The sequence below is a fragment of the Aulonocara sp. 'chitande type north' Nkhata Bay genome, linkage group LG4 (genome assembly GCF_057382095.1).
Source record: "Aulonocara sp. 'chitande type north' Nkhata Bay isolate Kocher_YH1m ecotype deep benthic linkage group LG4, A_spYH_male_GT1.1, whole genome shotgun sequence".
In the NCBI taxonomy this organism is placed as follows: Eukaryota; Metazoa; Chordata; class Actinopteri; order Cichliformes; family Cichlidae; genus Aulonocara; species Aulonocara sp. 'chitande type north' Nkhata Bay.
In genome coordinates, this window is record NC_141347.1 from 2,514,930 (window position 1) to 2,618,814 (window position 103,885).

General features: G+C 42.2%; 3 protein-coding genes and 1 long non-coding RNA gene across 8 annotated transcripts; 1 reads left to right on the forward strand and 3 right to left on the reverse strand.

Moving 5' to 3' along the window:
- Positions 1-2,314: 2,314 nt before the first annotated feature.
- cyb561 (cytochrome b561) lies at positions 2,315-13,124 on the reverse strand. The gene is made up of 6 exons (XM_086287925.1): positions 12,830-13,124; positions 10,335-10,542; positions 5,443-5,541; positions 5,234-5,337; positions 4,996-5,153; positions 2,315-3,923 (listed from the first exon to the last, which is right to left on the reverse strand). Exons 2-6 carry the CDS (start codon positions 10,537-10,539, stop codon positions 3,731-3,733), a joined length of 759 nt encoding a protein of 252 aa, XP_086144051.1. The 5' UTR covers positions 10,540-10,542; positions 12,830-13,124; the 3' UTR covers positions 2,315-3,730.
- An 11,669-nt stretch (positions 13,125-24,793) lies between these two features.
- Positions 24,794-91,289, forward strand: hdac5 (histone deacetylase 5). 2 transcript variants are annotated; one of them, XM_086287928.1, is made up of 29 exons: positions 24,794-25,009; positions 37,446-37,605; positions 57,380-57,475; positions 59,094-59,341; positions 59,422-59,566; positions 59,667-59,772; positions 63,241-63,374; positions 65,768-65,899; positions 66,047-66,156; positions 68,418-68,534; positions 69,677-69,788; positions 69,912-70,022; positions 70,117-70,310; positions 70,394-70,512; positions 71,887-72,082; positions 74,927-75,038; positions 78,238-78,371; positions 78,553-78,673; positions 79,235-79,284; positions 79,361-79,468; positions 79,556-79,611; positions 79,700-79,787; positions 82,270-82,389; positions 82,801-82,898; positions 83,063-83,181; positions 83,382-83,515; positions 83,969-84,050; positions 84,143-84,323; positions 84,493-91,289. In XM_086287928.1, exons 2-29 carry the CDS (start codon positions 37,584-37,586, stop codon positions 84,530-84,532), a joined length of 3,285 nt encoding a protein of 1,094 aa, XP_086144054.1. In that variant the 5' UTR covers positions 24,794-25,009; positions 37,446-37,583; the 3' UTR covers positions 84,533-91,289. The 2 variants fall into 2 exon arrangements, with proteins under 2 accessions (XP_086144054.1, XP_086144053.1); XM_086287927.1 differs by lacking the exons at positions 24,794-25,009; positions 37,446-37,605 and adding an exon at positions 46,378-47,798.
- LOC147331729 (uncharacterized) lies at positions 68,068-70,655 on the reverse strand. Of its 2 annotated transcripts, none has more exons than XR_015128719.1 (3): positions 70,439-70,655; positions 70,089-70,292; positions 68,068-68,514 (listed from the first exon to the last, which is right to left on the reverse strand). It is a non-coding gene; the product is annotated as an uncharacterized LOC147331729 (long non-coding RNA). The 2 variants fall into 2 exon arrangements; XR_015128718.1 differs by having other exon boundaries at positions 70,419-70,655.
- A 1,577-nt stretch (positions 91,290-92,866) lies between the features above and the next one.
- On the reverse strand, positions 92,867-97,283 carry pex12 (peroxisomal biogenesis factor 12). 3 transcript variants are annotated; one of them, XM_086287931.1, is made up of 4 exons: positions 97,055-97,283; positions 94,637-94,761; positions 94,016-94,551; positions 92,867-93,501 (listed from the first exon to the last, which is right to left on the reverse strand). In XM_086287931.1, the coding sequence occupies exons 2-4, from the start codon at positions 94,757-94,759 to the stop codon at positions 93,108-93,110; spliced, it is 1,053 nt and encodes a 350-aa protein (XP_086144057.1). In that variant the 5' UTR covers positions 94,760-94,761; positions 97,055-97,283; the 3' UTR covers positions 92,867-93,107. The 3 variants fall into 3 exon arrangements, with proteins under 3 accessions (XP_086144057.1, XP_086144056.1, XP_086144055.1); XM_086287930.1 differs by having other exon boundaries at positions 94,637-94,764; XM_086287929.1 differs by having other exon boundaries at positions 94,637-94,858.
- Positions 97,284-103,885: the final 6,602 nt, after the last annotated feature.

A 103,885-nucleotide genomic window follows, 5' to 3' on the forward strand; every position in this document is an offset into this window, starting at 1 on the left:
TCGTAGCCTCACAAACATTAGCATACGTAGCCGTGTGTTTACTTACTCTTCAGATGGTTCCTCCAACTTTGGTGTGTTTCTGTGCTTGTTATAAACGCCTGCGCTCAGAAAAAGTTTAAAATCTTCAAACAAAATGTGAAGAAACAACTTCTCCAAAACATGTACATTGTACTGTGTTGGAGTAACACCATCTTAAGTTGTACTAGAGCCAGGCAGGACTTTTCATGTGAAATCGGTTTGTACCATGAGCTGGTGCAGTGAATCAATATAACCTTTATTTAATAATGTTCTTATTTATAGTGCTGTTCTGGGAAAAGGCAAATTCTCTTGAGGCAACAAGGGCAGAAATAAAAAGAGACAAGAAAAGTTTTTTTAAAAGTGGTGAAAGTTTTTGTTAGAATTTGCAAAGTATAATTAAAAAAAGGAAGTTTAGGTCAGAACATAGACCTAAATTTGGATGTTAAATAGGAAAAAAACTGTCGTAATCAAAGATGATAATTAAAATGTTTGTCTGCAACAAATGATTTTAAGTCATTAATCAAAAGTCTTATTATATAACAAACATTTATAGTTGTCGACAGTGTTTCTGCTTATGTGATATCAAAGACTAGGCGTCAGTAACAGTAACTGTGACATAAAAAAAGTTTTCCTCATTGTGCCACGTTACTGGGTTTTAAAAGCCGTTACTTTGAATGGAAAATGCGTTTTTCTTATCGTACCTTAGATGCTAGGGCTAACAAACATCTGCTGCAATACAGAAATTACGCTGTTTCTTTTTTGCGTTTCCCAAAGTGATCACCATCTACTTGGGATTTTGAATGTTACCAATTTTTAGCACACTATCGTTTATGAATCCATCAAGCACATGCTTATTTATGTCTTTACAAGGTTTTCCTTTCAAACCAGTAGTTTGCCTAGCTTGCTAAAACAGATAAAACAGACAACATATTTATGGCAAAAGACACGGTTTACTGCTCAAAATGCTTTTGTCTATGTCAGCAAGGAATGATTTAACTTTTCCATCTTAACCTTGTTAACGACAAGGGGAGGTGGCTAGCTGAATATTTAAAAGAGGGACAAGTTTCACTTTAATGATATATTAAGATCAGGCTTCTTTAAAACTGTCTTTTATAAACATGAATGCCAGTTTTTGTACATTTGTAGTGCTTTTTTCCCCCAAACTTCTCACTTTCAGTTGCTGTTGCTGATGAAACAAGTGATGTCTGACACAGCACACACAGTACAGTCTCTGACCACTGCCATCATCTCGTACTGCTCAGGGGACTGCAGCTGTGAGATGATATTAGCAATTTGATGTTCAAAGTGAAAACGTGGAAAATCTGTTAGCAAAACTGTGTTGTGCATCACATGTAGGATGTTTACCTTCTGTCTGCATTGGTGCCTGACTGTGAAATATCCCGTCAGAACAGAGCCAAGTCAGTGTGTACTTTGGGCTCTTTCACAGTGTGTAAGATGAGCTTACATTTAAAACCAAGGATGGTGACGAGAAGAGCTTCATTATCAAACATTTCAAGCAACATGAATGTGTTTTTGGCTCATGTGGAATCACTGAGTTAGAAAGAGGAATAAAGCTGAATAAAAGACTGAACTGTAAGTCTGTCTCTCATTGTGTGACCCAACAAGGAAAAGCTTTTTTGGGTATAATCTTACATTAGAACAAGAACATTACCTTCTTGTTGTGTTGATCTTATATGCAGTGCTCTTACAATAACTGATTGTTTTTTGGCCACTTGGGGGCAGCAGAAGCAATCTAAATAGAATATTGATTTTAACATAAAGCACCAGTCAGTGGGCTATCGGGCCTTTTATGATTGCTTTGTAAGAATGAGCCAGACTGCTCCTTCGGCCATCCTAAACTTTTTGCTGTGGAAAACTTTAGGAGTGGCAAGCGCAGCTCTCAGGGTGAACTACAGATCTTTTATCTGTTTAACCTTTCAGGAAATAAAGCGGGAACAGACCTGAACTGGCCATCAAACTGCTTTTCAGTTCCATGTCCAGTTACATTTGAGCGTTAGAAAATGTAAACCCTGAACAGTTAACGTGATCCCCACTTAGATTATTACTGAATGTCTGCACTTCAATGACATCTTGCCTGTGTGATTTAAAATCCACTATGTTGGTGTACAAAGACAAAACGACAAAACTGGTGCAGCTTAATGCACATAAAGGTGACGTGAACAGCTTGTTACGTACAGTAAAAATGTTTGTTTTAGAATGTTCATTTTAAAACAATCTACAATTCAAATATGTTTTCTTGCTGCTTTCACATCCAATGTTAAAAATCTGGGGAAAATAATTTCAAACACTTTATTTCAGGTTGTCCTGATGAGATCGCGACTTCCTGTGAACAACGACACTGTCACAACTTACAGAAAAATGAACAACCTCCACCAAGCTCTCTCTGAGGCACAAAGACTGAAGTCCGAGCCGAAGGCGAGCAAAACAAAAATAAGTAGATTTAAAACATACATGTAGGTATTTGAATACACACAACAGGTTATTGAAGCATTTAAACAGGAACAGTTAATGATAGGATTCGGTCAGAAAACAGAACTTTATGGTACTGCAGGTCACGAAGACGGAGCAACAGCAGAGGAAATTTTATCATACAACCAATTCACACCACCTTTAATGCCACATATTGACCCCAAAATGAACGTGGACCTGTGGCTCTTTAGTTACGCAGAGAGGAACATGAGGGGAACTCAACCAATGTTCACAGACAGAAAAGCAGCACGGAGAGTAGACAGCGGCTGTGGAGAACAGTTTTTGAACACGTGGTTCTCCAGCAGAGCACAGAGTCTATTCTACAGACTACCAGCGCACCACCCTGCACTACCATGCTCCACCCTGCTCACAGAAAGGCTACGTTTGCAGGATTTGTACAATTGTTCTGAGGGTAGTGTAGCTTCTTTTTGAGCGTCAAAGTAGAAATTTGTGTTTGTGGTTTCTTTCTTTAGTCAAATTTAATTCCCCTGATAAGGTGCCAGATTTACTAAAAAGGATAGCATCAGCACAATCACCAAATAACACCCATGGCAGCCATCTGCTGTGACTTTCTGGAAGGTACAACTTGAATCTTCTCACACCGCTGTCTGTCTGAGGGTTAAGACCTGGTTTTAGAGTTATGTTAGGTGTGAGATTTACTGTAGTTAATATGGTTAAAATTGGGGGTGAGACGCTGGGAGTGCATTAATGTCAATAACTGTCCTCACAAAGCCGACACAGAGCAGAGCTGAGGAGGAAAGGACGGGAGAGGAGAACACTGCAGCTACTCCGGTCAGCTGATGCTACATCTTTAATATAGTTAAGACACAATGATAAAACACAAGTGAAGGAATCCAAGACACATTTAAGCAAAACGAGAATCCCAACCTAACCATGAACACTTGCACAACAGGAAACAATAAAATATAAACTGCGCCCTTCAACTACACAAACATGACGTACACAAACATCCATATCACAATGTGTAGTGAAACAGTACATTTTTAACTATGTTTGTATAAATGTTTTTCATGACAAAGCTGACAGAGCTGGTTGGTATAATAACATGAGAAGGACAGTTATTACAGATTTCTGTTCTTACTTCACTGAACCTAAAGCTGAACTCATTTTCTGACAGGTATGCAGGTACTAACAGAGACTGGTAGCACAGGTGGTCTGTTGGCTCTGTAGATGTAGATCACAGAGAGGCTTCAGAGTGAGATTAAGGCGTGGTTGGTGATCCCCCGTCAGTCAGTGTCTTGAAATGGACGGACAGAGCTTCTTCCTCTGGGTTTGGTGGGCGTCTGTACTCCTCCCTCGTCATCAGGTGTCCCAGCACCAATCCAAAGCACACCAACAGGATACCCAAGACGTTGGCCAGCACTCCCTCTGGGGTGAACTTAGAGTAGGTTGGCCTGGCCCCAAGGAAGCAAGGGGACATCATAAGTGGGTAAGGGCATAGTAAAATTTAAGGTTAGTTGAGATAAATCAGGAGCAGATGGTGGTTATTGAGGATTTGCAGACATGTGACCACAAACCATGTGATGTTAACTTGTCTGACATTCTGCACTTGTGACATTGTGGGATCAATGAATGTAGGTCACTCAGTGACCATCCCTCAACCAGCAGTTGTGAGGGAAAATTTAGTACTCCCCGACTTTACTGCGAGTGGTTGGTGGAGTTTGCTGGGAAATGATTGCTTAAGGATCACACAGACCTACAGACTGGTCAGTGATCAACCTGGCAACCACGTGTCACCAGGGAAAAACTTATTCCGGTTGGCAATGACCTTCTTCCGATTGCTTTGGTCACTATCATATTGCTGTGTTTGTAGTTTGAATGGAAATGACAAACTTGCATTTTGGAAAGTTTTGCTACCTCTTAGCATGTCATTAGCAAGTATTTACAGACAACGATTTTTAAAAATTGCTCACAACCTCAGCAGCCTGCTAGGAGGTCTTTGGTGTAGCGCCTTCTTTGCAACCAATTTCATGCAGCCAACAACCTCCAGGAACCACTACACATTTTCCTTAGCAACTGGTGATTGTACCATGTCCACCATGGTAGGCAACAAGAGCAGTGTGCGGATGTACTGGATTAGAGTGGTGGATTTCTTTTTATCAGAGCCATCTGACTTCTGAGATCCAAGCTGTAATCAGCGATGACCCTAACTAAAAAGGCCTTTACGCACCAGACTCGTAATATCTGATATGAAGCCATTAAAACCGGCCATGTTATATTCCCTGGACAAATGTCCAGCTTTATATTTTCAGATCAAACCACTGGTGCTGACTATACAATAATGTGGAAATAGTCAAATAAATGTAGTTACTTAAGCAAGAAATGATTTCAAAAAGAAATGACAAAAACACAACGACCTTCACAAGCCACTCGTGTGATGTCATATTGTCTGTGGTTTATGCCTAAAGAACATCACTAATGAAATGAAGAGGAGACGAGGGGGCAGATACTCGAGTACAGACATACATGATGTTGAAGAGGAGCGTCTCCGTGATGCCCAGCAGGCTGGTCCCTACGGACATTACCAGCAGAGCCAGGCCACAGAACACGTGGACAGGCAAGTATGAGGCTCGTAACCATGCCGACGCAACAGGAAACAGGAAGAACATCAAACCCATCACCCACTGGCAAAAATGGAGGGATAAAAAGTTTAGTGTTGTAATGTGTTACATTTGCTGCAGAGATTCAGTCTGTGTGTGTGTACCTGTAAGCAGAACAGGATTAGGGTAGTCATACCGCACCAGCTGTGTAGAGAGTACATGTCAGGAATCTTGGCTGCCCTGTGGTAGTCAAACACAGCCACAAAACCTGCACGCACGCATAGAGCAACATGTCAGACGGACACACACATGGTTATTTAAAAAAAAAAAAACATCTGCAGCAGTCAGACGCCGGCTGATGTAGCTCCCTTACCTACAATACTCATGATGAGAGCGAGCAGGTGAATAATGCCGTGAAGCAGCTTTACGTTCTTCTTCGGCTCATTGTGAAACACTCTGTAGACCAGGATGGCTGGAGAGGCAGACAGACAGAGACATGGAGACAGAGGGAAGACTATAGAATCCATTAAGTGCATTTAACACTGATCAAACATTACACACATGTTAATTGCTGTTTGTTCTTTTTTAGACTTTTGTTTTTTCATCCAATGCAGTCTGAAACAGCAAAACATGATTCATACTCATATTTCATAACCTCAGGGTCGGTGGTTCGATCCCAGGCTGCCTCCTGGCTGCATGCCAAATATCCTTGGGCAAGATACTAACCCCATGTTTGCCTACTGGTGGTGGTCAGAGGGCCCAGTGGCGCCAGTGTCCGGCAGCCTCGCCTCTGTCAGTGCGCCCCAGGGCAGCTGTAGCTACAATGTAGCTGCCATCACCTGTGTGGACCCATTGTCCATCATTTTTAAAGGTGCCTGGCAGAATGTGACACGTTACTAATGGATGAAGATGTCTGCAATCAGTCTTTAACACGGTGCACGCCTGTAAGCTGTTTGCATTGACCACTGGGCAACAAAATTAGAAGACCATGTAAAGTATGGAAGGAATCACAAGTAAAAAGAAACAATTGTTATTTTGAGGTCTATCTTTACTTTGCTAGAAACATAATCTGTATTTTATTCAGAATTCAAGGCAACACAACTAAACAGCATGATTGTGTGTCACTTCCTGCAGTGACACCATTATTGGAGCTAACATTTGATTTTCTATAAAATAAAGCAATTACAGATTCCTTCCTTCATTCCTTCTATCCAGTATAAGGTCACAGTGGGGCTGGAGCTTATCTCAATGGTTATGGCTCCAGAGGCAGAGTACATCCAAAACAAACTGCCAGCCTGTTCCAGGGTACCAGATACAGACAGACAATCTGTCAAGCTCACAGCCACACACTAATTTAGAATGAACAATCACACGACCCCCTATAAGCAAGCATTTGGCAACAGTGGGAAGGAAAAACTCCTTTTTAACAGGAAGAAACCTCCAGCAGAACCAGAGTCAGGACGGTCCAGCTGGAAGTGAGGGGACACTGTGGTAAAAGGTCAGCATTAATACTGTGCAGCAACTGAGCCTCCAGCTCTACCACACACACTCTCTAATTGTTCTCAGCATAAATCCTTCATTCACCCACCTGAGCCAACAGCTTTGTTTAATTTCCACTTCACAGCATCACAGAGATTTAAGCCACCTCATGGGGGTGCAAGATACTCAAAAGAACCCAATATTAAAGGCGAAGGAGGGGGGCATGAGCTGAAGTGTAACAGCATTAGTGTGGACATGTGTTTGTTTCTGTGTGAGGAACACCCCCAGGAGGTTTCCATTTCACATCAAGATCCTTCCTCAATCTCATTCTAATGTCCAGTTAACCTTTGTTTTTATTGCTCTAATGCAATCTAGCACTGAACCAGTTGAGCTAATGTGGTTACTCTCATTAGAACGGTACCCAGGGCTGCGGACACAAAGCAAAGTCTGCTGCAGCATGAGCAGGTGGCAGCAATATGTCAAAAACAGTGACGGTGTGTCCAAAACAAATCAAGTTGAGCTGGATGACTGACGGCACCATCAAAAGGGAAAATCTGCATTAAAAAGAAACTGAACACGGGAATTGGAAAGAATGGCCTAACCAAGCTGCTATATAGTGTCATTTAGAAACAATGAATGAATGAATACATTTAGACGTATTAATGGCTTGTGTGGCACAGTAATTGCTGGTGGGCAGTCTCTCCACATGATGTCCACATACCAAGCGTCTGGATCAAATGAACATGTGACATCTGAAGTTCAAGTCAGATTTGACAAAATTCCTACAATTTTTATGCTGTTTAAGTATTTAGGTCACCTCACAAAACATTTGTGTGTGACAGAGCAACTTCACCTCAGCTGTCATTTGCACTTCCTTTAATCTGGCTGTGTGGATGTGTATGTCGTGTGGGCGTGTCATCCAACTGTCTTAATGTGTGGGGTCAAGTGTGTTCTGCATTTTTCACTGTTGTAACGTTGTATTGTGGTGATCTGAGTTCAGTCTTGAATGATGTTCATCGTGCTGTTGCAGAGTGACTAAGACTAAAGCTACATGAAGACTACATACAAAAGCATGCAGTGCTGTGCAGACATCTTAAGCCACTCTTCATTTTCTTATATTTTCCGTTTTCAGCAGTCAGACTTTCATTATGTTTTTCTTAAGTCTTCTTGAGCAGAAACTCTTCCAGCTTTCTGAAGGTCTTACATTGACTGCATTTTCACCCATTTTCAGTCCAGTCCTTGTACCTGACCGTTTGAAGAGGAATGTTTTTTTGTTTTTTGAGCCACTTAACACTGGCCTAAAAAAAAAATCAACAATACAGTGTGACAGATATAGAATAATATTCCTGCACCAACAAGGTGATTTCCCGAGTTACTAGCAGTAACCCAAGTTTCTGGCAATCCGTCCAAGGATTTCTTTTTGACACCCAATGGCCGTCAGGATGGTGTCGACTAGCCTGTAGAGGTCAGTGTGTCCCATCATGGGGATGCCTCCCCACACCATCACTGACCCACCACCAGAGATGTCAGTCTGAACAATGCTAAAGGCCGCATCCCATTCTCCAGAGCTTCTCCAGGGTCACGTGTGTCACTCAAGGTGAACATGCTCTCAATGGTGGACCGGCCAGTTCTGGTATTTGATGGCATACAGGGCTCTACGGTACCAGACGGTTCTACCCTCATAAAGTCTGTTTATGATTTTTTTGGGTCAGAAACATTCACACCAGTGGTCTGCTGGAGTTCATTTTGTCGCTCTGGTAGTGCACACCTTGTTCCTCCTTGCACAAAGGAACAGATACTAGTCCCAGTGATGGATTGAGGGCCTTCTACCACCCTGTCCAGCTCTCCTACAGTAAATGCCTGTCCCCAGAACCTCCTTGTGGCAGTGTTGGGCAGCTGATGATATACTCTGATTAAAAAGTGTTGCTTTATTTTTTTTTGTAGAGCCTCATCCTTTTGTTTTCATCGAGTTATAACTAGCTACATTTGTGCATAAAGGATGACAAAAGGCAGAGTAAATACATGAAAAAGCTGAGTCAAAAATATTATTTCACTTTCATCTAACAAACTAACTTCCTTCTTAATGTCAGGTATCAAATTAACTGGTAATTAGCATGAAGGTCAATTGCAACTAACCTGAACTCTAACACAAGAATATTTGATTTTGTTTATACAATTTTGACAGTCAGGGTGCAAATAACATAATAATTCCAACTGACACATTTTAAAACTGGTGGAGTGCAGCTAGCAGCGGTTAGCTCAATATATCCAGCACAGGGATGCTACAGCATGAACAAACAAGAAGACCCAGTTCTGAGAAATACCATAATTGGACAAGAGAATTTAAAGACCAATAGAGTGGAGGCCCTCTGCTGTCAGTGAAAAATATGCTGTTGTTTGCTGACTGGTGCTTTTTTGTGCCACTTTTCCCTTTAGAGTCATCCTGTCAAACCTTTACTGGATGCGTGACAAAAACACACACGCAAGCTGTTTACATTCATTCAGTGATGCAAACCATTCCCCCTTTCCTCTGTTTGTCTCAGTCCTGCTGGGTCAGGTTAGGGAGGACTGATGGGTGTCTGGCCAGCGTTAGCTTAATGTAACAAGTCAGCAAAACAGTGGCTTGAGGCTACGATGCACTGGTGCACACTCATAAGCTCAGACACACACACACCAACAGTCCTACTAATTTAGAGCAGCCATTTTCTGTTGAGCATTTTGCAAGGAAAAAAAGAGAGAGGAACAATCACTGACTGCAAGTTTTTCAAATTATTCTAACATTTTCAGCTGAGCTCTGGCTAACTGGTCAGCTGGATAGCACTTTGATATTTCAGCAAGAACTCTCTGCTCTGCTTCTATAAAGCATTTATGGTGCTCAATGGAAACAAGCCCACGATTGGGAGCAGGGCTGGCTTGTGTTTTAGCCACATGCTCAATAAACAAATATCAGTATCAGCTACGAGATGTTACATTTTAAATTAAGTCGCCTATTTCTACCCCAGGTGGTGCAAGTTAAGAGTTTAACTTGAATAACATTGAAACACTTACCAAAATGCTCAACTTGTTTTAAATTGAACATGATGTCTTTGTTTGATTTCATGTTGATTCTGGGTTTTGTGTGTGTGTGTGTGTGTGTGTGTGTGTGTGTGTGTGTGTGTGTGTGTGTGTGTGTGTGTGTGTGTGTGTGTGTGTGTGTGTGTGTGTTGTTTGCATTAATAACCTCCTGTCTCTATCTTTATTCTTCATACAATGTGTTCTGTTCAATAAATCTTTTATAGATGATACAGATGATATTTCATGACTTCCCTGGATTATTGCTTAACACTAACATTAGGGATCTAAAATGTTTGACAGTAGCACGGTCGGTATGTCTGCTGGAAAAAAACCAAATACATAATAAACAAACATTTTATATCAATTTTATTTTATTTATGCAGAGTAAATTTGCAAAAGCAGTCGCCTCAGGTACTTTATCTTGTAAGGTTGAAACCCGACAACAATACAGAGAAATCCTCAACAATCAGCCGACCCCTTTTGAACAAGCACTTGGCCACAGTGGGAAAGAAAAGCTCCCTTTTAACAGGAAGAAACTTCCAGCAGAGCCAGGCTCAGGGAGGGGCGGCGATCTAGCCTGACCTGATGGGGAGTGATGGGTGAGGAAAGTAAAGCCTTTTTTTAACAATGAAAAAAGTATAATACAATCACAGAGATGCATCACTCAGTTTGAGCCACATCCTGATTAGGCTGAGGTTCTACCTGTACACTCATTGATCAGTGTGGACTCACCATCTCCATGCAGAAAGACCAGGCCCAGCACCATACACAGAGGGTGGATGTTAAACTCCTGCTTTGAGCCATTCCAGGCAAAACCTCCACGGAAGTGACCCATCCACACACCGGTTAGCACCACCGATGCCAAACCCAGCACCTGGGACACTCCCACCAGCCCCGCAAACGCAGCGCGACTACGACGGGGGGCAGAGTCCTCCATGATCTGAGAGACAGGAACAGAGCAGTTAGAACCGATGCCTTAGGCTGCACCATTTGCTGAATAAAATCAAAGTAAATTCAATTAGAAGGATGGGTTAGACAAAGATAAACACAGAGCATCAACAAAGTACCTCATAAACATTATTTTTCATCATGTCACATTATAAAGAGTTTGACTTATTTGAGCTTTTGAGAGGAAAGAAAGCTAAAATAACTCATATTTGCTTCAGGAAATTTTGCAGTACGAGAAAATCTGTACCCATGAAACATAACATCAGCCAACATCACTCCTGCATTTGTATTCCATCTTTAGGGTCTGTCTTTCACCAGCCAGTGTCAAAGACTGGGCAGTGAAAAGACTCACCAAGGGGCCGTCTACCATGCTAAAAGGATTTAGCTGAACAGTCTTCCATCTATAAAAAGAAATATAAATATCTAAAAACAGATATACTGAATGCCCTCTGTGACTGATTCAGGATTCAGGCCTGCTAGAACATAAAATCAGGCTCTAAACCCTTCATACACTGGTAACAAAAAGCACTACACATACATCATGACATGTCTGTTATCGTGTGCTAATATCCGGCAACGACACTCTTCTCATTCCTTACAATAAGGAATGAGAAGAGTTATGGGTTAGTTTCAGTTTCTTGGGTAAGTTTTTCATAAGATGCCGTATTAGTGTATAAAATAAGCATAGAGCATGTCAATTATATTAACATGCAAGTACCACATGCACTCTGATCAGGCATAACATTAGGTCTGATCATGCCTATTGTGTTGGTCCCATTTTGCTGCCAAAGCAGCCCTGACCCACTAAAGCATGGACCAAGTAGTTAGCAACAGATCCTTTAGACTTGGAAGTTGCGAGGTGGGGCTTCCAGAGACTGGAATTGTTTGTCCAGCGCGTCCCACAGATATTCACTTTGTGGAAGGGCATATTTTCCTGCTGAGAGAAGCTACAGCCATCAAGGAATACCGTTACCATGAAAGGGTGTTCATGGTCAACGCAATGCAACAATGAACCTCCATTTAGCAGCAATAACAAGGTTAAAAAAAAGGTTTACTGCTGCTAAAGGAGACCGTTCTTGCTCTCTGAACTTCCAGTTTCTTAATGGATGTCCACCAAGGGAAGGAAATCACCTGCTGTGCTCTACTTTGTCACTGATAGTCGGTTGTTTATGGCCATTCCAGGCTCTGGTTGCCTGAATTAATGAATTTGCTATCCTGACATAGATCTGTTATCCTTTGCTCTCATGTTAGTAGTCGCATTAGTCAAAATAGCTGTTGGTCCCAAGTTTAATTATTCTCAACTCTGAGGCAAGCGATTAAAGGAACAGCCAATGGGAATGCAGAACACTGTTGATTGACATAGGACAGCGAATAGGCAACAGGTGTTCTTCTTCTGTTTCACAGGAAGTAGTTTGCCTGGAAGTTTAGAAAATGTTGTTCTGGTGCCAGCACTTATTTCACCCATAGTCACTTGAACGTCATTGACTTTCTATGGTCTCTGCTCACCTTGTGGTTGTTGCTCTTAACCTCTCACTGAAATTCTGCTAAACATCAGCTGGACAAGCCTAAATCCTGATGCCACTGCCACCGTGCTTCTTCTTTGGGTTGATGTTTTCATGCTGTTAGGCATTCCCTAATGTGCGTCTAAGAAATGCATTAAAAGGTATAAAAATAGCATAAAATGGAATAACCTATTTGTAATGGCTCCTTCTGAACTGCGCTAAACTACTGACGCATAAAAGGAGCAAAAAGTCTGTTTCGTTTCACAACAGGATCTTAAAGTTCCTGATGTCACTGTTACAGAACAGAATCACCATGGCACGAACACAGCCAGCACCACACTGGCTTGAAGCGGAAGATTTAAAAATAAAAACACACAGGAGCCTGTGTCTGCTGTGTTTTATCATGTTTCATATCAACCCAAAAGGCACAAGGTATCAATGACGCTCCCAATGCATAACAGGAAGTGTGTCACAGCTGTTACATGAGGACTGGAGCACAGAACAGCCGAATCCAACGGATTTCCACGACTGCAGCTCAAACTCCATTATCAGCTCCTCTTTGTTACAATTCACCTTCCACGCACACGGCGCGCGCGCACACACACGGGAAGAATGACAGCAAGTCAAACAGTCGTGTTCACGCTCCCACGGTGCGCTGTTACCTGTGGGATCGATCAACGGGACTCTCCAGCCTGCTTTAGCTGTGTCTGAGTTATGTTCACAGTGACTGTGGAAAGGCACAGAGCATAAGGTTGACAGGAAGCGTGGAGTACTTACTGCGCTCCACGGTCTGCTCGGCTGTAGCGAGGAAGTCCTGCAGAGTGGACTTTACAGATCCGCCTTCCTCCTCCTCCCCTGCCTGCCACCGGGCTCAAGTGCGCCTGTGTGTGGGTGTGTGTGTTTGTTTTGGGTGGCCTTATTAGACCAAAAAAAAAAAGCCCACGTGACTTTAGGACGGCGATGAGCAGTGGAAAGCATACTTATGTTTATATATGTATGTGATCGTGTTAATAATATTAATATTATTATGAGGATGATGATATGGGGCTCAAACTCTGATGTACACACAGCTCACACAGAGGATTCCAAGAAAAATGAATCATGAAAATGAGATTTTACGTGATAAAACGTCACGACAGCGTCAAGGGAGGGGTGGGAGGGGGTTGTCTGCGTGGACTTATGACTAACAGCTTCGATGTAAAGGTTTGTTGCCTTGACAACGCTGGAGTGGGAAAGATGGAGGTGGGTGCGTGAGCGAGAAGAAGAGGAGGAGGAAGATGGGAGCGCTCGTCTTTGAATGAGAGCAGCTCGTTAGTGGAGACGCAGACAGTCATAGCCACCAGTGCTTTTAAAGGCACTACCCACTCGTGTGGATTCTCAGTTTGCGTTACCTTCCAGAAAGCAAGTTTCACTCAGAGTAATGAAGACAATGGACGCAGGGGCGGAAGGGGGCGGGGGTGTTGATGTGGCACAGTAATCGGAAAAATTCACCAGTGTATCGCTGTAAATGTATAACTATGAAACACTATCGATGAAATATGTTGGGTTAATGGAAGCAGCACTACATCTTATTATTAGCTCTAGCCCTATTAAGTCACCATTAAACCTTCTTTTTTATGTTTACAGAATTCTGGTGGGTCTGTGCACATTAAAATCATTATAATTCATTGAATTATCAGATGCTTTTGTTTGTTTAAAAAAAATTTCTGATAGAATTTCCCAACTTCTTAAAACAATCACGGATACAGATCTACGTTCTGCGCATCATTTCCTGCATTCTCTTAAACCTTTAAGCATCAATATGTGCATGACAGCAGAAATATATTTATTCCAGTAAAGGAAAGCACACACACACACACACACACACACACACACACACACACAAGAAAAGCAAATCATGCAGGTAATAACATCAGCTACAATATAACAGTGAGGCTCTGTGGCACTCTGTGTCGCTGTCAAATTTTTCCTGTTAGCTGTTGTTGGACGGCTGTGGCTCAGGAGCAAATGCTGCTGTTTCAATGTGATCATGAGTCATTGCTCTTGTCTTGTAAATTTTATCAGGAGTGAATATACGTTCTTGATAAACATCAGGAAAAGAGATTGAAATTTACTTCAAAGAGCCGAGCGTCACTCTGAAGCCTTATCCGTGTTGTCAGTTGTCAGTTGGGAAAAGTGTCAACCTGTGGAGCTGCTGAAGTACAGTTTTACTCATGAAAAAAAGGTTTAACATAGCTTTGATTTTTAGTAGTCATCTTCATCTCCTCAGTGTTACTGAGGCTGACTGAAGACAAGAAGGTCAGGCCAATAAATCCTTAGGATTAGTCACCACCAACGCTCCTAAACTTCATAAATAGTAGACTAATAGAATAGCAGACTTTGTACTCAGACTAAAAAAACCCAACATTATATGTTCTAATAATTTCCTGCAAAAATCACAGCATGATTTTGCTGTGTTGTTGTTTTTTTTTTAACACAGTAATATTCTGTAAATAACAATGCATTCTGGGAGCTTGTGGCTGTTTGGCCTTTAAATCACAATTACAAGCTCCACTGTAAATTTCACATTTACAGATGCACTCATTTCTAGTGGACTTGGACAAGCAGAAAAAAGGGTGAAAAAACAAAAACTATCGATTGAAGTGCACTTAAAAATACTGCGTTTACTCCTAAAATGTAGTAAAAGTACTGCGTTATTGCAATCACAGTAACATCCCTGCACTCTGCCTTCTTCTCCTCTTGAGGGCGCTGCTGTCTCGGATAATTCACCTTGTGATCGTGTGTTTAATGAGCAGCAGCCAAATCCTTGATGGTGTTGATCTTGGGGTTCTGGGGAGTTGTTAAGGGACAACAACAGATGACAGAAAATATACATCCTCCACGACGAGGTCTAATATCTGCATATACTCAATATTATCCAAACGTCCAGCTGCACTGCAACACAGGATGTGTTAAACTCACGTGTTTCTCAGGTGTGTGTGTGCCTAAAGCCTTACGCTGTCACCTTTTTTTAGAAGAAGGAAAGAGAACAGTTTGTCAAGGATATCTTCATTAATGTCAGAAATGGGTGGCTACAGCCCTGTGTGTGTGTGTGTGTGTGTGTGTGTGTGTGTGTGTGTGTGTGTCTGTCTGTGTGTGTCTGTCTGTGTGTGTGTGTGTGTGTGTGTGTGTGTGTGTGTGTGTGTGTGTGTGTGTGTGTGTGTGTGTGTGTGTGTGTGTGCGCGCTCTCTTTTTCAGTCTGACATTTCTGATTTCTCCTGTGACTCACTGGAGGCTGACTCACCACTGCTCCTTTTGCGTAAGTGTGTGTGTGTGTGTGTGTGTGTGTGTGCGCGCGCCACATATTGACATGCTGTTTATTAATCTGTCCTCAACAGCCTCCATCCCCTTCCTTTCTTTTCATCTTTTAATGTCTTCTAACTTTTAATGACACCCATGTGCCCAGTTCTCCCCCTCTTCTTTCACTCTAATAATAAAGTCTCTTTGACCCTCCTTCAGTATGAATAGATTTTTTCTTTTTTTCCTACGGCTGTGGGTTTGAACCTGTCACATTTCTATTACTCTAAGATTGTACTTCCACCCACTGGTGCTGTATGATGTCACAATTAAAGAAACACTCGCACGTAAAGCTCACTTTTTCATTTTATAAAACTATGTTAAATACTTTTAGTTGCTAATGAGTATATTAATACCACTGGAGCATTGTACTCATTTAAAGCTTTGGATATTTACTCATGGACTCTACTGGATTATGTTTAATGATTCAGAGTTGAAAATAATCCTCATTCAAGCTCTCAGCTGTATTTAGTAATTCTGGTTCTTGACAAAGACTTACATTGTATCTCTTCTTCTCTGCTGCAGATTTCTCCCGTGTGTGTCACATCTCTGCTGTGTATTTTTGGATATTACGCCTGCCCCTGACCTTTGCAACACTCACCTGGATACCTCTGTCAAACTTGTTCTCTGTTTGTTGTAAATAAACCCATTACCTTTTACCTGTTGTCCTCTCCTGCATTTTGGTCTAGTGAAACTTAGCAGGCCTTGGTGCAGTCCCTCAATTTATTGCTGTCTGAACAAGCTGTTTCGTTTACCTTTGCCTTTGGCTAGCTTTCTTCTGATTAGTTACCCCCTGTAAACAGAAAGTTTGAACAGTATGTGGGTGGGGCTTCTGTTCTCATAAATGACTGTATTAGGGTCAAAAGTAAAAAAACAAACAAACAAACTCTTAACCCAATACTACTTTTACCCTTTCAGTAACTATATTGAATGAGTAAATGTAAATACGCAGAGCTTTTTACTCTATCTGAGCACTCAAAGCATTTTCTACAAAATGCCTCATTCACCCATTCTTACAAGCATTTTTTTCTATGCCAAAGTCCTTTCTGAAGTGTGGACTGGAGCAGCCAGGTATTGATCTAAGGCCCTACATTAGAGATGGGATGAGGAGCTTGGTAATTTGGGAGGGGCTCAGAGTACAGCCAGTTAAGGTCATTCAGGCAACAAGTATGCCTCCTTCACAGCTCCTAGGTGGGGTTTTTCAGGCATGCCCAACTGAGAGAAGGCCGAAGGCTCGACCTGGGACCTGCTGCAGATGTTACGTCAATTGACTGGCTCAGTCCTCCACCTTAGTGTCCTCTAGTAAGAGCTGGAGGAGCTGGTCGGGTGAGAGGGATCTCCGCTTAGACTGCTGCCCTTGTGACCCCAACCCTGATAAATAATTCTTGTACTCTATATTGCCAAAAGAATTTGCTCATCTGCCTTCACATGCATATGAATTTGAGTGACATCCCATTTTAATCCATTGGATTCAATATGCTGTTGGCCCACCATTTGCAGCTATAACAGCTTCAACTCTTCTGGAAAGATTTTCCACAAGGTTTAGAAGAATGTTCATGGGCGTTTTCTTCTTCCAGAAAGTGAGGTTACACACTGATAATGGATGAGAAGGCCTGGCTCAGTTTCCGCTCTAAATCATCTCAAAGGTGTTCTATTGGGTAGCGGTCACTGTGCAGTCAAGTTCTTCTACACCAAACTTGCTCATTAAAGGTTCCAACAAAGTTGGGACATGAAACTGTCCAAAATGTTCTGGTGTACTGACGTATAAAGAGTTCCTTTAACTGGAATGGCACAGTGCAGTCAGGTAAGTAACATTCTCCTGGCAACCACCAAATCTAGACTTGTCCATTGGATTGCCAGACAAAGAAGTGTGATTTGTCACTCCAGAGAACAAATCTCCAATGCTCTAGAGTCCAATGGTGGCAAGCTCTTGGGTGAAGCTGCTTGGCCATGGAAACCCTTTCATTAAGCGCTCTACGCACTTGTAATTTACTACATAACAGTGTGTAGGTGTGATACACATTTTACTATCACTGATGCACCTCATTCATTTTAGCTTTATTTCAATTCATTTCATGACTCGTCAGAGGGAGAACATAAAAGGAGGGGATAAGAAAATATGTGGAGAGTAATCGGAAGCAATGACACGACCTTTGACATCCATGTACACCAACCAATCCATAGCCTTCTCTTCCATAAACCCCTCCAATCAGCACAGTTCCTTAGAAATACCCACGAGGCACCTGTGGAGTAGCCTGAGCGAGGACAGCATCTCCATGGCAACAACATCATTACCAGAATAGCTCTTTACTTCTCTATTTCTGTCTCTCCATTTTCTCCGACCTTTCATTGCAACCCATCCTTTCTCCTCTTTTTGGCTTAATGCACATTGTTTCTCCTCTCCTCCTCATGTCCTCCTTCTCAACCCTCTCCTCCATTTCCCACCTTCTTTCCTTTTTTGTCCTTTCTACCCCATCTCTCTCCAAACCTTTCCTCCCTCATTTTTTTCCCAGTCTCCATTTTTTATTCCGTCCACCTCCTCCGCATGTATCTATTTAGCATTTTCACATTGTGCAAAGAGAGAATATATTTATAGCCTCAGCTATGATTCCTCCTCTCCTCTCTTTTTGTTTACTGTGAATGAAAGTGAGATTCTGCAGCGTTTCTTCTGAGCTATCCAATTAAATCTGACAGTTGTTTTCACCTGTTTACATCAGACTAATTGCTTTTTAAAAAAATCAGATTTTGACAAATTTGAACTGAAGTGCTCCTGCATTACTGATATGCAGGACTTTGACTCTGATTGGCCTAATATTAGAAATTTGGTGTCCATTATGATGTATTACTACATCTTATCCATGCCACCATATGTTTAGTGGGCTACAGTGAGATTCAGAAATGCCTAAAAAATGGCAACATTTTCATGCACCTCCGCACACTTGACATGACTGACATGATTGAAGTGCTGCCCTCAATAAAGGTAGTTATAATAATAATAATGAAAAAAAGAACTATTGTGTCTTATTGTAACAACGTATCCTTTTCAGTGAATGATTGTCTGAACTCAGCAGAACATGGACATCACAAAATGCTAAGCTTGCTCCCTAAAATAATTTGGTAGGCCTTCACTACAGTTGCCTTCAGTTATTGTTAACTTATGGGTTTTTTGCCATCAGATTAGTCTACAGTAAGTAATATAATGCTCAGATGAATTGAGTTCAGGTTCCTTAATTTCCCATTTGAGAACATTTCATTACCTTGTTTTGAGTCACTTTTACAGTTCATTTTGGCTCATTGTCCATGTGTACTGTGAAGTAGTGTCAAATGTTCTGCATTTTTACTAAATCTCAGCACAGAGTATAGCTTTATTTGCTTCAGAATCTACCCTGTTACTTATAAGCAGTCACACCATCACTAAACAGCAGTGACCCATTTCTATTGGCAGCCAAATGTGTCAGTGCCACAACACTGCCTATGGACAGGTCTAAAGACTACGCTGTTCTGGACAGCAATCTCAGATGTTGTTCCTGGGATCTGCTGGAGCCACTCACCCAGTTTTGGAGGTCAATGCCCTGAGTGCTCAGATTACCATGGGGACCACTGCTGCCTCCACATTTTCTCTAGCTCCTCTCTCAGTCCCTGCTATTTCTCGTGCTTTTTGTGGTCCTTTTCACATATGTTGATATCATTTAGAATAGTTACATCTATCACTAAGGCTTGCTTCCTCTGCTTGTCCACCACTATGATGTCAGGTTGGTTAGCCGTCACCATTTGTTCTTCTGTATCTGGAAGACCCAAAGGATCTTAACTTGGTCATGCTCAACCACCTTACGGACCGCATCCCACTTTGACCTGGTGACTTCCAGGCCAGCCTTGGCACAGATGTTCCTGCATACTATGCTAGCCACTTGGTTATGGTATCCCATGTATACCCTGCCTGCTAGCATATTGCACCCTTCCATAATGTGATGGATTCTTACACACTACACCTGGAATCTGGCTTGGTGTAGACCCCATCCTCTATTGATCTTGTCCTTAGAGCTTGTTCCTGTGTTGCCATGATTAGTGCCTTTGTGGTGTCTTTCAGTCCAGTTTTTTCAGCTATTGGTGTTGGTAGCCATTTTCCAATATCAGCCACTGCTTCTACCTGCAAATAGTAGGCTCAGCAAGAGCCTGTTCTTCCATGATGGTTCCTCTTTTTGCTCCTTTTCTTTCTCTTATTTCTGCCTCCTGAGGTATTCACTAAGCACATTATTGGATGGATCTTTGTTGTTTCATCCTGGATCATAGTTCTGACACTCACTGGAACAGTACAGTATCAGGGAGGTGAACCTGGGCTGAAACCCTCCATGCATTGCAAGGTGCTTTCCAGTCTTGATGTCAGTGGCTTTCATCTTCTTCTTTGGCCAGCTTATGACCTCAGCAAGGTATCTAAAGACTGGCATGGCATAGGTGTTGATTGCACGGATCTTCTTCCCATTCAGCTGACTCCTCAGGACTTGCTTTATTCTCTGCAGGTATTTGGTGGTTGCTGCTTTGCTTTCCTAGTGGCCTTTTCATGGTTCCTATTTGCCAGTGGGATTCTAAGGTACTTGTAGTTATACTTTCGCCAATAGGTGTGAATCATGTCAGGGCCTGGTGCTGTCCAATGCTTCATACTTGAGACTCAAGACAGTTCTTGGCTTACTGGATCCTGTTCAGGGAGGTTGCTGTGGTCTGTTCTTAGATCCACTAGCAACTGAGTATTGATGTGTTGCATCCTCTCTTCCATATATCCTTACAGTATTGCTCAGTCTCCAGGCATAGTGGCATTGTTCTTATATTGTTTCCCTGCCACTGAGAGTATACTTTGGATGGTTCAGTGGAGGACATCTGTTTTTTTTATCCTAGCTACTATTTCTCTGGTATACTTTTTCGGGGGTTAGCCAAGACTATGAGTCTTTCCTTGGCAGTTTCTAAGGTCTCAGGTATGGCCAGCTTGCCTTTCTTCAGTCCTGATAGTTGGCTAACTTCCCTCTGTACTAACCTTGAGTTTGGCCTCTAGTCTCCCTTTTCAAGGAGAGTACTGCTCCTTGTCCTTGTTCATGTTGTAGTCAAACATCTCAGGAGTCACTGTTGCCATGGTGTCAACCATCTGGTTGGTTTCAGTGATGATTGCAGCGCAGTAGAGATTGTAATGCTGCATTCATATCTTCTAGTAGACGTTCAGGAGGTACTTTCTTTAGTCTTTGTAGTTAACCACAAGGGCCAGCTTTCCAGCTTAGCCACAATTTTCTTTTTCAGGCCAGCTGCTCTTGCATTCGATGCCTACAACGCACCAGGTGTTCTTGGAGCTTGGTATCAAATCTAGAGGGTGGGGATTATGTGTGTGTATATATATATATATATATATATATATATATATATTTTATATATTTTATATATTTTATTATTACTATTATTATTATTATTTTTTTTTTTTTTTTACTATTTAATTTGTAAAAATGTGTATACACACACACACACACACACACACACACACGTAGGAAAATATTTAGTATACACATCCAGAAATGCATACACTATTATATATTGTACATATATTTATTAGTTTCAGGTTGGCCATTCTTGTATTTTGCTCGTTTGTGTTGTTGTGTTTGCACATCTCTGTTGCTTGTGGGGCTCGCACACAAGAATTTCACTCGCATGTGCTGTGCCAGTGTGCCTGCACATGTGATGTGACAATAAAAGTGATTTGATTTGATTTGATATATATATATATATATATAACAACACCCAGCACGCCCCTGCGGGCGGTTTATCCTTCAAGCTCGGGTCCTCTACCAGAGGCCTGGGAGCTTGAGGGTCCTGCGCAGTATCTTAGCTGTTCCCAGGTCTGCGCTCTTCTGGACAGAGATCTCCGATGTTGTTCCCGGGATCTGCTGGAGCCACTCGCCTAGCTTGGGAGTCACCGCACCTAGTGCTCCGATTACCACGGGGACCACCGTTACCTTCACCCTCCACATCCTCTCGAGCTCTTCTCTGAGCCCTTGGTATTTCTCCAGCTTCTCGTGTTCCTTCTTCCTGATATTGCTGTCATTCGGAACCGCTACATCGATCACTACGGCCGTCTTCTTCTGTTTGTCTACCACCACTATGTCCGGTTGGTTAGCCACCACCATTTTGTCCGTCTGTATCTGGAAGTCCCACAGGATCTTAGCTCGGTCATTCTCCACCACCCTTGGGGGCATCTCCCATTTTGACCTCGGGACTTCCAGGTTATACTCAGCACAGATGTTCCTGTACACTATGCCGGCCACTTGGTTATGGCGTTCCATGTATGCCTTGCCTGCTAGCATCTTGCACCCTGCTGTTATGTGCTGGATTGTCTCTGGGGCATCTTTACACAGCCTGCACCTGGGGTCTTGCCTGGTGTGATAGACCCCAGCCTCTATGGATCTTGTGCTCAGAGCTTGTTCTTGTGCTGCCATGATTAGTGCCTCTGTGCTGTCTTTCAGTCCAGCTTTGTCCAGCCACTGGTAGGATTTCTGGATATCAGCCACCTCCTCTATCTGCCGGTGGTACATACCGTGCAGGGGCCTGTCCTTCCATGATGGTTCCTCGTCTCCCTCCTCTTTCTTGGGTTTCTGCTGCCTGAGGTATTCACTGAGCACTCGGTCAGTTGGGGCCATCTTCCCAATGTATTCTTGGATGTTCGTTGTCTCATCCTGGACTGTGGTGCTGACACTCACCAGTCCCCGGCCCCCTTCCTATATTATATATATAGACTGACCAACCTGTGCACTGCCTGGATTGATTACAAGAAGGCCTATGACTCAATGCCCCACAGCTGGATACTGGAATGCCTAGAATTGTACAAGATCAATGGGACCCTAAGAGCCTTCATCAGGAACTCAATGGGGATGTGGCGTACAACACTAGAGGCCAACTCCAAGCCCATAGCACAAGTCACCATCAAGTGCGGGATCTACCAAGGAGATGCTCTGTCCCCACTGCTGTTCTGCATAGGCCTGGACCCCCTCAGTGAGATCATTAACAAGACTGGCTACGGATACCGACTACGGAACGGAGCAGTTGTCAGCCACGGTACATGGATGACATCAAGCTGTATGCCAAGAGTGAACGAGACATCGATTCACTGATCCACACTACCAGGCTATACAGCAATGACATTGGAATGTCGTTCGGACTGGAGAAGTGTAGTCGGATGGTAACAAAGAGAGGGAAGGTAGTCAGAACTGAGGGGATTGAACTACCAGAAGGCAACATTGCAGACATAGAGGACAGTTACAGGTACCTGGGGATCCCGCAGGCAAATGGGAACCATGAAGAGGCCGCTAGAAAAGCTGCAACCACCAAGTACCTGCAGAGGGTCAGGCAAGTCCTGAGGAGTCAGCTGAATGGTAAGAACAAGATCCGGGCCATCAACACGTACGCCCTGCCCGTGATCAGGTACCCTGCTGGGGTAATAGGCTGGCCAAAGGAGGAGATAGAAGCCACTGACATAAAGACAAGAAAGCTCCTTACCATGAATGGTCCAGAAATCCTACCAGTGGCTGGACAAAGCTGGACTGAAAGACAGCACAGAGGCACTAATCATGGCAGCACAAGAACAAGCTCTGAGTACAAGATCCATAGAGGCTGGGGTCTATCACACCAGGCAAGACCCCAGGTGCAGGCTGTGTAAAGATGCCCCAGAGACAATCCAGCACATAACAGCAGGGTGCAAGATGCTAGCAGGCAAGGCATACATGCATATATTGTTCCAGTAGCCCACTTCTCATTAGAGTATCCTGGTTCTTTATCACCTGGCCCAAACCAGGGCCACATCTGAGCCATTATGGCTTCAGCTATATGTCTCTCGCTCAGATTCCGATGTAGGGTTTGATACCATGGGCGTAGCCTGAGGACCCTTATTGGATGTATGCTCTGGATGTATGTCCTAGTGTATATACATATATAAAGGCTTTTTCTTAATTTGAGCACTCAAAGCATTTTCTTACTACAAAGTCTTATTTTCCCATTCAAGCACTTTTCCTAACATTTACACTCACACACACACTGCTGCACACAATAGGACAAGACAAAGATTATGCCATTCATAGTAATTTTTACCAAAACACTTTTTATTGTTAGCAGCTCTGTTGGAAATGCACTTTGTTTCTGAGTTTTGCTGTGTTTATAAAATCTGTAATTCACCAGTCACTTAAAAACAAATTAAATGACGAGCTGAGAAATGAATGGTGGCACATCTTGGATGTGTAGCTCACGGATCTGCAGCAACTGTTTGATGCTATCATATCAATATTGACCCAAACCTCACAGGAATGTTTCCTGAACCATGTTTAATGCATGCCACAAAGACTTAAGGTAGTTCTGAAGGCAAAAAGGGTCTAACCTGGTATTAGCATGGTGTAACTAACAGTGAGCAGTCAGTGTAAAAAAGCTATAAACTGTGAATCTATAATTTACAACATATTGATGTTGTAAATTATATATGCTTTCGCAAACACCGTGCATTGAGTACAATTAAATGTATAATTAGGGTTGTATGATGTGGTAAAAAACAAACAAACAAAAAAAAAAAAAACAAGAAGCTGAAAAAAAAAAACTTATCAAAGAGCACTGGATGACAAAGTGGTGCAGTGGCCTTACCTCACAGCAAGGAGGTCCTGTTTTGAATTCAGCCCAAAACCTTTCTGTGTGGCGTTTCTATGTTCTCCCTGTGACTGTAAGACTTGTGGTTGTCTGCCTCTCAGTTAGCCCTGCAATAGATCGGACACATCTTATGACAGGGATGCGCTTCAGTACAAGTAGACACTGTATTCCAAGTTTCTACTTGAATCCTGGTCTCCTGGATGTGAAAATACTATCAAATCACTAAGAGTTTGTATTAACCTTTTATAGAACTTCTTCAAACATGTCTGGATTTTAAAGCGACTTCTGTGAAATCAAATGATTAGCTTAGTGTAATCGCCATACTAGAGCTCTAAAAAAATAACAAAAAAGGCCCTGCAGTGTGATAGTAGAGAGTTTGCTCATGAATAAAGCAAAAAATATTCATAGATGATAAGAATCTTAGCACTCTTCACAAGTTCATAAACCTGGCAGTCAGCTTATTTATTGCTCATGAATTGCGCAACTAAAGGGAATACTCTTAGAAAGTCTTTCCTGTGTTATCTGTTGCTCGAAAGTAAGACGCTGTCCGGTTGCTTCCACTAACGAAGATTATCTGACAAAGTAAGGTGAAGCAGACAAACAAGCCAAACTTTACGTCTGTCTGTCTACTTCTGCCTTGTCTGTCTGCCTCCATTGGTTTCTATTGAGTCTATTTTTAGCCTCAGCAGACTGGTCACGTGGCAAGAGGAGGACGTCAATAATGTTGTTGTTGGTGGTGGGAGAAAGAGCGAGAGAGAGGGAGAGAGGCAGACGGTAAATATGGAGGAGGTGAAGCGGTAGGAGGTGAGACGCGTCCCGCTTGTTAAACTACGCGTTTTCGTGTGAATTAGAAGCGCAAAGGAGCTCCACGGAGGGACACACCGTGCCTCGGCAGAAACCAAAGCCGGGAGGAAGCGACCTCTGCTCTAATACACATTCCAAGAGGAGCCGCCGACATCCACGGTACCGTGGGGTTTTATCAGAGGGAGAAAGCGGGAGAGAGGGAGAGCGTGAGCGAGAGATTGAGGCGCGTGCGTGTGTGCGTGACCGTCCAAGAACATTATGCGTAGACATTTATTTGGTCTTATTTTGCTGCAGAGCTAAGATGTAACATTTTGTGCTTTTGCTATAACGTTGTCCTCACTTCTGCCGTACAGTTAACGCATAGGCTAACTTGGAAACTGTGTAGTTAGTGCTAAGGCTAGCTAAAATACACAAGCTCACACCTGACAGATACAACAGCTAACTAGCTACCAAACAGGTAACAGTTATTACAGCTTCATACAGGCACTAGCGGCGTGCCAGGAGTGACATGATAGCTTCCAGCTAACTAGTACAGAACAAACAGCTGACAACCACAAGTTAATAAACTAAGAGCTAGCAATGGGCACCAATTAACTACAAATATGGTGGTTTTACTTGCCAGGGGCTACCAATGAAGAACATAACAGCTGCTACTAGTAGCTGTTATGGGTACCACTACCACTGCTGGTATGAAGTCTTCACATGTATTCAGACACTAACTTATGTTGAGGCTGTCCAGTTTTTCCCCTGAATCTTATTGCATCTGCAGTGCCATTAAAGCATCATTGTCGAGTTGTATACTGACTAAAAATGTCTAATTTGTATGTGCATTTTTGCCATCTTGCTGCAGTTCAGGAGTTGTGTCATCTCATGATTAATGACTCCTTATTATGGAGCTCACTGAATTACTCTTTAGGCAATAGAAGGAGCATAAAAACAAGAGAGTGTAAGACAGTCAGTTTAAGAATAAGAGGGGTAAGTAAAGTTGGTAGAAAGATATTTGTGAAAATCACAAGCAAGCAAGCCTCAGCTCTTAACCTGTAAGTCTCTGCAGTGAGAATACAGCATTAACAAATAGTCATAACCTGCTTACATCTTATAAAACTTAATTATATTTTACATTTAACAACAACAACATGCTAACTAAAAGCATACAATGAAGTAATATCATAACAATATGGCTCTAAAGGGCTCTAAAGTAAATATAGAAGTAATTCAAGTAATTTACATTAAAATGTTAACCCTCACACATCTCTGTAAAGTGCTTTTCATATGGCACTATTTCTGTTATTTTGCTTACCTAATGCTAACCGCGTCTGAGATTTTAAGCAGAACCTTACAGGACTCATGGAGATTTCAATTAACCTGATAACTTGCAAGTTGCAAAGTTATAAGTGAAGCGCCTCATAAGTCGAATCTGGAGTGTTCAGTCCTTCTCTCTTCCCTTTTTTGGATCAAGAGGCAGCTTTGTAATGTTTGGCAGCCCATGTAATCATTGATGTTATGGAAGTATCACATACTCAAGATTTATAATACTACACTAGATCCATACAAACAAAATATGGTTACATTACAGAAGTAATATTCAGTGCTGATCTTTAATGTCTGCTTTACCTTTTAGTCCCAGTAGTGCTAATGTAAAAATCGCAGACCAGGGTCTGGTTGCAGCAATATTACAAAACTTATTTGTGAATATGTTACATTTATGTTTGAAAAAATTACAACACTTTATAGCATAACATAATAAAATCACCCTAATGCTGATAAAATATCATAGTTCTGTCAGTAAAAAGCATCATATTTATGTTTTTCTGTAATGTGATGGGACATCTTGTTACATCGTCACCAGTCTCAAACAGAGCGCCACAAATACACACCCAACAAGCTAACCTGCAGCCACATTTTCTTCTCACCCCTGAGCTGGCTGTAGCAGATATGCTGCCCCCACTGTGAGCCTGGTTCTGTTGGAGGTCCCCTGCTGTCAGAGTTCTTCTTCCCCACAGTTGGTCATAGCACTGCATTATAGGCATGCCACAATACCTGAACGTTTGCAGTCTTTGCCAATACCAGCAGAATTACATGATTCTTGATACCTAATCTGAAAACAAAACAAAGCCAGTATCCCATCTACTTAAACTCTTTCATTAAAAAGTGATTTTAAATCACTTACATGATGCTGGCAGACCATTTATTTAAAATGTTAATGATATATTCTGTTGAGAAGACATAGATGGTTTCACATCTGTCTCAAACAAAATGGTAATGTATTTTTGAGGATAACATAATACTTTGGATGTTGGTAATATGAACTGAAACTCATTCACCTTGAATTGTTTGAACAGATCTGAATGCTGATCTTTCAGGTGCTTTGCTAAATTAGAAGCATTTCATTCCTTTGTCCAAAAAACACAGTGGGATTGTTTGCATACTGCCTCGTGTCAGTTAGCATGTCCTGGTCATCCACTTTCGACACAAAGTACTTTCATGCCTGACTGTTTCTTATCAATGAGGCAGGGCTACTCGCCATGTTTTTTTTGTTTTGCTTGTGGGTGTCCTTTGTTTTCGGTATGTAAAGTTAGACAGGTGCCCCAACTGGCTTTGGTACATACGCAGTGTTTAGATTCTATGGTTTCTATGGAGCTAAAACAAAAACTAGTACTTTTATATTAATGTGAAAGCCAAAATGACAATCAGTCATCGTGTATGGAATTCTCTGAACATCAAGGTTTTAGTTTCCTTTTTGCAAAATAAGACGACCACAGTCTGTCTTTATTATTAGATTTGTAATCCCGCCTCCTTGCATCTCTGCTGGAAAGTTAGTGATTTGCAGTTGGACTAGATGACAGTGTCTTTGTCTACTTTTATTTTGCCCTCTGGCAATATTAAACCTCAATCTATTTCAAACAAAGAACAATCTGAAGAAATTGATGTTGTATTGGACAGTAGCACTCATCACTAATGCTTGTGACCAGTATGACTAGGGACTCATCCGCAAATCATGCAGGTCGGTTATGGTGATAAAAATCCAAAAGCTTTGCCAAAACCACTTGAAAAGGGATTAAAGTTCATTGCACTGATCCTGCATGGTTCTGCTGAGTATTGGTCCTACTCCCAAGAGGGAGCACAAATTTGTGCGTCAGCATCAGCTGTTGTGAAAACACCTAGAGGCTGAGTTGTTTGGCCATAGATCATCCAGCAACTCAAAGCACAGGCTGAGGTAGAACACATTTCACGGGTAGGGATGCACGTCACAAGGACTGAATAGTAGCAGTACTGGTAATGCTTATCTGTATTAACTCTTATCAGTACTCTTATTCTTCCTTAGTTTAATGATTCAAATTCATATAATTGCTGTATTCATAACTGGACCCCACAATGTGCCCCTTATTCATTTACTTCATAAAAACTGCTACATGATCATAGCTTCCTCTTAATTGGTGTTTCCTGGAAGAAATAAAAAAAAAAATGATAACAGGTTGATATAGGGCTCCTTTTTTTTTTTTTTTTTTTTTTACATGTATTCAATGTGTGTGAGAGAGATCAACCAATGACTGCCTTTCTATTTTAAAAGCCATTGGTAAAGGAAAAACAACATTCACAGAGAGGCTAGTGTGTTAAGAGCAGTGAGTGAAGGAATAAGTTCATGTCACACAGATAACACGGCACATGTATGAAAGTCTTTGAAGTGGATGTATCATCTATAGACATGGTTTACTTCCAGGGATTTTTGTGAAAATTTTCCCTGTTAACCCATCATTTGGGTTAACGGGCCTTAGACGATGGACAGTTACCACAGTGTGTTTGAGTGTGGACAGAAAAATCTCTTCCCTAAAGAATGAAAAAAGCTTTATTGGTTCTGTTAATGGTCATTGATCAAACCCGGGACACTCATGCTACCATAAGATGTTTTTTTTAAATTGTTACCATGCTACCTGTCTTTGGTTAGTACTATTTTGTTAGTTACTAGTTATTGGTGAGGTCATGTCTTTTATAGCTTGGGGTAAACTGCACACAGTGATGTTGCAATATTGACATCACTGTGTGCAGATTCATTATTACTGCTTATGGTGGCTTTGAATTTTAGACTTTTAACAGCAGTCTAAGGTCTAAGTCTAAACAATCTAAGGGTACTGAAGGGTACTGAATACCCAGCACTTCTATAGGTAATTTAGAATCATCAGTTAACCTATCCCCACTAACTGCATGTCTTTGGACTGTGGGAGGAAGCCGGAGTATCCAGAGAGAAACTACGCAAACACAGGGTCTGTGTGTGTATTCATGAGGTCATATCGGCCTGTCCTAGGTAAGACTGAACAGGTACTATGTGTAAGGTGAGGTTATTTCTGCCAGTCTTGTTTTTCTGTTGTTACCTAAAACAGCCTAGTAGTAGTAGTATAGGACAATGATTGGTTTGACAATAAACACTTAGCTTAAGGCCTGTCATTATGGATTTGCATTCTCCTGAGAATCCAAGGTAACTGGATGCCATACAGGTAATTATACATACTGCCTGTATTTAACTGCTCTGCTCTAAGAGTGTATTGAAACTCTTGACTGCTACTGTAGGTAATATGCATAATTACCCATTATATCTGATTTGTAGATGTTCACGAAGAGTTTATAACAACCCCAAGGGTAATACAAGGAACAAGCAAGAATTTTCTTTATCATCACAATATTTTAAAAACCTTAAACCTAATAAGTGGTTGTGCTATCCTTGGCAGCATTTGCGATAACTGGCAATGAGTCTTTCACATCACCATGGAGGGATTTGGGCCTGCATCTTTGCACATATATTTAATTCAGTCACATTGGAGGGTTTTTGAGGAAGAAGGGCATGTTCGTGCCAAAGCATCTCAGTGTGATTTAGGTCTGGACTTTGACTGGGCTGCATCCATACTGGAAGTGAATGTCAGTGATGTCATGACCAGAGACTGTAGAAAGTGAAGGATGTTTAGCGACTTCAGGTGACTGCTGGTGACATGAAGTGAGCAGGATGCAACATAAACTTTCCTCAACTTCCAGCAGAGCAACTGAAGCGACTACCACTGAGAGTATAGCTGATTGACATGTGACCTGGTAGTAAAAACATTAGAGAGTTACCAAGGCAACCGGAGGCTTTAATGTCCACAGGTGACAGGCAGTCAGCTTCAAAACAATGTGTGAATCAGTTGCAGTGTGGGAACAGCCTTGAACTGCGCTTTGTTTGACAGCTCTGATAAACTCAGCATAGCATCACATGAACTAGTTCCTCCCCTGCCGCAGGTTCTGGTTAGAGCGACCCTCCACCTCACAGCACATTTTCATTGCAGACTGCTGGATGACAGTCTGAAAACTGTGACTTGATGATCCTGCAAGCAGGGAAATGTGACACTGGATGGGGCGGTGCTGGCTAGTTAGCGGGGACTGAACTTTCAAACTAGTAAGGCAATTGTCTCAGACTGAGAAGAGTCTATGTGTAAGTCATTGAATATATATTAAAATGTGTTTAGTAAATATTAGCAGAGCTTTTCTTCATTCGGTGATGTAAGTCTGTAATGTAATGGTATTAAAGTCTCAGTAGCTCTGGCTCAGTTACTCAGATCAGAACAAAACAGAATAGTGATTTGGCTTAAATGATATTGATTATCTGCCTTCATGTTTGGTTAGAATTTGTTACACTTTGTGAATTCTACCATCATGTTAGCAGATATTTCTTTATTTCTTCCGTCCTTCCTCCAAAGTCAAGAGGTCAGATCTTGGAGGTAAAGGCCAGCCTTTTAGTTATGTAAGAGCGATAATCATCTGCCATTCATTTTGACCTCCAGTGATCATAATAATTGGATTCTTGCTCTGTTATGTTACTCTGTCTCATTGCCTTCCAACTTTGATGCTTCTTGCTTTCTATTTCTAGAGCTTTCAGCCACTTCAGAGCCTTCTTTAGTGACAGGTTGTTGTGATGATTACGTCTCTCTGTAAGGGCCCTGCAGTGAACCCAGCAGTATGTCAACACTGTAACAAATTCAATTCAGTTTTATTTATACAGCGGCAAATCACGACAACAGTCACCTCAAGGTGCTTTATATTGTAAGGTAGATCCTACAATAATACATACAGAGAAAAACCCAACAATCATATGACCCCCTATGAGCAAGCACTTTGGTGACAGTGGGAAAGAAAAACCCCCTTTTAAAAAGGCCCGGCAGAACCAGGCTCAGGGAGGGGCGGGGCCATCTGCCGCAACTGGTTGGGGAGAGAGAAGGAAGACAGGATAGAAGACATGCTGTGGAAGAGAGCCAGAGATTAATAACAAGTATGATTCAATATCATTCAAATAGGTCACAAAATAGCCCTCAGGGTTTGTTGTTTTTGCTCTGCTGGACAGTGTAACACTGAGTGAAGCAGAGGAATATAGAGAATTATCTTGATAACACTCGAAGGAGGAATGACTAATGGTTGTATAAATGTGTGATTATGGTGTTTGTCCCTGTCGTGTTCAGGTTAGGACTAGTTATTATGTTAAGAGATAGAAAAGCTGTAAAGCATCAGTTTTGTAACAGTCAGGATGTTTGCGCATTATTAACTCCCTGAGGATTAAAAGCTAGTCGCTGAAGCTTTAACAGTTATTTTAAATATGTGCTGATACAGTAAGGTCACTTTGGTAAAGACAGCTACACCATGTGTGTGTTGGCGCGTTGGAGTTGCTGTCTCCTTTCTCCTTGAATGTGCTGGACTCAAGGCGGGGGGGCGGGCAGTGGGGCCGGTGTTAAATGCTGTCATGGTCCAGCAGCTTGCTGTGTGTGACAGAGAACAGGTGAGAGCAAGCAGGACAAAGGGACTCCAAAGAAATCCTGCAGGAGATCGCCTCTGACATTAGCTCCACATCCTGCTCCCCCTGTCTCCCTTGCTCAGGCTTGCTGTTTGTTTAGGGAAGAGGCGTTCAGGTGAACCGTTACCACGGCACCCAGCTCCGTGGTTGCCAGGCAGCACTTCCTGCTCCTTTCCAGGTTGGGAGGGGCCAGGTATTTTAGGAAATGATAGTGTGAAGAGGAGGAGGAGGTGGCAGAGTGAGAAACAGAGTAATTTATGTTTCTTGGTTTTCTGGCAACATTTGGACACTGAAGCAGCAGCTTCTGCTCTTCTGTTTTCACGTATTTCCTCTTTCTTTCTCCCGACCTCCCCATGCGTGTGTGTGTGTGTGTGTGTGTGTGTGTGCGTGTGTGTGTGTGTGTGTGCATGTTATTAGGCTAATGGAGTAGTTGGCCAGCAGGTTAGTCTGTCATGGCTAGTTAGCTCTTTAGCCTGAGTGCAGACACACACACATACACACTCACTGAGGCACGCAGACATGCTGACACCCACAGCGTTTCATCCCATTATATAGGCCCTGACACTGACATCCTGTGACTTCTTTCAGGAATTAGCGAAGTTGGAGGAGAGCTGCAAAGGCAGCTTTCCTCCAGTCGGACAGCAGCCAGTAACACAGTCAGTCCCAAGCTAATTATAGGCTGAAATGTTTCACTTGTTGTGTTTGATTTCTGATATTATTGAACTGTTGTGTGTTACACAAGCTTTGCAATAATTCTTGTTTTGCATGTCAGGACATCCCGTTCCTCCATAAAAGTCCACGTTCATTCCCCACCAGTTTAAGTTGAATAAATCCACTGTTGTTCCAGGCTGTGACTAATCGTATTAAATCATTTTGACCCTCTGACTAATTATTTTCACTAATTGTTTGGACTTAATGCGAGAGCTAATTATACAGAGTTACAGTTTTCTGAAAGCAATCTAAAAGGAAAACAAAAAACGACACAGAACAAAGTTAACATAATAGGTGAGAACCGGGGCCCCGCAGAGTGCGAGCCGTCGCTTTTCTTTTTTCATTCCTGGCCTGTTTTCTCTCCACTGCCTGACACTTTTTTTTTGCAGTGTGCACGGTCGTTATTAGTAAGTAACACCAGCCTACCTCTGTGTAAATAGGCAGCTCATTATTATCATTTGCATTGTTGTGCTTTCAGTTGTGATTAAAGAAGTGCACCTGTGTTGCAGCACAGCAGTAGTTTGGTGTTGCGTAGCGGTTGTTGTGAGCTGTGAGTGTTTTTAACGTGTCCAACAGGACAACGTGTTTCAGAGCTGGAAAAGCGCAGCTGCTCCTGCTAATTTCAACAATAGCTCTGTTCATTTCTGCCTCAGCGAGGTCCCATGTGCACCAGCAAACCCAGGACCTGGCTCATTAATGCTGTTAATTACTCCTCTGTTTTTCCTCTTTTAACATGTTTACATATCTGCCGGGAAATGATCCGGCCACAGCTGCATTATCGTAAATGCACTCATTTTGTTTCAAAATCAGTGAATGCGACAAACTAGTGTTTGCTATCAGTAATGTCGGTTACATTTGTGTCGTATTGTTGTCAGCAAGAGCAACAGTGACTTTATTTGGAGCTCATATGGTTGTTCTTCAGCAGCTTCTCTGGGAAACATTTGTTCCTCTAGCTGATCTCCACTGTGTTGTAGTGCTAGGTCAATATGTTCAGTTCCTTTTTAACACTTAATAACTGCTTAAAAAGTCTGAACTAAAAATCACAAACATACAGGTCGTATTTCTTAAATGTGCTGAAGCTATTCAGTCGGTGGGATTGTTAAGGTGGTAGAGGAAAATGACAGCTGAATGATTTATTTCCTCATGATTTATGCCTCAGTTTTGTGCTCAGCTCTGCTGTTTTCTTCAGTGGTTTTTCATTTTTCAGCTTCCAGAGCTGCTCCTTTAATGGCCACTTGAGGCTGGCTCCAAAAGCGAGTCAGTCCCCGTAGACTTCCATCATAAAGTAGCCAACTTTACAGCATTAAAAACATATTTTTAGAGTGGTTTTGGCTTCTGTGCTTAATTTCCCTTTTCACACAAATCTGGTATATTTTTAGAAGTCAGCAGTAGTTAGTGGTGTGGCTGCTTTGACTGACAGGTGTGCAACGCAGGCAGCAGTAGGTGGTGTCTGCTTGGCCTCTCCTTTCTTTGTTATTAATCTGGACCTCTTTACTTTGGGTGTGCTGTTTGAGGATTTTAATGTATTTCTAATGGATTACACGACTAAAGTATGGATTGCTGTGTGGTAAAGGTTCACAGAGGGCGGAGACTGCGCGAGCTACCCCAGTCTGAGAACTGGGGTACACCCTGGATAGTTCATCAGCCTATCAGGACTAACACAGAGAGGCAGAAACTATGACCAGTTTAGCATCAGCTTTTAATCTAACAGGCATGTCTTTGGGCTGTGGGAGGAACCTGGAAAGAACCCATGCAGACACAGGGAGAGTGTGAAAAGTGCTGGCAAACAGCCTCAAAGCGCTGTATAAGAACCAGTCCATTTACTATTTACCATTTACCAGTTCAGTTAATTCAGTTTTATTTATATGGCGCCAAATCACAACAACAATAATACAAGAAAACAGAGAAAACCCCAACAATCAAATGACCCCCTGTGATCAAACACTGTGGTGACTGTGGGGAAGAAAAACTCCCTTTTAACAGGAAGAATCCTCCAGTGGAACCAGGCTCAGGGAGCGGAGGTCATCTGCTGCCACAGGTTGGGGGTGAGGGTAGGAAGACAGGATGAAGACATGCTGTGGAAGCGAGGCAGACATGAATAGTAACTAGTGATTAAATGCGTGGTTTCAAGTCTAATCTTAAAAGTAGAGAAGGTATCTGTCTCCTGACTCCAAATAAAAAGAGCTTTTAAAAACCTTCTTGTTGTGAGCTGACACTGAAAACTAATGCTCTGCTGGGCCACCAGTTATTCCAGTTTAATGTGTATTCCCAGCCAGTCTCCAGTTCCAAGTACTTACCAGGCCTGACCCCGTCTGACATCACATGAGCTCAGATGCAGCCTGGTTGTGCTCGAGTTTTCTTCTTGTTAAAAGGGAGTTTTTCCTTCTTGCTTGTTGTTGGGTCTTTACACTATAAAGCGCCTTGATGCGACTGTTGCTGTGACTTGGTGCTATATAAATGAATTAAATTGAATTTGTGGGCATACAGTACGTAGGCACGCACCTGTAGGCTTGTTTTTATCTGCGTCTGTAAGCAGTCCAGTGTACTTTCAACCAGTCAAAGCCATTATATTGTACATACAGGTTAGTTGACTACATGTGTTAAAAAGGTTTATTTTGAGCCGATTCAGCTGCATCTACAGGCGAGTAAATGTTGGATGTATGTGACATTATGACAGCGATGAAGAATCCACCCACGCTGAGATGTCCCCCTCCATCAGTTAAAAGCATTAATCGACTGCTATCAGTGTTTGGGCTGAGAGCCAGCAGTCCTCACACAACTGCCGCCACGCTGCTCTATGTCGGTGTGTGTGTGATGTGTCCAAGAACAAATGAGTGTGTGTGGTTTGAGTGACACAAAAAGAATGGAGGAGGTGAGGGGACTTTAAATCACATTACAGCTAAGTAGCCAAGGACTCAGCTGCAACACTTAGACACACACACACCTATTACACACTTTATTGGGAACTATTTAGGGTGTCAGTATATTTTCCATAAACCCTTTTTCAGTACAAAACCAGTAGGTGGAGCCAGAGGATCAAGCAGCATCAGCGAGCCTCGGGTTTTCTCTGTATTTAAAATAATAAAACAAAACAAATGTGCTCATTATTCTAGATCAGAACAGTCTGACATATAGCCAGTGTGAATGTCATCATATCAGACTGTACTTCATGATTCTTTGTGAAGTTATTGTCGTATATCATAATGAAACAGCTTTTCTGTCAGTGTAGAGAAACGTAACTGAACATTTAATCCCTGCAATGTTTTAATATAAGACAAACAAAGTGTGATTTCAACTGCACGTCTCAGTTTCTTGACATGATAAATGTGTGAAAAGACAGAAAATGTATAAAGTTTTGTTAATTCACAGATTATTTTTTTTTACATTTAAAAAAAATGTGGACCCACTATAATAAAAGCAGAAATTTCTGTAGTAGATAGTGGAAAAAGTCTTGTGTCATTTGATTATTTTTCTGTAGCTTTGGTGTAGTATGAATGTGTGGACTCTTTATCAGCAGGAAAACCTATAAAACTTGTGACAGTTCAGCTATGCACTGGTTCATATTGTCCAAAGCCTTCCAGCGGTCCAGATTGGAGTCTTTGCCGGGCCAATTGTGGCCCCCAGGCCTTATATTTGGCAAAAGTGCATAGAGGTGACGGGAGCATCTGTCACAAAAACAGAATATTTTATTACTACATGTATTGCTAGCGTTTGTAAGAATAAGACATAGTCTATATAAGTAGCTAAAGCTTATAAACAGTAGTAAGTGAATGCTGCATCCTGAAGGCATTGCTGCTAGAAAGAGACAGAGAGGACAAGGAATGGCAGCTTTCAGTAAAACATAAAATGAAAGCTTGTGGAAAAGTGTACCAGCAGCTTGTGTGCATAAAGATTTTATTTGAACTACTTCTGTATTCATTTGTGCTATTGATGAATGGCTTTTATTGGTGTAACATTTCATTTTAATATTTCAGTTAATCCACAGATAATACAACATGTACAGTTGGGCCCTGGAATGTGAAACCCTATCAAAAACACCTAATAATAATAATAATAATAATAAATTTTATTTATGAGCGCCTTTCAAGTCACCCAAGGATCTGGAGGTATTTGTTGGTTAGCAGTTCAGACCTGTGTTACCTCCCTTTACTCGTTGTCATTGAAGCTGTTTTCAGATGAGGGCAGATTAGGACATAAAGTACATCAACCTGTAGCCATATTAAACTTCAGGCACAGCTGTATTATATGGCTTTGGCAATTTTGGGGATGCGAGGTATCGGTACTAAGAGAGGTCAGACTTTCTCACCATCAAAACATGACAGGACTGGATCAGTAACTAAGGTTATCTTAGTGACTAAGATAAACCTGAACTTTACAGCAGATGATGGAATCCTGTTTTCTGATGTTTGACAGAATTTGTGCTGTCGGCTCAGTGTTTGAGTTTTCCTCATGATACTTTTTCTCTAGTGTGTTTTAAAGGGGACAGTACATAACGGAAGCAATAATAAAATAAAAAACAAATAACCAACATGGATAAAATGTTCTGAATGTCAGTTTTGATTCGTTTTGTGAACGACTGCCCAGCACTGCCTAAACCCTACTGAACATTAATGGGACCTATTGAAGCTTTACAGACATCACCAGTAGCTGCAGTAACCTGGATTATTGGACGTGAGCAAGTGCTATAAAAAGCTGTCAAATAGGGAAATTTCAGAGATTTAACTCAACACTAAAATGTTTAAGCTGGCATCATTGTTTTGAATGAAATATTTTATTGACACATGCCAATAAAAACATATTCACAGGCATTCTCAGGCTTTTGGATGCATTTGTGAAAAGTAGGGAAATAAAGAACTCCAACTATACTGTGGCTCTGACTTGACCTCTGGCAGACAGAAGAACAGAAGCCAAGAGAGACATTAAGCATGCTAATCTTTGCAGTTAACTGTCGAGCAGGATCAAATCAACCTGCAGTCCGAGTTTGTCTGCTACGCTGTGACTGGGCTGTAGCTGTTTGGTTGAGGTGTTGGTTGTTTTGAGTGTGAATGCTGAAAAACGCAATTTTGTCTTTTGCAGAAAGACGTCGAGAAGAAGGTCTGAATCATCCGTGTGTCCTTCTACACATGGCCGACTCAGAGGACCCGCTTTAACCCACACACACACGTACACACACACAGTGTAAGGGCAGGGGAAAGAAGTCCAGGTTCAGCCATCATGAATTCATCACACCCCTCAGGTAAAGTCTTCTTCAAACAGCATGATATGTAATTAGTTAACAGTGGTCCTGAATCCTGGAAGCGTAAAACTGCCCAGTTTGGACTGGTGAATGTTCATTTTTTCATGCAGTGTCTGTGTTTAATGTGTCGAAGTTCTAAGCTCCCAGATAAATCCATATGAGCAATGCAAACTTTGGCCTTGTTCTTGTGGTTGGGTTACTGTGCAGTGTGATTTTGTTGTTGCGCTTTGAGCTCAGGTCAATTATACTGAGCGCTGGCTCAATAAGGTGCTGAGTGCTGTGTAAACACTGTGAGTACGACTAAAAGGCTCGATGCTTCAGTGGCACTTTCTAGCAGATGTTTGGCTCATCTAAGCTGTCAGTATCAAAAGCAGTCATGTCATCATACTGTAGGTAGCTTTACTCCAGCTGCCTGACAGCGCTAAGTGTGTGTGACTTCCTCCTGTGGCAGACAAAGTGTCTCTGAAGCCCGCTCTGTGCTTTATCTACAGTGTTTTCTCAAGTCAGGTCAAAATTTAGATTTGTCCAGGTCAAAACTGACAGCCTTGCAAGACTTGAGCTTATTTTATAGAGCTGTGTTGGTTTGAGAGCTTGTGCCATACTGGGCAGCATGTTTGTAGGTACATCTTGAACAGTTATATTTACTGATTTGTATACTGGCTGTGGCATTAGCATAAGGAGCAAGCTAGATCCAGTTACAGTCTGTTACACTGTGTTTCATCCATCTGCACAACAATATACTGTCTGTGTTGAACATACAAAACAATACTGTGTTTACACCAGCAAAACAGACCTAGGAGGGGTGCTCCCATCCTCGTTTAGTATAACTGTGATAATATGCACATGTCACAGTACAGTGTATAATTACATTATTTTGGTTTTCTAGTTACATCATGTTGGTTTTTGCCTTTGTTACACAGATATTGTGATGATTATTATCATCTACACAGATCAAAACACGTCAACCTGATCGTTTTCTAGAGGGAATCGTAAAATACTATTCAGAAAGAATGATTTTGCACAGTTGGCCTTTTTCTATCTGAGCTGCACAAACCCTCCTGAGTCAATCGACACCTCGCCCCTTATAGAACCTGCTCGGTCAGTGTAAATCATATAATCATCAGTCACATTCATTGCATGAATACTAAGCAATGGTAGAGATCACCTAAGATATAAATTAGTTCCATTCAAAGCTACTTTTGCTAACATGCTAATGTTGCTACTATAAAGTTCCCTGAAAATGCTCCTCTTAGTAAATTGAATGCAAATATTTTAATTGGTTGTCATTTAATAAAAGTGAATACGTAAGTGTTAGCGAACCTTAACAGCTGTGTTAAAACACAGCTTGTAGCTCAGTCTGTGCATTTGGTGGCTAGCATCGGTATCAGTCTTTGATTACATGAGTTACATGTGACATGACCATGTTACATGATCGTGTGTTACATGTATGAAAATGCATCGTGTGGTTGTGTTGCTACGTAAGACATCAATAAATAACTAGAAAATGCATTTTCTGAAGAAACTGCAGTGTGAATGCTGATAGCTGAATGTTTTGAGCTGAAATGAAGCAAATGCTGAATTTAAGTAAAAAATGCTGAATGAGATTAAAAATACAGAAATTTTCACCTGAAAACAAAAGTTGAGAACTGTTGAAAGCTGACGTTCACACAGAAGTTGAAAAGTAGGTGAACATGTTTAAAATGTGAATTAGAAAAACCTGAGTAAAGACAAAAGAAAATTTAGAGTCAGAAAACATCTGAATGAATATGAAACCTTATATTATTTAAATCTCTGAATGACTGAAATATGGGAAAATCCACTAAAGACAACTAAATGTTGTAAGATTCAGTCAGAAAAGATGATTCTAAGTCATCATCTGACTTCAACTGCCGAGATCTGAACCACCAATGAACAATAAGCTTGAATTTAATGGGCCAATCAGAATGCTGTATTTAGCTGGCCTGCAATAACTACTGGCATACTGTTATTCCGACCCGTGGCACTGACGTCACATCTTATGAAGACTCTAGAGCAGCTCTTCCTCAACCTCCTCCGACCACAGGTACAACATGCCCAGGACCCACTACAGTTTGCATACGGGTGTCGGATGCCATCCTGTACCTCCTACACAGAGCCCACTCACACCTGGATGGGGGAAAAGGCACGGTCAGGATCCTGTTTCTTGACTTTTCCAGTGCCTTTAATACCATCCGGCCCTGTATGCTTCAGGAAAAACTGAACAGGATGGAGGTGGACCCCTGCCTGGTGGCTTGGATCTCCGACTACCTCACCGACAGACCACAGTACGTCAGGCTGAAGGACATCACGTCTGACACTGTGGTCAGCAGCACAGGAGCACCACAGGGAACTGTGCTGTCCCCTCTTCTCTCCACCCTGTACACCTCTGACTTCTGCTACAACTCTGAATTATGCCATATTCAGAAGTTTGCAGATGACACGGCCATCATGGGGTGTATCTGGGATGATCAAGAAGAGGAGTACAGAAGTCTGGTGAGGAACTTTGTCGCATGGAGTCACACAAACCACCTGCAACTCAACACCTCAAAGACTAAGGAACTGGTTGTGGACTTCGGGAGGTCCAGAGAAGGTCCACTGCCGGTTCAGATAGAGGGGGAGGAGGTGGAGGTGGTCAACAAGTACAAGTACCTCGGGCTGTGGGTGGACAATAAACTGGACTGGTCATGCAACACAGAGCACCTGTATAAAAAAGCCCAAAGCCGACTGTACTTCCTCAGGAGGCTGAGGTCTTTTAACATCTGCAGGAAGCTCCTGAGGATGTTTTACCAGTCGGTGGTTGCTGGAGTACTTTTCTATGCTGTGGTGTGCTGCAGCACAGCAAAGAAGGACTCATGCAGGCTGGAGAAACTGATCAGGAAGGCTGGCTCTGTGGTCGGCATGAAGCTGGACACTCTGGTGACAGTGGCAGAGAAAAGGACATTAAAGAAACTGATGGACATTATGAACAATGCTGGGCATCCTCTGCACACGGCCATAAACAACCAGAAGAGTCTGTTCAGTGACAGGTTGCTTCTCCCCAAGACAAGAACCAACAGACTTAAAAACTCCTTTGTCCCACACGCCATCAGACTGTTTAACTCCTCTCTGGAGGGGAGAGGGAGGGGAAACAGGAGGACAAAGGAGGGGGGAACAACTAAGCTGTAGTGCCTCTGCACCTCACTGTACAATACCTTGTGCAATACTTTTTGTAAATAGTCAACAGTGCAATAGACTCAATACTTGAAATGTGCAATTCACTTGTATTTTTATTTTTTATTCCTATTTATTCTATTTATCCCCTTTGTATATTTTATTTATATTTGTCTCTGTATTTATATATGTGTGTGTATGTGTGTATATATATATATATATATATAACATTCTGTAACTGTAACTTCTGTCGGTGCTGTGCTTTTTTGGAAATCGAATTTCCCAGAGGACCCACCCGAGGGATTAATAAAGTTCTATCTTATCTTATCTTATCTTATCTTATCTTATCTTATCTTATCTTATCTTATCTTATTCTGTGGCAAAACCCTGTCAAATCTGCTTTGGTGCACCTGTTGAAAAACTGCATCTAAATCCAAGACCATAACTCGTAAAAAACAGCTTTTGAACTGTGAGGATCCCAAGGAATTGTTCAACACAACAGTGTCCAGGGTCATTTACTTCTTTTTCTCCAATCACACTCAATGACTTAATTGTAGTAATAGGTAAAATGAAATCCTCATCATGCTCCTTAAATATATTACCTCCCTCTGTCCTGTCTGGGACTCTCACCAGCATTGGTCCCACATTACTATCCATCATCAACAACTCACTGAGGCAAGGCTGTGTTCCGTCCTATTTTAAACATGCTGAGGTAACCCCTCTGTTAAAAAAACAGAATCTAGATCCTACCTCCCCTAGTAGTTATCGTCCTATTTCAAGATTGCCATTTATAAGTAAATTACTAGAAAAGATTGTAGAAAATCAGTTCAGGTCCTTACTATGCCGATTGCAGATTTTTGACCCTTTTCAGTCTGGCTTTCAAAAGCAGAACTCTACGGAGTCCGTTCTCTTAAGGGTCTATAATGATCTACTAATGGCATCTGACGCAGGAAATTGTTCCGTGATCATTTTTCTTGATCTTAGTGCAGCCTTTGACACCATCGACCACAAAATCTTACTCAACAGGCTGAAGGTTCTGGCTGGTGTATCTGGCACTGCCTTAGACTGGTTTTCTTCCTACTTATCAGACAGAACTTTTTCTGTTAGGACTGATAGGTTCTCCTCTAACACTGCTGCCCTAACTTGCGGGGTTGCACAGGGTTCAGTTTTGGGTCCATTATTATTTTCTTTTTATATGCTTCCTTTAGCTGGCATTATTCAGTCTTTTAGTGACCTGTCTTATCATTTCTATGCAGATGACATTCAGCTGTATATGTCCTTTAAGCCTCATCAGCTGGATAGGCTGTCCACCCTAGTCCAGTGCTTAACTCAGGTTTCTGACTGGCTTTCTAACAATTACCTTGTTTTAAACATGAACAAGACAGAGACCATGATCATAGCTCCTCCTGATCTATATTCTAAAATCAGTCAGGTTCTTGCCCCTTTCTGTTCTTCTGCTAAGCCAAATATTCGAAATCTTGGAGTAATATTTGACTCTTCTTTGGGCCTTGACTCACACGTAAAATCTCTGTCTCGTTCCTGTTTCTTTCATTTAAGGAATATTTCTAAATTGCGACATATGGTCTCCTTAGCTGAACTGGAAAAAATTGTCCATGCATTTGTGTCATCGCGTTTAGATTATTGTAATTCCCTGTTTACCAGCTTGGATAAATCATCTCGTTCTCGCCTCCAAGCTATACAAAACGCAGCAGCCAGACTACTAACTCGCTCTAGCAAGCGAGCTCACATCACTCCTATTTTATGTTCTTTACATTGGCTCCCAATAGATTTTAGAATTCGTTTTAAAATTATTGTTTTAACGTACAGAGCACTAAATGGCCAAGCCCCAGATTATTTATCCAAGCTTCTCACAAAATACACTACTGCTCGCCGTCTCCGCTAGAAGTTAGCAGGAAGTTAGCTTGCTAGCTTCTATCTAAATACAATATAGCATGTCCTGACTGCGGGGTTTTGGAAACAAATTCAAACGTACAGCTCTGTTATCACTTCCAACATAAATGAAGACAGAAAACTAAATAGCAGTGACGTTTGTAGGGTTACTGAAGTTTGGCTAGCTGGTATATAATGATGTGCTACGTGACCGCTAGCGACACAGCTATGTTAGCATAATATAAACAGTTATGTTTGAGTTATGATGCAGCTGTTATACTGGGCAAAGTATGGGACTAATCCGTGGACAGATGATTATAAGTTGTATTGTAATAGCTTTGTGCTAACGATGCTATTTGTTAACTCAGAGCTGATATTTATTTCTTTACATCTTAGTTCTGGACATTATAGATGAAAATGAAAGAAATCAAAACTGAATGAGGATCTGATGGTACGGTCACCGGAGCAACCTGCAAATCTAAAGGCGACCACAGCATTTAAATCATTACATTGGGCAAAACATGCTAAATTGAGCATGTGCAATCGTGTGAGAGTGGTTTGGGGTCTTTGAAAGGATGAAAAGTAGTTTTCTTGAAATGTGCTTGTTTAATTTGCTTAGCTAGTGGAGTGTAACTTCAGTGTAAGGCCTCAAATCAAAACCTTGATTAACTGAACAGTTTACAGTTATTGATTGATTATTTTATTCATACACACTTATGTCATTTTTCATTCATTGCTCATCTCAACTATAAACAAAAATGAAAATTCGGCCTTGACAATGACACCAGAGCATGCAGAAGGATTTATTAATGCATATCATTTGAATGGCAACAAAAATGCCAGTGTCATGGTGGTGCGAGAGGAAAGGTGAGGGGATCAGCACACGTGATAGAATTCATCCTCTGCACCATAGACTATGATTGTTTGGACTAAAGGCACACGTGGAGAACTGAGCATCATTGCTATTCCTATGTCAAGCTGCTAGCATGCTGGGAAAGAAAAGCATATATTAATATATTACAAGTCTCTGGGTGTCGTTGCAGACGTGTGCTTTAACGAAAGCAATACGTTTTTGAACACTTGTGAGTCATCTTCGTTTTACATCATCACTGGTAGGTGTATGTTTAAGGGCACTAAATGTTGGGACACATGGCTTATGTCAGAAATCTGAGTGGACCAGGTTGGAGTCTTTAAATCGAGTTGCCGACAGTCCTCATGATTTTAAAAAAATGCTTGATATTTGCTACTGATGGAGTTAGTCAGGTGAGGGAGACATTTTTCATTCACGGTGAATGTAACGGCAGCTCCTGCTTTGCTCCATGTGCTGGATCGCTTGGGTTAACTCCGTTCATGTTTGTATATGTGTGAGTAGTAGGTACCTGTGCGTCCTTCTCACAGCTTTTTTGACAGCTTTGTCTTGGGACGAGTGACGGGGTGACTGACTGGCTGTAATTTGGTTGTCATGGATACAGATGTAGTAGATACACGCGCACACGAGCACGCACAGACAGCAGTGTGACTCCAGGGGTTGATGCGCCTCAAATAGAAACGCAGAGATGAGTCATCCGCCAAGCTGCTGCAGTACACACACACACACACACACACACACACACACACACACACACACACACACACACACACACACACCTTTAGTAGATGTGTTTGGTATGTTAGACCACTGAGATGTCAGACATGTTGCCTGGACAGTTTCATCTGCTACTATAAACACACGAAAGGCTGATTTTAAGCTAACAGCGCATGTCTTTAATAAATAATCATAGTGTTGGATAACAGAGCAGCAACACAGCAGCCCATTCAGTTTCAACAAGACAGGACACTTCAAGTTAACTTTCTGTATTTACATTTTCTCCCTTTGCTGTGTATATAGTCTTTACTTGTGAGTCATACTGAGGCAGCCTTAGATCTGCTGGAGGACACAGGGAGCTGTTTACACAGGAGGTGAGGATGATGAGGGAGATGAAGGTGATGAGGAGGAGGTGGGATAGAAGTGATGATAAAATGAGTCAAAGAAACATTTCTGGAAAGGAAACAGCAGCGACAGTGGTCAAGGCAGAGATGAAAAGCAGACAAATACATGAATTAGACGAGTCCTGAGCTGGTCTGCTGGATTTGTTTGTCTGTTAAATGTAAAATCACTGATTACACAGAGCTCAGTTTGTTCTCCTCTTTTGCTTTTTCTAATCCTTGCACTCTGCATTTGCCAGCAGCTGAGACATCCCATTATATTTCGTTATGAGGACCAAAACCTATTCTTAATCTCTAGCTTCTGTTATGACTGAATACTGAATGGAACAAACAAATTCTATAAAGAGCAGTTTCAATGAATAATATCCACGCTGACAGCAAAGTGAGGCGTGTAGCTTCTGGTTACAAAGAAGCCTTTGCAGGATTCTCTGTGACAGTTTTCTATTGGAAGTGAGGTGACTGAAAAATGTCTGAAAGAATAGAAAATTTTTTTTGAAGCACGGAGAACGACTGCTCAGGATCAGAATATAAGAAAACAAAAGTCTGGCTCACTGGAAGCAAAATGGGAAGAAATCAGAGGTGACTTAAGACTTATGCACAGTCTTGTAGTTATACTTAATTTAAATTCCTTTTTGAAAATTACATTTTTCAACAAAATGTGAAGAAACTGTTGTGAGTTTGTGTCCAAAAGCGTCTTTGTATTGTGTTTAAGAGATTTTAACGAAAGCCTAACTAGATCTGGCTGTACTTTAACTACCAGCTTTTAACCACAAGATGGTGCAAGTGAGGCGGTGTACTCTTTGTTTAACCCAGCAAGTCCTTAAGACCACAGACGTATTGGCAGCCTGGCAAGCGGCAGATGCTCTTAAAGAAATGGTGGTAGCGAATAAAAAAAAGTTAAGCAGCCATCAAATAATAACATCTTAAACTAGTAAAACACTGCCCCCTGATGGTGGAAGTTGTAGCTAATTCAAACAAGTGTCTTTAAGGCTTCAACGTTTCTTTTCAATAAAAACCTGTTTATGGGTTAAGTGAATGAAGCCTCACAAAAACAATGATTAACAATATTGTTAATGCAATTTAACAGCAAGTACAGCTTAAAGCTGCAGAACCATTCGGAGCACCAACCTGATGGTGGTACTAAATGGAACAGTTGTCAGGATTCCTCCTCTGGGAGCCATGAATGTTGGCCAATCCTTTGGCTGAATGTTGACATATTTTATTGGTCAGGTGGACATATCGGCCAGCCGGTGGCACTAAATGACCATTCAGCAGATGAGCAGGCTTTATCCTCTTGGCACTGTGGATGCTTGGAGCTGATATCACACTGCGATCTTACACTGACTGTGCCATCCCCCAGTGCCCGCTGCTAGCTAACATAAACACCTGCACGGCCACAATTTGTGCACCCAAAAAAAGGGGGGTCGTGGAGCTAGCAGAGCAAGAAGAGGTCCACAGTGCCCGCCCACACTCTTTGATTGACATACAGTATTTGGCAAGCACAGCACAGAAACATGAAAGCACCCAGCGCCACCCTCCCATCCCCACCCCAGAGCTGCAGGCTTACTGCTCCCTCCTTCTCTCCTTCTCTCCCCTCTCTCTGTCTATTTTTATCTCTAGCTCCTCCTCTACCCTAGCAGGCTATTTTCAGCACTGTTCCCCCACCCCAATCGCCTGTGTTTGTAAATGCTTCTCTTCTCTTCTCTTCTCTTCTCTTCTCTTCTCTTCTCTTCTCTTCTCTTCTCTTCTCTTCTCTTCTCTTCTCTTCTCTTCTCTTCTTCTCGTGTCCTTGCTCCCTCTCCTTTCTATGAAGTAAAATGAGCTGTTGTTGACTTTTCTCTGTATCCGTCTAACTTCCTTTCCACCCAGTGATCTACTTTCAGCCTCTCTCTCTCTCGGTCACCCTCCTCCCTCCGTCTCCTGTCTCTCTGTCGACGTTCATTCAGTAGCTCAGTGAGCGTCTCTCTCACACACACACTCATCAGTGACTCTCAGTCAGTGAATATTAGCCGTCTGACCAGCAGCTGTTTGTGGTCGCTGTGTGGAGCTCCACTATCCTCTGTCTTATGATAAGAGGACAGCGTGCCATCTCCTCTCCTGCTGCTCAGTTTCTCAGTGAGGACTCCAAACTCGCCGTCCCAGCGTTCTTCCATTTCCTTCTCTGTCTGTCATTCTCTCAGTGCTTCGTTCTAATTTTGGAAACATGGAACCTCGGGGAGCGCTCTCCCAAAGCTATTTACGTCCTCGCCTCTCCTCCTCCTCCACCTCCTCCTTGCTCTCCTCCTCTTCCTTCTGTTCCTCCTCCCTCTCGTCAGCCAGGAGGAGAACAGCGTGAGGATTCTTTGATGCACACAGAGCTGGGGAATTGGGCTGCTCCTCTGTCTGTATTTTTATTGTGTTGACGAGGCTGCAGCAGCTCCTCTCGTCGTCGCTCCTCGCTCTCACAGCCTGTGGGTGACTGGATTTTCCCTCGCAGCTGAATGGAAGAAACAAACTTTCTGTTCCTTCCATCTGCAACACACCCCAACAGCACTGGAGCCAGCACTGTGTTTCTGCATGGATCAGGACTCCAGGTGATGTAGGTACAGAGAAATAAACCAAAAGACCACACAGACACTTTTCAGGTGGTCTCCTTTGGCTGTTGACATTTTGATTGATCTGCGAAACCCAGCGGAGGGGAGGCTTTCTGTGGGCTGCAGCCGAGACGACGATATTAGAAAGGAGGAGTTTGCTCAAAGTGTCGCCCGCTCGTCATCACAACTCGAGCTGAGCAGTCAGAGACGGCAGAAGCTCCAGGAGTCCGATGGAGACTGGATTACACAAGAGAAGCACAGAGCTGTTCGATTATTTTCTTTTCTTGTAATTTGCGGCCGTTCCCTGCAGAAGTTGGTTTTGAAGTTTTCAGTTTAACTGTATGGGTCTACGGCATGCCTGCGTCTCGGATGAAGAAGTGACTGGTTTAATAAAATAAAGCGCCGGCTCTCGCCTTGGCATGCTGTTGCATCCCACCGTGTCAGGATTGTGCGCCATGTTGCAGACCATCTATGAGACTGAGTCCTGTTTTTCCTCCAGCAGCACAGACAGCCACCATCAGCCTCTGGAGCTCCTGAGCGGCAACAGGGGCTCCAGCGCTGCCATGCCCACTGCTGGTGAGTCATCTATGGGAAAGTAGGGGTGGGGGGAGAGGGAAGGTGGGAGGGAGGGAGTGGGGGTGCTGCGGTGTGCTGGAGTTTGATTAAAACTGATGAATAATTTGATGTTTTCTCTCATAAGTAACGCCTGTGTGGTATTTGTGTTGAAGTTTGTCAGCTGGAGCAGCAGCACTCGCAGCTCGCTGAGGAGACGGTGGTACCTGAGTACACTAAGTGCTCGGTGTCCACAGTTTGCGTCAAACTGTGCACTCCACAGATACCTCATACACGTATTTTTAGATTCAACGTGACTTCCCACATCTTGTCTGTATCGTCTTCTCCAGCAAACACATTGAGGATAAATATTGATGGATGTGTTTAGAAATCATAGATTTAAGTGGAATAACTGTGTGCAGGTTTCCAGTGCTAGGCGTCAGTGTTACAACGCAAAAGATACCCAACCTCAGAAAATATCCTGGTTCCATAGTTTATCCCTGCAGTACAGTTAAACAGACATTTTCTCACAATTGGAACTTTTAACTCTTTAAAAAAAAAATCGAAATATGTGTAAAAGTCTCTCGTTTGACATTGAAAGAGAAAGCTCCACATTTTATGTTAAAACAAAAAGAAAAATGAATCAGATTTTTAGAAATAAAGTGCAAGTTGACGAGCCTGACAGAAGGTCAAAGAGAGATGAGATTCAGTCTTCTTTGTAAGAAGAATATTTCACTCTTAAAGCAAAAAAGCAGTTCTCGCTCTTCTTCACATTTCTTAGAGAAGAAGGGCAGAAAGCCCCGACCAGTCTCTCTTGATCTCTTGTAAAAGGTCTGAGTATTTTTGTAGTTTATGTAGATGGTTTCTTTTTGGCTTTCTCTGTCTGGACACACTTTCTGTCATTCCGTCTCATTCTGTAGACTAAGTTAGCTTTGGGAATCCTTTGGGCATCTTTAGGAAATTGACAGTGTTTTAATTATTTATTTTTGGCTACTCCTATAATGCCAAACACAAATGTACACTAGTAGGAAACATGGGTGATAAAATGGATTTTCTGAGCTTTAGGTAGAGTAGAACTGGCCAAACAATGGTGCCAAAATGAGGTAAAGCAATGTTGAAATGTAGCTTGATGACAGCAGGCTGGAACAAAGAGGATGTATATTGACTCTAATCTTCTTTTGGCTGCAGTTACAATGTTGGCTCCGTGCATGTGTGTGTGTGTGTTCAGAATAAAAGACTTGCAGAGATTGAAGACGCTGTTAATGAAGTAGCTCAAGATTTGTTAGATTTACATGTGTAGTGGCCCAAAATTCCTTTAAATGAAGTAATGAATTTCCTCTTAGATTACAAAATGAAAACAACTCCTGGATCAACACACCTGATAACCGCCTGTTTGTTTATATCATTATAACTGGTGAACTATGTGCACATCTTAAGCTTCTCAAAAAAAGAGAATGTCACGAAAAAGAACTTAACAAAAGAACTTTCACTTGTACCTGAAATATATCGAGTCTTCTTTTGTTTGAATTTTGATTATAGCTTATAATCAAAGCCAGCCTCTCTTATTATTAGAAGAGATATATTACAACACACAAATGGCCAAAATGTTCAAAGAAATGTTTGTCTGTACACCCATGACTCTACTCTACTCCGTTACTCCTTTACTGTGGATTACTGCGTCAGTGCATCGTAGTTGTGGCATTGCAAGGCTGTTATTGAGGTTTCTTTGATAGTGGCCTTTGGCTTTTCTGGATTTTGGGAGTTTGTCATTTTCATCTAGACAGTACTCCAGAGATTCTCTGTAAGGTTCAGGTCAGGTGAGTTCGTTGGCCAGTTTCATTTTGCACTGTGGGCAAGTGCTAATACCTAGATAAAGATATCAACATCTCGAGGAGACTGGATCCTTCACACTGCACTTAAAACACTGGGATATCTTCCTTTAAGTTCTTGAGCCTTGATTTCTAAATGCAATGCAACATTTACTTTCATCTGAAAAGACTTTGGGCCACTGATGAACAGGTAAGACATTTCTCAAGTCTTTGGTTCAGTAGTGGGTTAATCGTAGGGAAGTGACAGATGTAGCATCTTTTCCTGAAGACGTCTGTGCACGGTGGTTCTCGATGCACTGGCAACAGCCTCAGTCCATCCTAAGTTTAGAATCAACTTTTCTTGACCATCATCTCAAGACGTCAGTCACCCGGGCTCCTTTTGGATCTTTTCCTATCACACTTTTCCCTTCCACTAAACTTTCCATGCTTTGGTACGGCACTCTGTGAATCCTGTGTATCCAGCCTTTTCAGCAATGACCTAATGTGGCTTACTCTCGTTGTTGCAGGCGTCAGTGACTGTAATCTGAACAACTGTCAAGTCGGTAGTTTTCCCTTGATTGTGGTTATTTGTATTCTACTAGCGCAAGAGATGCACGACAGTTCTCTTGCTCTAGTAGGCTGGAACTTTATGTAACCACAAAGTAAAAGTTTACCTTTATAAATGAGATTGTGAAAAATAATGAACTTTGTATGATATTCTACCGTAAGTAACAGCAGCTGTCACCTATTGCTATTCCTGTGGACGTTACAGGCTCCTGTTGTATAGATAACCCTTTAATGTATTTACCACCCATCAGCCGTATCCTTTTTTCCTATTGGTAGTTGATCCAATCCCTTGTCTCAAAGTTGAAAGTTTAAATTAGTCCTTGCCCACTATGTGTCAGTAAAGGTTATTTTGGCTTTGTAAGTAGCTTAAATTCATTGACGTTCACAACTATAATCAGTGCTAGTCTGTGTGGACCCATCTGTTCAGTCATGTTTAATTAAATCCACCACTGTCTGTTTTGGTCTCCACCGCCTGTTGTAGGAAATGTGCTCTGCTTTGTTCATCCGATACTTTCTGAACTTTTCCATCTGCTTAACTGTAAGCATTCAATGAGAGCTTTTTGTACACAACTGATGTCGGATGCTGAAATGACCAAGCAAGATCACAACCGTGAGACTCAACCAGAAGCTATAGAGTGTAAAAACACAATGACGAAATGTACAGTGTTAAACGCTGAGGAGGCCTGCTTCATGGGGTGATAATTCTTTGAGGTTTCGTTACTGTTACTGGTTCACTTTACATTGTACGTGACCACTGAAGTTGAAATATAAAAACATAACTTGGTGCATCTTTAAAGCTACGTATATTCTGTGGCACAATTAATTGTACCAGATGTTCTCAGGTACTTTCAGCCCAGTGTAACACAACAGACAAGATCCACTGTGGATGACCTACAGTCTGCCATCCCATAATGCTTAACCCACCCATCAGTCTCTATAGCAACACCACACATGTGACTCCTCTCCCTCTCTCTAAGCTTCTAATTTGTCTAAAGTACACACAGCCATTATACTATTTTTACCTCACTCTCCCTCTTCCTCTGCCTTTTCTTTCTCTTGCTCTGTCTCTCTGTCTCATGGCTTTTTTTAGAGTGTTTTGCAGGGCTGACGTCATAGTGCCTATTTTCTTTTAGCAATGCAGAGTGAACAAGACGGGGAGAAAGAAAGCAGGAGAAAAATATTGGTTTGCAGAAATACCTCCCAGCAGAAGCAGCACCAGTGTGAAATAGGAGTGATAGAACCAGAGAAAGAGTGTAAAGTAATCCAAATTGGACTTCAAACTCCACATCCCTGATGGGATACATCATGCGATTTCCAAAATATTTGCAGTGACAAATCTTGGCCAACACTTAGTAAAGCATCTTTGACTCTGTCTGGATACTGACCGGATCACAGTTGCTTTAAAGCAGCCACATGAGGTATTCCTGTCAGAGGCATTAGTGGGAAATTCCCAGTTAGTAGATTGTAGGACTGTAACGCTGCAGCCAGGCTGACAAAGAGTCAGAGGTCCGCTGAGCCAAGCATTCCTTTAAACTGAACTAGTAGACTTCATTAATTTCCTCACAAATAAAATATTCAATATTCAAAAAATATTCAAAACCACCTCACAGACATATCATTATTTACAGATACTTTCAGTAGTATGGATATTTATTTAGACTCTTTCTCTCTGATTCATTTTTCAGTAATTGTTTTCCTCCAAATCATCAACGTGTCTGTTAGATTCCATTCCTACAAAAGTGCTTAATGAAGTCCTACCATTAATTAATGCTTCAGTTTTAAATATAATCAGTCTCTATCTCTATTACTGGCCTGTGTACCACACACCTTTAAGGTGGCAGTAATTAAACTGTTACTTAAAAAGCCATCACTTGACCCAGCTTGCGTAGAAATTATAGGCCAATCTCCAACCTTCCTTTCCTCTCTAAAATCCTTGAAAGAGTAGTTGTCAAACAGCTAACAGATCATCTGCAGAGGCTTATTTGAAGAGTTTCAGTCAGGTTTCAGAGCTCATCACAGCACAGAAACAGCTTTAGTGAAGGTTACAGATGATCTTCTTATGGCCTCTGACAGTGGACTCATCTCTGTGCTTGTCCTGCTAGACCTCAGTGCAGCGTTCGATACTGTTGACCAGAATATCCTATTAGAGCGATTAGAACATGCTGTAGGTATTACAGGTGCTGAACGCAGTGGTTTGTATCATATCTATCTAACAGACTCTGGTTTGCTCATTTAAATGGGGGAAGTCTTATAAACACACTAATGTTAATTAGTTCCGCAGGACTCTGCTTACATTATACATTCTTACATACATTTTCATTGCTATATAGATGATACCCAGCTTTATCTGTCTACTAAGCCAGATGACCACACCAATTAGTTAAACTGTAAGAATACCTTAAAGACATGAAAACCTGAGTGACCTCTAATTTTCTTCTTCTAAACTCAGGATATTGTACTTGGCTCTAAAAACCTTAGAAACATGGTGTTTAACCAGATACTCTGGACTGCACTACCTTGTCCTCCAATAACAGTCAGAGTCATTGTTGACCAGCACATGCGCATATTAGACAAATATGTAGGACCGCTTTCTTCCATTTGCACAATATCTCTAAAATTAGAACCATGCTGTCTCAGACTTATGCTGGAAAATTAGTTCATGCATTTATTACTTCTAGGCTGGACGAGTGTAACTCATTATTATTAGAATGTCTTAAAAACTCTGTGAAATGCCTTCAGTTGGTCCAAAATGCTGAAGTGAGAGTACTGATAGGGACTAGAAAGAGAGAGCAGATTTATCGAATACTGGCCTCTCTTTATTGGCTCTGTTAAATCCAGAATCACATTTACGTTTTTTCTCCTGATGAACAAGGTCTTGAATAATCAGGCCCCACCTTATCTTAAAGACCTCATATTAGGGCGATTTGGTAATATGTGTTTCCTACAATATTCAAAAGTAGAATGGGAGACAGAGCCTTCAGCTTCCAGATCCCAGATTTGATTGCTACTTCTAAGAATAATATCCTTTTTCATAAAACTTATAGTTAGGGGTAGATCAAGTGACCCTGAATCTTTCCTTAGTTATGGTGCAGTTGGCTTCACCAATGCACTGAGCGTTTGCCACCTCTTTTCACTCATCATGTTTGTTTACACCTCTACATTTAATAACTAGTTATTATTAATCTCTGGCTCTCTTCCACAGTGTGTCTTTTATCCCGTTTCCTCCGCTCACCCCTAACCCGTCACTGCAGATGGCCCCGCCCCTCCCTGAGCCTCATTCTACTGGAGGTTTCTTTCTGTTAAAAGAGAGTTTTTCCTTCCCACTGTTGCCAGGTGCTTGCAAATAGGGGGTCATATGATTGTTGACTTTTCTCTGTATTATTGTAGGTTCTATTATAAAGCAGCTGTTTTTGTGATTTGGCGCCTTATTAATAAAATTGAATTGAATAAGACACAAATGGTTCATTTCACCGGTCCAAGCAACAACAACAACAAAATAAAGTACTTGGGGATTTTTATCCTGAATTTATAGTTGAGCGGCTGTAGATCATTTTTATTTCCTTCATGCTCATTATTATGGAGAATATTTATATGGTTTGCAAAATCTAAAATGAGCCATTTGACAAACAATAGTAAATACTGAAGAATCTTAGTTTCATTATGCCAATTCTTAGAAGAAAATGGAAAAATGTAAAATTCATTTTTTTTTAAAAAGTAACAATATTTAATACAAAATGAAGTCAATAGTTACTGCTCTCACATTTACACTGTTCTACTTTTCTGTTAATTAATCTTTTTATCCAGTAGTTTGACAATTTTCCTGAAGTACCTTTGGCCAAATGGAATCTCCTTGTGCTGGTGATTTCAGTGCTTCCTTGTGTGATGGATGGATGCACAGAGTGTACAGACTTGCTTTTATGGACGTAGCGTTGGGCGATGGAAGCTAACAGTCATTGCATTTGTTTGCTTGGTCCTTATCCATTAATTAAACTGCAATTTGTGGTCCATTGATTAGCCACTTCAACTTGCTGTTTGAATAAAGAGGACATGGCTAGTAATAGAAAATCACAAAATGCTTGCTAAATTACTAATGCTAGCTGTTTCCATCAACCCACAGATAGTACCTGATCTCGGATCAGGTAAATCAGAGTCAGCAGCGGGTTATCTAGTTTGTCTATCCACTATTAATCTACCCTCAAAGACCAGAAGTTTGTTCACAATGTGCATGCACAAATTAACAGTCCTCCTAGCTTGCCCAGCTCAAGCCAGTGTTAATGGCACATGCACATGCTCATCAAATCGACCGGTGCTATGTATTCTAGGGAGGCAAGCATACTTAAGCCTGCTTACAGAGTTAACAGCTAACTGTGGCTGCATGATGACAGTAATTTAAAGGATGGTGCACACATGCAATGAGAGAAGCTCATGGGACAGAACACTCTTTGAGATGCAAGGAGAAATATTGATGTTGATTTTTTACATGTTACTGGACAAGCAGTAACATGTTTGTCCAGTAACATGCAGTGGTGGCTTTGCTTGCCCTGATTGAATGCCACTGATACACATTTATTTAATTGGAGTTCTTCACGCCTTCATTTTTAGCTTGCTTTATAATAAACTCTCTGGTTTTACGAGGTTCATTCATTTTCTTGAAGAAGTGTGCCTGTGTATCTTATTAGGGCCAGGGTATAATGACCAGTCCGTCTTGTTTCCATCCAGATTCATTGACTGGACGAAGTGGACCCACAGTCTGTCTTTCATTCTTTTTTACTGCATCTGCCGTGGTGCATGAATGACTGCGTGGTGCTGCAGTGAGCAGTAGTCAGTTAGAAGCCGATACTGGATGATTGACTAAAATGTTGCCTGAGCCCTGCCTCTGTGTCAGACTGTACGTTAGTGTGTGTGTTTACCAGACTATAAATGTCTTCAGTTTGACGTCAGACGCTGGCTGCTGTGGAATGCTGCTCTGTTGCCAAACGGACTGTTGTACCCACACTCACAGACCGGTCTCTCACGTACACACACATATACAGACAGAGTGTGTGTTGTAGTGGAAGGGGAGACACGTGCGTCACAGTGAAACTCCAGAATATTTGTTTAGGTAATTTGTGAACGGCTGCACACATATGCACAGGCACACTTGTTTATCCAGAGCTCCCACTTTTTGGGCATTTTTGGTCACAAACCAGCAGCCTGAAAAGCTTCTGCTGATTTCATATACCTGTGTCATGAAGCACTTGTTCACTCGTTGTAGATCCACTTCATGTTTCTCTTCAGCTCTGCTATGATCTGAAGCCAAAGTCGTCACAATCTAACAGGCTTGGCCCTACTGTCGATGTTCCTGTTTGATTAGCTTAGAAGCCACATGGGAAGCGTCAGACATCAGAGACCAATCGGTCCAACTCAGAAAGGTCAAAGGTCAGACTTCACAGTAGGTAAAACCTAATTAAATTTCCTCCCTGGTCTGCAGACAGGAAATGTCCTGACGTCACAGCGTGCTGCCGTGTGTGGCGTTTCCTAAGAAATAGCCTGATCCTCTCATAGGGGTCACCAGGAGAGCAAAGGCAGGTCACGGTTACAGCCCTTCTCCCGGACACAGTGATGGCTGCTGATGGAGCAGGAATACGAGGACCTCTCTGCCCCTCTCTCTCATTGCTCTCATCTTTTACTCCCAGCCCTAAATTACAAATGACCAGAGTCTCCGTTATATGGCAGCCTTTGGGAGTGAAGAAAGTAAGAAAACAGATTTTTATTGGTTTATTAAAGTTACCTTTCACATTTTATCTGACACCCCCTTCACTGATGTAGACAGAACGTAGACAGAAGAAGAAGGTTTTCTGTGTCTTGCTCAGACCCTCTGAGGTGCGGGATCTGCAGCTTCTCCGTCCCAGCGTACAGACTGTGTGTTGATGCTGACGGTGCTTGTTGGTGCAAATGTAACACTTCTTTGTCTTGTAAGGGAAAAACACAAACAGTCTATGAAAACATTTAGGGAACGTTTAAACATTCAAAGTGAGAAAAGGAGAGTTTTCCACTGCCTGGCTCATAGTCCATCTAGCATTGCTCCAGGTATCTTATAGCAGCAGCCTGGAGAGCACATCATTATCTAAATTACAGGTTATCTTATCTAAAATATAAACATGGGCTAATGATCTAAGTAAATATTAGCAGACAGACTGTTGTGGGTGCGTGCATCGAGTCCAACATGGTTAAAACGTCATCTGATCTCCCAAAGTCCCGGACAGCTACGCAGGACCTTTGCGATACTCATCCCTAGTGTTAACCTGTTGCTTCTTTGCGCTTCCAAGGGCCAAAACTAAAGAATCAGTCCAAATGAGATCATACAAACTCTCCCCCCCTCTTCCTCTTTCTCTCTCACTAACATTCACTTATACACACAAGTGATCAGTATAAGCTGATTGGAGCTGCTAAGCTGATTGGAACCTTCCGATCTAAGCGCTGCTGAGGCTTGTAGCTTAAATGTACTTGTGAAAAAAAAGAAGAAGAGTACATTGCAACAAATGCAGCGAGCGAGTGACGACAGTCAGCTTAAACTGAGTGCATTTCTGTACGTACACAAATGATGCTTCATTTCTGTTAAAATGAAGCCGATCTTATAAGTTATTGTGAAAAAGTCTTTAAGAGAGTAGCCAGTGTCCAAAAGCAGGTTTTGTTTGTAGGTTATATTAAGGAAGCTCACCAATTAATCAGTATCACAGCTCGTAATTATTAATCAGAGGTCATAGCCTGTTGACACACTTAAAAAAAGTCAGCTGCTGGGCTTAGCTAGGCTTTGTCTGAAGCAGGAAATCAATATGAATCTGGCATTTCAATTAAGAACAAGTGTTACAGAAACGAGTGTTACAAGACACTTTTTCTTTGTTCCTTTTTCTTTGCTTGCTACTCGTACTACTGTAATAATCTGTCACTATTAGTATGTAAAGCACATGTTAGCATGTTGCTGCAGTGTCCTTTAGTGTAGCCATGCTGAATAAAGGCTGACTTCAGCGCTGGAGCTCAGTGCTACCCACTGCTGCTTGTGAATATTTTTAGGCAGCAGGACTGTCCCCCTCACTTTTCTTACAACACTATCACAGCCCATCTGAATGACATGGAAGCTGTCTCTATGTGGGTGTGTATGCGATGAGTGATGCAATAATCTGCTGTGTCCCTGACATTTTCCACACTAATCAATCACTCATTTCTCTATTCTCGCTCTCTTTCCTGCAGTAGTGGAGGTGAAGAGCAGCCTCCCATCAGGCATGCAGAGCCCAGTAGGAACAGCAAGCGAGCAGAGAGGAGGAGGAGGAAGTGGTGGAGAAGGTGGTGAGTAGGGAGTCCTCTAAGAGTCCTTGAAGTGGGAGGTGTGTGTCTGTGTGTGTGTGGTGGTACAAATTTTAAAAAATAACCAGAATGTGGGAAGTGAAGTGTCTGATGCTTCAAATTTGACGCTCACAGCGTGCCTAACGTTCCTCACCCCAGCGAATGATATACATACCTATGGTTATGTATGTCATATGTATCATGGACAGTGTGCAAGAATGATGTAGTTATCGTGATGTCACCCACCGGTTTGTTTCCTGGTACGAAACTTTCAAATCAGAGCTGGTGTTTGTGGGTGTTTGTGATGAGCGAGGGGTCTGACTACAACGTGCCATTCATGAGCCAGTGTAAAGTGTAAAACCCTTCTTTAGTAATATCAGAATAACCAAAACTGGGCTTAACCTAGACTCATATTCAAAGTTTTTACAGAGGTCATTTTCACACGGACCACAAAAAGTGTGCAGGAATGAGGCAGCCAATCAGGACTGTGCTTAGCCTTTACATTTCAAGCACAGGCCTGATTGGATAAAACCTTCTCCAAAGCATCCCTTCTTATTTTAGCAGGTTGTAAGCATCTGTGAGACCAGTTGCTGGACTTCAGAGGGAGAAATGTTGTGCCATTCCTGCCTGATAGATTTGAGCAGCTCATGAGTCCTGGTTCTACTTTCTTATAGTTTTCAGTTTAATGAAGCAACTGTTCCACGATGCGCCCATGCTGCTGTAATAGATGCAGGGTACAGTTTAGCATTGCCTTGCTGAAATATGTAAGGCTTTTCCTAAAAAAACATCAACTGGATGGGAGCACACATTTCTCTTGAACCTGTGTATAGTTTTCAGCACTGATGATTTACAGATGTGCAAGCTTCATACCTTCATACCAAGTGAGCACTGATACTGATGATCTTTAGTTTGGAGGACTGAGCTTCTGTTTTTGCCAAAAAGAATTTCAAATTTCTAATCATCTGAAGACAGAAAGGTTTGCCTCAGTCCATTTTAAATGAGAAGACGGTGGTGTTTAGCGATCATGTTCACATAGTGCTTCTTCTTCTTCTTTGCACATAAGAGCTTTAACCTAAGTTTGTGGATGGGACGGTGCACTGTGTGCTGAGAACCTGAAGATCAGGGTCGTCCAAGACTGGTTTTTGGCCTTATCCTCTTTGCACAGAGATTTCTCAGATTTTCATAATCTTTTGATACTACTGCTTTAGATGATAAGATATTCAAAGTCATCACAATTATACATTGAGGAATTTTTCCAAAGACCCAATCCTGTTACTGACGTGTTGCCAATAAACCAATATTAGATGCAAAATGTTGTTCCAGCTCATTTTATTAACACTTACCTTTGCAGCCTTTAGTTTCTCTTTTTTGTTGCTGCTGCCAGAATATAATATTTTTCATAAAATAAATAAAAGGTCTCAGATTTTAGCTTTTAAATAGTGTCCAGTGTGATGGCTGCTGTACTGTTCTTCACACAGTTTTGCTGGAAGGAAATAAAAAAATTAATAATTAGGAAATGGAAAAAATGCAGTAATTCAAATCAGACTGCAGATATACAGAATCAGAAGCTCAGCTGTGCACTTGGCTAAAGTTGATGCCATGTTGTTTTTGACATTTCCAGGTGGGAGTCCTGGAGAAAGCCCGGGAGGAGGAGGAGGCCCGGTGGACCTGCGAACTGAGCCCAGGGTAGGGTCTGTGTCCGGGGGGGCAGTGGTGGACACAGCCATGAGAGAGCAGCAGCTCCAGCAGGAACTCATTCTCCTCAAGCAGCAGCAGGAGCTGCAGAAACAGCTGCTGTTTGCAGAATTTCAGAAAAAACACGAAGTGCTAACAAGACAACACGAAGTCCAGCTGCAGGAACACTTAAAGGTGAGCTGAAGCACCAGCTCTCTTTCCCGCTGCCTTATTCCAGGAACCATTCAATAACCTGTGTGTGTATTTGTGTGTAGCAACAACAGGAGCTGCTGGCAGCCAAACGACAGCAGGAGCTGGAGCAGAAGAGGAAGCTGGAGCAGCAAAGACACGAAGAGCAGGAGAAACAACGGCTGGAGCAGCAACTGCTGCTGCTGAGGAACAAGGAGAAAGGCAAAGAGAGTAGGTCATCCTGATGCTACTCGCAGACCACAGGCTGTTTGCATACAGACAGGGAAGTGGCCTGATTGCTTTGTGTGTTTGTGTGTGTGTGTTTTGGAAGGTGCCATTGCCAGCACAGAGGTGAAGCTGAAGCTGCAGGAGTTCCTTCTCAGTAAGAAGGAGCCTGGTTCTGGCGGACTAAACCATTCCTTCTCCCCAAAGTGCTGGTGAGGACCAAAACTGTTTCAGAGTGTGTGTGTGTAGAAATGGGAAAGTGTTTCCCACTGATGGTTTGATCTTCTGCATCAGAACTAATATAACATGCACTTAACACACTTCGCTATGAAAACAAAACAGAAATAAAACAAAGCCGGACCTGAGAGATATCGAGGAAGCACTCTTCACTTTCCAAGCTGAGGAGAGTGTGAGGGTGCTGTTTTACCCGCGATATCATGAAGTTGTGTTTAGTTTGTCTTTATGTAGAGAAATAAGCATTAAAACACACATGGCTTTGGTTTTACACAGTTATACCTCGTTACCATGGTTATATGTAGTATTTGAGGGAAAATGATGCAATTTGGTGAGCAGCTCTATCTCATTAAATTGACAGTATGCAGTTAATGTACTAGAGTCATGTCTTAGGTCACTGGATAGTAACATAATCACTGTGACACCGCGGCATGTGCATGGTGCAGTGATGCACATGCAAATCCTCTGTGCTATGGCTCAGCAATAGCAATAGTAAGCAATGTTTATCTATGTGGCACTTTTCCAGACACGAGTCACCAAGTGTTTTATGGAAAACGCTGTGAATAATGCAAACAGTGAGAAAGAAACCTGAGGAAAAACTTGAGAATGCAAAAATACTGCTCGGATAATTAAAGAACGCGGACATTAGTTAAAGAGAAGTTACAAAGACAGCAACGTACACAGCAAAGAAGAAACACGTTACTCGAACATCCGAGGACACTGCTCTGTCTTCAGCTGACTTTAACAGCAGAGCTCACCGGTGCAGGTGCAGCCGTCCACAGGCCGGACTCATGGTTCCAACAATAATGTAACACTGTTAGAGCTGAGTGAGCAAGCTCAAGGGTGAAGATGACGCATTTAGGACACCATGCAAGGGAGCGTGTGATGCTCTGGAGGAGGAAACATTCAGACTGGATCCTGAATGCAACAGAGAGACGTTGAGGGTCATGCTGGGCATCGATTTCCATTTCTAATCGATTTGATTTGAATCAATTTTGACTGACAGTCAGAAATACAGTGGAACCCCGACTGACGAAACTAATTCGTTCCCGAGGGTCTTCGTAAGTCGAAGCACCCATCGCGCCTTTTCAGTGAACGATAGGCTACAGGCTAATTGCTAACTGCAACAACAATACGTCGTTTAAGTGGAACAGCGAAGTGCAAGTACCAAAGCCAAGGGGGTTGTCACATGATTCAGAAGGCATTCTGGGCTCAGCCAATCAGAGCCAGCGGATTTCGTTACGTGGGCATTTTGCCGTAACACGGGCAGAAATATTGCCGTTAAGTCCCTCCGTAACTTGAATTTTTTGTTAAAGGGGGTATTCGTAAGTCGGGGTTCCACTGTATTATATTTCTGATCATTTATCAGTATTGACACTTGTGAGATTTCATCAGAGGTGTAAACATCACAGCAGATGCCTTTGTGTCAAAGTAACTGAGGATAAAACAGAAAAAACATGAAGCAGATTTTCCTGGCCTGGCTTTTTATAGCAGATGACCTAAAAAATATTCTGCATTAGATCGAAAACTGAAGAAAACCATAAATCGACATATGAGCATTATCTGATGCTGCTGACGTGAAGCAGAGCAAAGTTAGAGGTTTCATTAGAGACACAGCAAAGCAATTTGGAATTTGGTATCATTTTAAAACATTGACATTTCTTCGGTGTGGAACAGCAGAAATCAGGCTTTCTTATCGGAGGTCATTTGTGTACGGCGCTGTACAAAACGGTAATAAGCAAGCTAATAATGCAGAAAACAGAGATTTGAGATGGGAAACCGTTCTTGAAGTACACTGAGAGAGAGAGGAAGTATGATTTTATCGTGGTGGAAGCAAAACAGCAAAAGTAAGAGGGAATCCATGACGATGTTTATCAAACGTGAAGCAAAATTTGGATCTTTTGCTGCTGGTTCAGCGAGAGCGACAAAACCTGCAGCATCAGAATCTGTGAGCTGTCGGCTCTCAGGCCCGGCGGCGTGTCCGTGTACGTGCCGTCGGGTGAACGATCCGCGCTTTGTATTTACATCTTTGTGTGGAATCCGTGTACCTGCTCTCATTTGTTGTTGTAGCTGTTTAGCGGTTGTTGAAGTAGTTTTGTGAGCTTCAACCTGAGATTCTGGCATTTCTGGCAAAATGCATTTTTATTTAAAAATATTTCAGGATTTACTTTATTTTATTGAAGCTAAAGTCGATTTGAATCTGGAAAATCAATTTTTAAACCCAGCCCTAGTTGACGGGACTCTTATGTAGACTAGCAGGAGCATTTTTGAATTTGGGTGGGAAGTGAGTCATGTACTTTCCCCCTTTTTATTTTAGTAAATGTTTCCCACTTTGTTGAACTGGCCTCTCGAGTGTTTTAGTGCTGTTTATCTAAATAAAAGTTCCCGCCTGTATTAAAACTCAAGCAGTTTCGAGTGCTTCAAAATAAAGTTTGGTTGTGTTATCTTAATGAGGCGCTGTCTATGACAGCTATTAAAGCGTGGACCCAATCCCAGTCCACGAGGGCCGGTGTCCCTGTAGGTTTTAGGTGTGTCTTTGATCCACCACAGCTGATTTAAATGGATAAATTACCTTCTCAGCATGTCTTGAGGTTCTCCAGAGGCCTGGTAATGAACTAATCATGTGATTCAGGTGTGTTGACCCAGGGTGAGAGCTAAAACCTGCAGGGACACCGGCCCTCGTGGACTGGGATTGGGGACCCCTGTATTAAAGTTTCATTATGGCCTGTTCTAACAGAAGCATCACATGTTCAGTTTTCCTACAGCAGAACGGACCAAAGATTGTCCAGTTTTGATCCTCCTATAGAAAACGTCGATCCCAAAGCTGCTCGCGTTGTGTTTTCAGTGAGCTGAGCTCTTTTTCGTTTTCTACTATTAATAACAGCCACAAACCCATCGTTCTCTGATGTATGTTTTTTTCAGTCTGATGTGTGGATAATCACCTGAATCATGTTAAAAAATATTGCTCCAACACCTCAGACACATCTCCATAACACACGCTAACATACCAGACACCTACGCCTGAATGACAAAAAGCTGTCACTTCCCATGAACGTAATGAGTTCCCAGTCTGAAAAGGGCCGCAGACAACACGATGCCACGTCCTGTTAGAATCAGCAGGGCCAGAAGCAACCGGCAATGTTCACTGATCTACAACAACAACAGAAAAGGTCAGGTTTGAGTGTCATAAGCTTTTACCCAGACCCGTTCTGCAGCAGCTATAACACAGGAGGAAATTAAAGGAAGAAGCACAGAGAGAATGTTTCCACACTGACAATCAAAGGAAATAACGCAGCATTCTAGGAAGTGTAGGAAATGACTAAATGACGTACACGTCCCTCGAGAACCTGGGCAGAAAATGACATTCAGCGCTTGGTCTCATGGTACGATAAAAGGGTTTTCCCAGGCAGCTAATCTGCCGTCTGTTTGGGTGTTTGTGTCTGCAGGGGAGCCCAGCACACCTCCCTGGAGCAGAGCTCGCCTCCGCAGAGCAACACACCGGGGACTCCTCCTTCCTATAAACTGCCCCCTCTCCTGGGGAACTATGAGGGCAAAGACGACTTCCCACTCCGCAAGACGGGTACGAGTGTGTGTGTGTGTGTGTGTGTGTGTGTGTGTGTGTGTGTTTGCACGTACACAATTCATAAGGTATGCAAAGGTGGTGCAGTATTGTCATATAATTATTTACTTGTGAAATAAGTGTTGCAGACTGCCTTACCTGGACCTGGAACAAAAGTGTGTAGATACTCCCCAATGCAACGGACAATTCCAACCTACCAGACACATCTCATATATATTAAAGGTGTTTAGGTGGATCCACACATGACAACAGGTGGAGTCCCGATGGCCGAGCAGTTGTTCCTGTTATACTTTGCAGTCTGCTGCCTGGGTGCATGAGTAGTCGGTGTAATCAAAGTCTCTGTGGAAGACGGAGTGAGTAAAGTAAATTTCGCTCACTGTTCGACCCAAATGGACCCTAGTGGACTCGCTGATGGAGAAAGTTTAAAACACACGTAACAATGTAGCTGTGATATGCTACATGCAAAGCAACTGTGGGCACGTCTCAGGTTCATTTTACTCAGCAGCATCCATGGAGGTGAAGAAAACCTCATTTTACTTATGAAGGGGCGTCAAACAATGACACAGTCATCTGCACAGTCCGAGTCTGTGTCTAACAGGGACCGGCCGTCCGCCATAAAGCGATGAGCGACAAGCCCACAAACTGAAGCTCGGTCACAGTCAGAGCACATCAGCTGGTCCCCACGTCAGCTGACGATTTACAGTTGCTAACTCTTACACAGGGAGCTGTGTTTAAGCTGCTTGAGCCTGCACACAGATGCTGGACATCTGGAAGGGAGTTTGCAGCCCACCTCCACCCCAGCTCTTTCTTTCATGCTATTTCTGAATTGTCCTATCTGTCGTCATTTGTCCTGTGGTGGGATCTTGTTGTTGCTCTCCCCGCCTAAGGCTTTTCATGTGTGCACATGGAAAGTGGAGGTTCTCAAATAGATGCCGCCAAATATAAATGGCTGCAGATGGAAACATCATTTTCTTTTGACTGTTGTGGTCTCAGCTGAAGTAGCAGTTACCGGATAACATATTTGCCTCTGTAGTTAAATTGTTTAAATGCTCAGCGTACAAAGGTCGCCCACAACACTCCAAGACAGACAAGAGCGCAGCAGCTGGGCTACGTGAAGCTCACATGGATGTGTGGCAGGACCTCCGTACTGCATCTGCACCACCCGACTGCAAAGACTGTAGTTGTCACTCGTGCACAGCACATAGGTCTGAGGTATTTTAGCTTTACTTTATATAGTAAAGCTAAAATGTGATGGATATATATATATATATATATATATATATATATATATATATATATATATATATATATATATATATATATGTGCGTGTGTGTGTGCGTGTGTGTGTGTGTGTGTGTGTGTGATATGATCATATACATGTCCATAAACCCAGCTTCTGATGCTCCTACACTGAATTATAATCATAGTCTGTATCATAGCCAACACCAGGGTGAAGCAGTTTCGGTGTAAGGTTAGCACGAGGTTGTATTTTAGCCACATGCTCTCTTTCATGCATCATGGCTTCACAGTTTGTCTCTTACAGGGTTTCTGTTTCAGTTATGCCATGTAGATGTGCACGTACCCTAACCTCCCAGCAACCTGCCAGATTTTAAGAGGTTCAAATTTGTGCTAGATGGAAAATTGGCTACAATTGCAGATAGAAGCATCCATGCCGTGATGTTTTCAGCTCTAAAGGGTTCTTCCTTTTAGCCAGTCATCCAAATATAGAGGCAGGAACACTTTGTAGATGTGCATGACACGGGTGCTCTTCAGTGGCACTTGTGTAAATCACATAGACCAGATTAAACTCACTCTTTGTAAATATACTCCAGTGTGTCCCGGGATACTGTGTGCAGGTTCTGCTGCCTGGCTCACAATAATGACAAATGGTTTTTAGCATAACAAATGCCAGGCCGAGCTGTCATTGGCTGCCCTGATGCCACCGGGTAAGCAGTGACATGTCATCCCTCTGGATCCAGATACTGTTTATGCCACTGAAAACTTCATGTTTTCCCTTCTACTGTTTATTATCCTCACCTTGACCCATACACCAAAAATAGCTTAAACTCCACTGTGGCTGCTCGTTTAGCAAACGACCCAGCCAAATTGTAATGTAGGATTAGCAGACTTCTCAGTCTGCCCTGATAGAATCTTGTTGGCAAGTCACCAGGTGACTTAAAATATCACTGAAGCCCTCTGCCAAAACAAACCACTGCATGTTACCAGTGACCTATAATGAAAAAGAAACAAGACAGATCAGCAGCCGACAAAATAACTGTTCTTCTTTCACCTGCGTTCCGAGCACAGCTTAGTATTTACAGGAAATGGTCTGCGTTACACTGATGTCTCTGCGCTGAACAGTTTTATCTCCCCTCTCTCTTTACTCGTCCAGTCTCTGAGCCTAACCTGAAGGTGCGTTCACGCTTGAAGCAAAAGGTGGCAGAGAGGCGGAGCTCCCCTCTCCTCCGCAGGAAGGACGGAACTGTCATCAGCACCTTCAAGAAGAGAGCCATAGAGATATCAGGTGAGCAGAGACGCTTACGTTTTCATTCTGAGAAGAAGTGCAAATAAGCTCTCAGGTGCAGAGTGTTTAGTGTGAATAGCTGCTTTAATCAGAAATTTAAAATGAATTTGCTGCTCATTTATTCCTGTGTCTGTGTCTCTCCACCAGTTTCCTCTCTCTGTAACAGTGCTCCGGGGTCAGGTCCCAGCAGTCCCAACAGTTCCAATACAGCTATTGCCAACGGCAATACTGGATCAGTCCCCAACATACAGACTGAGGTACACGTGCACACACACACAGGCTGGCTTCATTTTCAGTTCTTCAAACTCGACACGAAGCTCGAGTTTGCCCCCTGCAGTTCAGTGTGGAGCACTGAATCAAAAATGACGATATGGGGGAAACTGTAACAGGCAACATGTAAGCAGCTGTGTGAAAGTGATGATTGAGCAGCAAAAGGCAGCATTTAATCACCTTGAACTTCTGCAGGAACTCTGGCTTTGCCCCTGTGTTGTCTTCTTTGCTGTATCTGCAGAGTGTTTCTGCGTGTAGTTGTGCTTTCTGTTCTGTACGTTGTGTTTGCTGTGCATACTTTGATGCTGTTTGGGTCACAGCCAAAGTATAAACCATTTTAGCACTGCAATCTTGGAAAAGAAAACATTCTCGAATTTTTATTGTTTGTCAAATGTCAAAGATAAAATTGCTCACTTTGACGCAGAAATAGGGCTGCAAAAATACTAAGTTATAAATATCTAACTGTACCTTTAGTGGTTCAGAGCTAGTCACTGGAGGGAAACTCTAAAGTACTCCCTGCACCCTGGAGGGGGGATTTTATTTGTACCCTTGTGGTTTGTGCTTACAGAAACAAATCTTGAACCTCTAATTACAGTTTCACAATAGTATAACAGAATAAAAAGAGACATTTAAAAAAGGCCACAGAAAACCCAGAATCGTTTTGCTGTGAGGCATCTGCACCACCCCTACAAGATCAAACTTCTGTAATGTCTACAATTATTTTTGGAGAAAATAAAGCAAAACCTACAAATCTAAATGTAAAATTATAATTTAACATAATTTCTTTTTTTATTTGACAGAGTATTGATTCTCGATACTGGAGAATAAAATCAAGAAGAATTTGAAGTATGTAGCCTTTACTACTCATGAATGAGGTACAGTGATTAGTGTTAAAGGGTTTCAGTGGAATAATACACTTTTCCTGTGCCCTTATTTTTAGGAATGTAGAGTGTGTGATGCAAATTACATAGGTCCCATAATGGAACCCTGTGGTACACCACCAGATGTGCCATATCTGCAATAAGTTTTGCTGTTTTGTTGATAAGAAAGGAACTATACTAAGATGATATCCAGAGTTCACCTAACAGACAAACCGTAGTTGTAGGGTTGATCTGATATCCTCGTGTTGGTGTTGTTCCCAGATCATCATACTAAATGTTGTTCCAGGATCAACATTGCAAGTGACCAATCAGAATGTTGTGACATCATACTTTTGCGACTTCAGGAAAAACCGGCGTAAAACAAAAAACTGTACCTAAGCTGCGTGAAACCGCCTCTGTCTGCCGATCAACGGACCCTGACCCTAACCGTAACCCTTTAATAAACAGTAAGCAGAATTGATATTGTCCTTGCAACATTGGAATTTCATAAATTTCACGAATGGCTTGGCGCGCAAAAGAATAACGTCACAACAATGTGATTGGTCACTTGCAATGTTGAACCTGGAACAACATTTTCATGATGGTCTGGGAACAACACCAACACGAGGGTATCAGATCATCCTAGTTGTAGCCTCAGCAGAGTTGGTTGGTTTTGATTGGTTATTTCAGTATATGACTTTAAAGACACATGAAATGATTCCCCTGACATTTTTTATGTTTTCGTTGTAGGTCTTTATGAAGATAATATGACAAAGCAGTTAAATAATCATGTTTCGGATTACTCATTTACACTCATTGCCACTTGAATTAACTGGTTGTTGTGTTTGGCTACAAGCAGGTACGCAGAACGCCCTCTGGTGGTCAAACTATCCAACATCAGTGCTCATAACATGGTTTCCTGTCTCTTTACCTTTTGAGTTTTCCTTTGTTGGGCATTATAAACACTGATACTGAGATATCAGTCGGGCTCTAGTTAGAGATTAAAGACAAGCATGGCCAAAGACAGTGTGATTTCATTTTTTCATTTTATTCCAGAGGCATATTTCTAAGAGTGGTGTTGAATATGGATAATATACTGGGCACAACTGTATCAAATGCATGTTAAAGCAGGCTGTATGGAGTAATTCTTAAAGGCCTTCAAGGCTGACAAGACTCCTCTGTTTATTTAAGTTGAGCGAGTGTGGAACAAATGCCATGGAAGTTTCCTGTTTTTGTGCTCTTCCAAGAAACTTCCAGGAAATGGTCTTCTTCTATAACAAGAAGAAGAAGCAGTTAATTATATTTTGCCCCAGTATGTGCTAAATTTAACAAACTGAGTTCTCCCTGTGCAGGACACTAAAACTGCTTGCGTGTTTGTTTTTCTGCAGCTGAGGTCTCTCCATCAGACGCTGGGGGCTGATGGGACATTGAGTCCTCTGAGTCTCTACACCTCACCCTCCCTGCCGAATATCTCGCTGGGTCTCCCTGCCAACACACATATCACGGTGAGTCACTGCGGTGCATGTACCCATCGACACAAGAACACACAAACACACACTATACACCCCCACACTGATGGACTCGCCACACACACTGTTACACAGTAACCTGTAGTTCTATAAGTATCTGCGTATCCTGTTTTTTCTGAGCTTGGTTCTGGTGGAGGTTTCTTCCTGTTAAAAGGAAGTTCTTCCTTCCCACTGTCACCAAATGCTCAGTCATAGACAGTTGTGGGATTGGTGTGATTGCTGGGGTTGCTTACCTCTGCAGGTTCTTTACTTAACAATATAAAGTACCTTGTGCCAGCTGTTGTTGTTAAATGGAGCTGTATGAATGAATTGGGAAAAGGTTTACTGAGGGTGTCAATCAGTCATTTGCCAGTGACTTCTTTCCAACTGGCCTCCTTGTGGTGAGCGTAGAAGTCGCCTCCTTGTTGCTTTGCTTTTTAAACCCAGGAGTTTCGTCTAGCTGACGTGCACTTTTGTTACAAAGCAGTCAGTCTTACTCACTTACACTAAGTGATCCATGAAGCAGTGGCTCTTCTTTTTCTATATGTGTGTAGTTTTCCACACAGAAGTAAACCAAAGGAGGCCGTTTTATTTCCATGACTGTTCATTTTGGTGAGAGATCACTTCTAGCTTGCATGTGTAAGCGAGTGCTATCCTTAAAATGTATGATTTGGTTAAAAGCTCTTTCTCCAGTGGGATTTTTATGTCTGCACATTTCTACACGAACCCAGTGGAAAGATATCCACAGGCTGCTTCTTATGGAATACATGGAAACAATAAAGAGTCCTATTCTTGTGTTTCAGTGTAAAGCTAGTTATTCCTGCATTTTTATAAAGGTAAAATATGCTAAGACAACCAAACACGGTGTTGAGACTTCTTTGGTCTTGGCTTTGGATACATTTTCATGATGAGTTTTGGTTGCTCCGTTTGCTCCGAGCTCTGTTTGCACCACTGTAGGAAATCTGTACCATCAGAAGGAATCCAGCACTTCATAGATTTGTTGTTCTGAGTTCTGTGTTAAATAAACAGTTCCTGTTCAAGGAGAGGATTTAAGCAAAAAGCTGAGCAGCTGAAAAACTGCCATGAGGTGCCTGTCAATTTGTGTCTGTGTGGTAACTATGGTAATACTCCCTCTAAAGCCCTCCCAGAAGCTGTCTGCCCAGCAAGAGGCAGAGCGTCAGGCCATCCAGTCGCTGCGGGGGGGTGGAGCTCTAACAGGAAAGTTTCTCTCCACGTCCTCCCTTCCAGCAGGTGAGCTGGACCGCTGCTCATATCAGAGTTTAGTGAGTCATCGTGCACTAATCATAAAAGTGCATCGTGACTGTAGTTGGTTTAAATTGAATTCTTTAGTTATGATTTAATATCTCTTTGCAGGTGTGGGACATGATGTGGAGACTCCGCCCCCCAGCTCTCATTCAGCCCATTCCTCGTTACTGCAACACGTACTACTGCTGGAGCAGGCTAGGCAACAGACTGCTATGCTAGGTGGTGCAAACACAATCGCGCACACAGCACATACACAAAAATTCACGACAGCGCCTAACTCATCACCTTTTTCTGTGACCCTTGACCTGTCCAGTGCCCATGTACAGCCAATCGCCGCTGGTTACGGCAGAGAGAGGTGTGTCGGGTGGCATGCGGGCCGTCAACAAGCTGCCTCGCCACCGGCCGCTGGCTCGTACGCAGAGCGCACCTTTGCCCCAGTCCCCCCAGGCCCTGCAGCAACTGGTGGTTCAACAGCAGCACCATCACTTCCTGGAGAAGCATTACAAGGTAGACACAATTACACACACACACACACAGATGAGCACACGTGCAGATTCTCACATAATCTTTGTGTGTTTGTGTGTGTGTAGATGCTGTCAAAGGGGACAGATTTACCTAGGCCACCACCCACTCACCCAGAGGAAACAGAGGAGGAGCTTACAGAGACCAATGACATGCAGGAGGAGGATGAAGGGGTGGGCCTTCACAGGTGTGCCAGTATTTCTGTGTTTGTGTGTCTCTGTGTGACACACAGTGCTTAACACATTATTAGCCCCAGCCTGATGTGAGGTTTATGCCAATGCCAAAATCCTCGTTCAGTAATGGTTCCTCCAGCAGTATGTGGAGGCTGTTTAATGCTAAATAGAAATATTGTTTTTATCTGTGATGTTTCAAATTTGTTGCTTTACAAAGAAGCTGAAAAGCTGTTATTTGTTTTTAATTGAAATTACAAATACAATTCCTGAATATAAAAAGTGAATGTTCTGTTCTCAGAGATGTCCACTCCGTTAGCTCAAATATGAGTATAAAAACATGAATTCAGTTTGTTATTATTTAGGCTTTGTTATTAGGCTGGTTAATAACAATATAAATATAAATATATATATATGTATATATTATTATATATCTGTAGAAATGAAGAGTGTGGCTGCTCCTATTTTTACATTTTTACTGATCTTGTTGGCTGACGTAGTCATCACAGTTTCCTCTTCTGAGCTCAGAGTTTTGAGAAATATTTAAGTGACTCACAACACGATTTAGGTTTGTGGTTGCCTGCCATTATTTCTACACATTATCTTAACTGGTGTTCCTGGCATAGCTGAGATGGTTGTTAGCGGAACAAGCTTATAATGGGTGGCTCAAACTGTGAACCCAAGTGCTTTGGTGCTAAACACATGCAGGTCATGGATCTGTTACAGAGAGTCAAGTGTGCAGTGTGCAGTGTTTTTGGTTTATAGTCAGATTTCTGTACAAACGTTGGGAGTGAAAACTGCAGAGTGCTATAGAGCTCTTCATCATCACAATTAAGCTTTTAGGAATTTTCTATGACTTGCATAACAACATAAAGTGTGTCGCTTCTATTATTGATGTAGATATTTGACTGCCTAATCATCCCATCAGTCAGCTGTCAGAGTTCAGGTTTGTAAGGTGGAAATGAAACAGCCCTGGACTCAGTCTTAAGACCCGAACGGATCTTGTTCAGTTTCCTTTGGTTTTGCTCTTGAATCAAAACATTTTTCTGAATTGCTGTTTTTCCTGGAAGGAAACATTGTAATACATGAGCTTGTTATGTTTGTCAGATTTCAGCAACAATAGATGACTCATTCTCTCACCAGGTCCTACTTGTGTCCAGCCTGCTAATTTGTGCTGCTCTTGGTAGATCATGCCGACATCATTATTGAAATGAACCGGCTGTGCCTGTTCGCATAGCTTTACACTCTCGTTGGTGCGTTGTTCAGTTGCAGGTTGTCGATCAGTTGCCCTGCTTTGTAAATCTGTCCCAGAAGCTAGTTTTCGTAAAGAGCACGTGTATCTGGCTCCTGGACACACCTTTTCCCTCTGTTCTGTCTTCTCATCCAATCAGGCTTCAGAAGGAGGGGTCTGATGATAGCACGCCTTCATCTGAGCGTCTCGGCGTGCACGTGAAGGGTGAGGAGGAGTGTGGAAGCGTGCATATCAAAGGGGAGAGCACCGAGAGTGAGCTGGAAGAAGAGGAAGAGGATGAAGATATCATTCAGTTGAGGGAGGGCGACGAAGAGGAGAGAGGGAGTTACAGTCAGGTTTGTGTGTGAATACAGTGCAGCTTTGCATCATTGATAATCAGCTTGGTTCATGTAAATGGGTGTGGTCAGTTAGTGAGCTTGGGCTCATCTGATAATGACAAGGTGTCCAACAGGAGCTCCTTCAAAGCCCACGGTCTGTCTTAAAACTCAGGACTTGTTGGTTCCACAGCGTCATCCCACAGAGGGATGAGTCACACAAATGCATCACTGACCGCCTTCCTGCTGTTTTGTATCTCACTGCGTTTGCTCTGTTACAGCGGTTGCTTTGCGTTAGTGATCTGACTCATCCCAGCTAATGGTCGGCCTCTTACTTCAGTCTAAAGCTGAGGTGGCTTCAGGTGTTTTTCACCCACGCGCAACTGTTTTCACACATAGCAATTCTGAGCTGCAGTACATTTACGTATCACTTCAGAGTATTCCTTTTGGGCTGAGCTCATTGCATAACGTGTCTTATCTGCTTTCAGGAAAAAGAACACACATTGAATTTTCCAAAATTTGCCAAACGCATATTTTTCTCGTCTTAGACGAGGCTAAGCGTTCTTGAAGAGCCAACTTATACAATGTGATGCTCAGACCACTTGGCAGTGTGCAGGGTGGTGACGTCTAACTGTGTGAGCACAACACTGTTCAAGGACTCTGACTGAACGTAAGGATCACTTTGCTCAAAGTGGATCAGTGATGCTAACTACATGAATTCTTTCCTATTTAGTCTGCCATCTGGTATTCTAAATATGTCGTTCCACAATCAGACTCTGATGCCAACATTTGGTATCAACAGTTGAATTGGCCAAAAACAGAAGGATGAGCTGAGCAACACCAAAAGACCACGGAGACTACACATGGCAGATAAAGGTGATAATCACAGTTGAGTTGTTTCCCTGGTAAACAAAAGCTTTACATAACATTGAGTAAAGTTGAGAACATTTAAATCTACAGTTAGTGAATGTAAGTAGAGTTTAACCTCAAAGTGAGTGGCTGCAGTGACGAGCACAAACAGCCAGATTAGAACAGCCTTACAAATGTGAAACATGATAAGAGCATGAACAGGGACAAGAAAGCATCATTATTCATACACCTGATCGCCTCTCCAACATAGTAGAGACGGCATTAAGGACGTACCTGTCATATCTAAGAAGTAAAGCCTCAACAGAAATACTTTAAGCCTGCCTTTTATCAAATGGCCAACAGAGGGCGACTTCACCAGCTCTGAAGAAGTGCCGACGTTTTTTTTGTAAACACTTCTGCGATGAGTTTATGGTCACAATCATTCAGTTCAGGTCACCACTCTTCTTTATTGATTATGTGACTGCAGGTGCAAACTGTACTTTCAATCAGATGCTGCAAAACTGATAAGATAGTGCTTCACAGTTCAGCCTTGCAATGGTCCAACAGAAGCACCTCTTAAAGCAAAACATGGAGAGGTCTTCAGTGGTTACCAGCTTACCTGAGCACACAACACTGAAGCCACAGAAGGAGAACTCTCAGTTTTTGGTTTGGCTTCCGAATGTTTAAAGGTTTCTGATATACTCAGTTATGGTACACTGCTCTTGTTACTGTGGAGGGAGTGTGTATAAAAATAGCTGTAATTCCTAAATGCTTAATGCAAGATTTGTGGTCAGCCTCTTGAATTAAAGCTGAAGTTTCCACTTCAATCGCATCTTGATTGCTTCATTTCATTGATTTAGTACGGAGGCAACATTTCTGTAGGAAAATTGTGCTGCTGTCTAAATACTTCTGGACCCGACCGTAAAGGTCCGTGTGTGACGTGCGTGCTAGCGGTCATTGAGTTTAAGTGCATTTAACCTGCACATTTCACTGTGTTTTTCAGTCATCTTTCTCTCTCCAGCCCCATGACACCTCTGACCCGTGTTCACTGTGGGTGGTACTTACTGAGAGGAGGGTTAAAGTGGATGCTGTGATTGTGGAGAAACAGCTTTATTTATTTATTTTTGCACCGGTACTTGATGAGTCATCAGAAGAAGAAGAAATCAGATGCTTAACCAAAACAAAACAAGATGGCATTTGAATATGAACAACTTCACTGCTTTTATGCAGCGTATACAGTAATATGCAAAATCAGAGGGAGGATGCTTCCTGGGAGACTGCATGATGAGATCAGGGCTCTGCAGGGGTTCACGTCCTCTGCTGCAGGACCTGTTGTTGCTCAGTACTGCAAGTATCAGGTTGGATGTTTGGGGCACGTTGTTGAACAGTGGAGGAAAGACAAAAGCCTTTAAAGCTGACCCAGCCTCAAGATAATGATGCACAGACACACACACACACACTTGTTGATGCCGCAGTGACATCACCAGCTGATGACTCAACCACTGGACTCACCGCTGTGTGTGTATGTGTGTCCTGTATGTCTGTATATCTTCGAGTGTGTGTCTTTTAGTGTCCACCCACGCGTGATGAGTCACCCAGATCGCAGCAGGGAGCACAGCAACACTCCCTATATATAGACACCACAGAGTGTGTGTGTGTGTGTGAGGGGAGTGGTTACACAAACCTGAAATCTCACACACATACCATGAGGGGGTGGTGATCAGTTAGATTTCAGGACAGTCAGTCCAAATGTCATGAAAACGGAACACAATTTTTGTGAATGATACAATATTTTGAATAGTGATTTCAGTGTGTGTGTGTGTGTGTGTGTGTGTGTGTGTGTGTGTGTGTGTGTGTGTGTGCAGAGACAGAGAGACAGGACTGGTTTTAAGTGTGCTCTCCTCTTAAACACACACATCCTCCATCGCTGCAGTGAATGAGCTGATCTCTGATTCATCCTCCTGCAGCGAATCATTACTTTCTATCTCTTCTCTCCCTCCATCCCTGTCCCATCAGGCCTTGCAGCAGCTGGGTGTGTTCCAGTCCTCGTTGCCCCACAGACCCCTGGGTAGAGCGCAGTCCTCTCCTGCAGCTGCCGTTAATCCCATCAAACACCTCTTCACTACCGGTCAGTTTTCTGTGTTTGCGCTTCTTATGTGGTTGTGCGTGCGCACATCTGGTTTCCCATTGGTTAACAATGTGATGGTGTCAAGTCTGCCTACTGGAGGCCTCCATACTTGTTGCCTAGCAACAGGGAGCTGACTCTCTCGGTTGACGGTTCAGATGAACAGCGCATGAGCCCATCACTCGTACCTTGTTTTATATTTGATTATTTTCCAGTAAGAGCTCTTCCTGTTTTGATGTTGCATTGATGTGCTGGGACGAGAACGTGCAGGTCAGGTCAGGGTGTTCTTTACTGTATGCTCTGAATCCACAGGACAACAGCTCCATATGAGACTTCCTTGCATGAGTACTGTAAACTAAACTGTTACACAGAGGAGTCTGAGCACTTCACGTTTTAATCGCCTCACCTAGATTTACTTCAGCTCACACTGTGCAGCTGGCACACTTATAAAGTTTATTCAGACCGTAAGCTGCGTTCTTGGCATTTTCAAAGCCAGAGAGAGGGAGCGTCACAGTAATGACCTGTTCTGCTCCAAGTTTGAATTCTTGGATTTGAATCATAGTTCATAAGTAATCCTTATTCATCTCACACTGCGTCTGTTATTAAACAGATTTATTCTGGTATTAAATTAGCTTTTAAGTCTTTGGTACCAAATAAAGACTCAAACCATGAGTTTTGTGCTGTTGTTTTCCTAGTCCAGTTCTTTTATGTAGAAAAGGGTTCACTTTAACATGAGCTTAGCCTGAGATGGGGTCTGACCAGGATGAAACGAGGGCAGATCTGACAGATGTGGCCTTGTAAAAATGCAAGCTTGAAAACAGAGGCTCCAGAGAGCATGCTCATGTTAATCCTGATAATGAAAGCTGGTGATTAAGATAAGATAAGATAAGATAAGATAACCTTTATTAGTCCCACACGTGGGAAATTTGTTTTGTCACAGCAGGAAGTGGACAGTGCAAAAGTTATGAGGCAAAAATTAGAATACAATAAGAATAAATACAGTACACAACTGTACAGAATAGAATAAAATAAAATACTATATACAGTAGAATAAAATAGAATAAAAATATACAATAAGATAAAAATAGAATACGAATGCTATATACAACTGAGTAAAAATACAACGATGACAGAAAGGATTATTGCACTTAGTATTATTGCATAAGTGTGGATGTGTGTGCTTGATCAGTTAAAGTCTTTATTATGGAGTCTGACAGCAGTGGGGAGGAAAGACCTGCGAAATCTCTCCGTCCCACACCGTGGGTGCCGCAGTCTCCCACTGAAGGAGCTGCTCAGTGCTGTCACAGTCTGCTGCATGGGGTGGGAGATGTTGTCCAACAGGGATGACAGCTTAGCCGCCGTTCTCCTGTCACTCACCACCTCCACTGGGTCCAGAGGGCATCCTAGAACAGAGCTGGCCCTTCGGATCACCCTGTTCAGTCTCTTCCTGTCCCCAGCAGAGATGCTGCCGCCCCAGCAGACCACACCATAAAAGATAGCAGAAGCCACCACAGAGTCATAGAAGGTCTTCAGGAGTGGGCCCTCCACTCCAAACGACCTGAGTCTCCGCAGCAGGTACAGCCTGCTCTGCCCTTTCCTGTAGAGGGCGTCTGAGTTATGAGTCCAGTCCAGTCTGTTGTTCAGATGAACACCAAGGTACCTGTAGCTGTCCACAGCCTCAATGTCCATACCTTGGATGTTCAGTGGTTGCAGTGGAGAATGCTTGTGCCTGCGGAAGTCTACCACCAGCTCCTTGGTTTTACTGGCGTTGATCTGGAGGTAGTTCAGCTGGCACCAGTCCACAAAGTCTTGAGTCAGTCCTCTGTACTCCTTGTCGTCCCCATCAGTGATGAGGCCGACTATTGCAGAGTCATCAGAGAACTTCTGCAGGAAGCACTGGGTGGAATTGTGGGAGAAGTCTGCAGTGTAGATGGTGAAGAGGAACGGAGCCAGAACCGTTCCCTGTGGGGCCCCCGTACTGCAGACGACCCTGTCCGACACACAGCCCTGAGTCCTCACATACTGTGGTCGGTCGGTGAGGTAGTCCAGGATCCAGGTAGTGAGGTGATGGTCCACTCCAGAGTTCTCCAGCTTGTCCTTCAGAACCGAGGGAAGAATGGTGTTGAAGGCACTGGAGAAATCAAAGAACATGATTCTCACAGTGCTTCCAGCGGTCTCCAGGTGAGCGAGGGAACGATGTAGGAGGTGAATGACGGCATCATCCGCTCCAATGCCAGGCTGGTAGGCAAACTGAAGTGGGTCCAGTGATGAGCTTGTTAGGCGCCGAAGCTGAGCCAGGACCAACCGCTCCAGGGTCTTCATCAGGTGGGATGTCAGAGCCACCGGCCTGTAGCTGTTGAGGTCCTTGGAGCGTGAGGTCTTTGGCACTGGTACAACACAGGAGGTTTTCCAGAGCTGTGGGACTCTTCCCAACCTCAGGCTCAGGTTGAAGAGGTGCTCCATCACCCCACACAGTTGGTCCGTGCAGGACCTGACGACCCTCGAGCTGATGCCATCTGGACCCGCTGCCTTCTTGCCATTAATCCTCCTCAGTTCCCTCCTAACCTGGGTGGTTGAGAGAGACAGGCTGGAGCCTTGTGTTGAGTGTGTATTGGATGCTGTTGTTGGGGGTGGGGGGGAGTGAGCAGGGTGAATAGAGGAGGTGTGAAGTGTCTGAGGTGTCAGAGGTGGAACAGCAGCAGTGGGGGTGGGTGAGTCTGCAGCCGATGTTGTAGACTGTCTCATGGTTGAATCAAATCTGTTGAAGAAATGATTCAGTTCATTTGCCCACCTCACATCCCTCCCAGGCAGAGAGTTCTGCTGTTTGTGGCCTGAGATGGTTCTGAGGTGACCCGTCTCTCTTTGACAGTTATTTCAGAGTAAACGTGTGGCTGTAAATTTTGAAATCTTAAATCTTCATAGATTGTGTTCTTATTGTGCTGCTGTGACTCATTTCATGCTTAAAGTGGATCTTTTGTTTTCCACTCCGTAACAGACCAACCAGTGTTAAATTCCAGTTTACGAATATAAAAACAGACTCTATGCAGCTGCACACAAATACATGTAATTGGTAGTTGCTCCTGACATCTTGTGGTGATCACTGGGTACTACAGCTGCTGTTGACCCGGTGTCCATACCACTGAACTACAGGCTTTTATTTCATTGCAATATCTGTGTGTATCTTTTTCCTCTCCCTCTCCAGGGCTCGTATATGACAGTCTGATGCTGAAACATCAGTGTGTGTGTGGGAACGCTCACATCCACCCAGAGCATGCTGGGAGAGTTCAGAGCATCTGGTCCAGACTGCAGGAGACAGGCCTGCTGGGCCGCTGTGAGGTACACACACATTCTTAAGTTTCAGATAAGGCCTTCACACTGACAGCAGAGCCTGCAATGATTTGTTCAATTCAGTTTATTGATTTATACACTGTGTAAAAGCAAGTACAGCACATCTGTCATTTCTTGCAAAGTTGATTTTGTTGTATGCAAACATTACTCTCTGTCTGTGTGTGAGCAGAGGATTCGTGGGCGTAAAGCATCTCTGGATGAGATCCAGTCCGTCCATTCAGAGTTCCACACCCTGCTGTATGGAACCAGTCCGCTCAATCGGCACAAACTGGACCACAAGAAGCTGCTCGGTACCCGTCTGTCTGTCTGACTGTCTGTCTACACTTTCTATACACTGAAGCTTGACTAAAGTAAATCTGTAAATTATAAATTACAGAGTAAATTATAGAGAAAAATGCAGCCCTGGCTTAACTTTTGCTGTACGAGTTAGCATGAGTTTTATCGCTTCTTTAAATGTTCCTGTTTAATTTTTAGAAATAAAGCAATACATCAATCAGACACCCAGATCAATTATCCTCACAGTAACTCCACAGAGGAAAATAAGACAGGAATGTCACAGCATCCTTACTGTAAATAAGCTCAGGACCCAGCAGTGTGTCCACTGTAACTGAATACTTTACCCAGGAAACATCATTTGTAATTACATAAAGGTTGATAACATTGAGATGTCGTGATGACTGAGTGTGTGTTCTGACAACCCAGTTATGGTCCTTCCATCCTGTGTTTGGCTGTTGCCTGTGTGGGTGTCGTACCCACTTTACTGTTTGCCTGTTATTATTATTTCCACTTGTGATAAATGTATCGAGCACTTCCTGTGCCGTAACCTCAACTCTGGCTGATTTTCGTTCCAGGTCCGATTAGCCAGAAGATGTACGCTGTTCTTCCCTGTGGAGGAATAGGGGTGAGATTCTCTCTTTCTAGCTGGTCTGCCTGTGTTAGTGTTAGCCCTGGTCTGAACTGTGTGCTGCCCCCTGCAGGTGGACAGCGACACAGTGTGGAATGAGATGCACTCATCGGCTGCAGTGCGCATGGCGGTGGGCTCGGTCATCGAGCTGGCCTTCAGAGTGGCTGCAGGGGAGTTAAAAGTAAGGCTTTCACCGAGGCAACCACAAACCATGAGTGTGAGCTCATGCTGCGTGCGCGTCCCCCTCACTCTGTGCTTGTTTCTCTAGAATGGCTTCGCAGTTGTTCGTCCTCCAGGGCACCATGCTGAGGAGTCCACGGCTATGTCAGTACACCTGTCACAGAATTCTGACTACATTTCTCTCACTACATCTCCAGCTTGACTAATATGTTTTTTTAATGTGTTTGCACAGGGGCTTTTGTTTCTTCAATTCAGTCGCCATTACTGCCAAGCTGCTGCAGCAGAAACTTGGAGTGGGCAAGATCCTCATTGTGGACTGGGTGAGAGGGCAGACACACACACACACAGTCATGTTTTCATATTTTTGTGGGGACATCTAATTGACATAATGCTGTCAGCCTAAACCTAAACCTAACTGTAACCCTGACACTAAAATCACATCTCAAAAATGCCTTAAGCCCGTTCAGTTATCTTAGTGAGGACCTTCATTGACATAATGGTTTCCCTAGCCCCTTACCCTAACCCAGGGGTGTCAAAATCAAATACACAGTGGGCCAAAATTCAAAACTGGATCAAAGTCGCGGGCTAACGTTAATATTCATTGAAAAAAATCTTCCTCCAAATATAGCAAGGAATCTTTTCTTATGGACTCAAACAAGTTTTGCTGAAAATCTGAATATGGAACAAGCAAAGCTTAATACTGAACAATATATATAACTATATAAACGTATGTATAACTTAAAATTGCACACATGCAAAATCAAAATTCCAATTAAATAACACATCAGTGGAATTCATTTCTTAAATAAAAATGTATTTGCAGCCTTCTGAATTAAATTTTATCATTTTATCATTTATCAGATTTTCATCATATTCTCCCACCTGTCCAGAAAGCTCCTGTTTTCTGCCTTTCTTTTTGCCATTTTGGGATAGATAGCATGGCAGTATTTGCATGGTTGCTATGGCTATGGTCAACAGAGGAGAGGGTGCTAATGGGTCCTGTCATGACTGACGCGCCGAAACACCAACAGAGCATTCTGGGAATTGTAGTATTAGCAGTACATGCACTGTATAATACTGGCAGGCCAGCTCTGATAGTAATTTTGTATGGTTTCGCGGGCCAAATGTAATTAGGCTGCGGGCCAGAGTTTGACACCTATGCCCTAACCATTAAAAATGAATGCCTAACCCTAATACCTAACCATAACCTAATTGTAACCCTGACACTAAAACCACATTTCGAGCCTCAAAAAGGCTTCAAACGTGTGAGGACCAGTGTGTGTGTGTCCTCACAAGTGACTGTTGGTTTTCACAAGTATAGTAGAATGCAGATTTCGGTCCTCACAAAGATAGCTAGACAGGAACACACAGTTTCTCTATGACTATAGAAAACATTATATTTACATACATTTTTTAGGCATTTCATATTTAATAGAAAGTGTAATAATAACTTCATTTTTACTCCAAACTTCCCCCCCTGAACAGATGAATGCTTCTTCAGTTTGGGTGAAACAGATTCATGTTAATACATTCATCTATCAATGTACTGAAAGATGAATGTATTAATGATGCAGCTGGAAGCAGGATTTAGGCTTACTGGGGTAAGATCAGGGTTAAATGTGACTGTTCATTATTGCAGGTGAAGTGACGTGATTGGACAAAGATAATTTGAGTAAATACAAAATGCACTATTTGAATAATGATTTCATGTGTTAAAGGATAAAGAAAAGCTATCCAAACCTACCTTTTGTGTATGTAGCCTAGTGGACTCATTGTATCTTTGTTAAATTATGAATTATTTGTGATTCACCACATTTTATTAGGATATCACAGTTCAGTTTTGCTAGCCACACCCAGACCTGATTCCTAGCAGACCTGCCGAATCAAGACATCAGTTATAGCGTCAGTACACCCTCTACATCGGTCCTTTCACTCACACAATGTTATCACACAGTCATTTCTATTTATCCCGCTTTAACTCTCAGAAAGCTGCTGAAGTATTCTCCATCTATCTGTCTGGAAATGGTTATAAAACCGTTTCTAACGCTTTAAGACTCCAGTGAAAAACAGTTAGAGCAAAAGGAAAACAAAGCCATGTCTCACATTTACCAGAACAGCATCTTGACGATCCCTGAGAGTTTTGGGAAAACATTTTTTTAAAAGGTTTTAAAAAGTTAAACTAAAAGGGAAATGAATCTGAGTGAAAGGCTAACCCGTCCCTGTGTGTCCACTGCGTCTGTACCATACTGTAATGGGCTAAGTTTCCATTCAGCTTAAACACTCCCAAGAAAATCTCCAGGACTCAGACGATTGGATTCCAGAAGTTTTTACTGGGCACTTTTTGTGAAACTGTAAACACAATACAATGAAATATATGAAATGTATTATAGATGCAATAAGCTCAAAGCATCTGGCTAATTATCACAGCTTGACAGCCTAGCCGCATAGCTTATATGAGACACAATAAAGTTAACCGAATAACAGACAACGGTTCAAAACGCTTCACCGCTTAATTGTACAAAATGAATTATACTCACAGACTATGCCTTAGCGAAGAGAAAAGGATTAATCCTGTAACGGCGGTTGAATGAGCCCACACGCTAATATCCCGAGTCACACAGTAGATTCACTTTCTGACTCTCAGCGTAAACTGCTCTCGTGTTGTCATGGTTACGAAAATACACACACCGCTCTAAGCTACGATAGCGAGATAAAGAGAACACAAAGAACACATTTCTGGGGGCATAACACATACGTTCCCTCTAACCTTCTCTCTGACGCTGCTGTGATATGTCACTGCAGGACATTCACCATGGCAACGGCACTCAGCAGGCCTTCTATAGTGACCCCAACGTCCTCTACATTTCCCTCCATCGCTACGACGACGGAAACTTCTTTCCTGGCAGCGGCGCTCCAGAGGAGGTAATCACACAATCCCACCGGTCATTCTGTGGGTGTGAGGATTCGACAAACCAAAAGTTTCAACCTTGGCTGACCAAACTGGCCAAAAAGATCTCCACTTGCATAATGTAGTGCACAGGAACGAACAAGAGGCAAATCAACGAGAAGCGGTGGCTATTTGAGTTTAAATGGCAAATATGGTCACAGGAGAGAAAAGACCTGATTGCAGGATGCAGGAGGCCAATGACTGAGAAAGCAACAAGAATACAGAGAGAGATTAACTGATGGTGAACAGGCAGGCAGACAGCTGGAGGCTCAAAGACACAAAGTGAAACTGACAGAAATGCAAAGACAGCAGAGTTTACAAACAGAATGGCTAAAGACACGTGATGATGATTGTTGCTCTGTCCCTGTTTGTCCTGCTGTCTGCAGGTGGGATCAGGTGCAGGTGTTGGTTTTAATGTGAACATAGCGTGGACCGGGGGAGTAGATCCCCCAATGGGTGATGTGGAGTACCTCACTGCTTTCAGGTAAAACTTTTCAACGTGGAGATTTCATCGTTTCGTGATGTTTGTATGCATTTGAATGGTGTTAATTCAGGTTTGCAACATAAGTGGAATCAAATTCTGTTGTTGTGTGTGTGTGTGTGTGTGTGTGTGTGTGTGTGTGTGTGTGTGTGTGTGTGTGTGTGTAGGACTGTGGTGATGCCCATCGCTCAACAGTTCAGTCCAGATGTGGTCCTGGTGTCAGCAGGCTTCGATGCAGTGGAGGGTCATCAGTCTCCTCTGGGAGGCTACAATGTCTCTGCCAAATGTGAGTACAGCCTTTAGTTTGTTTTAATTTGGGGTTTTTGCTCAACTTCTTTTTTCTTTTTTGACCACAACTGTTTTTCAACAGTAAGACAACAAACGAATAGAAACATGCTGTCTCTGTACAGAGCCGTCTTCTGAGGAGTCTATGTGACTATGGTTCACATGCAGTGTTTCTCACGTGTGACGGTTGTGTGTTGGCAGGTTTTGGTCAGCTAACGCAGCTGCTCATGGGTCTGGCGGGTGGGCGGGTTGTTATGGCGCTGGAGGGCGGTCATGACCTCACCGCTATCTGTGACGCATCGGAGGCCTGCGTCTCTGCGCTTCTGGGAGACCCGGTGAGAGTCAGAGTCTAATATTTATGTCTTAACCTTAGACTTTTACCACCTGGAGGTGTTAGCCACAACAGTATGGAACAACAACACCAGTGTTTACAAGGTTTTGTGATGGTTTGAGGTGACTGAGCGCAAACTGCAATTACTGCTTTGTCCAAATAAATTCACTCAAATGATGGAAAATCTGCTTCGTAGCTTTCTTACTGGGACAAAAGCTATGAAGCCGATTACACTGTGATACACACACAACCACATTCACACCATGTAGTGCATGTCTTTGGACTGTGGGAGGAAGCCAGAGTATCCACTAACTCATAAACTAATAAAGAGATAAAGCATGTTAGCTAGCCTGTTCTGTGATTCAGTGATGAGAACATCACTCCTCACTGGTCAGCAGACTTTCTTGAAGTGTTGAGCACTTATTTTTTGGTTTTCCCTTCTCTCTGTCTCCATCAGTGCGACTCTGTGTTTCAGTGGCCTCAGGAGCAGCCCTGTCCAAAAGCCTACGCCTCCCTGGAGAGAGTAATAGAGATCCAGAGTAAGAAACGCTCGCTAAACTGCCAGAAACCCATGAGATCGTATCTTCTCAACTTCCTGATTGTATTTCTTTCTCTCACTGTGTCCCTGCAGGTAAACACTGGTCCTGTCTCCAGAGTTTGTCTCAGACCAGTGGACACTCACTACTCGACGGCCCCTTGGGGGCTCAAGGCCAGTCAGAGAAGGATGAGGCGGAAACGGTCAGCGCCATGGCGTCTCTGAGCGTTGATGTTGAGCAGCCAGGCTCTGTTCCTGATAGCACAGAAACCAGCAGGTCAGCAGTGCACAGTGAAAGCTTTATGCTACAGGGCCAGGAGAGCACGCATGTCATCCAAGAACATTAGTGTTGTAATTCACAATGAAATGAAACGAATCATGTTTTCAAACAAATTCTCAGGCTTGTATTTATTCATTTATGTTGTTTTGCTTTGACCTTCTCTCAGGTCCACAGAGGAACCAATGGAAGAGGAGCCCTTTTCGTAGGAGGAGCTTAAACAAGAAGCCCACCAAACTTCCACTTACATCTCCTTCTAGCACCTCTCTTTCTCTTCCTCCATGGAGTGTGCATTGGTAAACACAACACACACACACAGAGCGCAGTCGTGCTGTTGTGGAGGACTCCAACTGGCAAAGGAGAACTTAACGGAGGAGAAACCGTGTCATGCGAAAACATGGATGCACTTCTTTTCTCTACTGTTTCGTCCATGCAAGGAGGAGCAGACGACTTGTTAGCACCTCCGTGGGTCTCAGCAGAGAGGGAGCCCTTGAATATTTGACCACCTGTACACAGCACCACTGAAATGTTCTCTTCCACCCTCCAATCATTCTCGTGACCTTTTTATTCCATCCCTGCTCCTTTGTTTCCACTGAGGGACGATGACTGTGGAAAAACTTGAATCTTAAATGCCGCACACCAAGCGGACGACTGGTCCTCTTGCGTGTGTCGAGCGCAGGGTTGCCCGTTGGAGGAAATAACTGGTTTTAATATTCGCAGGGGAGGAGGAGGAACTAGGTGCCTTTTTTTCTGTCCACAAAAACTAAAACTAAGTCCAGAAAACACAAACCACCACCGCAGCACCTCAGTACAGCAACCAGCTGATCAGGACTGAAGAAGCACACTTTTAAACACACACGCAAACACACACACACACACGCTGTTGTTGATCCAGTTGGTCACTTCATTTCTGAGTCCTTGTTTCTTCATCTGGATGCCTTAGTTTGTCCCAGTCTCACTATTTAGCAGCCTGTAGAGAGATGGAGAGAGAGACTCATGAGCTCATGTAAATACATATTCTGCTTCTTGACTATTTTTTAATATCTGGCTATATTCCAAAAGACTGAGTTTTGCTTTTTTTCACATTTTTGAGGGAAGAAACCCCTCTAAAGCCATCCTCACACACTAGAACTCTCCAGTAAAAATCTCAGTTGAATATTAGTAATAAGATTAAAATAATATTCAATCAGACTTTTGTGGAATCTGGTGGAAGCGTCTCAGGATCAGATCAGCTTTAGCAGGATTCATGTAACTAATGAAACTGCAACACCCATCAGTCCTCTCTCTCCCTCGCTCTGTCTTTATCATTTGTGTTGATCTAGTCATGTGACCTAAACCCTGCACCTTCTTCTTTGAAGGAGGGGACTGTGGGATTGTACTTTTGAAACACCGCAGTGACCACCGCAGTGACCACCACGTCCCACGTTATCTTTCTCTCTCTCTCTCTCTCTTTTTTAAAAAAAATAATTGTAATATTTCCTGTTTGGTGTAAATAGCGTCTCCTGTCCTGTTGGCCATGGTTACATCACAGCAGGTTTGGTGTGGTCACTTTTCTATATCTGTACATACACATATGTATAAAACCACAAAAGACTTTCTCTTTTTGTATAAAAAAGCAAAAACAATATTCTATATAAATATATATATGTAAACAGTGTTTTATCCAATCAGATTGGATTTCTGAATATATTCTATTTGAAGATTTGAAGTTTGAAAAGGTTTGGCTGTTAGACAGGAAGTAAGCACATGGTCTGATGCGATCAGACCACGACCTGTTTGTTTGTTTGTTTATAGATGCTCAGGATGGCTGAATATTGTTGTGTTGGAGGGGGGGTGGTCAGCAAGCTCTAGTTCTTCTAGCAGGACTAGCGCTGCCCTCCGCAGGCAAACAGCAGCAACTACAGAAAGGTGATATTAAGGTCAAAAGTCATGGCTGAGTAAAATAGGCTGGTCCAGTGATTATGTGTTTTTGTAGTCCAAATGACGCTAGCTCCTCCAGAGACTGTGGTATTCATTCTACATATCACACGATGGTACCAAATCATGAGCCCTGTAATTCTCATACGTTAGGTTTGTATCAGCTCTGATCCAGGAAGCAGTGAAGCAATGATGGTCACTTGATGGATCGTGAAATGAGGTACAGCAGGAGTGTTGAAAACAGCCTCGCTGGATGGATGACAGTCAGACCTCTTAAATGCTGTTAAACTCACTACCATCCATTTTCTAGAGGTCACAGCAACAGTCTAAGCAGACATGCTAAGACGGTCTTCCTCAGCCACGCCCTCCATCTCTTCTGGGGTGATAAATGGGTGTTCCCATTCCAGCGTGCCCTGGTTCTGCCCCACATTTAGTTGGACATGCCCAAAACACCTCACCCAGAAAGCATAATCACCACCTTACCACAGTGGAGGGCTTTGGCTGAGTGATCCCATGGGTTCAGAAGTCATTGTTGCCCCTTGTAGGGTCTGTCAGGGTGAAGTGGTCCTGGGTGAGGACCAGGGGATCAGCCAGAGCCTAGACCATGAGGCTGGACTGGGATATTGGTATTTCATCCCCAGCTGTCCACAGTAAACTTGAATAAACTCACTACAAACTGATTACAATCAAGGTGAAATAAGCAGTAAGTACTGAGAGCGAGGAAAACCTGCTTCCTCAGGTATTATTGGACGTGGTTTGCACCAACTTTAATGGAGAAGACCGTTTTTTGTTGAGGACACATCAGGAAGCTGCATGCATGAGTTAGCAGTAAATGTCCAGGTTGGCACTTGGATTGCCTGAATTGCTGTTAAAGCTACATGATTCTCAGTTTGTGCATGTTCAAATTGGGATGTTATCACTAGTTTTCCAATGGTGAACAGACACAGGTCTAAAGGTGTGTATTTCTAATGGGAGCAAATATAATCCTGCATATATAATCCTAAACAAATATGAGGAATTTAAAGATATAATCCAGGCTGAAAGCTACACAGCAGCTGTAGCCAAAGCTGGCAGAAAAATGTGCAACTCAGCAGGCTTATCAATATCACTGTTACATCAATAGATCACAGGGAGATCCGCCTAGAATTAGAATTTCTTGATAGATTCATTTTCTGTTTTCTCATATTGTTTAGTTGCATCCTCGTGTCGAGATGATTTCTCATTTCAAGCTTGTTCTTTTTCAAATTAAGACTTAAGAGCATTGCTCAGATTTTTTAACAGTCTCGTTTGAGTCAAAAAAAAGTACATGCTTTGTTTATTCTAAGGTTTTAAGTATCGGGCATAAACAAAATGACTGAGTCGTCACCAGCTCTTTAAATGAGGTCATTACAAAGTCAGATAAATAAAAGCTGGGATAATTCAGTAGTTTGTAGAAGCACAAGCAGCAGTAACCGCTGTATGACTATCATTTCCTCACACTGTTGGAGGAACAGCTCTTCTTTACAACATTGCTTTAATTCATACCCGAGGTGCTCTGCCTGGGTTCATGTCAGTTTCTCTGACCTTGGGGTGATTCTGAGGTTGCACTTTATCTGATTATGTACTGATATGTGAAACATTAGAAGTTACATAGGGCGTACTTTCTTATTACCACGACTATATATCATGGTGACTTACATCCAATGAACAGAGCGCATATGAAGGCTGTTAAAACTTTTAACACAAATTTCGCTTCCATTCTGTGACAATGACTGAGAATACATCGTGTGCTGTTCCTGGATCAGTGCTGACAATCCACTATTTTCAGTGCAGTAATGAAGGAGCGAGTGCTTTGTTACATGATATAATCCTCACATCCTCATTAAAAAAGTGCAGTCAAATTGCACCACTCATGAAATCTTTAAAGTGAATGTTTGAAAGTGTTGAGGTTTGTTCAGTCTCAAAAACTCAACCTACCCAACTTCAGGCTCAAGCCTGCTGACTGCTGTTTGGCCACCACCTTCCCATTCTGACCAATCACACAGAAGCTTCAGAGCTGGACCGGCCTATTATGAAAACCTATTGAAACTCAACTCAGAAACACTATACTGGGACGTCAGGGGACTAACTCTGATCGACGTAATCGTCAACCTCACTAAACTTCATTTCCCAGGACCCTTTGTGGTGTTCTAGCCGACGCTGCTACCTCTGGGTCTCGTCCATTTAAAGCAATACCACAGTGGTAGAACTGCAGTGACGGGAACAGAGAGCGAGAAGGCCATAGCAACCGATGATCGGAGGAACTCTCTGTACCTTTTTACACAGTGTGGTTGAGTGCTCTTTGTGTATATTATCTGTCAGGTGGAATGGAGAGGCAGTATTGATTGATTGATTTATTGACCTGTGTTTCCAGGTGGTTTAGTGTAGTCTTTTTGTACTATTGTAAACACTAAGGGCATTTTGTCCATTTAACACGCAGTCAGTAATAGCAGCGCCTTGCGTCGGGTTCGTGGGGGCCGTAGAGTGAGCGAGAGCTGGACAGGTCGATCGTTTTAATGACCCGACACCGCAGTGCTACACGGGGTCAGCTTCTGAGCTCGACTGGAGTTCATGCAAGCACAAAGGGAGCAAATGAAGAACTTTGGAGGCAAGCAGCAACTACCACAGGTGTTGGTTCAGATGAAAAATACCTTAACATTTATAAAAATGAGTAACAACAAGTAAAAGATTCACTTTGTTAAAGGATCTTCCATTCCCTCAATAACTAGACTAGCATCTTGTGGGCATCATGGTCACTGTGGCCTAAACCAGCGGTCCCCAACCTCTTTTGCGCCACAGACCGGTTTATGTCTGACAATATTTTCACCGACTGGCCTTTAAGGTGTAGCGGGTAAATGCAACAAAATAAAACCAGTACCAGTACCAAAAAAAAGAAGATTTATTCATAACACACGGAAAGGACCCAGGGAAACCGAGTTAACGAAAAAAACGATAAAAAAATAATGCTAAAAAACCCTGAAAACCATGAATTTCACACCTGAGCCTCAATACTCGCATCCCGGCACCAAACTACTCATGGACCGGTACCAGTCCCAGGCCCGGGGGTTGGGGACCGCTGGCCTAAACTGTTAAACCAGTGAAGAAGAAAAGACTGAGTTGATGTAGTTAAACAGTAAGACTTTGTTTTCCATTTTAGAAAAGATGATATAGAAATGTAGTTTTGCTTTTTGTAATAATTAGGAAAAAGGTTCAGTAGCAGCAATTAGCATCTAATCTAATTGGTAGGTTTTCCTTTGAGATGCAAACAAGTGAAGAGAAACCAGTAAAATGGAAACAACCAATAAATCAGATGTTGGTTTTCTAAGTCCTTTGATTTGGAAGTGCACACAATTTTTCCAATTTTCCTTGTTCTTGCATTCACAAAGGGAACAAATTGTTAGTTGATTTCCTGTAAATCAAGTTTGGATAACAATTTAGGTATTTTCAAGAATTAAAATCACATTAAAAAAAAGCCTTGACCCAACAAGTCAACATGTAAACCTATAAGAGCTCATGATTAGCTACCTTATCTCGCTAGGTCAGACTTATTTTGTGGTTTTTATTAGTTCCACAATAAAAATTAAAGATTTAAAAGAATTAGAAAAAAAATAACAGGAAAATCCTCCCAAGATGTTGTTCAGATGGGTTTCTTGCAAACTCAGTCGGATCTAGAAACGGAATTGCCAAGCGAGCAAAACTTGACACCAGCAAAGTTTCCAAAGTATATGACGGCAAACGTTTATCCCTTTCTTCACACATGGTTGTGAACAGTTCTAAACTTTGCTCATCTTTAAAAATACCCAAATTTCATATTAGCATTACTGTCCAAGATTCGAGCTTGAGTGAGCTCCTCTGTGTCGTCGTAGTCGACAGATGCGATGGACAAACCTGGCCTAATTTGGAAAAACTGAATGAACCACTTGTGGTTGCGTTGATTTAGCACGTTACCAAGAGACGGCCAAACCCTTCAGCTGTAGTGGTTGCTGCTTGGTGTCGAGGACACTTATGAGCACAGATCGAGGTGGGAAACATTGGGATCTTGCCTCAGCACGGGGGCTGATTGCGCTAGCTGGAAGAGCCCAAAGAGAAGAGGGAAGGGAATGGAGAACTCTTTCAGGACACCGTGCTGATGCAGAGAGATGGTTTGGGTTGTCAGGGCACCTCCCCAGCCTGGAGGCCACATAGCTTTACTGCTGCTGCCACCCACACGACACTGAGGTGAAACGCACACAGTCACACACACTCGGACTATTTTGCTACGAGTTGATACTGTGTATTTCTTGATATGTTTGATACTGTGGTGTAAATGTAGTGTCCTGCTATCATGCGGTGTTCAGGGGCGGGGGTGGGAGAGCGGTACATTTGGGCTGTCGGGTGGGAGGGAGACAGAGGTGGTTCGCCCTCTCTCCCTCATTTACCTCCTGTTTTTTGAGGGGAGACGTTCTCTCTGTTACCTTTCACTCGTTTCAGCTCGCGCCTGAAACGTTGTTTTTTTCTTTTCGGGAAACGCCATTTTTGTTGAAACTGATCACGAGCACATTCCTGACTCTTCTCTGTCTGTGCTGTTGTTTTCTCCAGATTCTTGCCTGTTGCGACGATATAACATGTGTCTAGTTCTTGCTGACTCACATGTATATAAAGTGCATATATGTGTACACATGTGCAATACACGCTATTCGAGCAATCTATTACTGTGACTATTATTGATGATGATACTTGTCCCTTTTTTGAAGTTTCAGCCTGTTTTTTGTTTGTTTTGTTTATTTTTTGTTCCCCTCCTCGTCCTGATTTGCTGTTGATGGATTGTGTTGCAGGAGCCTAAAAAGGGAAGGTGACTATTGTGATTCTTCACGCTCAGTTTCATTTCAGGGGTTTGTGGACATTTTAACGAAGCCCTTTTTTTATTACTCTCGCTGTAATGTTGTGATGTTGACCCTGATTACCTGTTTCTCTGTTTTTTCTTTTTGTTGTTTTTTTTAAGTGGGCTTGTTGTTAAATTTGTCTGGAAACTCAATAAAGCAATTCACCGATGGTCTGTGCAGTAACTTGTATTCTGAAACTTACAGAGCGCTTTTCTAGTCTCAGATACAGCAAGAGGCTGTCTGTATACAGACTATGGATTGTTTGTAAAGCCTGAAAGTTGCCATCATGATGTGATCAACTGGCGCTAACTCTTGAAGGAATTCAAGTCGGCTTTTGAAATTGATACCACAGGCGCGTCCACTGGGAGGCTGAGATGGAGTTACCCTGGTGGGTGGCAGTATTTTTGAACTCTTTGTTCAGTTTAGCTTTTTGACTGTCTTGATTTTCTCGAGCCAGAAGTGAGCATATTTGAGCTAGCAAGCGTGGTTATTGAGCTGAAGCAAGCCAAAACTGAAGCTCAGGCGTGTCTGTACCACACAGCGAACCATATTGTTTCATATGATTCCAGTAAAATGGTTTAAAGATGACTCACAAGTCCACTTCTAATTAGCAAAGATGAGGTCTGTGTTGGAACATCTGTCCATGGCTAACTAAGCCTTAACAAAACAGCAGCTGAAATTAGCCATAGACTGAATTTCATTGTTGAAGTTGGGGTTTTTGATGTGATCGACTTGTCTTTCAAGTGGCCTGTAGAGCAAGTGCTCGGGGTTGTACAGCCTATTGGCTGCTTGCTGAAAAGTCAAACAGTGCACGAGGAGAACCCTCCTCTGAAAACTCTGGATTGGAGAATGGAGACCAAACTTTTGAAGTAATCATCGTTATGTACACTGTTAGCTTAGCACTAAATCGCTATGAGCCTTTAAATCGCATTTGGATAAGGTTTTATATTTGGTGTAGACATGAGAGCATCATTAACCTTGTTATGTTGTTTATGCCCTACTGTCAGTCATTAGTGTGATCGTAAGGTCATATCTGAAACAACTCTTCTACTTGTTAGATCAGCTTAGGCAAAAAGGAAACAGGACACACACACACACACACACACACACAAATGCTTTCTAGGCTCATTCAAAATGCATCTGCTCCTCTAAGAGTGTGTTCACACAACCTTATTGATTAGTATATTTATTTTTCTTCCAACTCCTCTGCAGTTTGTTTGAGGAAAGGGCCAGATCTCATTCTAATCCATCTCCATTAGCATGTGTCCTCATTATGGGATGCAGCAGAGCACTCACACCATAGAAACTGATTCTACTAGGAGCAGCTCGACAATGTTTCTCTGTGCAGCAGGAGAACACTTTTTAGGTTTCTGGGTAAAAGGGAAGTGAACCAAGTTCCCAAACTGGTCGTGCCTCAGGTCTTCTTTGGGCAGAACCAGGCCAACGGTTCAACAAGGCCACAAAAATGAAGTTGCATCTTACAATCCACCATGTAGGAGTTTAAACATCTTTGCCAGGTCACAGACATTTTTATCAGTAATGACAACTTATTTGTGAACAACTCATTTGTGAGGAAAAGACCCACTGACTGATCTGCTTTTATGCTAACTGTGACAGGCCTAAATCTGGTCCTAGCACTGGAAAAAGCTGCTAAAATGCAGCCAGTTTGTAACCAGTAACCCAACTGGTGACCAAATTAAGGGATCCTGCAAATTCCTCAAAAAAACAAAAACAATTACACTCCTATTAGATTTCTTTTAATTAGGCTTTATTATTATTCAATTTTCACTTTGACAAGAGCTGAAACTTAGTAAAAAAGAAATATTATTAAAATGAATTAGTTTTTTCAGAAACTTTAAGGACATTATTAGTTTATTGTATAGAAAAAGGAAAACAGCTGTGAATATCCCTCAAATATAATTTTCATATTGTGTCTGTATATCATCTCTCACACAGTTGATCTTGTCTGCTTTGACTGCTTGATGCTTTAGCTCTCTGGTGAGTAGATCTTGATGAGGTGTTGCAGTTCGGTGGGATATCCGGTGACTGGGCAGCGGTGGTTACTTTTCACGTATGTGTAAATGCAGCGGTAACAGAACACGAAGCCCGAGGTGGACAGCACGGTGGCATTGGTGTGGGGCTTCCTGCACAGAGGACAGTTCCTGCTTTCTGAGCCCAGCCCGCCCTGATCCTGCTGCAGGTGGAGCGGGGGTGGAGGAGCCGGCAGGGAGGTGAGAGCTTTCACTGTGCTGAGGTTCTCCGACGAGTACCACCACTCCAGGAACTGCAGGAAGAAAACACCCATAGAGAGGGAAGAGGAGACAGACACAGCCATGCCCCTCGCTGCTTGTGACATCATCCACCACGCTCTCTGCATCACGCTGTGAACACAGAAACAATGCATTGTGGGTGTTTAGCAATTTTTTTTTTATGACATTCCTCATTCAAGAACTGTAAAAAATATCACTGAGTGTATGTTTGTGTGGCCTCAAATCAATTCACCAAATGAGCTAAAGCCACACAGTGCACATCAGCAAACATTAAACTTGATAAGTGTTTAAAGTACTTAAACCTTTGGCCAAACAAAGTGAAATTAATCTCACTGTCTGAATATTCTCTGTGAAAAACATCTGTTTTCTAATGTGTTGGATCTGAGCCATCCCAGCAGACAGGCTTGGACCATAAGGACACAACAGTTTTGTGGTTTTTACATCACTGACTAAATGCACTTTAATGCATGGAACGTTGTATCAGCAACATAGAGTTAAACAGGCTGCATGAAAAACTTCCTTCAGTTTAGAATCTGCAACTGGTGATCTATCCGGGTACAAAGCACACCTGTTAGGACACCACTGTGGGTAAAAACAGAGACAGCAAGGAGTTTGCGAGCTGTACCTTCCTCCAGCTGGTCTCCCGGGAGTCCTGGCTTTCCACTCCATGTCTCTGATATCTTGAGTGTTAAGTCGTTCCAGTCTGACCCCGGCCAGCCACAGGAGAGGACTGTGGGTCCTGGAGACTCCAAAGACAAACAGCAGCTGCTGACAGAAGATCCAGGTCTGCCAGGCTGAGCTGACGTACGGATATGCTGCTACGGCCGCCCGGTACAGCCTCTGGCTCCTCGTCTGCGCCAACCGGATGGAGAAATCCTCCTCATCCCTCTGCCGTGCCAATGTAGCCTCTAGCTTGGCCTGCAGGTATGGCAGCAGGCACAGAAGAAGAAGAGACCACCAGCGGGATGTCCTGGTCATCCCGAGGCGCACAGGAAGTCTCTGCCTGCCTGAAACTCTTTTCAGTCCGTAGAAGTTCTCCGAGAAGGAGGCACTGCAGTTAGACAGGAAGTGGTTCTGAAGGAGGAGGTCCAGCAGCAGGTAGAGCTCATCAAAGCATCGCCACAGGAAGCCAAAGCGGGATGGGTTGGACTCTGCCAGAACCTGGAAAGGACACCAGGAGCTAGGCTGTTAGAACCCTAACACTGATCTATGGAAAGTATAAGTGCCACCACACACACACGCTCACTTTGACTGCATGTTTCAGTGCCGGTCTGACCGCCTCCATCAAAGACTCCTGTGCCAGGACTTCAAACACTGATGGCTGCTCACTGACAACCGTGGATGTGAGATGGGCTCCGGCCTCAGCCATGGCTGCTGCACAAACACAGCACAGTTACCTTTTACTGCCTTTTGTATGACCACTGCACTCAAGTCCAGACTGAGAGACTCTTCCATCTGTATCTTCCACCTTTCTGTTAATCTTTGAACACAGAGCGCAAAGCAGGGTTTACACTGGCATGGTAGAAGAAAATCACCATGTGGTGCTGCGTTTGAGGAACAGCTTGAAATGCACTTTCTTGGGAATCTCACGACTAATATTAACTTGAAATCTGTCAGTCAGTCACGTTTAAACAGTTTTAATTCCCGTTTGAGGGGCAATTGTGCAGTTTTTATGTCCCGGCGCTCACTAAAACTAAAATTTATTCAAGTTAGGGCTGCTCAATTAATCGAATTTTAATCACGATTACGATCTGGGCTTTCAACGATCATTAAAAATGACTGAGCCGATTATTAGCCCCTCCCTCGTGCTTTACTCTGGCGCTGCTCCATGTGGCAAATCGAGCGCACCTCTCTGCATTTCGAACACGCGTCACAACAATTAAGAGGACCCAAGGGAAGCTCGGAAAGCTATGCAGAAGTTATTTGGAGAGGAGAGTGACTGCCATTGGTTGAAAAGAGAGGTAAAAAAAACTTCAGTGGGTTCTGGGTTCGCGGAGTCGAGACGTGGGTCAAGTAGACATAGTGTGTAAACTTTGCTACAGTGTCGTAGCTGCACCACAGAGCAACACTGCAAAGTTCACTAAACATAGATGTTTACATTTTTCATTTATTTTTTATATTGCAAACATTTGCACTGTAATCAGTATTTGCACACTATTTTATATTATTTTTTAAAGTCATTATTCAATACATTGTTATTGTTAACCCTTTAAATCCCTGTAGAACCGGAGCTGCGTAAGCTAGCACAATAATTTGTTTTGCATATGAAATCGGAGGAGTTGTACTTACATCTTATGCCATCAGCTTGTCCTCGGTCACGGTTTGCTTCCACATAAAGCTTTGCAAAAACTGCATGAAAAGCGCTTGCAGGAACAAAAACATAATATTCCAGAAACACGCTTTGCCGATCTGATCAGCTGTTCGTAACACTTCCCACATTGAAAAAGACGTCAACGCGAACTATCGCATGTCCGCCATTTCTTGTCCGAAACCGGAAGTGACGTCATTTTTCGCGGAAAATTTAGTTTTTTACTTGTAGGCCTTAAAAGCCTATACTGGTGTTTTTATAAGTCATGTTTGACTTGTTTCTGGAATGCTTAGAACTCGAATTGCACTGCTGGAAATAGTTTATTTTGATGCACCTGCTGATTTCTTTGCAAATTTGCATCATAGGATTGTTTTTTGTTTTTCCTGCAGTATATAAAAATTGCTGTATCTCCAAAATAAAACTATGAAGACACTCAAAATAAATTTCCTGTGGTGGGAAACTATTTTTTGCAACTTTATTGTATTTAAAGTTTTGAGGGATAAACCTCTTAAATTTCCCCAAGTAGAAATATATGTAAAAAAAAAACAAAAACGATTTTCAATTTTTTTGTAGTTTATTGCACTGTTTTGCAATTAATGTAGTTACTCTGGACTTAATGCATACATATTATTAAAATATGGGCTATGACAGTTGTATTGATATATAGCAACTTGAAATGCTCCCAAAAATGGCACTACAGCATGTAAAAAAAAAAAAAAAAAAAAGCTCTGGAGGACTTGGTTCTATGGTAGGTCTTAAAGGGTTAAATGAATATCGTCAAATAATCGAGATCTCAATTTCAGTGAAAATAATCGTGATTATCATTTTTGCCATAATCGAGCAGCCCTAATTCAAATGAGTCTTAGGAACTATTTTAAGGTGGCTGGAGCACAAAAAAGGAGGTTTCTATCGGGGCTTTGTGATTCACACTTATCTTGTCTCCCTTACAGAGATTCAGTAAGCAACATGACGGATACACGCGGCTGCTGCATGAACTTAGAACCGAGGTACAAGGTGCAAAGCTGGCATGACCTACTTCAGCGTGAGTTGTCCCTGAAGGCTGCATGTGTCGTTAAACGGCCCAGGTGTCTTCAGTGCAACACTCTAAAGTCTTTAAAACGCAAGCCGCGTATATGAGCATTTGTGAAACACTTAATATGTCAGTGACGTTTTGAAATGACGGCTGGTAAACACCAGCTAGTGTCGCATCTTACTCAGTGCTAACGCCAGGTAAGTAAAGCACTGGACAGGTGCTATTACCAGTTTAACACAGTTTAATAGACTAAACAGTAAGAAGTACTGACGGCGCGGGGTAGCATTTACTTTTCACTACTTTATTTCTGTGGTCACACGTACCTTCCTCTGCTGGTTGCTAGCTCCCAGCTAGCAGGTCTGCATTAGCGTCGATTCTCTTTAGGCTCCTTCTAACTCACACGGCAGCGCTGAGCAAAACATTAGGACGGAGTTTGATTTTGTCCCATTTCTCTCCTCTCTCGCCCCACAACGTGTACTGTCCACAACAATTCACCATTTCCGTTTACACACGTTCTGTTTTTTTCTTCAACAACGTCATCGCGCAAGAATACGTATGCGACTACCCTGTAACTCTACGGTGATTGGCTGTTTCGCTATCAAGCAACCGATGACGCTATAGATCCTAGGCCACCGATAGGTGGACGCAGCCAGGCGGTGCCAAATAATGGTAGTCTGCCAAAAAAAGATGATTGCCTGTATTTAAACCGTTGTAAATGACTTGTTGGCCTATAAGCTCCCAAACATATCTGTCATTAATTATATTAAGTAATTTTCAGCCCAAAAAATCACACTAGTCACAAGGTAGAAGATGCAACCAGTTTTTTGCAAAAGCGACGCTACATCCTTTATTTATACAGGTAAAAAGTGCAATTGACCTTAAAAATCCACCTCAGGAAGAGGGAGAGTCAAGAGGGCAGTTATTAGACAACTATAAAATAACAGTTGTTTAAACATATTTTTAATTTACGTTATTTACGGATTCATATTAATTACTTGATTTTGATGTATCGTCGATTTTAATCTGGGCAGCGTTTTTCTTTACATTATTCTATACATACAGCAGTCGAACAAAGCACCGAGTCCAAATAACACAGAGAAACACATAGACCAATCAGGTAAATTGTAACACATCTTACGAGATGCAGAAGTCCGAAGTAGCAAAGTCAAGGAAACAGAAGGGAGGAGTTGAAGCTCATAGTTTACATGGGACATGTAGTAAAGGAAGAAGAAAAGGGTAAACCAGCTGCATCTTTTCATTATTTTTATTTTAACTTAAAGATGACCATTTTTTATACTTTTGAATGTAACATTTATTTTAATTAAAACAAGAAATTAAGATTGCATTATTTTATTTTTACGCTACACCTTATTTCATTGTGGAAATTAATAATACACATTGGTGAACTAATGTGAGTTTGGCACTGATAGAAATTTTAGGCTACTTTGTTTTACAAGAAAAATGTTCGCCGCCCCCCCCCACTACTAACTCTTTTACTCTACGTCCACACTTAAACGGGTATTTTTGAAAACGCCGCTGTTCGAACCTTTCGTCCACACGTAAACGGCATTTCGAATCACCGAAAACTGAGATTTTTTTTTTAAACGCCGTTTTTTGCGTTTACGTGTGGACCGGGAATACAGAGTTCGTCATGCAACTCAAAGGTATGTGCCTTTTTTCACGTCACGCTGTGCGTCACGTTATTGTTTGCATGAGATGAATTGCAGAATGGCAGATAGAGACAAAATACTGTTAATCTGACTATCTACAGTTTTACACTCTATACACACGCAGTTACTGTCCCCCAATTTACAAAGGCAGAGGCGTCACAGTGTAATTATTTTATGTGTAGTTGTTTTTTTCCTGTGTAATAATATTCAACATTGATATCAATACATTTCTCAAAAAAATGCCTCTGTGTGCAAAATGGATTCAAAAACAACTGTGGGATACTGTTAGTCCGTAATTTCGAGAGCACAGAGCATGCTCCCGACGAAAGGGAAACTAATTCTGTCGCAGAGCCCTACCTGGCACTTGTGCAGGTGAAGCCAAAGGGAAGATAAGCTTCAGCATATTTACTAGCATTTGGCTTGGAAGGAAGTTGGTTTGGAAACATATTTGGCGATGCTTCATCTCCAGCTTTGCGTTTGTGTGGGAGCCCCGTCAAAAACCTGTCAATGATGCTAGCAGTGTCCAAGGGTTCTTTTTTTTCTCTTTCTTTTCGATCATCTTATATATATTCTCTTAATATGATGTCATCTAATCTATTTCTGGTTTTATCAAACAGCCACTGTGCCTTTAGAAGCAGTGACAAACCAGCAGGTGATATAAAACATTATTTTATATACAGTCTGTGAAACGTGATGGTTCTGCTTCCTTATCCGTTCTGTCCACATTTAGCCTGTGAAGGTTCCTCAATCAATCAGGAAGGAATTTTGGAGGCTGTCTTTGTGCTCTTTTCCTTGTTGTCTTGTGTCTAACATGGGTACCTAAAAACAAAAAAAGTGATAATTAAACATGAACAATATCCAGCTCTCCATGTGGGTCTGAGTCTGGTTTAATCTCTTGATCCTATGCCCTTCTCTCTCTATCCTCTTCATTTTCTGCCTGCTCTCAGTTGTCTGAGTTCAGTAAAGGCTTAACACATAACAAAGCAAAAATCTGTAGGCCCAATAACATCACTGCAGCAGTGCAGCTTGTTATAATGACCTTGAATTCAGGGACTGTGCAGTCCTCCTGGTGAATGGATGCTGGGTATTTAACCTCTTGATTGCATAATGTGCTGAAATTGTTGTGCACAAACAAGAAGACAAAACATTTTAATCCTCATATATGCAAATATAAATTCCAACATTACACATTATTCAACATTTTGTGGCTTTTCTTCACTTATGCACTGAATTATCGTTTATTCTGTAAAATAAAACACAGTCAACTTGACAGCACATTTACAGTGCTGTGCCAAAATGTTGGCTCACTTGTAATTTCTGAATCTCACCAAAGCCTCATCAGAAATTGCACAGTAGAAATTAGTTACTGCTAGTTACAATAAATCAAGCATGCGTCTGCGTAGATACTATAAAATCGTAGACTGTATATAAAAATGGACACCTTTTTTGTGAACCCTCAAAATAAATGTTTTGCCATCACCATCTTGGTGTGTGTTGAAATCAGATGTGGTTATTTAGGGGCCAACCTAACTGAGGCATTACATCCTAGTAACCTAATGTTGTTGATCACATGATAAAGCTTAGTCCCCGTTGTCCTTTTTTGACTTTAAAACAGACTTTGATTGACAAAATCATGTTGTATTTTAAAAGAAACGACCATATGGGGAAAGTGTACTGAGAGCAAAGGGAGCTAAAGGCTTGTCTTATCCAGTCGTTAAGTCTGACGTCACTAGCCGTGTCTGGGCCTAAACTCCGCTGCAGGTCCATATATCAGACGATCACTATGGCATTACTGAGAGTTGAAAAACTGTCTAAAGTCTTTCATCTTTAATAAAATGATCAGCGTTCTGCTCTACCAGGTGTAACAATTGAGTTTAACATCCAGGCATCCATGAAAACGGAATTTATGACATTTAACGGAGTTAGAAGTTAGCAGGAAGTTAGCTCGCTAGCTTCTATCTAAATATAATATAGCATGTCCTGACTGCGGGGTTTTGGAAACAAATTAAAACGTACAGCTCTGTTATCACTTCCAACATAAATGAAGACAGAAAACTAAACAGCAGTGACGTTTGTAGGGTTACTGAAGTTGGGCTAGCTGGTATATAATGATGTGCTACGTGACCGCTAGCAACACAGTAGTGATGGTAAATTTGATTCTTTTTACTGAATCTAGTGTTAATGAGTCACTCACCAAAGTGAATCGGGTGTTTTGAGTCATTTGATTCACTGAGTCAGTTGACCACAGAGTGCAAAAATTTTACATTTTCACTCAAACTTAATTTGTTTCCCTTTTCATGTAAATCCCACTGCTAACATGAATGATTAAATTTTTTTATAGAGAACAAAGAGCAAAAACATTTCTAAAATTAAGCAATTTCTTATCAAAATTGCTTAATAAACATTTATTTTGTTTATTTGTATTTTATTAGTATTTTCCTTAAGTGTGTCAAATATAGAAGAAGAAGCTGTGAGCCAGGAGGGAGGGGGTGTGTCACTACCCGATCCGTACCGGAAACCCGATCGGTACCCCGCATGCGCGAAAGGTGTCTACTTCCGGTCGAAGCATTTTACGATAGTTACAGGTCAGAGTATCTGTTAAGATGTTAAGAATAACAAGTATCTCTTAACATGTTTCCGATAATGAAACATTTAATATAATGTAGACAAAAATAAAAAAATTAAAAGATAGTGACAGATCGGGACTCCCGATCCTTACTGCGCATGTGCAAAGTCAGACCGTACAAATCGGGTCTACCCGATCCGTACCGCGCATGTGCAGGGGTTTTCTTCTTCTTCTGTTCGTTTAATGGCAGTGTACTCCCCAGTGTACGAGGATACCGCCACCTGCTGACTGAGCGAATGAACCCTATTGTAAACTGAATTAGCGTCATTACAAATGTGTGTTAAATTTGATTTAGTGATAATCGAGTGTGTTTATGCTTGTCTGTGTGGAGAGGATTGTTGGAAAAGTGATGATAATGTCCGCTATCACTGTCAATTGCCAGTAAACACTTCATCTGGCTGCTGAATCTTCACGTGACATATTATAAAGTCTGTATTATTAACTCTGTCATTAGGCACCATTCTTCTTATTTTACGGCGCTGTTGTTCAATTGGGGAACGCTTTCTGTTGAGGAGAAAAGCAAAAATTTGTTGCGGATACGGATTATTCATTGTTTAAATGTCCTGGTAGTCGAAAAGGAGGCAGAGCTGCAGAGAAATGCTAGGAGCTAACTGGGCGCTAACCATATCATTCAAATATATTGAATGTCGCAATGTTGGCAAAGAGAGGAAGTGACGTAAGATTTGCGCATGCGGGGTACCGATCGGGTTTCCGGTACGGATCGGGTAGTGACAGGGTGAGTGAGTGATTCGTTTGCTCGCTCTATGATTCAACACAGGAGGGAGGGGGTTAGTGAGTCCTGAGTGATTCGTTCGCTCTTTGATTCAGCACAGGAGGGAGGGGGTTAGCGAGTCCTGAGTGATTCGCTTATGCTTACGATTCAGCACAGTTTGAAAGACAGGAACATTCATAATAATATCAGATTGGTTTTAGACTTACTGGACTACAATGATCTGATTAGTGATGACAGTTTTATTCTTTTCTTGGACTTTTATAAAGCTTTCGATTCAGTAGAACATCCTTTTATTTTAGAAACACTAACTCGATTTGGATTTGGGGATAAATTTAGGAAGATAATAGATATACTGTATAATGATATAAATAGCTCTGTGTCATTAGGCTATGGCACTGGTAAAAGATTTGGCGTCAAAAGAGGAATTAGGCAAGGGTGTGGAAGCTCTCCGTTGTTGTTCATAATGGTTGTGGAGATGCTCGCAATTCTAATTAAAAACAGCAGCGTTGCCGGAATTGAGATTATGGACAATTCTTTAATAATTAGTCAACTTGCGGATGACACTACTCTTTTCTTAAAAAATGAACATCAGATTCCCCTGGTAAAACAAATAATCACTACATTCTCAAAAGCTTCAGGCTTAAAGTTAAATTTAAATAAATGTGAATTATTGGCATTAAAGGAGTGTAATTCACAATTACTGTACGATATAAAGGTGAAGAGGGAGGTAAAATATTTGGGCATCACAATTTCAAAAGATCACAAAGTCTTAGAAAAAGTAAATATTTTAGATAATGTTGACAAATGTAAGACAATCCTAAATAAGTGGTTACAAAGAGACATCACAATTTTTGGAAGAATATTATTAACCAAAATGGATAGTTTATCTAGATTTATATATCCAGCTTACTCTCTATCAATATCGAATAAAGTTATTAAAACAATTAATAGCTTGAATTTTAATTTTATTTGGAGGAATAAGTGCCATTATATATCTAAAGATGATTTGGTTAAACCATACATTGAAGGCGGTGGAAACGCAATTGATTTTGACATAATGAATGGTGTTTTGAAACTTAAATGGTTAAAATCCTTCCTAAATAATCCACACTCCATTTGGTTTTTTATACCAAGTAAGGTCTTTAACACACTAGGGGGTATCGACTTTCTCCTAAAGTGTGACTTTGAAATTACTAAGCTACCTGCTAAACTCTCTGAATTCCATAAACAGGTCCTTCTTTATTGGAAAATGTTATTTAAACATAATTTCACTCCACATAATAGCCCAATTTGGAACAATAGATATATACTGATGAACAGAAAATCTATTTTTATTCAAGATTGGTTATCAAAAGGTGTTTGGGCAATTGCCCATTTTGTAGATGAGGAAGGACATGTTCTAGGACATCAAGATTTTTGCCAAAAGTTTAATATCCAATGTTCTAAAAGTAAATTTAATCGGGTTATAAAATCCATTCCATTGTCACTTAAAAACATAGTTGTAAATGATATAATATATTCTGACATCTCCCCCAAGTTAAGGCAATTATATATAGATGGTATTCGATTTTGTGATGTTAAATGCAACAATAAGTTTCTTAGATCTTCATTAAGGAGTCTTTATTCTCCAAATTTACTTAGACGTAATTACATATTAAAAGATTTCCAAAGGGAAGAAATTGAAAAAATAAGAACTGATTATATCACCTTCCCTATCCCTCCTAAAGGGAAAGAAGTCCAATTTAAAATCTTGAATAAAATTTACCCGACAAATAGACTCCTTAGTGATAGATTCAAAATAGAAACGGGTAATTGTGTATTTTGTGAAACAGAAGAGGAGGATTTGGACCATCTATTCTTTTTGTGCAATTTTATACAAATATTTTGGTTGGATTTTCATACCTGGCTTTATTCCAGTGGGATTCAAATTACCCCATTTACCTTAAATATGATAATGTTTGGAGTGTTTTTGAAAGAAAAGAAAGCTAATTATGGTGTTAATGTGTTATTAATCTTGTGTAAGTATTTTATACATAAATGTCGCTTTTTTAAGATTAAACCAACACTGGCTCACTGGAAAAACTACCTAAACCTGTTGGTTAAATCTTTGACTTTAGTTAAAAAG

Coding starts and splice junctions, on each gene's coding strand:
- hdac5 (XM_086287927.1), top strand. CDS start 47,642: ATGCTGTTGCATCCCACCGTGTCAGGATTGTGCGCCATGTTGCAGACC. Junction 59,567..59,666: donor CAAGGAGAAAGGCAAAGAGA/GTAGGTCATCCT, acceptor GTGTTTTGGAAG/GTGCCATTGCCAGCACAGAG. Junction 59,773..63,240: donor TCCTTCTCCCCAAAGTGCTG/GTGAGGACCAAA, acceptor TTGTGTCTGCAG/GGGAGCCCAGCACACCTCCC.
- cyb561 (XM_086287925.1), bottom strand. CDS start 10,539: ATGGAGGACTCTGCCCCCCGTCGTAGTCGCGCTGCGTTTGCGGGGCTG. Junction 5,542..10,334: donor GGTCTTTCTGCATGGAGATG/GTGAGTCCACAC, acceptor CTGCCTCTCCAG/CCATCCTGGTCTACAGAGTG. Junction 5,154..5,233: donor TAATCCTGTTCTGCTTACAG/GTACACACACAC, acceptor CATTTTTGCCAG/TGGGTGATGGGTTTGATGTT.
- pex12 (XM_086287931.1), bottom strand. CDS start 94,759: ATGGCTGAGGCCGGAGCCCATCTCACATCCACGGTTGTCAGTGAGCAG. Junction 94,552..94,636: donor CACTGAAACATGCAGTCAAA/GTGAGCGTGTGT, acceptor TGTCCTTTCCAG/GTTCTGGCAGAGTCCAACCC. Junction 93,502..94,015: donor GGGAGACCAGCTGGAGGAAG/GTACAGCTCGCA, acceptor CTGTGTTCACAG/CGTGATGCAGAGAGCGTGGT.